Genomic DNA, 144,179 nt, shown 5'->3' on the forward strand with positions numbered 1-144,179 from the left:
TAATAATAATACAAAAGAGCAATTTTAAAAAGTATGTTTAATATGGAAATGTCGGCCTCTGAAAAGTATGTCCATCTAAATGACTCAATACTTGGTTGGGGCTGTTTGACTTGAACTACTGGAAATTGACTTTTCCATCATATTCTAATTTATTGAGCTGCACCTGTATACTTGTATAGTTGTGTGGTAGTTTGGTTTGAGGAAAAATATGTGGACATGCATGATGTGTGCATCCCTCATTATTTAACCTCACTTCCTCATAACCTTCATGAATGTTCTATTGTGCTGAGAAGGAAAAAGAGCACATTGAGGGATGTCATTGTGTGCCTCTATTCAGTATTGTTGCTTTACATAGCAGTCACTACTTCCTTATCTGTGTTACTTATGTCTAACAAAGGTGCAGCTGTTTTTTTAAAAACCTGCTGGAAGACAAGTTAAGTCTCAGATCACCTACATGACATCGTCTACATGTTGCAGCACTTTGGATTCCAGCTGTCCCCTCTTATTGTATCTCACCAGTGTACGGTGTTAGATTATACTGTGTCCACACACTGAAGATTGTACTGTCAGTCTGTGGGCTTCCCCCCCTGCAGAGATCATGGGTGGGACAGAGATAAGGATATCTTTTCTGGGAAAGTGATGCATTACTGTTAGGCTGGTGGAAGGCGACAGCTGATAATATTCGAGTGAAAAAGGCCAGATCGAAGAGAGGGAGTGTGTGTGTTCATATTTCATAAATCATACAGGAGCTGTTCGTTTGACACAGGCTCAATCAGGCTTCTCAAATCTGTCCACTGGTGTCTTTATTTAGTATTTACATGTTCAAATGAATCAATCAGTCAAACAATCAGACTTTATTTGTATAGCACTTTTCAACACTAAGTGCTTGACATAAAAAAGGGAAATAATAATAATAATAATAATAATAATAATAATAATAATAATAATAACCTGCCCTGGAGGCAGGTTAGAAATTAATTAGATAAAATAAATAAATATAAACTAAGGTAAGATAAAATTAAAAAAACAACAACAAAAGTAAGTCAGTAATAATAATAATAATAATAATAATAATAATAATAATAATAATAATAATAATGATAATAATAACCTGTCCTGGACGCAGGTTAGGAATTAATAAAAAAAATAAAAATAAATAAAGTAAGGTCAAATAAAATTAAAAAAAAACAACAACAAAAGTTAGTCAGTAATAATAATGATAATACTAACAACAACAACAACAACAACAACAACAACAACAACAATAAAAAGTAATAAAGCTAGATAAAAAAGATGAAAATAATAAATAAATAGTTAAAAAGTAAAGCATGATAAAATATATATCTAAAATAGACTAATAAATAATAGCAAATAAATAAAAGAGAAGATGTTGTAACACTGGGATGCATGAGCAGAAAAGTATTTAAAAATGGTTCAAGTAAAAGCCAAATTAAAAAGTTAAGTCTTAAGTTTGATCTTCAAAATGATCTTTTACCTTCAACCTAATACAAAACTTATACTCTCCCGTGGCTTTTATATGTGAGCAAAAGCTCTGCTGCACCTTGTATTATTAACTATTCATCTCAAGTTAGAAAACTGCTTCGTCAGTGTACCTTGACACCAAACGTGCTGGACAGAGCTGGTTTTGTTCGTGCATGGTTTGGGTTTCAGGAGAAATCTTGGTAATGGTTGGTCCACGTCCCCCTTGCAGGTGTGCGTTGTGTTTGCGTAGGACTGTCTGTGGCTGCAGCTGCAAAATCATGGTTTCCTGTAGGAAAAAGAAACACTCTGAAGGCTACACACACCAAATCTGATTCCCTAGTAACTCAATTCCCAGTGCTAACCATAAACCAGATGGGTGAACCTTCATTTTATGAGTCTGTCTGAATTAAAATAAATGCAAGTTATTTGCCTGTGAGTATCTGTTCTGCTTTGACTGTCACATATGGTGCTTGAAATAACACAAAGCAGAAATAGAAAAGGTATAAACTGTTTTTTAATACCTTCTTCCTCTCTGTGGTGTGATTTGGGACACCAAGATTAAACTTCCTCTGCCATCAACCACCTGCAGTTTTAGATTGAACACAGCATCTTGTGATTTGAAAGTAAAAATGAATCCTTCAAACCTTCATTAGAGAAGGCGAAGAATAAAAACAAATCTCTTTCACCTGGCTTTTGGGGATCATGTCATTGACAGTAAACTGTAAGTGAATGTGTACACAGTATAAGATATCATTAACAGGCTTGTTTTGTCACATCCCACAAGAAAGGACTTTATCCATAAAGGATTCCAGCAGTGGTTGCTGTGAGACCACCCTCATTTTAATGTTCTCAAACAAAGGATCACCGCCACTGTGTTTACATCCTGCAAAGACTGATCCTATCATTGACTTTGCTTCATAACAAACATGTCAATGTTATTTTAATGGGATTAAACAGCATTATGGGAAACGGAAGAGGTTTCCCTCTCATACAGGTGAACTAGCTCCTGTTAAAATATAGTATTACAGCTCATTAATATAAAAAAAGTATATATACAGTACTGTGCAAAAGTCTTAGGCTGGTGGAGTAAAATAAGAATGCTTTCAAAAATAGAAATGTTAATAGTTTATTTTTATTAATTAACAAAATGCAAAGTGAGTGAACAGAATAACAATCTAAATCAAATCAATATTTGCTGTGACCACCCTTTCCCTTCACACCAGCATCAATTATTCTCGGCATTCTTTCACACCTGCCTAAGACTTCTGCACAGCACTGTATATATGAAGTTAAGATCAGAGATAAATACAACAACATACAAGTGGGGGATGGTTGGTAGAGCGGGTTACCCACCGGTCGGAGGGTTGGTGGTTCGATCCCTGACCATGGCAGCCTACATGTTGAAGTATCCTTGAGCAAGATACTGAACCCCAAATTGCTCCCGATGCTGCGTTCATCGGTGTGAGAATGAATTCCCAATGGTGGCAGGTGGCACCTTTTAGGGTAGCCTCTGCCACCAGTATGAATGTGTGTGTGAAAGGGTGAATCAGCGCAGTCTGTAGAGTAAAGTGCTTTGAGTGGTCGCAAAGCGACTAGAAAATCGACATATAAGTGCAGGTCCATTTACCATTTACCATTACAAGTAGGAGTGAAATTGCAAAAAAACATCAACAATAAAACAGCAATCCCAGACATAGTTATAAAGTAAAGGGACAAGTCAAAGTTTAACAATGAATAATTAACATGGTAATGGACTGGATGGTAAATGGACCTGCACTTATAATACGCTTTTCTATTCGATTTGCGACCAATCAAATCGCTTTACACGACAGACTGCGCTCATTCACCCGTTCACACACACATTCATACTGGTGGCAGGGGCTACCCTTAACGGTGCCACCATCAGGAACACAGCATCGGGAGCATTTTGGGGTTCAGTATCTTGCTCAAGGATACATCGACATGTTGGCTGCCACGATCAGGGATCGAACCACCAACCCTCCGTTCAGTGGACAACCTGCTCTACCAACCGAGCCACATTGCATTACATTGTATGAGGGTACCTAATAAACTGGATGCTGTATTATTCTCTGAACCACAATGCCAACCTGCTATGGAACAACTCCATTCTGTTTTTTTTGCAGATATTAACTTTGGAGGAAGTCATGAACTCATCTGCAGTTCCTCAGTGATGTTAATAGTTGACAGTAAAATTGAATGTGTCTGTCCTACAACATGGAAAACTCCTAATTAGTTGGTTACCTGTTAACATATAAAAACCAATATTTTTGTCTGTGTTTCTGCTTCAGACTGCAACCAACAGTTAAATGATTATGTCAAACTTAACTCAGGAAGTGTGGGAAGGAAGGAAGGAAGGTGTTGCATGAGGTGTTTCTTCATCATTTCAGCACAGTGGTTTGGTCTTGCAGCCTCCTGTCTCCTACTGTGTCTTAAAAAGAAGTCCAGATATTTCCAGTGAAAGCTCAGAACTACATTCACCTTGCATGATTATTATTATTTCTGAGAAAATATTTCCTGTACTGTTTTCAGTTGGAGTACTGTTACAGGCCCATAAGCTCTTAGATATTGTGTAAATCTGTCAGCTTGCTGTGCAGGTCACCTCTCACATATCTGTCTCAGAGTTAACTGTTCAGCCAAACAACACAGGCTGAGGCATTATTACCTGCTGCTTGACACCAGACACATCAGAGTGTCAAATAATGATTAAACTGAAAAAAGAGACAATTCAACCTGCCTACAGTCTCTGTGGGGACTTTACATTCTTGGCCTGCAGTCGTAGGGAACTACAACAACGACTTGCTGTGAAAAATGCCGTTGAACTTTCACAACTCTAAATCCTCGACTGTGAGACCGCTGAGGACAGAAATAAATTCCCTTCATGTCTACTGTTTTGTTTCGCAAGAGATATACAGTAACTCTGTTAGTGTAATCTCAGGCATGTTCTACAAACCAGTGGACTTTAAGGTGACTGGATATAGCTACCTGGAAAGTATAATATAATATAATATAATATAATATAATATAATATAATATAATATAATAATATAATATATTTTATTGATGTTCATACTAATACAGGTGCATCTGAATAAATTAGAATATCATAGAAAAGTTTATTTATGTCAGTAATGCAATTCCAAAAGTGGAAATAACACATTATATAGATCAATTACACACAGAATAAAACATTTCATTTCTTAATTTATTTGTTTATTTCTAATGATAATAACTATGGCTTACATTTAATGAAGACCTAAAATTCAGTGTCTCAAAAATATTGTAATATGACAAAAGACCAATTTTAAAAAGTATGTTTAATATGGAAATGTTGGCCTCTAAAAAGTATGTCCATCTATATGACTCAATACTTGGTTGGGGCTGTTTGACTTGAACTACTGGAAATTTACATTTCCCATCATATTCTAATTTATTGAGATGCACCTGTACATGCAACAACTTATTTAACTTATTTAACATGCTAAAAGATATTTTATCCAATGTGCAATATGTGTTAAAAAATGCAAAGTAGGCCTACTTCCAGGAAACAAACAAACACCAAAAATAATATATTAATAATAAATGCCAAATAGCAGAAATGTATGTATATAATGCGTATATAATGTATGTGTCTATATGTCTTATTTTTTTATATTCATTATTCTGTTTTCTATATCTATGTGTCTGTATCTTGAGCTGCTGTGACGACTAAATTTCCCCACTGTGGGATGAATAAAATCATATCTTATCTTATCTTATATATACAGTCATGGAAAAAATAATTAGATAATGATTTTGGTTATTATCAAGAAAACCATGGAAAATGGCTAGATATCAGCTCATAAATTAAACTCTTATGAGCTATTTTTGTTGTTATCATTATATTTGTCCAAACAAATGTACCTTTAGTTGTAGCAGGAATTGAAATGAGCAAGAAATTGAAGAAAAAAATGATCTAATATTTTTTTCCATGACTGTATCTTCATATTATATAATTTAATGTAACACAAAATAGTGATGGACACTGACCCGAAATGTGGGAAAATGACACTGTGGGAAAATTATTAAAACCTGAGCTAAGAGCTCGTAATGACTGGTTTGCACAAAATATACATTAGCAGCCTGGCACCAGGTGTAAACATGTAATTACTGCAGGTACCCAAAAGAGCAATTACAGGGACAATAACACGACCTCACTAAGGCTGTTTTGCTTCAAGAATCAATAATTACAAGTGATGGTAAACAAATGGGATTGCAAAACCAGCTATGAAAAAATAAAAAAACTGCCCATGTTTACAAAGATTTACTAATAATTTACCACCAGTGGCGTCTGCTTTTGCTTCTGCCCACCACAATGCCCAATCCCAGGAGCTGTTGATTTGTCAACCCTGTCTGTATGGACATAACAGTGAGTGATATAATAACCAAACTATTGATATTGGCTTAAATTAAAGCTGTTGAAATAGGAGTTGTGTGTTTTTCTGTTAAAGGCCAATCAAACCTCTGTCTTTACTAGGGTTGGCTTCAAAAACAAGGTGGAACAGAGCATTTCTTAGTGTTGCACTTAAGCTTAAATTCTACAAAACTACACTGTAACAGATTGCTGTAAGAAAACAGCCAAATTGTGAGAGTAACATTCTGTTTTCCATTAAAAAGGTATTAAACTGTAGAAAACAATGCATTATGGGCAATATTTGTAGGTAGCTTGCAGTTTCCCATAAAATATATGATTTTCTATGTCTCTTCTTGTCCACATTTTAATGGCTGTATTTTACTTAATTAACTCATTCAGTATATGGTATATTAAAATTACTGAGGTTACAGTGAAGACATCGCTTAATTCGTAGTAATTAGCTTTCAGACAGTAATATGCTCTATTTACAAAAAATGACTGCATTGTGTACTGCAACAATATTGCAACTAGCTTCAGCACTATACTGTGTTTTAGTCTACTGCAAAAATCAATGAAGTGCAGGATTTTACCCTTTCAACCCTGCTGCCAGTATTTTACTGTCAACTCAAGGTGACAGTAAGATACAGGATCGTACTGTAATTCAGTATTTGGTTTTATCACAGTAACATACTGTAAAGTGAATAACAGTAGAGGAACTGTAAAATTAACATTAGAATGCTGGCAACCCTGCTGCCAGTATTTTACTGTTAATTTACAAGACAATTGTTTACAGTGTACATGACTTTATGTATATTAAAGGAGCTGAAATAGTCCCAGACAACCTAACTGGAAAAAATCAGTGTGTCTGACTTAGTCAGCACATTGATGACCAAACTAAATAGGCCTGCACTCACTTTTCTTTTCCTAGAGCTGATATTTTCACAGCTGCAGTGCAGGCTGCAGCATAAAGAAAAAAACTATTTTGTGGACTGCAAGGTCTGAAAAGTTCTCAGCACACTGGTGTTATGTTTGTTCTCGTTTCAAGGTGAGCTGCAGATGGAAGTCGCCGATTTGTCTGTGACACGGGGGGGTTATTCAAGGTAATCCATGACCGTGGTAAACACTGGGTTCCTTTCCAAATTAAATAACGAACGCTTTGTATGCAACATGAACTGTAAACATCTCATTATGTTCCTTTTGATTTACTTAATTTATCTCTCATGGTATGGCTATTATATTCCTATAGGCATTTTTGACTTTTTATTCCTCAGTAAAGCTGTCAAATACTAATGAAGTCCCATTTCTTCATTTGAAATAGTGAAGTAGATGTATTTAATAGCACAAAAACACTTCTACTTCTAACAATAGAACCCTAAACTCTTTACTGGTGACACGTTTGTAGCCATGAGGTAGCTTTGATGACACTGTTTTATTTTGTATAGACAAATGACGTTTTCAAGTGATGTTACCAACTTCTCCTGAGTGTTGTATGTACATATTTTTTGCAATTTGCAGGCCTACTGCCAGTCAAACATTTTCCTCATTACTTTAAACACAACACAAAAAAAGCACAAAAAGTCAATATATTGAGTTCAGAAAAAAACCTGTCGTGTCTACTTTTATATATCGAACTATAAGTCAATTTGGTAATTGTCGTGACAGGCCTAAGTTTTAGGGATCATTCACTCATTTGAACGTTTCTCTGTGGGGAAACGTATAATAAAAAGTACTATATTCAACATTAATTAGTTGCTTATTAGCATGCAAATAAGTAACATATTGGCTCTTAATTAGTCATTATTAAGTACTTATTAATGGCTTATTCTGCATGGCCTTATTATACAACCAGTAAGCCATTTACTAAGAGTTTTCCCTCAGTAACCTCAGAATTATTGCTTATTAGTAATAAGTAAGGAAGTTGTTGTACATGAGTTACAATCTTAATATGCTTTACTTTGTATGGACTTTATAAGTCTCTACATAGCGGTGAACGAAACCATGGAAACGGCAAGTAGCCACCTTCTCCAGACTTTTGACGTGACTGGTGGCTCCTTTTGGATGATTGGATTAGGATTGGTAGATTGTAATGTCAAATGTAATGTCAAAGGAACCACCTGCACATTACTTCTTCATGATGTGACAATATAAATGAAGCAACATTTAGCCTTGCCATCAGCTTCTCTCTAAAGTTTTGGCTTGAAACTCTATGCCAGATTTTTGATGATATTCAGCCAAGTAAAACTGGAGATATTGTCAAATATGTTGAGTATAAAATATTGAAGATATTATCCTAATTTTACCTGTTATATGTTATACAGCCTGTGCAACCTGTATTCATATTTGCAATAATTAAAATCCTGTGTTTTCAAACATAATTTTCAAGATCCGATTTTATGTTTCCTTAGTTTCTTTTGGGTTCAAAATTTTGATCAAGTAAGTCAAAGTTAAAAATTAATTATCAGAACATATAGGTGAGGTTGTGCTAAAAAAATTATACCAACATGGCATGGTATAGATTTTTCAAAAGATTTTTTAACTGATAGCCGAAGATTTCAGAGGGTTTAGTTGTACATCCCTGGCATTGGCCATATAACCTGTCAAAAACACTTGGAGTCTTCACCTAACCCACCTAACCAGGACGGCCATGATCTCGCGATGAGTCATGCATAATTTGGCGCGAGAACAAGCCAATCGGGAAGTGACGTAGCTACGCCTTCGTAGTAAGTGCCGTCCAATGGGAGAGGCCGGTCACGTTATATCTGGAAGCAGCGTGGTGAAGGACAACCGGCTGAACGGCAGCAGATAGCGAGGGAGCAGCACCGCGTGTCAAACGGCTCAGAGGAGAAGTCAGTCAGAGGAGAAGTCAGTCGGTGTGTTGATAAGAAGGTGAGACATTTATACGTGACAAAAAGCTAGCTAAAATAGTTCAAACTGAGCCGGGGAGGTGTTAAAGCTAGTTGTAAAACGCTATAAGTCTCTCTCTGCGGAGGCACATAAGCCTCCGTTGTTTGTCTGTGATAACAAATGCTAAATATATTGCATGTTTAATTCACTCCTTTTTAAGTTAACGTATGTTATTATGACCCTTATGGAGTGAATGCTAACGTTTCCGTGTCCTAGCATGTTCAACAAAACCGCATGTTACAGCAGCGGAAGCGGTTTCGTCAGATCTCTATTTCATTATCCGGTAGATAAGAGTCGTTACTAACACTATTGGTTGTCACGTTGCCAATGCACCGAGGGCGCCATAACGAGGGGAGCTACTAGTCACGTTCAGCCTGCTGCTGGTGCTCAGGGCTGCTGTTTAACACAGCCAGCTCCCCTCACTGACCCTTCCTGCTCAGAGGTAACCGTGTCACTAGGTAGACATGACACCGTCCCTGACCTTGACTGACAGCAATAGACTTCAGCATAGATAAGCTATCTTAACAATAATATACCACTTCAAGTCTAGACTGCTTTTTAATAAGCCAATCTGCTTGTTCATATTTAGGTGAAGCTAAAAAGCTATTTGATGCTCAAATTGCCTCTCAGAGAGGATTATGTTAAAACATATGGTAGTAGGGCTGCAGCTATATTTGGCTCACTTTGGATGAGTTGTCCCCAAGTGTGCTTTTAGTCATTGCTAAAACATTCAGCACACTGTTCAGACTAGCAGCAGATGATCTTGACAAGTCTAACTGTTGCCCTTTTTTCCCAGGAAAGGGCAATTATTGTTTATTATTCCATTTGTAGTTGCATACATGTAAAAACCGGTATAACCTATAATTATATATAGCAGTAACAGGTTAGAACTGTTTACAGTTGTAATTGTCTTTGTGGCAATATTAGTCATTTGGTTATATCTTATAATTTCATGATAGACATGCATCCAGTGTGATGCCACCTGGTGGGGCTCTGTGTATATAGATAGGACCCACTGTTTAAAATAAAAAAAGAAGAAAAAACTAAAACCTGCATTTTGCTGTTACAAAACTGCTTTAAGCTGACAAGATGTCATTGTCTCATAAGCATAGCATGCAGCTGAATTCTGTGAATGTGTGAATACTTATACAGGCCTAATAAATGAGATTTGCTTGCCTCGCTGTTCTATTTCTCGCTCATTTTCCCATGAGCTACTTGGGGCTTTGCCCCAGTGTGACTCTCACATGATTTGCCACTGCACAATGACTCCTACGCACTCCTGACCCCTCTCCCCTTCTCATCCCCTGCTGCCCCATATCGTTGTTCTTTTTCTCGCTGTTTCCTTCAGTCTCCACACCTAATTTTTTCCTCCTGAAATGTTTCCTGTATCTCTATCTCTCTCTGCCCTCTCTTGGTCATTCTGCAGACTTGAATGGAAACACTTGTGTTGCAAGAAGCCTTCAGGATTAGATTAATTTGTGATTAAAGTGTTAAAACAAGTTTTTGCAACCACCAAGGGGCTTTGAGTTGCAATGATCATGATTACTGTGGATTTTCATCAGAAGCGTCTGACATTACATTTCTTAGGGTCTTTGAGTATGTCTTATCTAACTTTGTGGATATCTATATTGGCTTGTGTTAAGCCTTAAAATGGTCATTTTTTTGAAGTATGGATAAACTAGATGGGCTAATTTGTTATACAATGAGTTCACTAAGGTTTAATTGAAGCTTTCCCTGTCAGCTGGAGGTTGTTCTATTGATGCATATCATGTTGGGTACACAGTACAATATTTATTTTATTAATATAATTAGTTTTTTAACATGGATCTGCATTTGCATTATGTTTAAAATACAGTGCAGTTGAGATTGGATTGTCTCTTAACTTTATTTTCCCACATGGGTGCATATTCTGTTAAGTTTGCTATAAAGCATTGCTATTTCCTGATGTTTTGTGCATGTTTCTAGCAAAGGCTCAACCACTAGTTAGACGGGGTTCTTGCTTTAATTGTATGGTATTTGGATATGTGGCTCCAGGAACATCTCCAAGCTCTTACTGTAACAGGAAGAAGACAATATGTCTCTGCTTGTAATGATGATGTGATGTCTTTTGATCACAAATACATCTCATAAAATGACTTCTTACTGTTTCATGAAATATAATCATAGATTGACCTTGCATGAGTTGAAGTGCGCCCACTATCCAGAAGCTGTATAAAGAGCCTGGCAATGTACAGGCGGCCAAGGCCTTTAGACAAATGAGTTAGGTCTTCAACACTATAATGATAGTTATTATGTTAAAGTTACAGCAAATGCATTTATGGTTACACTAACTAGTAGTAGCATGTAATGTTAAGGTAGAAGTTGTTTGTGTGCAGTGATATTTTGTAAATGATGTCAGCATTATGAAAATGACTGTCCACTGAAAGAGGAAGTCAGTTTGATGCGTAAGTAAATGAGTCAGTCACTGTATGAAGGGCGTTTTAACCTCTTTGAACAACTACCCCCATTCAGTGACCCTTAACTTAGTTCACAATAGCTCTGTTGACATGTTGGAACAAGGCCACAGCATCTATAACCTACTGTGTATGAAGCAATGGCTGCTTTTCTTCAGAAGGATTTGTTAATTTCTTAAGAACTCTGAGGAAACAGCTTTTGCAACAAGTTTGTTGCTGGAGTCCGGACGTTAAATTCTGCTTTGAAACACTGACATTAATATTAAATCTCTCTGCCGTCCATGCAATCCTTTAGAAATAATGTTTTAGTGCAACTTCTTAATTGGAAAACAATCCGGAGGGCTGAGCGATATGGAGAAAGTACAAATTTTTGACCAAATACCTCAATCAACATGTTGCAATGATTAGGTTGACCATTGAAAATGTATTCAGATCTTTGATAAAAAGCCACCAGTGATGTGGAAACAAGGAACAAGTGGGTAAAGGCAAATAATAAAATGACTAGAACAATCCGGAAAGTTACTGTAATGCAGCCTTCAAACCAGGAGAACACTGCCCCATTACATTATAATATCCAAAATCTAAAAGGATCTAGTCTCATGCCCCAATGTTGATATAATAAAAATATATTGCAAGCCTCAATTTAAGTCTTGTGCATTAAAAAAAAGTTTAACTTAAGATTTTTCTTTAATTCAGCCTGCATTATTTTGTCATAACAGGTTTAAATGAGAAATTGTTTCACATCTTTGATTTTTTTTCTTTGATTTTACTTTCTTTTTTTGGCCTTGACTACAAGTGCTCAGTGCGCAGATGAACTCTGTCCATTGTCATCTCTTGTTAAAGGTTATGCGACCGTGCTGTTCTGCCCTCATTCAGCCGGACTAACAGGTTTTGCCTGCAAGTGTCGTTGCCCGAAGGGCGTGACTCAAGTTTGCTCTTGCGCTTTACTATCTCTTCTGCGCACACTTGGCTAAAAATTACTCAATGGAGATACAGGTCGTATGTCTTAGTTGTGGCTCTGAGGCTGCTACAAGCAACTTGGCCCCTTCAAGGACATGAAGCACATGCTAATGGTTTTTTAGTGTAGATGTCTTCGTGGAACCTATTCATTCTTGATTTGTGTTCTGATTTCATATTGCCAATATCCATAGGTCTCTCAAGTGAAAGTGTAGCTAATCTGATTAAAGTATTAAGCCCCGGTATGTTTGGTATGTAAGATTATAGACATAGCTCTGCCTACCTTACAGAGCAATTAGCTTTACAAAGCAGCTAAGCCGGATCTGATACCGTGTTATAACTCCACATTTGTCTGATGTCTTCAGGTTGTGTTGCAAAGCAGGTTATGAATGAAAACAATTTGAGGCTACTCCTTCATTATAGGCTTGACCTTTAGGTCTAATGTACTCTGATGTATCCCCCCTCAAGGTTGTAGAAGTCAAGGGACTGCTGAGGTTGTCTGAGGCCAGGCAATAGTCTAAAGTTAGCTGTACTTCACAATGCCCAGCATAGTCAAAGTGTTTTCCAAGCAAAGTTATTGTATGGCTGTGTTCCAATATGGCTGCAGCCTCATTTGTTTTTTTTAAATACAGTTTGAGTACAAGGTTAGGCTGTTTTTATCTATGCCGTCTTGAAAGAATGCTGTCAAGAGTTTAGCAAGGCAATGCTTTGGTGCTGCAAATTAGTGCACGCTTGCCGGATCGTTTGTGTCCCTTTTGGCATTTACCCACACAAGCTCTCCTCACGCAATGTCCAGTTTTGGCCGCCGAAGGGATCATTAAGAGGTTCTGTCCCTGCTGTTTGGCTGCACAGCAAACATCCTGATCACTCCAGGCAAGCTCTGTTCCCTTTTTAATTTTTAATTTTCAGTTTTAGCTTTACTTTAGTTTTATTACAGAACACACTGCACAAGTTGTGAACCATATTTGACCGAGTTTGGAAAATGTGGTTTGTGCTTGAGCCCACTGTCAACAAAGCAGTGTTTTCAGTGTTTTATCTGGTCCAAAGTTCACTAAATGTGGTAAAGGTTTAACTTCAAGGCTTTATAATTCTCCATTGTCTACCACAGGGTTTGATAATAGAGTTGTTCACACAGGTTAGGAGAAGGTTATGAGCGCTCTGTCCAATCATCTTGTATGCATACTATTACTGGGCTTAGGGTTGGGTAAGAGTTGCTTATGGCTTACGTTAGTTTATTGGTAAAGGGTTGAACTGTGTAAATACTGCCAGTTCTTCATGGAAGAACCTTTTTTTTGCATTCATTTGGTGGGTAAAAAAAGGCTGCAGGCAATACTTTGGAAATATAAAGTGTCCAGCAGTCACTGCTACACCCCTCCAATGGATATTTGAGATTAAGATCTTGTGCAAAACCTTGAAGACAAGGCAAAAAGACACAATTATCTACCCTGGTGACATGTCATTTGTTTTCTATGATTCCCTGTTAACTGTTAAGAGAGCCTCTCTCCAACCCCATTTGTGTTTTCTACATTGTTGCCTGGTGTGCATTGTTGTAGAAACATAGTGTAACTTTGTTTTCCACTGCTTTTTATTGTTAACCTCTCTTTGTACGAGTCATACTTCAACAAACACCTTCCCACCATTGTACATTTATGGAGAACAAGGAAGTAATGCCACTTCTTCTAAACGTTATTCATTTGGTTATTTCCCAGAAGGCATAAATGTCACTGCGTGCGGCACAGTGTTAAAGGCAGGGCCCTGTTCATTGCTATGAAAGTTGCTCAGTGGTGCATGAAGCCAAAGCACGAAGTCTAACTTCCGTGAATGAGATTACACAAATAAAGCTCTTCCTCATCTATGGGGCCAATGGAGCAAGTGCACCAAAGACATCCAATGGTCACTTCGGTTTACTTTGTCCTTCATTCCATCTCTGACAGGGAAACGAGTAATTTTGCAGGGATTGTGCAGTCAAAAATAAATTCATCCACTGATTTACAGTTGTTTCTTTTGCAATGTAAGTCTATGGGAAAAAAATCATTTTAGGCCCCATGGCACCACATGTACTAGATAAATTGTATTTTGAATTGCCTAGATTTTTCCTGAGTGCTTGGTGTAGAAGAGCTCTGCTTTTGAAGCTGAATATGGAGAGCCAGATGCATCAATACATTCTCATGCTATTGTACTTTTCATATGGTGGTTATAATCATTAAAACCACCATTTATTCTTTAAGTACAGGCTTGGGCCGTATGATATTCCAGAGTATTTAGAGATCCCGATGTTGTGATTATCAATACCGTCAGTCTTTACTGGGGAAAACACTTTGTAGCTAGCAGCATGTTTACATCATACTTGAATTGAGGATTTGTTTTGTCCAAACCAGAGTTGTTGGTTGTTAGAAATATAATAAAACTCACTAAACCACTTCGGGTTAGTCTTTCCACTGTTCTGTCGACTTTAAAGTGTTTTAGATGAGTTAACAATGTTAAAAAAAAAAAAGATAATCTCACTTTGGCGAAGGAGAAACTTGAATTCACAAGGTGTATGGTTGAAATCTTCTGTTTTTAATAAACAATAGGTGTAAAAAATCAATACTTCCATTTAAGAGCTTGTACAACATACAAAACTGATAACCGCCGAGGCCAGTACGTGCTACTACACACATTCTATGTCGTTGTGCTTGTTAACCTTATCACAAAAGTGTGTGCTTAAATTTGCGATAAGCCAATCTTGTGTAGTTTTTTTATTTTTACAAGTTTAAATAATAATGACATTACATTTGGTTACCTTAGGTAATGACTGTGAGAATCACCGGGCTAGGTAGTCTGTTGGATTCATAAAATTGTCACCGTTGCTGCTCAATAGTAATCCTCAGCTGACCTTGGAAAACGGCTGTAGAAGAACATGACTGTGCAGTGTCAAATATCAGTGAATCAATCAGAATTTTTACTGAGTGCTCAGAAATTCTATACTGTAATACCATTTTATACAGTCTGTGTAATACAGACATCTTATTATGCACATATCAAAAGAGTCTAAGTCACATGTAGAAAAGCATTCAATATGAAAGCAAAGCGGTTCTATTTATTTATTATCAAACATAAGAGATGATGGTCTGACCTTCTGTAGCTGAATCACCTTACATCACCAGCCTCTCTCCTGGGAGCCATCACATGTATAGCTCTTATTCCACTGATGGTGCTTTATAATATTTAAGAAAATATACAGAAGGCTTGCGTTTCAGGTCTGGTTTCTCTGTCAAATTGAAAACTTGCTTGGTTTGGCACCCCCTTTTGAATTGAAGCTAGTTATTCTGTTATTGTATTCTTCTGGCGATGGAGTTCACATGGAGGCATGGAGACTGTGTTGACCTGTGCTGGTGGACACTGGTCTTTTGTGTCTAGGAACAGTGCTGCCTTTCAAGTTAGCAGCGAAGGAAACTCCATGGATGTTTGGACTAGAGGTGGGACGTGTTCTTTGGACACCCCCATTTTTTCCCAGAATGTAACTGTAACACACTTTATGGAAATAAAAGCTTAAACTAATATCCCACCTACAATCGATCATTTGTGTACAGCAAAATCTCCCTTGTAGACTTAAAAAGTGGCTGTCAAAAGGTGTTTCATTTATAGCTACAAAGTCTACAGAGGAGTCCTGTAGAATCCTCAGAATAGTGTCAACTATCGACAACTATCTGTTTTCAGGCCTGATGCTTCATTAACACTTGTTTGTTTCCCTTTTAGATTGAAGCAGCAATGGACCAGGCAAGGTCGACGATATCCAAAATTGTGAGTATTACAACCTAAATCCTAAAATAACAAGCTTTACTCAGAGGAATTATCCTCTCCTTATTACCACCTCTGAAATGGGTATTATTATAATTGTACATGTTGCATAATTGAATGTTTTAAAAAAATGATTTGATCACTGAAGGATACATTAAATGTGCTACTTTGTTAAAACAATAATGGAGAAAAGATTGCTTAAAAGAGCTATCACAAATGTGAAATTAAACTAAGCTCTTTTCTGTTTTTTTCCCCCCACAATGTTTATTATTTTTCTTACATAGCAGACCAAGTAATATACATGATAAAGACATACACATCCACACCCAGATTCACTTTGCATCATTATCAAATAAAATACATTAAAAAAAAAAAAAAACGAAAAAAGAAATGAATACAAATACAGTGATTATATAGTGTTCCCCAGGTCCATTTATAATCCACAATCAGGTAGACACTAGATCTCTACACTTCAAATAATTTTAAAAAAGGGCCACACTTCTTTTACATTTGCAAGTATGGCTTAATAGAAAGTGATACCAAACCTATTTAAGTTCTGTGTCATCTAGTCAGCTAGTCTGAATTGGACAAAAACACTTTGTAGGAAACCCTATTCGTCATAGATTCTAGCTGAGGCTCCAACTATAAAAACATGTTGTTTGCTAAATAACAAGCCATATTTTTTCATATCTGCATCCTGTCGTTGCAGTTTAACGGGGAGCCGCACTCCTACACCCGTTTCAACTTGACCCAGAACATGGAGGGCGATAACAGCCACGTAGAGATGAAGCTGTCCTCCGACATGGATGAGGAGGTCGGCGGAAACGGCGTGGGAGACCACCTGAATCACAACTCTAACCGCAAACCCTACGTGGCTCAAAAGCTCGGACGCACACCGAAGAACCTCATCTTCATGGCCGCCGCCACCCTCCTCATCTTTATCATCGGTAAGAGCAGGTTGTTGAATAAAGGTCCTGCATTTATATTAAGTTTGCATTACTCTAAAATTACTTGGGGTTCCTCTAGGATCTATCATGGGACCACTACATTTAATCTATATTGGTGTCCTTCTGCGCCCATGCTGAAGATGCACGTTTTCTTGCTTTTAAACTCTATTTTAGATATAATTTTACTTCAGTTGAACCAGGATAAATATGAATTTGTTATATGTTCTATGTCCGAGTCTAAAGCCAGCTTTTATATCTAGAAGTCGGGCTGTATTGTATTTAGGTATACATACTCATAAGCGTTTACATGCACAGTTTAATTGAGCTATGCTTAAAAAACGATATTGGCGTCTAATAGGACTTCTGTCCTTGTCCCAGTTTACATGCAGCTGAGAAAAATTAATAATTGATGAGCACATGCGTTGTCTTGTCATACATGCTGGCGAAAATCCTGTTCCAATCGCATTATCTGGGTGTCTTAATCGGAGTTGGAGAACTCCGACGACAATTGGATTAACATGTTTGCATGGACTTTAGTTGTCCAGTTATACTCAGATTAAGGCAATTTTTCGTTTTTTCCCCCAAGTGTCATGTAAACGACTGACTGTTCAGTACTGTCATTGTGAGTTGGTGTAGGCTGTAACTTGATGCCTTCAGTCTGTCCTTTGATGTGTGCTCTCCTCCGTCGGTGCAATTGTTCCTCTCTGTCCCCAGTTGTTCCTTAATTGAGGCCACCTCTTGTTACAGGCTACTTGATTGGCTACCTGGTTCACCGGAAGAAGGACCTGGCACCCACCTGTGCACCCTCTGTGGCCCGTTTTGAGGAACCTATTGCTCGTGAGACTGGTGCTGCCCCCCTCATGGACTGGGACGATGTCAAAAAGCTCTTCTCTGAAAAACTCGCTGCCACCAACTTTGAAAGTGTTTTCAGGTGAATATATAACCACCCGACTGCGTAGAGACAAAATGTCTTTACTTTTTTTCTTTTCTTTAATACACATTTGAAACTGACTCATTGTTTCCTGCTATCCTAGTGAGTTTTCCAGATCGGACCATCAGGCAGGTTCTCCCGGTGATGAGGTTCTCGCAAACAAGCTGATGGACAAGTTTAAACGTTACGGCATGAATCCCTGGACAGATCAGCACTATGTTAAGGTTCAGAACGCCCCAGCTTCTGGCTTCAACAAATTTGTTTTCAAGAACGGAACTGAGGAGCGTCCAAAGGGATTCCTGTCCTACAGTGCCACTGGAACAGTAAAGGTAATCTATAAGCTAAATGAAGTAGAGAACATTTTGTAGAGAAAAATGCTGTAAATGTGTGTGTATATATATATATTTTTTTTTTTGTTCGTTCCAGGGGGCTGTCGTGTATGGATATTATGGGCGAGACAATGACTTCAGCTTGTTGCGGGACAAGAACGTCAACCTGACTGGCAAGGTTATGGTGGTCAGAGCTGGGAGGATCAGCTATGCTGAGAAGGTGGGTGGTTTTTAGTTATAAATTCAATATTACCATGTTTTTCTCTTAACCTGTTTGACACAACAGGCCCTGTATCAAGACTCGTGGTGCATTTACAAAAAGTTGCAATTAAGATGGTCCATTTATGTAAGATCTGAATCTTCCGCTCTCATAATCTGTAAACAGTAGGATGTCCAGACTATGTTTTGTTACAAACTATTTTAACAATAACATCTTATTTATATACATTTTGTAAATATAAGGGCATTCAAAAGATCTGGGATAAACTTTTGCCAGCCTACCATCACATGCGTGGTACTGTTAAACAAGAAATTTCAAGACAAAAGTCTATGTTCTTGTCAAAATATTTTACTAAGGATATTGAAATTTTCTCCAAAAATGGCAGATTTTAGTCACCTGCATATCTGCAGGAAATTTGACACGTATGATTGGGGACACCTTGTTTGTTAAGCTACTGACAACACCTGTGGTGGGAACTCTGGCTCTTTGTCGCCATCTGATGGCTGTATTAAAATACTGACTGATATTGAATTCCACTTAATATGAAAAAAAATACAGATTTACCATACCCGTAACCATTATTCTCTCAAAAAAAAAAGAAGACCCTTTCAGTCAGATATGAATATTGATTAGTGTTTATTGCAGGTTACTGATTCTAGAAAAAGGTTGGGATGATGTTTGAAGTGTTTTAGCAGTTTTTAATTGAACATATGTCATTTAAGGATTTGCAAATTATTGTCTTTATTTGTTTTTGACAACTTCCAAACTTCTTTGAAACTGGGGTTTTACTATTTTGTGTTTTTGGGAGATTTATTTTTAACATGGCTCTATAAAGTGTTTTTAACTAAAATGGTCATTTGGTCAACATGACCAAGACATGGAGACTTTCTAAAGTCTCTATACTTTATAAATTGTATAATTTGTTATATATTTTTTTAAATCAAATGTCCAGTTACACTTGTAGCAAATTTCGATTTCATACTAAGCAAGGATAAAAACATGTTTCCCTTTTATTGCATCTCCATTTATTCTAAAATGGTAATAAATAATAATTGATTTACTCAACAACTGATTCATATTAGCTTAGCTTCTTGTCCATCGAAGGATGCCAGTAATGTACTATTCCTGAATCATTTTATGTACTTTTAGGAGTTCTTCCCCTTCCCCTTAGCCCCTTCCCCTAGGAAGGGGCTAAGGGTTAACTCCAAAGTACATGGGCTTTGTACAATTCTTTTTGTAGTAACAGACAATTTAAATTAATTTCCCCCCTTTTTTTCCCCTTACAGGTAGACAATGCGGCCAAAATGGGTGCGTCTGCTGTTTTGATTTACCCAGACAGCGTGGATTACCCTGGTATCAGAGATACCACTGAGCTCTATGGACATGTGAGTGTGGAGAGTTTAGGAGCATAATGTTGGAAGATGAATGATATAAATACATTGAACAACCGTAAAAGCACTTTTGTAGCAATGCGTCGCCAAAAAGCAGGGAAGAGGATGTTAACATGGAACTATACTAGTAGGTGTAGTGTAGGTTTTCAAATAAAGAAAAAAAATGCTCTACCGATGTTTTAAGGAAATTAATTTGCCATGTCTAAGGATCAAGGGCACACAATACATATATTGAATACTGAATGTAAAGAACATAACTGTCCATAAGAAGAAGCACTTTTCCAGCTGTGAATTTAATTTGGGTTCTCTGCCCAAAAAAAAACAAACCCCCACGCTCTGAAGTTTTGTGAGTCCATCAGTTGTTTCCATACTATTCCATTGAAAGACGTATCCTATTGAATTATTGCCCAACCTAAGGTGAACTGTCCCTTTAAAACTCATACTTAACCATACTCTTATGTTGAAAAAGGAAAAAAATTGAAAATGTAAAATTAAATAAAAAAAAATAAAAAAAATCAGTGTCATGTAAAACATTGTATTTTATATTTAGGTCTTTTCAATGTACATTAAAAAACGTTTTAACATGCATTTTTTTTAATGAAGAAAAATTAAATTATCTTCATTGAACCATGATCTGTGAGGTAAAGAACGCCATTGCTCTTAATATTGATTGAAATGGTTAGTAATGTAGTTATTAATGAAATATAAACGATGTTTATTGGGTTTTTTTATTTTCTGACACTTTTGGATCATTTAAACATGCCCCAGGTTATTGCTGTTCTGGAAAAAATTAACATAACAGGAGGATTAAACTCAGTAGTAACTATACCTATTTAGTTGATTTTGTAAATTTTAGTTTTGACTTTTTCAAATGGTTTTCTTCATATCAAACCTAAAAAGAAAAAAAAAAATTCACGTTTGCACCCCACACTGCTGACACATTATTAGGGAACATTCAACACATTAAAAATATCACTGTCAAATACCATTAAATATCTTTCCATCTCATTGTCCATCTCCCACAGGTCCACCTGGGTTCAGGGGACCCCTACACCCCAGGCTTCCCCTCCTTCAACCACACCCAGTTCCCACCTGCTCAGTCCTCAGGCTTGCCAAAAATCTTGGCTCAGACCATCACGGCAAAAATGGCCGATAATATTTTGAGGTAAGACTTGCGTATGCTGCAGACCACCAGAAACGATGCACTGAAATATTAAATCTCCCTCTTGTAACATGGCGTTAATATTTGTATGTGTCCTACAGTCGGCTGGAGGGTCAGAACGTGCCGGAAGCATGGAAAAGCTTCACCAACAACAGACTCGGATCAGACAATGATGTAATCACTTTGGAGGTCAACAATGTTCTCACTGAGAAGAGGATACATAATGTCTTTGGAGTCATCAAAGGCTATGTGGATCCAGGTACAATAAGATGTTATTTTACAACTGGGAGATGCTGTGATTAGGAATTAGGTGGACTGAATGTGTAATGACAGACTTTTAATTTTTCTTAAATTGTAGATCGATATGTGGTTATCGGCGCCCAGAGGGACGCGTGGGGTCCAGGTTTTGCTGCATCGACCGTCGGCACCAGCATCCTCGTTGAACTGGCACGTTCCATCTCAGATATGGTGGAATATGGTACGTCTCAGTGGAGGCTGATGTCTAGTTATTAACATGAAATGGTGACAGATTTTGAGTAATGCTGATGAATGGATTTATGCACATATCAGATCCTTCATATCATCCAGCAGCTGAATAAATGCTTAGTCACACTCTGAGTTTTTTTAGTGAGGACCCTGCATTTTTTATGAATGTGAATGTATTTTGTCCTTTACAGGGGGATTCAAGCCACGGAGAAGCATTGTGTTTGCTAGCTGGAGTGCTGGAGAATATGGGAGTGTTGGTGCCACCGAGTGGCTGGAGGTGAGAAATGCACAATTTTTTGCACCATTTAATAAACCATAAATGCACCATTTTTGTGGCTGTACATAGAATTCATAGCATCTAGACTGCATATGGTTCTTTCACCAATGTTGTGAATTGAATTGAAGACAATTTATATTTAGTTACAATATATATGTTGCATTTTCTTTTCCTGTTTTTAGATATTGTATTTTTGCTGTTCAGAAACAAGGATTTGTAAAACTTTTTTTCAGTGTGTTGGTATTCTTCAATTTCACAATTGTATTTAAGAAAAAAAAATCTATTTCCAGGGTTATGTTTCCTCTCTGAGCATGAAAGCCTTCTCCTTCATCAACCTGGACGGAGTTGTAACAGGTATATACTTTTAGTTTTTTCATGCTATTACATATTAAACATAGGGATGTTCCCACCTCTGATCCTTGATATCGGGGCTGATAAAGGTATTTTTTTAGCTGTTCGATATCTGTATTGAACTCAATCAGAGTTGTATAATATAGAGTGACTGAATATAAACCTTATTTTCCAGGTAATAAAGGATTTAAAGTGTCAGCCAGCCCCTTGATGTACCGCCTGATTGAGAGCGCTCTGAAGGAGGTAAATCAACATCTGGAGGACATTCAGTGAATCAGACTACCAACACATTAAATACACATGTGCAGTGATGTCACTAGTTGAGATATAATGCCGTACATTTACAATTGTCTTCTCTTTAGGTGGACTTCCTAAACAAGGAGACTCTGTTTGCGAAGTATGCGCAGAGTAACTGGGAAACAAATATGTAAGTATGACCTGGCTTTCGGTCCAGTCAATGTTTATACATCACCATGACATCCAAACTAATATCACAGCCATAGCTGGAATGTGTAGGGTAGCTGTCGTTCTCATGTTCACTACCTAATCTTCTTTTTCCAAATATTTACCTGTGATGGAAGGAAGCACACCTAAAGCTTCATGTTGGATTTGTTCATTTTTCAGGTTGGTGCCTCTGAAGTTGGACGATGCTGCATTTCCTTTCAATACCTTTTCTGGCATTCCCTCAGTCTCGTTTGGGTTAACATCCGGTAAACCTGTAAGTCATCATCTTGTATTAATAATGAATCTGTTTGAACCAATAGCTGGGATGTGTTTTTCCTAACTGGAAATTTCCTAATTTCCTAATTCTCAATATCTTGCCCCCCCCCCCGCCCCCCCTCAGGACTACCAGTACTCTGGGACAATGCTGGACGACCGAGCGAAACTGAACATCGCCACCGGCAACCAGGTCCCACAGCTGGCTGCAGTAGCCGCCCGCTTCGCAGCTCACATTGCGTTGCGCCTGGTCCATGACCATCTTCTGCGGATGGACGTGATGAAGTACGCCAAGATTTTAAGTAGTCACGTGGGTCAGATCAACATCAAGGTCATCACTGTTAAGAGCGTGAGTGTCCCCTTGTTTGAGGTTCAAGTTTAACCCGAGGCCGAAATCAAACAGTCTGCACCATCACATCTGTCTGCATAGAGGTAAATTATGATGTGCGTTTCTGCTTCCAGAAGCACCCCCAGCTCTTGCCCAAGGACCTGACGATGCAGTGGCTGATCTCGGCCTCGAAGTCGTACGGCCGCGCAGCTCGCGGCCTGGTAGCAGAGATCTCCAACAGTGACCTGGACGACATCGAGGTGTGCCGTACCATCAACGACCGCATAATGGTGGTAAGACCTAAATGAGAGCATAGCATAGAGTGTATATAAATAATGGACGTAGTCACCGTGACGTCACCCGTTGGTTTGTGGACTGCCTGTTGGAAGCATCGAGTTCAGCGTTATACTCGTCGCCATCTTGTTTCCGATACGGGGAGCAGACCATATTTGGACTGTGGAGGAGGAGAGGGATCTGATCACTGACTACAGCCTCTCTACACCTCAACCTGACTGAGAGAAGAAGATGCTAATTCATGTTCGCATTAACTGGATCATTAACTGGGATGTTAGTTTTGGCTAGCAAAAACAAAATGTTTACTTACCTCAGAAAACTGAACAGCAACTCCTTGGAGTGTCTGTTAGTCCAACCAAACGCTGAACAAGACATTTTTACTGAACAAAACGTTCAAATAAACTGTCATTAAGTGAAAATACAGTGAAAGGGTCAAAGTTATGAGACCAAACCGGTAAACGTCCTCTTTTCTATCTATATAACGTTATATATAACTTTATTGACACGTTGCCGTGGATACGCATTGTTCTGCTTCTCTCCTGATGACGGCTCACCTTGTTGGTGACCTGTCAATCAAAGGTAGCCACGCCCATAATCATACGATTCTTTATCTTCTATTTTCTATATTTCTAATTTAGTGCCCCCTACTGGAATTTTCAGTAGAATGCAGCTTAAGGCACTTCCTGGTTGGCCTCCCTGCTCAGACCCGGAGGTTGCCGCCTGGAGCATATGCAGCAATGATATTGTTTTTGCTGCATATTTGCAGGGGGCTCTGTTGCAATTCTTGCTTTAAACCTACTAGAAATACTCAGGGTTCGTACGGATGCTTGAAATCCTTAAATGCTTGAATTTTAATGTTGTATTTTCAAGGTTTAAAAAGTGCTTGGATTTTGGATAAATTGCTTGAAAATGCTTGAAATTCTTACTGTATTTCTCGTGCAATCTGACTATAGATAATCACACGTTCAATGAAAAAAATAAATAAATTGAATATTAAACTTAGCAAACAGTACTTTTGGTTGTTAAAAATGTAATACCATCGCTGTTTGAGTGAAATTTCCCCTTTTAGCATGTAAGTACTCATCTAAAACATGCAACTTACAACCGTTGTAAGGTACTGGAAAAGCTTGAAAACGGACCTTGAAAGTTTTTTTTTTTTTTATGAATATAATTAGATCTATGCCTAGATGTTGTGGGGCTTTCCTGTTTTCTAGACTTAGACAGACTTTATTATTATTCTGTTACACATAAAAATATGCACATCTGAACGGTGTGTTGTGATGCAGCAACACAGTCGTCAGAAAGTAACACGCATCTTTTCATATTACTCTTCTTTTGTATGATAGAAGTGGCGACTTACACACCCTGGGGACTGGGGAAAATGTATTTTTAATTTCACCAGGACTTTTAAAGAAGCTCTATCCAAACATCCTTCAAGCAAAATTATAAATAATCCGGTGACTTCTAAGAAAGCAAATCAACCCTCCTTTCCGTAACTCCAAACTTTCCCTGCCCTTGTTTCTGTAGGTGGAGAGGAACTTCCTGTCACCCTACGAGTCTCCCAGACTGAATCCCTTCCGCCACATCCTGCTGGGCTCCGGACCTCACACCATCAAAGCTCTGACCGACCACCTCGACGGCCTCCACTCAAACGACGCCGAGGCAGACGCCAACCTGTTCCGCAACCAGTTCGCCCTGGCCACCTGGACCATTCAGGGCTGTGCCAACTCACTAGCAGGCGACATCTGGTCTTTGGATAATGAAATCTAAAAAGTAATTTCCCCTCCTCCTTCGTTTGTTAACAATTTGGCCCTCTTATCACGACTGACCGTGTGAAAACCAAGTCCATAGATTTACAGCATTTTAAATTAGCTTAAACTGCTAATATAACAGTCATTTTCAACATTTGAGTGATGAGCTCATCTCCCTTCTTTCTGAAATTTTCCATAAAGCCATAACATAAATCAAACCATGTACTTAAGCCTTTACGCCTTAACAAAAAAAAAAAAAATTCAGAGGGTCATTTTATTTATTTTTCTCCACTATGGAAAGAGAAATTCTTTATTAATTTCAACACGTGGCATTTAAATTCTGAATTCTTTGGTGCTTGAAACAACTACCTTCATATGGCCATGTTATGTGGCGGAACTACTTAAAATTGTTATGAATGAGTTGAATATCGTGAACTTGAGTCTTTTTCAGCACAGTATACATCAGGTCACAATCACAGAACTACCTGTGCTTGACAGCCAGCTCAAAGTGACAGAAACACAAGAGCCAGTATGATATTATTATAAGCTAATGACTTTCCATCTGTTTACCATAATTTTTACAAATCGTAACTGCTGGTATTTCCACTGCTGCTGGAGCCATGTTTTCAAACCTGAGCTGGTTTGTTTCGGTAGCTAAACTTTTTATACTGTGCTGAAATCTGCTCCTCAACTCATCGTCAGAGATTCAGAAGTTGCTAAAAAAAACGAACAAAGGATGAATTGATATTATAACACAGCAGTTGTGTTGCACAGAAACAGTTTGGACAATCAGCTGCTGTTACTTGTCATCATTTTAGCACTTGTGCGGCATTGATCTTTTAAGACAAGTGCTAATTTACATGCAACAATTTATGAATTACCTGAATCATCTGCCTCCTGTAGGCCATTCAAAAAACAGGGGAGAATATCTCCAACCATGTGGCACTGAAACAGAAACCGTACGTCTATTTATTGTGTTATTTATTTATCAGTGGCAGGGTTCACTATAAATAGTTTTTTTATTGCCTTTTATAAAAAACAAAAAATAGTGTATAATTATCGGGAGCAGTGCCTTCCATAATTATGACAGTTATACTGTCGAAAATGACAAAAGCAGCATCTGCTTAACAGAAGTGTACACGTCGACCGACGGCCAGCACTGACAGAAACAATGACAGAAAAACGCACTACTCTGAGCTCGTTTCCGTTTAACTGACACTGGATTGGTCTCTCAGGCCAGCTCACACACCACACCTTGGAACTCGCCAGTGCTGGTCCCTTGGTACGTGTACACCTCTCGTCCAGAACATTATCGGGAGCAGTGTCTTCCATAATGTGAACAAAGAAGAAGGTAGTTTTTGCCTACCAGTGTGTGTCCGTATCGGAGGCAGTGCCCTCCATATTTCACTGTAGGAGTGGATGTTTTTATTATCGGGAACAGTGTTTCCCATAATGTGTAAATATACAATACATTGCTACTCAATGCTCATGTCGTCTGCATCTTTAGATCTCTTCTATGATGTTTCCACGCTAATGCAAGGAAAGGTTTTAACATCAGCTCTTCAGGAATTATCTACCCATCTATCTCAACTTTTAAATTGTTCTGGGTTTCTTTAGTGAGCCGTTTGTCTCAACTTTATGGAAGCACATTTCTGCCAAAAGCGTTTGGGGTGGGAAAAAAAAGAAGTCTGCAAGTCATTATGATGATGAACTCTTTTAAATTATGACTTCTCTCAAAATAATGACTTCCTCGTCTTTTAAAATTTCGCCAAATTCCAACGTTGTCTCAAAATACTCACTTAACTTGACTGCATTTTTTGAGATGCCAAGACAAGTTTCCACTAACATAAAAAGCCATCAAATGTTTCCATCTTATTTTTTTGTATTTTTACTGGCAGAAATGAGCTTCTATACATTTTTAATCAAACGCTGATAATGTGTTGTCTTTTCTTTGGGCTTCATGAAATGGAATTGATACGAAAGATCTTTTGCTGAAAAGAAACGTGTTTGGGACCACTGGTTACAGCAGTGTGGTTCAAGTGAAAAATATTAACACTGCAAAATGGGTTTTGTTTTTGATGATTCAGTCTCAGTGTGATGGTACATTCTATCTTTTATTTTTGATGCATTCATGTATTGTTGTTCAGAGATTTTCCTTGTGCCTTTTTGTTTCATGACTGCATTGTAGAGCTGGGTTTCTATACAGTACTTAAAGATGTTTTGGAGAATGTATTTGGCTTGTTTTGTTTAGTTTTGACATTTCTGTATTTCTTTTTTCCCTGTTGTCTGCTAGAATCAAACGTTACTGGTTTAAAGCGCTGTTATGCTACAAAACCTTTAGAAGTTTACCAGAAGAATTAAGATTGTGAAAAATGTTAGTACAAAATCAATGTAAATGGGATTTAAAAATTACACTGAATGTTACAGTAGTTAATGTGGTCCTCCTTTAGCTAATCTGCTAAGTCTGGTCACTTTTTGCTTGTTTGTTTATTTCTATGGAAACCGCCATTTATCAGCAGAAAAACCTGAATTACACTGATTAAACTGATCTGCCCGGCTATATGAGACATCTTCTGGAAGTTACGTATTTTGCTGAATACTAATTGGTCAGCAAACTCTGTCTTTGGTGGTCTTACAATTCTGACAACGTGGATAAAGAATGTGTCTGGAAATTGTTAAAATAACAATGCTTTTTTTTTTTCTCAAACTGTATACGATTTTGCTTAGCTTCACTTTTTTGTTGCTGCAATAAACGATCACATCACAACTTTTGAGTCATGGTATGATTTATAGGTTAGTATTTAAAAAAAAATAAAGTGTGATTAAATGTGTGCATATATATAATATTCCACTGTTGTATAAAGCTAGAAAGGGTTGTCCCTGTATTTCCCTGCAGTGTTTTTATGTTTTCCCATTTAAAGCATACATGCATAAAGAATACAGATATACCATCTCAGATCCAATTAACTCCCATCACCCAATTGCCATACATGTATGCATTCATAAAATAAAAATCCAAAAATATAATATATGATCAATTACAACTGTTGAAGCTGAAAATCCTTTCACCAAATTGGGCATTATGAAGGACTTATAATAGCAGTCCAATGTGACTAACCACATTAATCCTGGTTTTTAAGTATATTTTTTATTGCCACATGGCAAACAAAGTAGCAGTAGATTCTCAGAAAACCAACAAGACCCAGCATTCGTGATATGCAGCTCTTAGGGCTGTGCATTTGGGCAATTAGTTGTAAGGCCATATATGTTAACCTCGGGTTTACCGGAGTAGGCAAAAGGAAGCCACTTTTTTATCTCTTCACTGCAAAACAATGGCCGCTGCTGATATTTTTCTGGGTAAGCCAAATATTAAGGTTATCAACACACCCAGTTCCGAAATGTATTTAATCCCTCAAGTCACAGTACAGTAAAAATACAGATGTAACGTTAGCCTATAGCACATGCTACATCAGTCTATGCCGATGATTTACCATATGGGCAACTGGGCAATTGCCCAGGGGCCCACGACCTCTGAAGGGCCCAGGGCAGTGTGGGCACAAGCAAAACTCTTGCTTATTTTAAACTGTCAGTTGCTCAAAAATTAATTTTGAGGTGATGGTGATTTCAGTTTAAAATGAGCTGAGGACCAAAATGCTACTTGATTCTTGATTTTTGTGTGTTTCTTGTCTTCCTCTGTGATGCCTCTATCAATTCAATACATTTGTGCTGCTGGGAATAGGTGTTGTTAAATAAATACTGGATGCTTTGAAAGTGTTTGCTTACTTATTTTTTTATAAAAAAATCTATAATACCTATATTTGATCATGTTTTTTTATGTTAAAACTTGACCTGAAGAGTAACTAAAGCTGTCAGTTAAATGTAGTAGAGTAAAAAGTACAATATTTGCCTAAAAATGTAGTGAAGTAGAAGTATAAAGTTACATGTGTGGACATACTCGAGTAAAGTACAAGTACCTGAAAATTGTACTTGAGTAAATGTACTTAGTTACATTCCACCACTGGACATCACCAACAGTTTGGAACTGGTCACGCTCCAATATTCAACTTACTTATTGTTAATTTTTAAATTAACAGTATTTACATTAATGTGGAGAAGGCTCTGGACTTTTCAGTGGGTAAGGAGTGATAATAATAATAATTATTCTTTTTTAATAATAATAATGATGATGATATTGTTATTATTATTATTATTGTTATTATTATTATTATTATTATTATTATTATTATTATTATATATAATTATTCCGTCTTGTTTTTCATCAGCGTTTCACGTCTTACGAGTGAACACATGAATACTGTGAAGAACAAGTTATAGACAGTTATAACCCTCAGTCCAGAAAATAGTTGTGACAACATTTGACCAGAAGATGGAGACAAAGTAAATCATATGTTTTCAACTTTTAAGTGTCTCCTTTTATCTGTCACTGAAGAGTTGTTATTCATGAAGGGAATGTTTACATTTATATAGTATATATTGTGTGTGTTTCGCATGTTTTTATGACATGTCCTATAGTGAAATGGAAAGCAAATTTACACATTGTGGAAAGTTGAAGTTTTCATTTAGGATGTGGCCATTATAGGGTTATAAACCTTTTCCTGTCACAACTGTAAAGGCTTTTGTGAGGGGAATTATCTACCATCGAATCCCATTTCTTGTTGTACTTCTGCTTGAATTTGAGCACCATTAATAACTTTATTAAATGTTTATATATATATTTTTTTAACTTTTTGAAATGTTTCTATTTTTAACCCAAGTTTTTAATGTTTGTAGATGAAAGCAATCATGATTTAAAATTGTATGTATAAATATATATCACAAACAAAATAAAGCACAAAACATGTTTGTAGAAAATGCCTTTTACAAAGAGGAGCAATATTGCAAAAATTGTAGCATGTTCCTTTAAGAGTGGGCTAACAGCCTGAATGTGGAGCAGAGATGGGATAAAAAATGAAGAGCTCCCACTCCGCTACTGATTCCTTCTGCAGTCAACATCAACATGAAGAGAGGTGAAAGAAAGGCAGACTAAAGGAAATGAGAAGAAACATACAAAATAAACATAGAAGGTAATATATAAATGTTACCAATAGGTGACCACTTCAACACACATGAGCAAGCTTTGTTATCTTAAGATAAAGAGAAAATCAAACCTTTAGCACAAGAAAACAAAAGGTTGTTTCCTCCTATTACTTTGGCTATCATGCTTATCAGAGCAAGGAATTATGCTGTGCAAGAAATTGGAAATTTTAATTATTCACTCTTGCTATAACATTTTAATACATCACACTTGGATATGTCCATTGGAAAAAAGTATTTAGATCCCTTACTTAAGTAAAAGTACTCATACCACACTGTGAAAATACTCCACTAGAAGTAAAAGTCCTGCATTCAAAACTTACTGAAGTAAAACTACAAAAGCATCAGCATCAAAATGTACTTAAAGTATCAAAAGTAAAAGTACTCGTTATGCAGAATGACCCCCCACTTATAACTAACTAACTAACTAACTAACTAACTAACTAACTAACTAACTAACTAACTAACTGAATGACTGACTAACTAACAAACTAACAAACCGACTGACTAATCACTAACTGACTCACTAACTAACTGACTGACTGACTGACTAATTAACAACTGACTGAATACCTAACTGACAGACTAACTGACTGACTACTTCCTAACTAACAAACTAACTGACTAACTGACTGACTTACTAATGAACAAACGAACTAACTGACTGACTGATTGACTAACTAACTGACTAACTTACTAACTAATTGACTAACTAACTAACCGACTGACTGACTGACAGACAAACTAACTGACGAACTAACTAACTAACTAATTGACTGACTAACTGACTGAGTAACGAACTAACTGAATGACTAACTAACTAACTAACTAACTAACTAACTAACCCACTGACTGACTTACTAATGGAACGAACAAACTGACTGACTGACTGACTGACTGACTGACTGACCGACCGACCGACCGACCGACCGACCGACTAACTAACTAACTAACTAACTAACTAACTGACTGACTGACTGACTGACTGACTGGCCAGTCTGTAGTTTTTCCTCGCTGCAGTGATCCATCTTCAGACACACAGACGATCTTTGTGTTGTCCAGAGCCAGCAGAGACCTGACTCCAGCAGCCACAGCGTTCAAACAGCGGCTGTGTTTTCGGACCAGGGCTCCTGTGACAGTGTCCCCCTCGGCACGGGCTGCTGCAAACTTTATTCAGGCTCTTCCCGCCATAGCCGAGGCTGTTTATAACGCGTTACAGATGTCAGGAGTTGTGAACTTGTAGCCGGTTCGTTGGAGCCAAAACTCACCGGAACAGGAGGTGACAGACAGCAAGTGACAGGAGGTGAGACTGACAGGTAGGAGCACAGCACACGGCGAGCACAACCACACTTATATCAAGAGCTCATAGCTTTATAATTAAAAGATAACAATACACGATACGGATTTGAGGTATATGACCACCTGTCAGAGTCGTCTGATGTCTATTAAGGCACCAAAATTAGGTGTATTAGTTTGGCTCGTGAGCCGTTAAACTTGACGGGATGTCACAAAGAAAACTGAAAGAGTTAAATAGTTCAAAAGAAGATAAAAAAATTAAAAGGCTTGACAATAACTTTAATGATGACAAATTGAAGAACCCAACAAAGGTTTTAGTGGTCCTCTATAAGGCAAAGTATTATCTCCAACTTTAACTACTGTAACTTTAATTAACCTGCGCAGGTGTTTGAGTTAGCATAGATCAGGGATGGGCAACTTCAATGCTGGAAGGGGCCACGACTTTTCATGTTCACTACCACAGGGCCACATATAGGACCGTGCACTTAAGCAGATATGATGAAACTGCAATTTTAAATATGTTTACAGTGCAGTAACTTCACATATTTCATGCTCAAATGCATGTATAACAGTATAAATAGGAATACAAAAGGTTTGAAGCAAATAAAAAATAACCACTGACCAGCAGACCAACATTAATTGCAAGTAATTTTGTGCATTTTTACACAACAGTTTTAAGATTTCATGCTCAAATGCATGTAGTTGTACTGAGGGCCACTTCAAGTGAGGGTGCGGGCCATATGCGGCCCCGGGCCTCCAGTTGCCCATCCCTGGCATAGATATTGTGGATTAAAAGTAGGTCTTTGGTGCACTTTTGCTCTTAAAAGCATCTTTAAATTAACATTTTTTTCTGATTTGCAGTTAGACCCTGCACAATGCTGACCTTGTATTGTCATTCTGTTTGTTTTACAATTATTTATCTCCCTGCACTCAGTGGGTCAGCCATTTACATGCTAATCACACACCTGAACCCAAATTGGGGAAAACTGGCTGTATTTATTTCCTTTTACAAGCCATAAGGGGAGGAGAATATCGTGATGATGGAGAAATGTCAAAATAAAATGGCAATGCTTTGTCACTTTGGCCTTTTGTTGATTAGATTAGATGATTAAATGTTACACATTATAAATAAATATAAAGTACACAATGTGCTCATCTAATAGCTGCAGAATGAGAGTTGTAACTGATGTAGGTGGAGATAAATTCACTGATTACCGATATGGCAGCCGTTATAATGAATTTTTGAGCTGGAATGCACCAATCTTGCACCGACATGACTCTGCAAAAGCACTTAGAAGGCTGCTTTCTTAAAGTAGGCTATAGTTAACATTATAATACATTTTACATGCAATTATTGTTGACTACATCTCCATCTTTAGAGAAGCAGTCCCACATTTTACTGCCCAGTCGTTGCCACTTTTCAGCTATCTGTAGGTGATAGAGGAAAAAAACATTTTAATTGTTCACCGCACTGCTGGATGAACTAGGTGATGATGACACCATTTGTAAATCACCTCAAGCATTGTTTTCTGGAAAAAAGCACCATATACGCCAATACGATACGATAAATACCAACATATCGAACATGCGATATATCGGTGGATAATATCGACCGACTGATATATCAATCTTGCTCTAACTTTTCTTGAAAACTGCCCTACAAAACTTATAGCAACCTGAGGTGGTCTTACATGTAGGTGTGAACAGCACACATGTCCATGTCCTCTGACTTGTTCAAACAGGAAGGCCCAAAGTAGCAAAATGCTTTAATCTATTGGTACACTGTAAAAAATGTTTGTAGAAATAACAGTAAAACACTGTCAAATACATCAGAAATAGGGCGTAAATAGACACTAGACACTTTTAATTACGGTAAATCAAAGAATAGCACAAAACTTTTACTTTTTTCTGTCATCGACTGGAAGAAATGCTGTAAAAATATAACATTTTCATGCAAAATGTATGGAGAAATACCATGATGTGGAAATGAATGACACATTAACCCTAAAAAGAACAGGACTATTCAGTCTAAATTACAGTTTTTGCTGATATTTACATTTAAATTTACAGTAGAAAATCCACTAACTGTAATTTTTACGGTGAAGTTCTGGCAACCACAGCTGCCGGTATTTTACTGTAAATTAAACAGATTATTTTTTACAGTGTAGACCTTTTTCATGAAAAACATTTTGACATGTAACAACATTTTTGAAATGATTGAAGAATGAATTCCAGTTACAGCAGCGTCCTGTCAGAACAGAGCACCATTTATGAAGATGAATTAAGTAGAATTCAAAAGTTAAATCATCACTCAGTCTACAATATTTGAGTTATATGTTAAAGAATTTACTCACTGCAAGTAAACATGCCTACTGCAACTAAAATTAGGCTTTGACAGTGAATATAAACCTTCCTATTTAGCCTACAACTAATGAATATATAAGCACATCTGAGTAGTGAAGGCATAATTACAACACTCAGATCGGGAATACATATGAATGCAAAGACTACAGTTATGTCTTATAATTGGTTCAGAATGATTCTCATCACGAGGAAAGTTTTAGGTTTGGGGATTTTTTTCAGTAAATGTAATTAGTTGAATACGATTAGCGAGCCTCTTTTGATCCCTGAGTGTATTTACATGATGAAACATTGTGAAGCTTCACTACATCAAACTTCAATCAATGTGTAAAAAAAATCATGTTGGTATCAGTTTTTTCAGCGTTACCTCATCTATATGTCCTGATAATTCATTTTTAACTTTGACTTACTTGATCAAAATTTTGAACCAAAAAGAAACTAAGGAAACATAAAATCTGATCTTGAAAATGATGTTTCAAAACACAGAATTTCAGATATTGCAAATATGTTTCACTTGGCTGAATATCATCCAAAAAAATCTGGTATGGAGTTTCAAGCCAGAACTTTAGAGGGAAGCTGATGGCAAGACTCAATGTTGCTTCATTTTTCTGTCGTCACATCATGAAGAAGTCATGTGCAGGTGCTTTCATGGACTCTAGAGGGTTAAATAATGTGTTGGACTTCAGAAAGACAAAATATGCACTTTAGCTCCATAGGGGCTTTTCTTGTTTCCACTTGCTTTCTCTCTACCTCTTCTTCTCCTCCTCTTCTTCTTCTTCTTCTATTTCTCTCCCTTTCGCTCCCTCACACACACCTGACACACCTGGTGTCAGATACGAGGCCTGAGGGCAGCAGAACAAAGCTTTCTACCTCCTACTCTGTAGATTAACACACACACACACACACACACACACACACACACACACACACACACACACACACACACACACACTCAGCACACCATCCTCAAAGAGAAGTTCTAACAAGCATGAGGGATTGTCAGCTGCTGTCAGAGAAAACACTATCGTTCTCTGCTACACACACACACACACACACATACACACACACACACACACACACACACACACACACACACACACACACACACACTGTCACGTTATACACACACTAGCAGCTTGCTGTAATCACTGTCATTATCTGTAGATCTATGAGTAATGCTCACAGTTTTATGATTAGCATTATGTAAGCCATTTGCACTTAACTGCTTTTTTATTGGTACAATTAACCTTAATAGCTGCACAGTATTTCACTATAAAATCAGATTGACCCAGTGTCGTACGACAGGCTAAAGTCCAGGTTACTCTCGCACAGTAGACTGATGATAAATCAGGTAGTCCGTGGGAATCGGTTTGATATCTTTTTAATGTTGCTTCTGAATTTAGCTTGGCACAGTCGGTCAATACACATTTCAATGTCTGTCTTTAAAAACCTTGTAATATGGTGATAATTATGGGCTTTCAGTTAGTCATAGTTAAGGCTGGGTTATATATCATTATAAAAGATATATCGATATATATTTTTAAATGGGATATGGAATTAGACCATTCTGCCATTGTGTTGAGGCTTTGAAGTGTTATATTTGTTTGTGAATTCAGTAGAACTGTACCGGATGTCATTTAAACATTTTTTTACATTTGAAGCTCCTTTTGAGGTTTTAGAATAAAGCCTTGAATGTCTTCAATGATTTCAACATCTGAAAAACAACAAAATCCAGGTTTATCATATATTAATATTGTATTTAATTAACATCTGCGGTTGCATGCTGTGATTTGTATCAATAGAAACGTTTTCCTGTCCCTGCCTTGACCCCCTCATATCAGCAAACGCTCTGATTTGATGATAACCACTTCCACTTTTCACATGCTGGAGCTTGTAAATGTGTCCGTAGGATCACTCTGTGTTTGAAGTGGATGTGATCCAGTTTTCAAACCTCTTGACTGAATATGAAACACTGTTTGGTCTGTGCGGTTATTGTGGGAGTGCTCACACAAACACACAGCGTGGCAGTGATGGATCGTAGGGAATGAGCTCTGTGGAATGAGCAGATTCTTGAGAAAACCAAATGTTGTTTCTTCTTGTAGTATTGCCTCCAAACTTCCTGTCCTGTATATTGTGTCATCTAGTCTCTATGCCACAAGTCTTATACTGTTAAATCATCCTTGAGCTTTCAACTTTAAAATACTTTTAAAAAATGTTTCTGGAATCCAGTGAAGTGATGTAAAGCAAGGTCCTAGATTTATGTGTTTCAAATAGAAAATATAGCAAAAATCTCATAGAAAATGTGTTTGTTTTCTCTTAGTTTTCTATTGTGTTGCTTAATTTTGTAATCTATTCTGTTCCATTGCTGTTCTAAAGTTTAAACCATCCCTGATCTTATTACTTGCAGGATGTCCCATTAGTGACTAAACTAGTAGAATGAGGCTGACAGTCATCTGACATAAATGCAGTTAAACACATTTACTGTCACGCTCTCCTCACTAAGACTGATCTAGTGACAAGCGGACAGGCCACTATTGTATTTAAGATTTTTCTAAAGGGTCTAACTAGACTTCATTGTTCATTCGGACTATTTGATGAGCTCTAAATTACAGATATTTGGAATTAAACAATATCATAAAATGTTTCTATTTTCAAAGTCAAATATGAGACACATGAAGTATTAGAACAGAGTAAACTTGGTTAGTGTGATCATCTTTTATAACAGAATTAGCTTTAGTGTATTTTGCTAATATTTAAGTATGCCGCAATAGATATAAAGGAGCTGATTACCATATAGCCACCACCCCTGAATGTACAGTCATGGAAAACACCCTTGTTTTCTTCAATTTATTATTCATTTAACCCATTGAGGCCTGAAACGCCTGTAAAACCTCTGGGCGATTTTAAAATCAGCCCCTAAAACCTGAAGTTTTTCTGTAAATTCAACAGAAGTGTCAACGCTTCTACTAAATAATATATTTTTCAGCCTCTGTAGCAGATAGAAATTAAATTCAAAAAGTATTTGAGAGCTTATACAAATACTACAAAACGACGTATCCGCTTTCCAGGCTTCAATGGGTTAATGCCTGGTACAACTAAAGGTACATTTTTATGGACAAATATAATGATAACAACAAGAATAGCTCATAAAAGTTTAATTTAAGAGCTGATATCTAGACATTTTCCATGGTTTTCTTGATAATGATTTTGGTTATTATCAAGAAAAATGTAACTCTTATGAGCTATTTTTGTTGTTATCATTGTATTTGTCCAAACAAATGTACCTTTAGTTGTACCAGGCATTAAAATGAACAAGAAATTGAAGAAAAACAATGGTTTAATAATTTTCCGTAATCAGTATAATTCCAAAAAGTGTCTTTGAAAATTAAAAGAAGCAGACTCTTCTGCAGGACATGTTGAAACACAGCCTTGTAAAGATGTTCACATTAAAACTATGTTTACTGCACTGAGACAGTATGATTACAGGTGAATGGATATTGTAAGATTGATTGAGAGGAAACTGCCTGTCAATACTGGCTTGATGCCCTGTGAGCAGTTAGAAAAACAGTGTCGGAAGCGACAACACCCCTACAGGATGTGACCAGTTGCAGGAGGGTTGCGACACCTTCCTGCACAAGTGAAACTCTTGATGACTCAAGCTGTCGTTTATACTGCCAGTCCAAGTCAGTAATTAAGAATGACAGCCAGAGATAAGATGCCAACGTGCCAGTGTACAGGAACTTTTATATGCAGAATGTGAATGAACTTGTGGATCTAAAAAAAATTAAGCCAATACGAATGTGCCTTAATCCTGCATTCCTTCTCATGGCCAGCAGGGGGCGACTCCACTGGCTGCAAAAAAAGTCCAATTGTGTAAAAGTCTATAAGAAAATTACCCTACTTCTTACTTGATTTATTACCTCAGTAAACTGTTTCCTAATTGGTTTATGATCTCAATTGCAAGTTTAAAGTCTTCTTCAATACAGCATGATATTCATTTTGTAAAAGATGGCCCCATTTAGAGTAAAATAGACGATAAAGTAAGGTATGCTTTAGGGTGTGGTTACCTTGTGACTAACAAGTTGCTAGCTCGGTGCACTGTGTACTTAGCCATGAACTTGTTTTTTTAGTGTTGTCTGTGTTTTCTTTTGTAACTTTGGACTTTTTTGGCCTTTCAGACACAACATGGTTTGAGGTCTACTAGCTGCTAGTTTAGCACACAACATCTACAGTGTGTTTTCACTTAATTAAATTTTCAGTTGTACTAAAGAACAATCTTAGTATTCAAGCCTGTTTTAAGCCTGTTTTCCTTTTTTCTAGCCAAAATTAGCATCCATATAATATCACAGAAAACATGAACTACAGATGCACTTTGCTAACCAGTCTAGGTAGCATTAGCCTTAGCTGCTGACTTCGCATCCTCCTCCCCAACTCCAGCTCCACCCTCTCATCCAGATACAGTCAGTTCTGGCTCATGTACAAAAAAAAACCATGTAGAAAACATGGTCTCAAAGAACCATGTACGAATATTAATATTAATCTTATTTATTTAAAGAGAAGAGATATGCCATATTTAGCTGCTTGCTTTTTTCCATATTACTTTTTCTTTTGCGCCAAAAACCATTAAAACCCATTTATGAACAGCATGTGTTGACACATCTTTCCTTCTTTCTTCATAAATATTGATAATAATAATAATATATATTATATATATATATATATATATATATATATATATATATATATATATATATATATATATATATATATAATATTGATAATCACAGGCATTTTGAGTCGTGCATACACTGTCCAGTGGCTGTAAATACTCACTAGACTAGAGGACCAAATCTGTATTAATCCACCCCAAAAAATAGTCCTCAAATGCATGTTTTACAGTTCGAGTAACATTTAACAAAATTAAAGTGTCCAGATGTTTAAAACACATAATTATATATAAAAAAAAAAAAAAGGATTCTGACCCAATAAAAAAAATATCTTGCCACAGAAAAAAAAATGTCTAATTTTGGTATTACAGTTAGTTGTGTTACAGTTAGTTGTGTTGACAGTTCGAAACAGTGTGAACCACTGTTAATGCCACTATTACTAACCTATAAGTGAATGCCCTGTTATTCATCAAGCTTAATGTTTTAGCAATGTTGAAACAAAAATATTATAAATGGGACACTGTAATGGTACCTGGATGATGTCACATTATGTTTAATTCTCCGTCTCTGTTCCCTATCTTACTCATATGCACTGTAGATGTGTGGGTGTGAGACACAGCAACAGAGTTTTCCTGTACTGTCTCCTCTGTTGGCGAGAGAAGATTGTGTTTCACTCCTCTCACCTCTTCATAGTGTCTCGTCTTCCTCGTTGCAGCTTTGCTTTGTTCTCAGGAGAGAATATACATGGCCTGACCTCCATTAGTTCATCTCTTATTACCATAATGACCTGATCATGGGATTATTATCATTCAGTGTCCATAGAAACGTTATCAAAACAAGAGTTCTGTTACTAAATTGATTTTTGAGTGAAAAATGTTATATGTTAAGTAGTTAAGCTTGTGTCACGAGTTCCTCATATTTTGTTGGTAGAAAAATGATTTACTGAGATTTCGTAAACAGTTTAAAATAGAGCACAGTCAAAGACAAAGACCATTGTCAGCGTTCAAGAGGTCCTGGTACACTAAAGGATGCAATTCAAAACACTTTTTTTTGGTGAGTGGTGCCATGTTGACTTCATCAGTGGGGGGAGGCAGCATGAATGAAAGGCTTTTCTGTTGACAGTGGAGTGCATGAATCAGCAGTGACTCTGCAATGGAAAAGACAGGAGAGCCGGATTTCTATTCAGCCTGATCACTCCTTTTTAATTAAAAGCTTATTTATGAAGACAAAGATTTAGGAGACAGGATGAAGAGCTTTATGTACTGATAATGTTTGGGTAATGCCGTCCTATGTACAGATAATCTTGTTAAATTTAGTGGTATAAACTGGGATCATCAGGCGAAGATCAAACAGTTGGACTGTGGGAACAAGTTTTGCTTCGTGTCGGACTGAATTTGCATCATGGAAGCTTGATGTACAAATGACCCCAAGGTCACCATATTAAGTCTAATACTATTGCCATACAAGTTGCTGTCTACTGATGAGGTGCCAACAACCGAGGCACTTGAACACCAATGTCCATTGGAGCTAACCAACATTAAATAAACAGGGCTTTTATTTCAAAACACAGTATAAAACCTAGGGTTGTCACGATACTAAAATGTTCAACTCGATACCGATACTCAGGAACATATTCGATACTCGATACCATTTTCGATACCACAAGGATAAAAACAAAGACCCCAAAATTTAACAGAAATATTTTTATTAACAAGAAAAATGCAACATGTAAAAATGAACAGAACCACAGGTTAAATATTTATAATAAAAAACAGTTGTGCAAAAAGAAACTGCAACTATGAAAACAAGCTTCAGATACTTGATACTTTGGAAAATGAGTATCGTATCCGGATACAATATTTTAGTATCGATACTTTTGACAACCCTAATAAAACCCATAGCTACCACAACCAATGTTCCATCTGACCAACCATTTTTGCAAGACCCCTGTATCTCTGAATGATCATACTGTAATTACTAATACTGGCTTTGGAACAATGTTGTCCTCTTGGCGTTTCGCGTCATTATACTGGCATTTTTTATTTTTGTAGCTTTGTGCACAAAGGTTGATGTTGTGAAACATCACAAAATAAGCAAGTAAAAAGGCAGAGAACAGGGTCTCTATTCACACACCTCTCGTAAACATCAGCCGCTTTTAGTCACAGCTCTTTATTTGTACTCATTTATTCAAGAGAGCTGCTTTTCTCCTACTTTTATAATGTTTAAAGTGGCCCTCTGTGCTTGACCGTGTTTGTGCAGTTTATTTTGGTCCTTTCTTACACTGTCGAGGGACTGGGTGGTGTTTGTGTGTCTTTATGTGCCAGGGTGGGGGCTGCAGCCATAAACTACCTTCTCCTCCCAGCCCTGCCCTCTGACTTAGAGTTGCGTAACAAAAATGTAAAAATCTGCCGGGGTCATGTGATGTCGCCCTCTGGCATGGTACAGATTGTTGTCAATAGAAAAAGATGCAGCTCGCTGTTTCAGCCTGAGCCACTAATGCATGAATAGTGCATGTGTCAATAAATGAATGACATCCCAGTGGCTGCTTGTCACTTAAAAGCTGCCAGACTGTTGAGTGTGTGTATTTGTTTATAGTTCACGCCTGTGAGCCCTATGTGATTGGTGTGTGTTGCTGTCCAGCGTGCTCGTGGTTCTCCGCGAACAGTTACATACGTAGTCTCTTTTTCTCTCACGGACAAAGGAGTCATTTGTGGAGCGCATGCAGGGAGGAAGAATAGCTTGGTGTTTCTCCTTGTTGTGAGCGTCTCTTCTGACACTGTAGGCTCCAGTCAGCTACTTCCCTAGGAGGTGGGTGGACTGTGTCCTCGTGTGTCCATGTGAATTGCATTGATTCATTCATACTGCCCTCTCCTGCACAGGGCCCCTCAGGCATTCCTACCACAGCCCCCAGACCTGGTTGGAACACTTTCAAGTCGATTCACATCAAGCATTGGAAGTTGTTTCCGGTTGTAGCCTACTGTAAGTTATTGATTCAGCAGACGACAAGTCAAATATAGTTTAACTCTGGTTTTGAGGATTAATATAAAAAGCTGTTTGAACTTGAGTTCTGCCCAGAGGTTATTATGCTGTAAATTAATCAAATATGGTTTCAGTTTTACACTGGTTTTGCTGTGAGAAAGTTACTCATCTCAGTGATTTCGTCAGTCCGTTCAGGTGTTGCCAGTGCTCTGTTTGGTCATGTGAGTGAAGTGTGAGTGGGCGGATGGTTGTTGCTTAAAGGTTGGCTTCTGTGTTTTTTAAGTTTCATTTTCTTGGAATAGAAAGGGGGAAAAAGTTACAATTTGAAAAATATAAGAACTGCATTAACTGTGGTGTCTTATTATTATATTTTTTTATGTTATGTGTTATATACCAATACTTAATGTGTATATTTAGTAAACAAATATAATGTTAACAACATAAATAGCTCATAGGAGTTTAATTTAAGAGGTGATATCTAGCCATTTTCCGTGGTTTTCTCGATAATTACCAAAATCATTATCAGGAAAACCATGGAAAATGTCTAGATATCAGCTCTTAAATTAAACTCTTATGATCTATTTTTTGTTTGTTATTAAACAAATGTACCTTTAGTTGTACCAGGCATTAAAATTAACAAGAAAATGAAGAAAACAATGGTCTAATTTTTTCCATGACTGTATGTAAATGGACAATGCTTATCCTCCCTCCACATTACCAGCACCCTGTGTGTCTGCAGGGGGCCCTCCAGGGCGACCCTGCCCTTCTCTGTTGAAACCCTGGAAACCTCTCCAGGGCCCTGACTCATTCTCTCATCACAGTATTATGTCTCTCTTTGGGTGCATGAAGAACCATGGGTGCTCACTTTCAGTCCCTCAGTTCAGGAGAGACAAAGAGTTTGTGAAGGTGTTTATCTGCCTCATGTTTAGGCCTGTCACTATAATTACTATATTGACTTATCGTTCGATATATAAAAATGGACAAGATTTTTTTCTGGACTCAATATATTGTCGTTTACATGCATGTGACTTCTGGTACTTTTTTGTGTTGTGTTTAAAGTAACGCTGCAAAATGCAGGCAGTACGAATTGCCAGAAGTCCAGCTGTTTATATGTTATTTTAAAAATAAAAATTATATAATACATAATGTTTATCTCAGTGCATTTTTTGTTAACAGAGCCAGTGAGTCTTTTATTTGTTTTGGTTGTAGTTTATTTATTCATCTTTTATTTATCTAGGACTTTTGAATATTTCTTTTCCAAATTTCAATTCCAATGTTTAATATTCTCGAGATTTAAAAATCCATTGCTGTGGAAAATGATGTACTTATTATGCTCTAATATTGTTATAAAACTGAAACAATATTGATACGATACTATTGTTCATCAGGAAATGCACAGGAAATACAGCAAATCAGACGTGATGAGGCAAGCTCTCTGTAACACAGGAAACGTCCCATCACACTATAGCATGATCATTTTTTGTTTATTTTGTTTTTTTTCAGGCAAGTCCTGAAACATACTCCTGGGCTGTCATTGACCAATGGATAAGGATGAAATTATGTGAGTGTGTGCTAGCCTCGCGGTGCCGTGGACCTGTAGCTGGGCTAAATCTCACCTCAATGGACTGGGGGCCTCGTCTGCACGTGGTTGAAGCTGAGAGGACTATCTACGGTGTGGACTAGAGGTTTCTATGACTCAAATATTGCAGGTAAGAAGACTGTGTGCACGTGCCAGACAGAAGCACTGTATCAGTGCTATTGTGTTTGGTGAATTCACTGCAGCTGGGTGTGACTGTGTGCTGTCCGTGGTTTTTGCTGTAGTGTACACTGTTTAAACACACACACACACACACACACACACACACACACACACACACACACACACACACACAGGCAAGTTTGGTTTGCTATTCTGTCTCAGTCTGTGAGCTATGCAGACATGAGATCATGCCAAACAGTGACTGTGCTTTCCTCAGAGCGGGGAGGCCCACAAACCAGCTCACTGTGTGTCTGAATGGGAACTATTCACCTTTGAAACGGAGCAAATACAGAGGATGATGTCATTCTGGGGCTCACTGTTGGTTTTTCATGTTTGTGAGGTGAAGAAAAAATTCCTTACATCTCGCAGGCTTGGGATCATCTCTGTGGAGACGGAAGGTGATGTGGTTGACCTATTCCTGTTTCACCACACTGCTGTTTGTGTATCCACAAGAAGTTCTGTCCTGTCTCAGATTTGTTTATTTTCTATTTGTGGGACCCAGTCGCTGAATAACAATTCTTAGCTGATGATGTAGAGTAGGAGGAAGTGAGAGTCACACTGGTGGTTTTGATAGAAACCCCTCTGTTCCTCAGGCACAAACAGACCCACGCACAGGATGCTGGCCAGCCAGTCACTCCCAAACAGGTGTCTGCAAGCCTAGTACAAAGAGGATAACAATCGAGTGTGTTTCAGAGCTAAAAATGATGAAAAAGTGTGAGGAACAGAGTGTGTGAGTGTGTACAGAATGTGTGCCTGTGAATGTAGGAACTGTGCCAACATGCCTTTGTGTGAGTGGGTGCACTCACTGACACTTTGTATATGCTTTTGTTTTGTTGAACACCACACGAATGAGCGAATGCTGCAACAAGGCGGTTGTTTACTTATCAGTGCAGACAATCAGCGTTTAGCTCTGTTAATAGCTCTATAATTGGCAGCTGTGTTAAAGATGCTTATCTCACAGTGCTGTGTTCAGGTCAGACCTCCTTCCTCAATACTCAACAAAAGTCACGTCAGACTGAAATGCTGCGTCTGGAGTTTTACAGATAAAAAAAAAAAACGTTTTTAAGAAATGTGAGGATTAGTGGTAAAAGTATATTTAATTACATTTTGTACTTAACTGTAATTTAGAGTTACATATGTTAAGTTTTTCCATTTTCTGCTTCATTATGCGTCTACTTTATTATTTATTTTAATATATATCATAATAGTATTATTACTTATTATTACTTACTTTCCACCACATTTATTTTAAAGCTATAGTTGCTTTATTTTTTCCATATAAAACATGCATTTATAAAACAATACATTGTTAAAATATAATGTTTTGAGTTCAGTTGTTGCTTATATTATATTATTGTTTTATGCTACATATTATATATTTCTAAGGGGTGTCAAGATTTCAATTCAAATGGAAAAGATTGATCAAAATTTGCTTTAAATTCAATGATTGAAAATCAGGGTTAGTGAACAATGACATTTGACCAAATGGCCTTAGCTTGGTACATTCTCAAATAAATATGGTGGTCATATCCAAATTATATAACATCTGTTAGTAGAGGTGTGAATCAGCAGAGGCCCCACGATACGATTTTATCCCAATACTTGAGTCACGATACAATATTTAACTGTTTAACTGCATTTTGTGTCCTCAAAATTAAATGTCAATTAAAATGTCAAATAAGAGAAAATTCTCAGTCTATTCATCTCACTTCAGTCTTTTTATTTCTCCACAATGAGAGTCAAACCCACAGACTGACCAACAAAGTATTCAGTCAAACTGAACTGAACTGATATCAAACATGTATGGACGACAACAACTGCAGCATTTTATCAAACTTTCCTCAACTTTAAGCTTCACTGCTCTCAATTTTTTTGAATGAAACATAAAAACCCTAACTTTGCAGCAGTATTTTGACAACTTCCCGACACGATATCCATGGTGCCTATTTAGATCTTTTAGTTTCATATACCAGTATCTACAGTATATTCCTAAAAGTGAGTCTGCTATGGCCTCTGCTTCGATTGACTGAATGTGAACAAAACATGGCTGAGAACTTCGCTGGACTTGAACCCAGAAGAGCAAATGTGCACCTGTCAATCAGAGAGGTCGAAAGAGAGAAGTGAAACTTTCATGATTTCCATAAATGAGTCCTGTATGGTTTACTAATCTACTATTCATACTTTCTACCCACGATTCAGTAGAAATCCAGACAACTGTCGAAACAGTGAAGAGAATTTTACTGCCTGAGGGTAAAATGTGCTTTGTCAACGATACTTAAAAGCGAAGTGCAATGAAGGAAAAATGTATTTTTGACTAAATGGGAGAAGTGGACGCGATGGGACACAGTTGGGAATACTTGAAATGTATCTTATTCATATTATTTTCTCTTAGATCTGTATACAGTGTAATTTAATAATCGAAGCATGTAGCCATGACTGTTGTACTTTCTTTTATTTTTTTGTTCTCTTTTCAGTTGTATCTGATTTTCTCAGCTGCTCCACCTATAGAATGTAATACATGGATCTACAGTACAGGCCAAAAGTTTGGACACACCTTCTCATTCATGCGTTTCCTTTATTTTCATGACTATTGACATTATAGATTCATCAAAACTATTAATGAACACATGTGGAATAATGTACTTAACAAAAAAGTGTGAAATAACTGAAAACATGTCTTATATTCTAGTAAGCAAAGGGTGGCTACTTTGAGGAATCTAAAATACAAGACATGTTTTCAGTTATTTCACACTTTTTTGTTAAGTACATAATTCCATATGTGTTCATTCATAGTTTTGATGCATTCAGTGAGAATCTACAATGTAAATAGTCATGAAAATAAAGAAAATGCATTGAATGAGAAGGTGTGTGTCCAAACGTTTGGCCTGTACTGTATATGTATACTTTGATGTTTACATGTGGAGTTGAAAAATTTCAATAAAAATTTAAGTTTAAGGGGCATCCCGTTGGCTCACACTGGTAGAGCGCTTACCATGTAGGCTGAGGCCTTGCTGCGGCGGAGCCGGGTTCGAATCCGGCCTGAGCTCCCTTTGCCGCATGTCTTCCCCTCTATCACCCCCTTTCTATCTCTCACTATCAATAAAGCAAAAAAAAATGCCCAAAAAATAATCTTAAATAAAAAAAATTTAAGTTTAAAAAAAAAAAAAAAAAAAAAGCGAAGTGGGGAATAAAATAAAGAATGAAATAACAAAAAGTGATAGTGGGGAGAAAGGTAGACTGAGGATGGAGGGATAGGGACTAAAAGGGAAAGGAGAGAGGAAGCTCCCAGAATAGCCGCAGCGAGCAGAGAGTGTGCTTTTTGTGGAGAGTGTCTCTGAATGCTTGGAGGGCCTCGGGGGCCCAGACTGACAGAGGAGAAGTCGGAGGAAAGGGAGCCTCTGGGAGTCGAAGTGTATGAGTGTGTGTGGGTGTGAGAGAGAGGACGGTGTTATTTTAACCCTGAACTTACATCCGGCTGTCACACCACACCCCCCGCTGCTGCTCCGTCTGCTGACTCCTCAATCAATCTACCTGCAGACCAGTTGTCACACGTCCTCACTGTCGCTTTCACTCCTTCTTTGGCTTCCCTCTCCTGTTTTTTTCCATTATCCTTTCTCTTTTTTCCTGTTCCTCCACACAGACACACAGGTATTACATTACCAGCCCCCCTGAGGACTGGCGTGCTGTCCGTCGCTTCCTGGTGTATTGTGTGTTAGCCGTGTTGTTAACGCATCAGATTTCCTGATGAAGTGACCCTGTAATGGATCGCCTTGCAACACTGGCAGCTCACAGCCACTGGCTTCTCCAAAAGGTTTACACTCAAGCTCTGCTCTTCCATCTTAAAGTTTAACTTCAGAGTACTGAACATTGTTTACATGTGATTAATGTCCGCACAATCGGTTGCAGACATACAGTAATGGAAAAAATTATTAGACCACCATTTTTATTCAAGTTCTTGTTCATTTTAATGCCTGGTACAACTAGAGGTACATTTGTTTGGACAAATATAATGATAACAACAAAAATAGCTGATAAGAGTTTAATTTAAGGGCTGATATCTAGACATTTCCATGGTTTTCTTGATAAAAACCAAAATCATTATCAAGAAAACCATGCAAAATGTCTAGATATCAGCTCTTAAATTAAACTCTTATTAGCTGTTTTTGTTGTTATCATTATATTTGTCCAAACAAATGTACCTTTAGTTGTGCCAGGCATTAGAATTAACAATAAAGTTCATTGTTAATCCAATGAATTAAATGTATGTTTTAAGATTTATTTTAGGGATTTGCTATAATAAATAAAGCGGTATGCATGCATGAATATAACTTCAGAGTACTGAGCATTGTTTACATGTGATTATTGTTGTCCGCACAATCGGTTGCAGACATACAGTAGTGGTCGACCGATACAGGTTTTTTAAGGCCGATACCGATACTGTTTATTTTGACGTCAGTCTTAACCGATCCCCATGTGCTGCCGATTTTTTTGATCTGAGCAGAGGCCCCACAATACGATTTTATCTCGATACTTGAGTCACGATTTGATATTATTTCAATTAGAAGCATTTTGCGATACAATAGAATGCGATTTAACTGTTTAACTGCATTTTGTGTCCACAAATTTAAATTCAATTAAGAACGAGTTTTGTCAAATAAGAGAAAATTCTACTCTTCAGTCTTTTTATTTCTCCACAATGAGAGTCAAACCCACAGACTGACCAACAAAGTATTCAGTCAAACTGAACTGAACTGATATCAAACATGTATGGACGACAACAACTGCAGCATTTTATCAAACTTTCCTCAACTATAAGCATCACTGCGTCACTTTCCAGCGTTATTTCGACAACATCCAGAAACGATATGACGAACATGGAGCCTACAGATTCCTTAGATCTTCTCGTTTCATATGATACCAGTATCTCCAGTATATTCCTAAAAGTGAGCCCACGACGGCCTCCGAAAAAAACAAAAACAACAAAAATTCTGATGGTCGTTGGAGCGCTAAATATCGATACTTGCCGGCCATGAATCAATATTATATTGCGATACCATGCTTTATCGATTTTTTTCCCCCACCTCTATTGGTTATCATGATCAGTAGTCATAATGGACAAAGATATAAGACTGAAGGATACCAGAATTTCCCTCTAGTGCATACATGGGTCACACTGTAAAAACAAGTTCAGGGGTTTAAACACCTTGCAGCACAGTGGCATTTCTTCTTAGCAGGCCGTGTTGTCTTGATATTAATAATGTTAAGAAACAAATCATGATGGAGACAGAACAGTCCCACTGATGGCACCTGTGGATCAATATTGTTTTAGCCCCGATATCCCCTGTGTGTGTGTTCAGTTCAGTTTGTTGTTTTCCTTCACCATAATATTGTGTTTCAATGTGCGTTTCTGCAGCAAAGAGTTGCATCAGTTTGTTGACGAACATGCATTATTGTTCCTTATCTCTTTAGTCTCTCTCTCTCTCTCTTTCTGTTTCTCTCTCTCTCTCATACACACACACACAGACACACACACACACACACTGGGCCACAGGGCCACAGGGTACATTGTGTATTGTTGTCACTCTTATCTGTTGTTACTCTGCACAATCACTGACTGCTTGTGGGCAGAGGGGACCGGAAGAGCAGCTTACATATTGACTAGGGGCACATACACACACACACACACACACACACACATACACACACACATACACATACACAACCGTAGATTGTGATGATGCAATTTTGCAGTCTCTCTTGCAGATCTGTGACAGAGCCCACATCACCACCCACACACACACGCACACACACACACACACACACACACGCATGCGCGCACACACACACACACACATACAGACTTTACTTCTGTTGAAAAGAAAAACATATTCAACATTTTTTTAATTTTCAGAATTGTGCACTAAAATATTGAAAGTCTCGCATTCTTTTAAGTTTGTGACTGGACATATTTTGTAACTAATTGTAATGGTAGGTGATACATTGGTGAAGATTTTTACTTTTTATTTTGTGTGACACACAGTTTCTCATGTATGTTGTTATGTTCTAGTCCATAAATACCACCTGTCAGGGTGTTTGTGATGCCATGGTGAGAAGGTGGATAGAAATCATTAAGCAGAATGATAAACCGCTGACTTCTGCATGCAGACATCAGTCATTGGGAGGGACGTCTGCTTTTTCCAAAAATAGAAGAGATTATGTACGAAGAAGCTGCAGAGGGAAATTATTAACATGTAACCTGGCATCAGTTTGAGCAGTCTGCAACCTTTTCTCATCCCCGCTGAATAACTTCTGAATAATTCATTGGATTTTTCAATAATTTCAGAATATTTAACTAAATATAGATTGCAAGTTATTGGTGATGTCGGCAGTGTGGTTTGAAATGTCCCTGTCCTCCACCTCCACCTCTTGATTTAGACTTTGTTATAAGCCATGTCATCTCTTTATTTCTATCTGCAGACACATTTAGGACCACACACTGAGAAATCTGTCCAATTCAGTATTTTAAACATGTTTTACTTTAATAATATTAAATTAAAGTTTGACTTAATGCCCACAGTGTCTTTAATGAAGAAGAAGGTTTTGAGTTGCATAGAACAGGGAAGAAGAATTAGATTTGGGCTTGAGTAGCTGCTTCATAAACATGCATATCAGCTGCTTCTTTTTCCTCTCACTGCCTCAGGCTGCCCCCTTGTGACCAGATGAAGAAATGATGACAGCAAATATTTCCAAATTCATCAGAAAACGCATCATTATTCACAGAGTTCAGGTTCAGTTGAGAACTGTGGCTTTGAATTTTGTTCATTCGGCCAAATGGAACTGCTTTTTTCCTCAATATTATTCTTGCTTTAGAAGGGGGTCAACTCTAGAATCCAATCAAGCTAATTAAAAAAAAATCTATATTTATCACTGAGTGACAATTAGTTACTGGGCTACATATTGATTGTTAGATTAGATATTGTTTACAGTCAACAGTCAAACACTTCATGTAATGATTGTAACTGAAGAGTTATCCTCATGTATTCTGCTGCTTGAATGTTAGCCAGCTCAGATTAGTGATTGCATTAGATAATATTTTGTAACGTGACATGTGTATTGCAAGTTGGGATGCTTTAGTGTGGCATTACACTATTTGTGTAATTTCTTTTTCTTTTTCCTGGATCATCCCATCTCTTTGTCCTGTGGACAGTATAGTATCGCGATAATATCGATATTTAGCGTTCTGACAGCCCGTCAGTATTTTTGTCATTTTTTTCGGAGGCGGCAGCGGGCACTTTTAGGAATATACTGGAGATACTGGTATCAACTAAACAAACTAGAATATCTAAGGAATCTGTAGGTACCATGTGCATCAGGATATCATATCGGGAAGGTGATGAAATAATGCTGCAAAGTTATACTTTAAAAAAAAATGTTTTTAATGTTTTTTTAATATTCAGAGCAGTGAAGCTTAAAGTTGAGGAAAGTTTGATAAAATGCTGCAGTTGTTGTCGTCCATACATGTTTGATATAAGTTCCGTTCAGTTTGACTGAATACTTTGTTGGTCAGTCTGTGGGTTTGACTCTCATTGTGAAGAAATAAAAAGACTGAAGTGAGATGAATACACTGAGAATTTTCTCTTATTTGACAAAACAATTCTTGATTGAATTTAATTTTGTGGACACGAAATACAGTAAAACAGCTAAATCACAATTTATCATATAATGACTCAAGTATCGGGATAAAATCGTATCGTGTGGCCTGTGCTGATTCCCACCTGTAATCATTATGATAAGAAATAATAATATCGGTATTGTTGTCCAGCACTGGATCACAGTACACAGTTTGAACTGAAGGAACCGTATGTGAGATGTGCTTTGATTCAGGGACAGCAGGGGTTGGCATGTGAGCTGAGGGTGTGAATGAGTCAGTATGTTCAGTGTCACTTCAATGTCACCACACACACACACACACACACACACACACACACACACACACACACACACACACACACACACACACACACACACACACACACACACACACAAAGCCCCTGGCATGATGCATGACCAGGCACCCAGATGGCAGTGAAACACAGAGAGCTTTGGCTCCTGATGATTTGCATACCTCATCACCTGTGACCTTGGCACCACCGCACACACAGATTAAGCGAGACAGTGGGACCCTCGTCCCGGCCTCCTGTCCCCCTAATCCTGTTCTCTGCTTCCCTGCATGGCTCAGTGTTGCCCCGCAGGCTTTAGATCACCCTCTTAAATCCCACCTGTTTAGCCTGGAGGGACCAGGGAAAGCCAACACCACACACACTCACGTGCCCCCTTCAACACTTCCTAGAAAGACAGCATGAGAGCTGAGGATTATATAGCATGGAGGTCTATCTATCTCTCACCCTCTGTCACATTCACACAAACACACACATGTATTCTCTCGCTTATCCCCCTCACACACACCTCTGTCCACGGCGGATTTGTTCAGCGTGCCTGTGAGCCTCTCATTCAGCAGAAGTGGAAATCTTTCTGGGAAAAGGGTGATGATAGAGGATTTGTTTTGGATAATATTTCTCCTGACAACTCTGTATGAAGTCTCGTGTGTTGTACAGTAGATGGAAGTCATTAGGGGGTTTGACTCTGTGCCCAACCATGATTGATCCTAACTGAGTGTGCTGAACATGGGGACGAGTGATCTTTCAACCGCATCCACAGCTTTACACGGTCTTTCTTTACTCTTGATAAAAAGCAGATGATCAAAGTCAGAATGTGATACTTTTTATTAATCCACTAGAACATGTGACTGTTCAAACGCGCTGATTGCCACTTTCTTGAAAACCAGGTATGGGAATAATTAATCTATGATCAATTAATGGTCGTTAAGAATTTGTTGAATTTTCAATTGATCTGTGTATTTTTTAATTTCAATTTTATCTCTGACTGCGTATCAGTATCACTGAACTGAAACATGGCAGAGCGTTCAGTTCTGTGGCTGTACGTCAATAAGCCAATGAGCTGAGAATTAAGTTGGATAAAGCTACAGTTTGCAAATTGAAAGTTGCAATAACAATTATAAAATTCACAGAAATACAAGAGGATTAATTTGAGCAAAACTAGCTTACTGTATCAAACCTTGTTAGCATGAATTATTGGTTTAATTTGATCTCTTCAAGGGCTAAAACATAAACATAAAACATTGAACTCCTTGATATTATCTTTACAGAATCACCTCACGTGAGTTAGTTTTACGATCGTCAGGAAGTCTCTTTTCGTCCTTTCAAAATAAAAGCGTCCGTTATCAAAACAGGCTTTTGCATAGTACTGTATGTACATCTTTTATTTTGCCCATGAATGCATGGGCAAATTAATCGATTAATTGCTGGAGTGGCAGGTTTCTTCCAAACGCCCATCCCTAATCCAAACTACTTCCTAATCGACCCTGCACTTCCTTGAGTCTGGCAGTCCAAAAGTTTCATGGCTGTTGCTTCAAATGTATGCTACAATGAAACATCTACGTTCTCTTTGGTCTCTTTAATCATGTTTGCTTGAATGTACTGTAGTGTTCGAAGGAGAGCGACCTGTATCCAGCATATGTTTAACAATTAATAGGGGTCCCTTCTTAATACACTTCAGTGTGTACATAACACACTGCTAATCAATATGTCCTATAGATTTCACACTTGACATTGGATTTGGGTCCTCAGTCAGCAATATAACTGCCAAGTGTGATGCAGATCAGATAAAGGGTTGTCGAGAAAATCTAATAAAGTAGAGCAATTTGTCTTTATGCTCACCAAGTCCCAAGGCCCTAAGAGTCAATTACAGCAGAGGGGCTGTCTGTTAGCGGTTGCTAACAGGTAGCTAACTGAGACTACGGTGGTTGTGTGAAGTGAAAAACATCTGGTATTAACATGCATTTATTTTGGTTCTGAGCCTAACCATAAGGAAACTTTCGTCTTTAAATGAACAAATACAATAATTTAGCATCTTTCAATTGAATCATATCATGAGGAGCTGGAAGTAGAAGTGGGCGATATATATCGTCCACGATGATATCATTAACGTTTTATAATATCTCAAAAAGAAATCATACGAAAGGGGCATAGACGGTGGAGGAGAGGTGCATGAAAGTGTTAACAATATTAAGAAATGATAATGTGCCACTTATTTGCTCATGCTTAAATGCTTGGAGTTTACCTCAAGAGCAAGAAGAATTTTAACAGTTTTTTTTGGTAAAGAAATCACATTTTAAAGGATATCCTCAGATTATCGTTATCAGATAATTAAAAAAAAATAAAAACATTTTGCCCATATCGCCCACCCCTAGCTGGAAGGTGTTGCATTTTAGCTTGATACATTAGTTATTCAGATTAAATAAGTGAAGTAACTTATCTTCTGAGGTGCAGCCCTATTTTATACACTCCTCTCAGACTTTTGGGAACATTTTTCAAAGATAATCTTAGTTTAAAAAAAATGTAATGCTCTTTTTCACTAAAACAATGCAGATTTTATGATAAACAGTATTTTCAGAAACATCACGTTTGTACTTGAAAATCCTACAAAGGGGTTTTTCAGCATATGGTGCGGATTTAGGAAGAGATAAAAGAGGTTTATTTGACTGAAAGCACGTGGATCAACAGTGAGGGTGCAGCCCACTGCTGTCGTGTTGAAGATAAATGAAGGATGAAGGAGCTACTTCACCATTTCTCCACAGTCCACACCCTGACCACAGCTACGTCAGCCCCCTCGCTGGCTGATGACGTTTCTTACTGTGTCAACATTTTCCCAGGAGCACTGACCTCAGCACAGTAGCAGAGTCACCGGTCAATCTTAACGTCTCTGTTCACCCTCAGTGAGGTGAAGTCATCGCCTAAGTCAACAAGATTTGATCTCAGACCACAATTTGTGGGTGGGTGTTGCCACCATGACCTATAAGAAGAAATATTTCATGCACATGGCTGATTGTCAGTGTTGGGGCCCCAAATTGGCTGTCAAAAGGATTAATTTGGAGTTCCACCAGAAACAGGTCTGTTACCCATTCTCAGTTCAGATAAAGCTCAAGAAATTGACTTTTGATGTGTAGAAGAATGACTGCTGTAGGTTATACATTATTCTTAAATATTACAGTTGTCAGTGGTGGAATATAGCTAAGTATATTTACTCAATTACTGTACTTAAGTACAATTTTGAGGTACTTGCACTTTTCTTGAGTGTTTTAATTTTATGTAACTTTATACTTCTCCACTACACTTGGAGGCAAATATTGTAGTTTTTACTCCACTACATTTAGCTGACGGCTTTAGTTACTTTTTGGGTCAAGATTTAACATGAAAAACATGATACATTTAAAGTGATTAGATATTTGTTCTTAAATGATAACTCATAACAGTATATAAGTAGTTAAAATGTGCCCTGTCTTTACAAAATCAAAAGGTCTGAGTGGGTCCATTCTGCATAACAAGTCATTTTACTTGTGATACTCTAAGTACATTTTGATACTCATACTTTTGTACTTTTACTTCAGTAAGTTTTGAATGCAGGACTTGGAGTTATGTCACAGTGTGGTATTAGTATTTTAAGGGGAAGTGGCAATTAGGGAAGTAAGGGATCTGAATACTTTTTTCACCACTGACAATAGTTGATTTTTCTTTACCAGTAAAAAGTATGTGTTGGCAAAATTACAATATTTTGTATAGAAAGTGAGGAGTGGGTTGTTGGAGAGTAGGACTTGGGCAGTGTGACGGATCTGCTCAGTCTCGTTTACTTGGATAATTTAAGTTACAGCCTCATGGTTTGAGGGAAACTCCACTTATTTGTTACATAAATCGCAGTTTACTAGTCATCTGGAGTCCTGGGAGCTTGTGAAAACAATTGTATAATGTCTTCTTTAGCTCTGTAGCAGCTCTGTCAAATAGGAAAAAATAACCCTGATGATGTCATATGCATTACATATGAATAGGTCTATGTATATGCAAGGATTTTGCAATATACTGTGATACAATTAGCAAGGTGATATATTGTGATTTTATTTTCATCTTATTTAAGTACAACTGTCATGAAGAACACACTACCATATGCATGAGATTACTTCTGCTAATCTTTTTTTTTTTTTTGCATTAATCAATTAATTACTTATCCATTGATTAATCAATTAAGTTAACATTTACTAAAAAAGTGTCTCTCACAGTTTCTGAGAAGTTGCAGAGGAGGGTTTTTTTCCCCACGTCTGACCAAAGATTAGTGACTGACATAAAAGCAGTAAATCTTCATATTGTATAATGTCCTGATAAACTTTATTTATTTATTTTAACTTTATTATTAGATTTTCCCCCCCAGTGTAGTCCCATCCTTAACAGAACTGATATACTGAGACTACTAATAATCATCACTTTCTTTTTATCAATGTATTTATTATTTGGTCAAATATTAAATCATATAGTCAATTAAATAAAAATATATAAATAAATAAATCTAATGTGACCACAGTTAATTATGATTTCTTTAAAATATAGCCATAATAAATATTTAGAGGTTTTTAGACTATTTGGTTAATTAGTTAATTTGAAAGAATCTTCCCACAGATTGAATTATGTTAATAAGTCCTTAAGTTATCCAATTATTATATATTGTTATATATATTAATATTGTTAAAGGCGGTCCAAAGAAAATTCTCTACTTTCTATGGAGGTGGGACACTCACATGTGACTCACTCTGACACACACACACACACACACACACACACACACACACACACACACACACACCATAACGTCTTCTTCTGCACTGTCCAGTTCTTCCCCTGATTATATTTCCACCCTGTGAGCCCCACATCAGTAGTAGACATCAGGGATTTCATCCAGCTCCTGTTCAAAAGCTTACTGCTGCCCCCAGAGTCTGCTGCCGACCCACCAACAGTCGTAAAGAGACAGGAGGGACCCACGAGTCACAGTCCTTTTAGTCTTTAAGGACTCTAAATGGTCTCTTAAAGGCGGCTTTTAAACGGCCTGCGATGTTTGGGCTGGGAACACGGTACCATTACACCCACAGCATGTCTGCTCTGCTTCTCCTCACTCTCCATCACGGGACAGAGAAGGCGTTCGCATGTTTTAACAGGCTCGGCTTTACCTTCCCCCTGACACACCATGGCTGACAGATGAAGATTCTGGGGTCAAAGGTTGGAGCCTCAGCACTTGGTCATTAAAGGGCTTTTCCAGGTTTTTGGTAGGAGAGTTTGTGAAATGTGGCGGTTAGTGGAAGCAGCAAGGTCAGAGGTGAAGGTGTGGAGCTAACAGGTGAATAAAGAGTTCTATGTCATCTGCACTTTACTTCTTAGACACTTTTTATTTTATATTGTTATATTTATATTATATATTGTTATTGTTAGCCTATTTTGTTCATTGTTTCTTTCTTATATTATCCTTTATTGTGATTGTTTTTGTAACTTTGGAGCAATCTGGAACCAGAATTTCCTTCAGGATAAATAAAGTCTTATCTTATCTTAACTAAACTAAACTAAACTAAACTAAACTTAACTTAACTTAACTTAACTTAACTTAACTTAACTTAACTTAACTTAACTTAACTTAACTTAACTTAACTTAACTTAACATATTGTCTTATCTTATCTTATCTTATCTTATCTTATCTTATCTTATCTTATCTTATCTTATCTTATCTTATCTTATCATATCTTATCTTATCGTGCCCATTAATAAATATAAAACTGGGAGGTAATTATACTTTTTTCAGCCCAAAATGAGATTATTATGACATCAAATGATGTTTTATGTAGGTCTTTTTTTGGTTGCATATATATATACAGTTTATTTAAGAACTAGAAGAAGAAGAAAAGGTAAATTTTAGGCTCCGTAATTTTAGAATTTTTACACAGTTTTAGAACGAAAAATCATACCTTTTTAATACTGAACTTGTTTGGGGATGATGCATATATATTTAAAAGCATGTTTTGGTTAAAAGTATGTCCATTTAATTGAGGTGTAGCCATGCACTGCATTCAGTAGCACTCTTCATATCACATATATGATGGATGGATTTCTCACTATCCTATTGAAAAGGAATTCAGTCAAATGACTGGAATTTTGCAATATTTTACACTTTGACTTGAAGGGCGACTCTGAGGAAAATTAGACAGGATTAATAAATGAATCAGAATTTCTTGGAAAATAATTGTGGAAGATATTTTGACTGAAGTAAAACTGGGGCAGCCACTTCGGTTGTATTGGGTTTATTCTAAGATAAGATAAGATCCAATCCAATCCAACTTTATTTATAAAGCGCTTTAAACCAACTACAGAGGGAGGATAAATAAAAACAACTCAATAAAATTAAAACAAAATACATAACAAATTGAAAATGAAGTTCAATAAGATACACATAAAATCAGCATCTAGAAAAGGTGGGTTTTGAGAAGAATTTTAAAAGATAAGGTAAGATAATATAAGACTTCATCTCGCGGTGAGGAAATTCAGTTGTGACAGCAGCAAAGATACAGAAGTTATAAAGATATAAAAGATATAAAAATAAAGAAAATAGGACATTATATTCATACACAAATAAACATACATTATATACACAAGATACAAACATGGCTGCTATTTAGCGTAAGGGTTAATATTACGTAGAGTTTTTCCAGAATGTAATTTGGTATTGCACAGATATTGCACATTAGTGGAATATAAATATATATATATATATATATAGGGATAGAAGACAAATACTGAAAGTCATCCTATCTGAGCACAAACATAGTGCATACAACTCTGTATACAAAATATTTAATACAGTTACGTAAGATATACAAAATATCGAAGCTCAGTGAGTCAGAAACATGTTGACATACCTTTTGTAGTATTCCCTAATGCTGTAATATTGAGCATTTCTTTTTCTTTAATTCAGAAAAGGGAACCCATCTCATGTTTTCTCCTTTTGTCTTTTCTTACTTTTTACTAAAATTTAGGGAGCAAATATGAATGACCACATGATTTGTTTTTATACGATCCATCCTTGTCCTCTGGTCGTACCAAACCACCATACAGCCTGTAATGGAGCGTGTTAACTTCATCAGGAGGAGGCGGTGGGCAGCAGTAACCCCACATGACACCACAGCTCAGAACTGCTCCATTTATCATGGCCTCAATTGGCCGGGATGTCCCCTCTCTGCCTGTCTTGCAGTCTCTCCCCTACTGCTCCTTTTCTCCACTATCTCTCTCTGTGGAACTGTGCTCCTCTCTCTCTTATCCATTTAATGCTGTAGGCTCAGATTGTGTTTGTTTGTGCAGAGTTACACAATGTCCAGATTTTTACTAATCTATCTTCTATAGTTTAATAAACTCCCCTCTGGAAGGGTTATCGGGAAAGGTACGGCGGATACAACTCCAGTCACTTTTATGATTTTTATTTTCTCAGAATACACAATAAGCATCCACACACTGGGTAGATGTTACACTACGATAGCCTACCGCTCGTTAGCTTATTAGTGCCGTTAATTAGAAAAGTAAACAGTGATGTTGATTAGGTTGTAAACCTGTAATGCAAACATAAACACAAAACCCAGAATTAATGAATGAAATTATACACTCATTCATATGATATTTAAACATCAACCATGCTAGTCTGCAGCTACTCATCGGCAAGGCGTACCAGTCCTGACTAGTATGTAAATGAAACCAAAACCAAAAAGTGAGACACCTGCTGGAAAGTTCTACACACAAAGACTATATTAAGTGTCCAAAACCACCTCTCTGGAATGAAAATGTTATCTCATATTGTACAGGTGTTGCTTTGTATTATGTCCATCCCTGCACATGTCCAGCATGAGTTGGGGGAGTTTGAAAAGGATGTGTGCCTGCAGTGTTTTATTTATTTTATTTAATTGCACCATAAGAAAGGACAATTACCAACAGGAATGAAACAAGAATAGTAAGTGCGTGAGAGGTTAAAAAACCCTATATGGGCTTATAAGAAGCACCTCCTCAAGAAATATACAAAAAATCAAAAGTAAATCAACAACAACAATGAGAGAAAGCAACAACAAATAACAACAAAAAAGAAAGCAATACAAGTGCCATTTATAGCACACACACACACAAAAAAGTCAGAACTAAAAACATCGGTGTGTATAAAGGTAGATAATTGTATTTGAGTGTATGAGCATGTATAAGAGATAATGATCCAATGACAACTATACTGGAAAAGAAACTATTTGGAGTCTTGATTTAACAGGTATGTGTATTAATACAAATGCGTTGGCAGTATGTGGGCTTAAAGCGCCCAGTGGCAGAGGGGCTGTCTGTTAACCTGCTGGATTGTGATGAGTCTTTGTTTGTTGATATTGTCTGACTGTTCATTCAGTTACTACTACAATGGACTTGACGACATGCATGGAAAGATAAGGATAAATTGACAGAATGGAAGTGTCAGAAGCCAGTTTTGCATCCAAACGTATCACAAATTACTTAATTTTGAGTAATTCTGTAAATCGTCATACTGTATAGTGTAAAGCGTTTACTGCATGCAAGAAATACCACAGCTGTTAGGTCCTGGAAAAGCCTTGAAAAGTGCTTTAGAATTTAAGGAACCCTGATATATGTCAACGTTTATTTACTAAATCGGTTGTTTTGCTTTACCAATACACCAATTGATTACCTCAGCTAAGTCTCCCCTCTAATAGAGATGTATATGAAAATGCCCCCTTATATATGGGGAGAGAAAAGGAGGGGTCAGCCCATAACTGGTTCATGTATGGCTCCTATATGGAAGGAGGGATTTCATCACCATTGCTTACAAATCCTTCAGAATGTCTAGGTATGTTGCAACCTGATAGACCCCGGTTCCATTCCCGGCTAGCTGGATTGTTTGCTGCACGTATTTCCTTGTTATCTTTTCCCACATCTCCTGTCTTTCTCCACTATCATTATCAAATAAATTCCCAACATAATGTATAGATATGTATTTATTTTCAGTGTTAAAACTGCAGACATTAAGGCCTCTATGTTGCCGTACATTGTGTCTGAATGCATGCACAGTGAAATATTTGTTCGCTGATGTGTGTGTGTTTATTAGCCTTTGTGTGGAGGTGCGTGCATGTTTGTGTATTTACCGTGCAACATTGCGTGCAGCTCACATGTGTGACAGCCGGCCTCCAGAGAAGCAGATTCAACAACAGAGCAGAGGAGAGCAGAGGAGAGGAGAGGAGAGGCGGAGGAATGAGAGCAAAAAGTGAATGTTGCTCAGCGGGCTGCGAATAACCGGCCCGAGGACATCAACAGGGCTGCAATGGAGTCAGAGAGAGGGAGAAGAAAGAGGTGAATGAAAGGAGAGGCATACACGAGATGAGAGAAGGGAAATGGGGAAGACAGGGAGTGTTTAGGATGGAAAGATGGAAGATAAAGAGCGACATGGACTGAGGGGTGGAAAGGAAGACGTATGAGTCAACGAGCACTGCTGTCATTTAGATGTGTTAAAGATTTGGCATCAGTGCTGGGACTGCAGCATTGTTAGTCACACTACAAGTTGGGAAAGACCAGGAGGTAGTTTCTCATACACACACACACACACACACACACACACACACACACACACATTGTTCTTTTATACTATTTTCCCCTGCATCCAGATGTCCACTCAGCAAGGATCCAGATGGCCTGGATACCCTCCCTATAGTGGAGAGGTGCTTTTGACACACACACACACACACACACACACACACACACACACACACACACACACACACAAAGCAGCATGGCCGTGTTTTTCTCCCTCTCAGAGGGAGGATTAACTCTGCTCATTAGGGCTCCCCCGCCCCTCGCCATCGTCTCTCCTCCCCCTCCCTCCCCCGTCGGCCCGCCTCGCCGTCATTGGCTGCTTCTCTCAGGACCACCGCTGACTGGATCGCCGTGACTACAGGACACAGGAGAGCAGGGAGGAGGTGGGATGGGTTGATGTTGCCACGGTAATAGAGGAGGCGACCACTCACCAAATCATCGAGCCGGGGATGAAATGGAGAAAAAAAAAAAAAAAGAAAATCAAGTGAAGGGGTGCGGAAAGCGGGTTAGAGGGTGAGGGACTGAAAGGAGGAGAGGAGAGGAAAAACAATAACAACAACAGCGAGGGATTAGGCATCGACGGAGCAATCAGGAAGTCCATTTAGGACAAAGCGGCGTTAAAAAATCCTCCCGGACTTTAGCCGTGGTCGTCAGAGCTGAGCTGCCAGTCCGATTGGACAGCTGCTCAAGATCTGTGGGGGCAAAAAACACACACACACACACACACACACACACAAAGGATGAAATAAGAATGAAAAAATGGAAAACGGCTCCTGTACCTCTTCGCTGCTGTGATATTTCACTGCTGGTGATGAGTGAGAGGAGGTAAGCTGGCCAGTGAGGTGCCTGGGGCACAGAAATAGAAACAGAGAGAGAGAGAGAGAGAGAGAGAGATAGAGGGAGAGAGACATTGGTGGATATGAAGAGCATGCATCAGCACTAAGGCAACAAGAGCAGTTTGGAGAGAGAGACAGCAGAGATGAGCATGGAGAGCGAGGTGGAGCGTGAGACAGATTGAGGGTAGAGGTTATTGCCGTGGCGTATGATGGGACGACAGAAATAGAGCCTGCTGGATTTGTCACCTCCAATGCCACACCTTGGCTGCATCATCCCAACGCTCCACCCTGGCTGCAGCAGCTCCTGCACATGGGATTTCCTCGTCTCGGTGGACAATAACAAGCAGTAAGTTAATTTGGACAGATCATTTTAACACCTCGGATGCTCTCTGAAGATTCAAGCCAGTGGCATGTGAAGAGGACAGACTGTGCTGTCTTATAAAGAAGCAAATTCTGTTTTTCATCAGAAGAAGAAGAATCCCTGCCTGCCCACAACAATGCAAAAATAGGAGCTATGTTGATTCTGCAGCTTGCCAGAGGAATGCATTACTAAAAAAGCTATTTCCATAAAGATAAGCACCTGTGTTTTTACAGACTGAACACAGCCCTGCTATCACTGTGTGATCATGAGGAACTCATTGTCCGGCCATTTGCAAGGAAAGCTGACTCAACCTAAATGAGGGAGACAATGAAGGTGGGAGTATTGGAGGTACACAGCAGCAGCAGTTAGTCCTATGGTGATATATCTGAAACGATGCAGTGCTGCACAGTGAATGACATGCAGAATCCTGTACTTGTCTTCCTAATGACAGCACAGACCTCGAGGCGGGCTGACTGACCGACTGACTGATTAAGTGCGTGGGTTTCTCACTGACTGGAGCTGTGGCTATTTGAGGACTGTGAGGACACGTAGCCCCGGGCAGGTACCGGCCGGGTGTCGGAGCCCCACAATGGGGGAGACGGCAGATTACCAGAGGCTGCAGGAGACGTCAGAGTCTGACTACCAACGGCTGCCCAGCGATGACGAAGAGGTAGACCTCTACACTTTCCTTTGATTATAGTCGTGTTACTGTCACGCAGCTTTAAACGAACACGGATGACAGATAAACAGGGAGCAGTTTCAGCAGGTGTTATGGAAAATTAAAGGGTGTGAGATGATGAAAGGCTTTGTTGCATTGTTTTATAATGGAGGTGTATTTCTCACTGCACAGAAAATAAATTAGATTGTGATTCTTTTAGAAAAAGTGCAAGTGTTTATCTTTTTGTGGCAGTAAGTTAAGTGTGTTAGGGCGTCAAATCACGTCTTTTTCACATTGGATTTTTCTTGAACTTTAAATATAATTCAACTGAAAGACAAGTAAACAATTCATGTAAAAAAAAATCCATAAATAAATAAAATATAATGTATGATTTGGGGCTGTCAGTTAAGAAAAATGTTCAAATTTATCACACAATTTGCTGTTATTAATCGTCTTCTTCTTTGTCTTCAGACAGAAGATTGTAATTATGGATATTTTTACAGGTATTTAAAAAAATAGAACTATAGAACCCATTTTCATATTTTAAAGTCAGAGGTCAAGGGACCATGCCACAGATTTAAATACACTATCTAGATAAAAAAAAGTAAAAAAAAAAAGTTGTATAAAAATAATTAAGGAACTACTAGTTATGATGTTATAACAGTTATAATGCATGTTCACAAACTGAAAAATGCTAAACATTTAAAGTGTTTAAAGAAATAATCAATGTATATGAATTATACCAAATTAAAAAAACATATATATATATGTATGTTGAGTTGCCACAACCTGCTAAACACTCCAAAACATTGATTTTGGTTCACTCAATCGTTGGAAACCAAAATCGTAATTGAAAATAAAATTACATTCATCGCTTGATCGTGTGTGCAGATGTGAATTTGGATGCGTTTGCAGCATTTGTGGGTGTGTGTGTGTTTGTGTCATTACCCCAAAAAATAATTTTGGTTGACATTCACAGGCAGCTGTTTTCTTGTGACATCAGGGATTTTCATGACATATCAGCAGGGGTGGAAAAAATATTCAGATCTCTTACTTAAGTAAAAGTACTAATGCCACACTGTGAAATGATTCCACTACAAGTAAGTAGTCCTGCATTCAAAATGTACTTAAGTGAAAGTACAAAAGTATCAGCATCAAAATGTACTTAAAGTATCAGAAGTAAAAGTACTCGTTATGCTCAGATTGTTATATATATTCCAAATATTATATTAGATTATTATTATTGATGCATTTATGTATACAGCGTTTTGATTTTCTCAAGGTAGGGCTCATATTGACTACTTAATACACTGTTATGAGGTTTATTTTAAAAATTGTCTAATCACCTAAATTTATTGTGTTTTTTTATGTTAAACCTCGAGTGAAAAGTAACTAAAGCTGTCAGCTAAATGTAGTTGAGTAAAAAGTACAATATTTGCCTCAAAATGTGGTGAAGTAGAAGTATAAAGTGACATAAAATGGAAATACTCAAGTAAAGTACAGTATTTGAGTAAAAGTACTTAGTTACTTTCCACCACTGCATTTCACTGTGTTTTGTCAGATCATTTTTCATATAAATGGTGGTGTTGGGTTTAGCGCCTGACCAAGTCAGGGAGATGCAGTATTATTTTCAGTAACTTCTCCAGTAAAATATCTGATGATAAGTCTCTTTAACCCTCTGGAGTCACCAAAAGCACCAAATCATGACTTCTTCATGACATCCAGACTAGAAAACAAAGCAGCGTGGAGCCCTACTGTAAATTTACCTCTAAAGTTCTGGCTGTAAACTCCATGAGGCCAGTTTCAGTTTGATGATGATATCCCAAGTAAAACTGGAGACAAGCTCAAATATATTTTGTATAAAATTATAGAACTCTTGTTTGTTATATTTGCAACCTTTTTTCACATTTGCAACATTTACATTTTTTTATTGAGCATGATAGTGTTTGGAAAGTTAAAAAAAAAGATTCAAAATCACATTTTATGTTGGACTAAAGGACTAAAAAAGACCAAAAGACCAAAAAAAGACACAAAAAGGCACAAAATGACTAAAAAAAGACACAAAATGACTAAAAAAAGACACAAAATGATTAAAAAAGACACAAAATGAGAAGACAGAATGACCAAAAAAAAACCCCACAGAAGACACAAAATGACAATAAAAGACACAAAATGACAAAAAAGACACAAAAAGACACAAAATTACTAAAAAAACACACACAAAATTACAAAAAAAAACACACTAAATGACCAAAAAAGACACTAAATGACCAAAAAGACACAAAATGAGAGGACAGAATGACAAAAAAAACCCCACAGAAGACACAAAATAACTAATAAAGACACAACAACAGACACAAAATGACCAAAAAAGACACAAAAAGACATGAAAAGGATTAAAAAATGAACAAAATAGCCCAAGACTCCATAGAGTTAAGAGACGTTTTGACATGACACAGTAGGGAAATCTCAAGTGCAAATAATAAAATAATTGAATCCCCTTTAGCTGTTTCAGCACCTATTAGTGATGCCTGTCTGCTGTATCATAGATGTCATCTGTATCATCCGTCACACTGAACCAACTCTTTTACACTCGTATGTCACCAACACTCTCCTCAACCACCACGTACTCACACTCACCACACACAGCACTTCTCACCCACACACAAGGCCGGCCCCTGTGTGTGCCGACTTATTGAATGCAGAACCATGAGGTCATTGATGAGGTGCTGCTGAATGAGTTTGGTGACAGGCAAACTATGACATTTTATAGCCTCCCACTTCTTCCGCAAAACCCCCACGTCCTTTCACAAACCCTGTGATGTACGAACAGGCCTCGCTGCTCTATTAGTCCGGATGGAGCCAACAATGCTATAGCCACTGTCAAAGATAAAGTGGTGGATGACGTACAGAAAGGTTCCTGGATGCATTCACAAAGTACACATCACTACAGTGAATCAGCCCACTGCTGATATATACAGTGCAAGTTCTTTGTCCTGGTACTCGTATCAACCAAGGTTATAATAGTTTTGGTTTTTTCATTAGGTTTAGTTTTAATTCAGTTAGTTTTAATTAGTTTTTAGGGTGTGTTTGCTAGTTTTAATTAGTTTTTATTTTTGGGAAAATGCTTAGTTTTAGTTTTAGTTTTTTTTTATTGGGGTATTTGTTAGGTGCAAATTCAATAAGGTCACAATAAATGTAGCCTTTATTGCCTTTGCCTTAACGAAGGACATTTTCACTTTAATTTTAGTTAGTTTAAGTTAGTTTTGTAACTACAAAATACAGTTTCAATTAGTTATCTTTTTTTTTTTTTTAACTCTCGTTTTTATTTTTATTTTCATGGAAAATGTATAGATATCATCTCTTAAATTATACTCTTATGAGCTATTTTTGTTATTATCATTATATTTGTCCAAACAAATGTACCTTTACTTGTACCAGGCATTAAAATGAACAGTAGCTTGAAGAAAACAAGGGTGGTCTAAATTTTTTTTCCATGGCTGTATAAAATATCATTGCAAGTATTTAGTTGACACGCTGTTGACTGTCTGTAGGAAGTCAATTCTCATTGACCAACTTTTTTCACCCCCCTTTCCCCTCTTAGTAATCATTTAAAAAAAAAAAAACAACTTGTTTTTATTTTTATTTCAGTTAATGAAAATATTTTTTAAATTCTAGTTTAATAACCTTGGTATCAACCAGTCTCACTCTCCTCCAGTACTTACTGGGATTGATTCAAGCCCTCCATGACCCTGCATGGGATAAGCAGGTTTAAAAAGTGGACGGCCGGATGAATGTGTAGGGATCTGTACAACAGTTGAAATATCATGAATGTGGACTGTGTGAGACGTTTAGGGTCTGTGTGCTAGTTCAGCAGAGTTAAGCTGCTGGACGCCGCAGCTGTCCGGGTTTCTGTGGGCTGAATCAGATCACTCTCTTCCTACAGCTGCAGCTTTGTGCTGAATACAGCGGTTTTCTAGTTCAAACACAACCCTATACCACTCTGCATGCAGCCATCTCCATCAGAAACTCAGAGAGAGAGAGAGCGAGAGAGAGAGAGAGAGAGAGAGAGAGAGAGAGAGATGTAAGAACACATGAACTAAGAAAGAAAGAAGGAAAAAAGACAATAGAGAGGTTAGAGACTGGTAGACTCAGAGCAATCCTTTCATGCTTAATACAGATCTAGTTCTGCTATGCTTTGGACCATGAGGGGATTAGTGAGCTTCAGACTGCACGACATCATGGAGTCAATGAATATTCAAAATTCAGATATGTTGATTGTCAAGGGAAAAAAAGTTGCACATTACCTGAAGACAAAATGCAACAAAAACAGTTTTCTGCTGATACTACTAGTGTAATATCGCCATCTTTCATGATGTGTTTATTGTTTAAGTTGACATTGCAATGATGATAAATTATATAGTTATCATATTTATATGATACGTTTATATATTAAGAATTCTGCTATAGTTTTGGGACTGTTCTGAGATCAGTAACTACTGGGGGATGGTCAGAGATTGCATGGAAAGAGTTATATAAATTAAGATGCACCCTCAACAGCTTGGCTTATCGAATATATATATATATATATATATATATATATATATATATATATATATATATATATATATATATATATATATATTGGTTTGGCAGATTGGTTTAATGTGATGCATGTAGGGATGGGTACCGAATTCGGTACTTTTATAGGTACCGACCGAATTCCGTCGGTACTACCGAGTACCGATTCATGTAAAATCAAACGGTACCATGTTTCGGTACCTACGGCGTTAACTTTAAACTGATCATTGATTTCAACCTGTTTTCATTTAACGTCTTTGATTAACAAGCGTGCTGACGATCGCACTATTTTTTTAAATGTATTTACCTCCTCGTCTGGTCCTGTCTGCTCACCGCGGCCGCTAACTGCTGCCCTCTTCCACCGCGGAACAGAGACCAACAGCCGGCTCTAGGTCTTCTAGCCGCCAGCTACTATCTCTCCAATGTCTCTACCCGGGCTTGGCCTTCGTCTGCCTCCAGATTAGACCTTCCTTACTCCGTTTGCTCTCTCCAATCATCCGTAGACTTTTCATTAGCAGCTAGAAGCTAGCTGCTGCATCTCTGGTCCTCCGCTAATATTCCGCTCTTCAACTCAGGAATATTACCTGCCACTTTATTCCAAACTGCCTCGCTGAAATTAAATCCCACGGACTCCTGCGTCATCCTCGATATGTGCACAGAGCAGCCCGACTCAACTTTGTTTATTCCAACCATGCTATGCCCACAATACTGTCTGACCGGTGCTGCGCCGCACAGCTACGACGTCATCACAACAAATCACACGTGCACTTGCAACTTTTTTTTCTTCTCCTCCATGCTTTGCCACCTGAGAGCGCTCCTCTGCATTCTTTGATAACACTGCAACCTTCATGTTACAAAATGTACGTTCACTCAACAATAAAGCACTGCTCATCCTGGATTTTATATTGTTTTGATATATTTTTTAAAGTTTATATTTTGAGAAATAAATATGTTACGCAAAAGTACCGAAAATTGGTACCGTTGAGTACCGGTACCGATTCCCAGGTACCGGGTATCGGTACCGTATCGATTCAAATGTGAAAGGTACCCATCCCTAGATGCATGAGATCTTTGTAAAGGAAAAATTGACGCTCACCTTGAGACTCAATAGTGATATATTTGAAAAATGCTGGAAAGGATGGGTTGAGTTTATTAACCCATATAGAACCGACTTTAGGTAAAAAGTATGAGGTCCTATTATATCTCCCCTGGTTCTTTGCTACACATAGACTATGTTTAAATTATTGTATATAATTTATCTTGTACATTGTATTTTTTTTAATGTTTTAAAATGTATCTATTTATTTGTTTTTTTGGTGGTATAACCAACAAAAACTATGAAATGTGTAGGACTGTACAAGCTGAATTAAAAAAAAAAGAAGAAAAAAAAAGAATTCCGCTCTATGCAGTCATGGAAAAAATATTAGACCACCCTTGTTTTCTTGAATTTCTTGATAATAACCAAAATCCTCATCAAGTAAACCATGGAAAATGTCTAGATATCCGCTCTTAAATTAAACTCTTATGAGCTATTTTTGTTGTTATCATTATATTTGCCCAAACAAATGTACCTTTAGTTGTACCAGGCATTAAAATGAACAGTAGCTTGAAGAAAACAAGGGTGGTCTAAAAGTATTTAGTTCACACGCTGTTGCTGTCTGTAGGAGGTCAATCATCATTGACCGACTTTTTTCACTAACACCCTCCTTTCCCCTCTTAACCAGCTTTAGGGGATCCAAGAGGGGATTGCTGAGGACGGGTGTGGGGGCGACGTTAGGAAGTATTAGTGGGGGTTGTTTTGGTGGACTGGCATTATGCATATTAGGCCAAGCTACCAAAAGGGGACACATATGTTCCGTGTTGGCCTGGAAGCAGTCTGTTTGTATCCAAAACTTTTTTCATTCCCACAGTCTGTTCTTTTCAACGTCGACGCCCACAACCGCACGACGCCTCTCCTCTCCTGACTCTGTGAATGATGAGGTGCTGTGGACGGTAAAGGGATTTAAGGAGAACGTAAAAAACAAACCAGAGGGTTCCTATCTGTGAGATCAGGAATGACGCATCTCTGTCTGTCTGTGCATGCAGGTCTCCGTCAGAGGCATCATATGTGTGTGTGTGCGTGTGCAGATATTTTACTTGCACAGTTGTAAGAGGGATTAATGATGTTTGTCCTACTACTCCTTCACTCCGCTCTGTCGGTTTTTGGCACCCTTCGCCAAACCGCAGATTGATGTTTTGCCACCAAAAGGTTGCGACTTATTTTAGAAATGTGCTGGCAGCGAGTCCACCCGTATCCACTAAGCTTTCTTAATTCCCAACACTGTACGTCAGTGTGAATCCAGCCGTGAGTGCATGCCTCTGCATGCCTGTGTCTGTGTACAGTGAGCATCATATTACAGAATCAAGCTTAATGTGTGTGTGTGCTGCAGTACTCGGACATAATGCAGACCTCACACGGCGCTTTGTTCTTCATAATCTCATTAGACACTAATTTGATGGCAGTTCGTGATAATACAATCTACACGGTCAGACGTTTAACTTGGGCTTAGCATCCTTTCATACTCCAGTTGAACAGACATTGAGTCATACTACTACTGTGTGTGTGTTTGTGTGTGTAACACGCAAGAAAGAGATGGAAAGAAAGAGAGAGGGAGATGGAGGCCAGATAGGAGCAGCTGGAGAGGCTTTCAGTGGCTGCTGCATTGTAAGCGAGGGACCAAGCAAGTCAGGCGCAATCACAGAGCTTTATTTACCCACTTTATAGTGACCATGAGAAAACAAACCACTTATTTTACATATTTAACAATTAAAAGGGCGAATAACGCAGCTCTTTTTAGCTTCATGTGAACTGAAATCCAAATCTTGAAGTTAGAGGCATTTACAGTACATTTACAAGTACATTTGACAATTACTATTAAAAAACTCATACAAATGTCAAATAGGATAAAAGGATACATCCCAAAGGTACACTCCATAATGTTCTGCAAAAACACGTTTCCAGCCATTATTCACCACCATAACCGAGGCACAGAAGGGGAGATTGTGTCCATATTTATGAAATATGGACACAATCTCCTGTTCAGTAACAGGTGACACTAATCTTGGGACAGACATCTGCTGCCTTTGTGACTTTTAATCACCAGTCAGGCTACGGGCCTTTTCTGTTTGTACTCCTGTAAAATGATTTAGGGTTTTAGATGTGTCATTATGTATACAGTAGATAAGTGGATACAACCTGTTGTACCATGATAGTTTGTAAGCAATGCTACAGCTGCCTTCTTAACATGCTTTTTAGGTTTGAATTGACAAAGTGTGCATACTAGAAAGGTCCCATATTGTCAAAATAAAGATTTCCCTGTTTTTTTCTTGTATTTTAAACACTGTGAAAGTATCAAAGAAATGCATGCACGCTGAATTTAGAAATCGTGCCTACTTAAAGAGGCCTCAGGACTCACACATGTCACATTTATACTATATAGAGGCTGAGAGTGTTGCTACAGGGCAGTTATCAAATCAAATCAAATCAAACTTTATTTATATAGCGCTTTTCATATATATAAATGCAACACAAAGTGCTTTACAAAAAATAAGAATAAAAACAGGAAATAAAAATGACAATACCCACCCCTCCATCCCCACATACACATCTGTATGACACATACACATACATGCACACACACAGCACATAGACACACACTCAGACTCACACACAGCACATAGACACACACTCAGACTCACACACAGCGCATATTGATTGAAAGTGTAGAGACATGTTACAGTTATTTCCTGGCTGCAGTGACAGTGTAGAAACGCATAGTATGCAGGTTGTGTCCGTATTTCACATTTGGTTGGATGCTGAATAGGTGACACTGATCTTGGGTGCTCACCTTGAGGGTTGAAGATGTGTGTGAACATTCATTTTTGAAGCATTATCTACTGTTGTGTAATTAATCAGAATCTTATCAAAATTGCAATTTGGACAAGTGCAATGTTGAAATCACAGGAGGTGTAGTATTTGTCACGGGCAAAATATGTGTCTCAGCACCATTTTTAGTTAAATATCTGCAGAGCTGCAGAGACCTGTCCTGTCCTACAGTCATCAACCATCTTCTACAGACTACATTAAGAAAAATATTTTTTGAAATATTATATTTGAACATATTTTTTTAACAATGATGCAATCAGACATAATAATCGCAGTTTGAAATATATTGTTTTAATTGTGAAGAAAGGTACCTCAATGGTTCAATGAGGATAATTCACTCGTTTTTCATTAAAAAAAATGCATATTAAAACTTATTTTATGTACACAGGAAATACCTACATATAAAATACAATGGTTTTACATGAAATAGATTTTTACATTTATTTTTTTTTCTTTTTATGAAAACATACTTTAAACAATTTTTTAAAAAGATTTTTAAACTTTGAAATGGGTCAGTTTAACCCACAGTGAATGAATACAGTGTAATCAGCATAGTGAGCTCATTTTCAGATCTCCCATCCACCACAGTGAATACATAGGATTGGTGCTACCTAGTGGCGTCACAGTGGAGCTGCAGGTCAACTTACTGACCATTAATCGTATTGGTCTAATCTCCTTAGCTAGAGGGCAGCTGACGGCACTGTGACACATTCCTTCCATTGATTTAAATCGACCCAGCACCAGTGTAACCTCGATATCTGCTGCTCTACATTCTCTCTTCAACACACACCTGAGAGTGTAGCTGAGAATCATTCCTTCTCTATTGGATGTGCTTTTATGAAAGTAGATATTTTTTCATTTGTGTTGAGATTTTAAATTTAGCAGTGCAGCAGTTCAAGAGTCAGTTTGGGGCTTCTTCTTTTTTTTTAAGGAATGTGTGCTATTTTACATCATCCATTTCATAGTCATGAGAGTTATGTAACTGTTCCTATACTCAAGCGAACATTATTTTCCTGTTTGTCGTGCCAGTAAAGCTTGCTTGACTGTGACTGAAGCACATCAGCCAACTTATAGTTAAAAAGAGTTCTCAGCAGAGAACATGTGTACTTAAGGGAATTTGTATGCCGTTAATGGCATGACTCGCTTAAGGGAGATGTTTCAGGTTGTGTGTGTGTGTGTGTGTGTGTGTGTTCCTGTACTTCCTACATAGTGAGGACCGAAACACGTTTTTAACCAACAGAGTGAGGACATTTTTGCAAAGTGAGGACATTTCGGCTGGTCCTCACTTCTTTAAAGGCTTTTTTGAGATTTCAGACTTTATTTTAGGGTTAAGGTTACAATTCAGTTAATGTTGGGTTGGGCAAGGTAATTATAAATAACTGAAACAAAATAATGAAAACTAGAATCAAAAAAACATTTTCGTTAACTGAAATAAAAATAAAAAGGAGAGTTTAAAAAAAAAAAAGATAATTAACTGAAACTTTCATTTTCGTCTTTGTCAACTCTTTTCATACATAATGAAGATGGATAAGGCAAAGGAAATAAAGGAAAATTTACTGTGACCTCTTTTAATCTCCCACCCAACAAATACCCCATTACTAAAAACTAAAACTAATAAAAACTAAACTAAAAGTAAAGGATTTCAAAAAATAAATACTAAACTAAAACTAGCAAATTCACTCTAAAAACTAACTTAAACTAACTGAATTTGAAAACAAAAATTCACAACCTAATTAAAACTAAAAACTAAAACTAATGAAAAAACCAAAACTATTATAACCTTGCAAGGGTATTCACTGTTCCAATGATGGCCTCACAAAGATAGAAGTACAAGAATGTGTGTGTGTGTGTGTGTGCCAGTTTGTGTGTGGTTGCAAAAGGGAAGAGTACAGGAAAGGGTCTTTGCTTTTCTCTCTCCTCCTGTCATGACACATCCTGCATGTTTGATGTTTTAGAGCCAGATTCATGACATCACCTCTGCGTCTGAGTGACTGTGAGATTAAGACACCTGATGGCTGAACGAGTCCAGGAGGAATCCACACATCCACTCTTGAAATAATGGACTGTGGAGCCAGCTAACCCCCTTTTAGCTATTCCTCATAAAACCGCCACACCTTTTCAATAAGAGATGTAAAAAATATAAATGGGTATACATTGTGATTGCAGTTCAGTTACTCACTCATATAACAGCAGGGAGAGTGTTGTAGCCATCTAATGTAGTCATCCGTCATCTGTAAAACAGGTGGACACGAAGCAAGCACGTGGCAAAACTTTCTTCCCTATCCATTTCAAAGATGGAAATAAATTCAAAGGATTACCTTTTTTCCCATCTGTTTTTCATCCATAAACACAGGAGAGAGCAGCATTTAGATCAGACTTTTTTTCCTCATTTGCCTCTCAGGGCTTCTGTAGATTTATTTGGAACATTTTCCTTGTTCACATATGGAGTGTCGCACACGTGCATAATTTAATGAAAACATATTGTCCATATGCCATGTCCTAGCCCATGTACAGTATAGGTGGGGGAAAAAATCAATACAGCATAGTACCTCATATTTTGCATGGCAAAATTATATTGATTCATAGACGCCAAGTATCGATATTTAGCATTCAGACGGTCAGTATTTTCGCCGTTTTTGTCTTTTTCTGGAGGCTTTAGGGCTCACTTTTATGAATATACTGGAGATATTTATATAAAGAAGATCTATATGCACCATGTGTCAGGATATTGTGTTGGGAAGTTGTTGAAATAACGCTGCAAAGTTCTGCTTTTTTTATGTTTCATTAAAAAAAAAAATCAGAGCAGTGAAGCTTAAAGTTGAGGAAAGTTTGATAAAATGCTGCAGTTGTGGTCGTCCATACATTTGATATCAGTTCAGTTCAGTTTGACTGAATACTTTGTTGGTCAGTCTGTGGGTTTGACTCTCATTGTGGAGAAATAAAAAGACTGAAGTGAGATGAATACACTGAGAATTTTCTCTTATTTGACTAAACAATTCTTGATTGAATTTGATTTTGTGGACACAAAATACAGTGAAACAGTTAAATCACAATAATATCGAATTGTGACTCAAGTATCGGGATAAAATCATATCGTGGGGCCTCTGCTGATTCCCACCTTTAGATAGAATGTATGCAATGTTTTTTAGATGACGCAGTATATTTTGCCGGATACTATGAGAGATACTCAAAAATCAAAGTGCACACCGAAACTTTTGAATGACCAATCGTGGGTGGGCTCACAGTAAATCAGATAACAAGATACAAAATCCAGCAAGCCTCGTTATGAATGGAGACAAAGACACAAACCAGCACACACAGAAACAAAACCATAGCACACAGCACCACATGCTCCTCAGATATATGTCTGCCGTCCTGTCTTTAATTAAAGCCAGACATTTTTATGACAACATCCTTATTTTGTTGTTGTTTTCTCTTTCCTTCCCCTGTGTGACTCCACCGTCTGCTCACCTCCCTTCCTTCCTCTAGTAAACACAAAAACTTCCTAATTAAAAGCAGAGAAGAGTGGCAGTGAATGAGACAGGCAGGCAGGGAAAATATCCAAAGTCAAAAGCAAAAGGCCAAGTGCCAAGAGGCCAAAAGCTGAATAGGTTGATTAACTAGCAAAGAGAAAACAAAGAGGCAGAGAGAACAAAAAACTGCGATATCAGAAAAGCCAAAGCTTCATATGTCTGGCAGGAGACGGAGTGAGAGAAAGAGAGAGCTGCTACTGAGGGTCTGAAAAGCAGCTGGTAAGGGTTTGTTTATAGTCAGCAGAGGGGGAGAGAGATAACATTTTTGGAGGATTAGAGGCAGGAAATAAAAGGCAGCACCAAATAAAGAAGAAAATGCAACGGGTAGGCCAGACCCTGGAGAGGGAGGAAGGGAGGGTGAGTGAAAGAGAGGGGATTAATGAAGGGTGAGGTTAGGACTTTTATGCTGCAGTGGTAAAAGACAGAATAGAAGTCAGTGAGACGGAGAAGGAGTGGGGGGAGCTGAGTGAAGTGAGGTGGCCTGGGCAGGTCCTGTTAAGATAATTGGTTTTTATTTTGAGCTGTAACTTAACGTATTAGTCACCCACTGACAGACATCTGCTGCCTTTGTGACTTTTAATCACCAGTCAGGCTACGGGCCTTTTCTGTGTGTACTCCTGAAAAATGATTTAGGGTTTTAGATGTGTCATTATGTATACAGTAGATAAGTGGATATAACCTGCTGTACCATGATAGTTTGTAAGCAATGCTACAGCTGCCTTCTTAACATGCTTTTTAGGTTTAAATTGACATATCGTGTATGTACCAAAAAAGCTCCCATATTGTCAAAAGTGAGATTCCCCTGTCTAAATCTAGGTGCTGTATCAATACTGTAAAAGTATCAAAGAAATGCATACGAGAGGTGTGACTCAGCAGAGGCCCCACGATATGATTTTATCCCGATACTTGAGTCACGATACGATATTATTCATTCATACATTATTCATACATTCAGAGCAGTGAAGCTTACTGGGGATTTCCACCGGGCGCGTTACAGCAGCAGCACGTCTCCACCGCGGTTTTGCTGCGTCTTCTGCCCGGCGTCAGTTCACACCGGGCGCATTACAGCAGCGTCACGTCAGTTTAGCGAGCCGGTCGTACACACGCGAGATAACGAGATCACACGATAATCCTGCTAATCCTGGTGGAAATGCTCTCATTGATTAGAGTGTTACCTATTTGCAACGGCGTACGCAACGCTGACGTGACGCTGCAGTAACGCGCCCGGTGGAAATCAGGCTTTAAAGTCGAGGAAAGTTTGATAAAATGCTGCAGTTGTTGTCGTCCATACATGTTTGATATCAGTTCAGTTCAGTTTGACTGAATACTTTGTTGGTCAGTCTGTGGGTTTGACTCTCATTGTGGAGAAATAAAAAGACTGAAGTGAGATGAATAGACTGAGAATTTTCTCTGATTGGACAAACCGATTCTTGACTGAATTTAATTTTGTGGACACAAAATGCAGTTAAACAGTTAAATCGCAACATATCGTATCACAATACTCACCATATTGCAAAATGCTTAAAATGGCAATAATATTGTATCGTGACTCAAGTATCGGGATAAAATCGCATCGTGGGGCCTCTGATGATTCACACCTCTAATTAATAGTTTTCCAAGCTCACTCAAAAACCAGCGACTCCAGTGACAAACTAACAACCCCAAACGTGAACTTTCTCCGCTGTGTTAAATTTTAAGATTAGCAGGCAGGGATATGAGAAGAGATCCAGCAGTGGAGAAGGAGGAGACGTGGTCAGCGCCGGTTGTGTGTGCGTGTGTGCGTGTGTATGTGTGTATGTGTGTATTTGGGGGGTTGCATCACAGGAAACAAGCTCTCCATCCTGCAGTTGAATGTGACCCCTTGGCCCTGGATCAAATGCTCCTCCGGGCTGAATACCATGAAGCCTCTGTCCTCTCTGCACCACGCACTGCTCAGCGCTGCACGGACCATCTGACTGACTGCAGGAGAGAGAGGAGGGGTGGGAGAGAGGGAGTAGAGCAGGGAGGAGGTAGGAGAAGGGGTACATGGGGGAGAGAGTGGGAAAAGAAGGGTAACAGTGTAAAGATCAAGGCTGAGGGAAAAGACGATATAAACACTCTACTGTGTTGCATATTACTGCTGTCTGAAACCAACCAGACACACATGTTGTTGCACCCTAAAATGTGAAACCAGAGACAGTCACTCAGTCTGCAGCCTGCCCGACTGGCAAGCTATTGAATCGGGGAGAAGTCGCTCCTATTTTTAGCCCCACGCTCGATGGAGAGATGGAAAAGCAAACAGACAGTAGCTGCACGCGCAAAGACAGGGAGAGAAAGAGAGAGAGGCAGTCTGTTTGTGTGTGTGTGAGAGAGAGAGAGTGAAAGGAAGGGAGGAAGGAAAGGAGGAGTGACTTATTTCTGAAGTTCTGCAAGTTTGGATCACTGGCTCTCTGCTGTGTGAGGAGGACACATGGCTGCACTAGGCACAGGGCAGAGCTGAGAGGCTTTCTCTGCTACACACAGCAGCGCTCAATGACTTTGCAGACTTTTTTTCTCTCCACATATTAGAAGACAGTGTAATTTCTGTTTTTGCACGCTGAAGTGCTACATGAATGCCTCTTTGCCTTCTCGAGGGAGCTGAAGCCAGAGAAAAGGGGCTTACAGGACGATTGGCCCGCCATGGAATGTTGTAGATTTGCACCCAGGATCACAGGAAGGTTTTCTTCCCCCTCTCGGGTTCGGAGCAGCGGGTCTGGACCCGGGGAGCGCGTGCGCTTCTTAGAATTCCCTCAGAGACTGGGAAAGTCAAACTGGGAGGACTCTGGTAATGGTTTAAGAGACAAGCAGCCACCTCTGGCCATTTAAACGTTCATGCACTTTTTTTTTTTTTGCACCTACACTCATCCAGACGAAGGAATTCAGGATGCGACGCTTTGACAAGCTGAAAAAGTCATTCCCCTTCCTGGCACACTTTCATGTGTATCGAGTAAGTCTGGTGTCTGTCTGATGTCTGCCTGGTCCACTGAGGGATTTTATTATTTGGAAATATAGAAGTATAATATGGCTTAAGACAGTGTGATCGTGTGATTTAGAAAGATCTTTCAATATAGTGCTTGTATCATGAATATAGTGGTCTGTTAGTGTGTGTGTGTGTGTGTGTGTGTGTGGACTCTCCAGCTGGACTGAGGCTGTCCTCTGGGAGGGTTGTTGTTATTGCAGCAGGATGTTAGAGCAGACCAGATCTGATACAGGACATGGCTTTGGCCAGGAGATTGGTGTGTGTGTGTGTGAGAGAGAGAGCGTGTGAGCGTGTAAGTGTGTGTGCGTGCATTTCTTCACCACCATGAGGAATGAGTTCAGGCCAGAGGCATTTCTCAGCAGGGACATCATGTTGTTTCACTGCATCTGAATTCCGACATCCCTCTCTCCCTCTCGGCGTCATGCTTGTTGTTTCTGTCTCTTTCTTTTTACTTTGATTTTAAGTGTTACAACATGATGAAATGAAAAGATAAATGTGGTCTATTTAGAGCACTAATACTGTAGTTCTGTCCCTGGTGGGATTTCTCTGAGTCTAGTCATAGTGAAGTTTGAACGTAGCACTCCTCCTGCTGACCTCATACCTCCACAATGTAATGTTCCCATTATATGAGAAGTCAAGATAAGCACTTTCCCCCATTTGTATTTAATAGTGTCAGTTCGTGACTGTATAGTCTTTGTCAGATTTGTCGGGCTGGTTCTTAGTACCTCCATGACTAAAGCTATTTAAGGTTCCAGTACCAGGCAGTATTGTAAGTTCTCCGGTCAAACAAGCAACATATTCTCATAAGTGGGTTCATAGCTTTGACTTTTACAGTGTGGTTCGTATGATTTCCTACGAAATATGGTTAAACAGCTGATGTTCACTGTTTTAGACAGTTAAAAACTATGGTAAGTGTTTAAACGTTGGTTTATGATAGAGAACTACCTAAGGTTAGGCACCAAAACCACTTGTTTAAAGTTAGGAAAAAAGTTAACAAGGTTCGGCTTAAAATTACCAACTACTAATCACTGTCATTGACCTGGAGCATGAGTAAGGAAATTTCCAACGGGACATGAACGTATAGAAGTGCTGGCAGCATTTTACGCATAAGATGCTTCCATTCACATGATGGGTTTTGAATGAAAAGTAAAAATAAGGTTTCAAATGAAGAGCTCTATTGGTATCGGTATAGCTCTAAGAGATCTGGGATTGGTATCGTCATTTCTCAGTGTCCTGCCCTACAGATTGGACACAACCCATCTTAAGTGAACGTATGATAACTACTGTCTGAGAAGCACCTGTCTCCAAAAAGTGTAAAATGTAATAACCTGTTTAACGAGTTTTGTAAATTGGTTAGCAAGTTGACAGAGAAATAGGATATGAGGGCTTAAGCACCTTGATGTTGACCCCTCATGCCTCCGATATGACACTGTCATGGAAAGAGGCCCGAGAGGAAGCTGACTTGCGTCTTTGGCGCCGTCCAGTGAAATAACACTTACATGTTGGCTGCCGGGGAAGATCACACTTCGGACTGCATTATGGAGGTTAAAGGGTGGAATAGTTCATGGTGGGACTCAGTGCAGTCATGTCATGTCAGAATAATGGGAAAAAAACGACTGTCTGACTATAAAAATACATGTGAATACGCCGTCAAGACAGAATAACAACCCGACATTTGGTGAGCATTTTGGAAAGTTGATCTCCTATTATGCAAAAATGTGGTGGACAAAAGTAAATGTTGGAGTTTTAAGTACAGTAAATAAGAAGGTTAAAGTAGGCCTGGGCGATTATATGGTCGCAATAAATTTCAGGTCGATTACGGTGATCAGCTGTGAGCAAAATTACTCGATCAAACATGTTGGAAATGTGCGAGACAACAACCAATGAGTATATATCAGCCATATCAGAGTATGAGGTGTGGTGCATTCAATAGCTTCATAATGGCTATGGTGCGTTCAGGACCGCAGGACATTTGAAAACTTACAGAGAAACAAGTTATTACTGAATGGAACTCAGTTCAACAAACAAATATAAAGAAATATGAAAAAGTATATCGTGATCATTTTTTTTGCCATATCGCCCAGCCTTAGGTTAAAGTTATTTAATATCATTAAATAATCCCAGATAACAAGTAAGGTACAGTAAAGTAATATTCTATTGGCTTTTTTTAAATGAACATGTTATTTCAACGCTCTACGCAATAAAATACAAAACACCTTTGTAGCGTCCATGTTGTTTCTACATTAAGACTTAAAGCTCATGAACACACCAAAAAGTTGAAAGTTTGACTTTCCCAACCTGGAAATGGAACAATCCAAGGAGCACGTATATGCACCATATGTCCCTTATAGGAACATTATGTGCTTTAGGCAAATGTTTCTTTCATGGATGCAAAAGAAAAAAAAGTTGTTTTTGTTTGAATGTTTTTAGGAAACTGTAGATGAAATAAACATGTCACATGGAAGGAGAGCATTTGGCACAGCTCAGCACAGTAGTGAAGCAGCCAAACACACCACTGTATCATTTTTCTCTGGGTAGGGGTCAGGCATGATGCAGCAAAATGCAAAATATGGAGACGGACTCAAATGACTGCAGCTGTAGTTAATCTGAAAGCCACAAGCACTGTAAGCATTCAGTGCAGCCTGCATCCCTATAGTGGATCTTACAGGTTATTATATTATTCTGGGCTGGGTTAACAGACTTATTGTCCCTACACTGCAAATTATTTGTTTCTTTCAAAGATAAAAAAACCCCTTAGATTTAGAGGTGTCAGAAAATGTATCTTGTTTTAAGAGTTAATTTATTATTTTAAGAATCGGTGGACATATCGTTAATATCATACACATAAATGGGTGTAACTATTTTAGGGTGGGGCTTTGTTTAGGTGGTCAAGATATGTTATGCAGTCTGTCTGGTTCTCCAAACTGGGAACACACACATCACACTGTAAAATTATTTGGTTCTTACCAAGATAAAAATGAAACTTCAGTAGTGTTAGATAATTTATCTTGTTTTAAGATTTATTTTTTTATTTTAAGTGTTCGACATGCTTTTTTCTAGATTTAACTATTTTAATTCAAGAAATCTTGCAAAGTGAAATTATCTGCCCATGCAGCAAGATAATTTCCCTCATATTTAGTGTTTTTATCTTGTTTTTAGATACTCCTTTTTTGCAGTGTACGATTTCTCTTCAGGCAAACATCAACAACAAGACTTTTTTTTTTTTTTTTAGACTTGTCGACCGAACCTCCTGCTGACTCGGACATTGCTAAAAAGATATCGGTTGACCCACTTTTATGTGCATCGCAGTGAATTTGTATCAGGATACGGACATCTGGCATAACCATTGGGGATTGAGCCCTCCCAGCAGATCAGACTCAGTCAGACCTCACATCGAAAAGTCATGGAAAATACAGGGACCACTCACTTTCCATTGAAAAAGCACGCTAGATACATATTTTCAGTGTTAGGAGGGGATGGTCACATGACGTTTTTTATTACATTAGGTGTGTGAGAAAGAAAGACGCTCTTTAATTCCTCAGGTCACAGTCATTAAGCAATAGGAAGTGGCCTCTAACCGAGCCCATTAAGACGTTTTAAATGACAAAAAGGAAGCTGCGACCTCTGACCCTTTCCTCCAGACCCTGTAACCTTGGCTCAGTCGCCACAGGAAGTTCCTCATTCACAGAGTCTAATTACTACTGAGTGGAGTGACCCCTGTGCCCCAGAGCATCCACCCTGAAGGTCTCCCTGTCACTGTCTGCAGATTAGGAATGTTTGTCATTTTTTCTGATGATTAGGTCGGTTCACTTCCCCACTGGGAGTAACACTGTGGGCCAGTTTGAGCAGGTGTAAAGGAGGAGTAGATCTGCTTTTGTAGTGTAATTATTGCTTTTACTCTCTATATAACTCCATTATCTTGACTCAGAGCCCTATGAAAAAGTCCATGTTGTGCTAGTTTCGGCTTGTCACATTAAGTAGACAGTGACTGATGACATTTTAAGCTCCGTTGTTGTGTTTTGACATTGATGATTGATGGTCTGGCTGTGTGTCTTACGGAGGGACGTGGCATAATGTATATACTGTGGTCAGATTGTGTAGGAGTCTCCCATCTGTCATCGCTGACACTTATGGACGCCAGATGTGTATCTAATGTATCTCTGTCAGAATACTACATTCTGTCTCCAGAGTAGCTGTTATATAATCTACAGCTCTGATTCCAAAGAAGTTGGGACGGCCTGAAACATTAATAAAACGGTGCATCATTTGACATATATGTGATCGGGAACTCTACAAAGACTGTAGCAGCACTCCGTTTGGTCTTCCTTCTTAACTTCGCCACTTCTATAGTCAGTCGACAAAAACACTCTTTTTCCACGCGAGCGACGAGACATGACAAGTTCTTTGTCTTTTAAAATGTTTACTTAAAAACAACAAAGTAAATTACAAGTCTGACGCACGGTCAAAAGACTGTGTTGCTTCCACCATGTTCTGACTAAAAACGAAACTTAAGATACTCAGTCAGTTACCATAGTTACCACTATATAGTGACATCACAATGTAAAATTTAAAGCATTGAAACATTACTTATTGTATATTTTAAACTAACATACTCTAAGCATTGCATGAATTACAATGAAATTATCATCATTCATTTTTAAACAGTTTTTAACTTAAATTATTATTGCTGAACTGGCCCTTATTGGCCCTTACAAGGACAATAGATTTAATGATCAACCTTATTATTTATTGCATTGTATTTTTGATTTTTGTCTGAAAATTTCAGTTAAATTAATTGCTGACTTGTAGAGGTGGGGAAAGTAATCAATACAGCATAGTATCGTGATATTTTGCTTGGCGATATTATATCGATTCATGGCCGACAAGTATCGATATGTAGCACCAACGGGCCATCAGTACTTCTGTCGTTTTTGTATATTTCCAGAGGCTGTAGTAGGCTCACTTTTAGGAATATACTGGAGATACTGGTATCATGTGAAAGTAGAAGTCATCAAGATATCGTGTCGGGAAGTTGTCAAAATAAAGCTGCAAAGTTAGGCTTTTTTATGTTTCATTCAAAAAAATTGAGAGCAGTGAAGCTTAAAGTTGAGGAAAGTTTGATAAAATGCTGCAGTTGTTGTCGTCCATACATCTGACTGAATACTTTGTTGGTCAGTCTGTGGGTTTAACTCTCATTGTGGAGAAATAAAAAGACTGAAGTGAGATGAATAGACTGAGAATTTCCTTTTATTTGACAAAACAATTGAATTTAACAGTTAAATCGCAATATATTGTATCACAATACTCAACATATCACAAAATGCTTGAAATTGCAATAATATCGTATCGTGACTCAAGTATTGGGATAATATCGTATCGTGGGGCCTCTGATGATTCACACCTCTACTGGCTAGGTTGTATATTAACATCACAATGACAGGATCTGTGTAATCAATGTTCCTCTAACAGCAGCTAATGCTTGGCTCCTTGTTTATGTGATGTACATTTGGCTAACCCAGACTGCAGTGTGTGTGTGTATGAGTGTGCCCAAAGGTGTGTGTATTTTGAGTGTATTTGCATGTTAATGAGTAATCATTAGGTATGTGTACTCTGATGTAAATGTCGAAGCATCTAAGAAGGTATTTCAGTGTGCTGTAAACCGTTACAGGGGCCACACAATAGATCTGAACTTTTTCCGCTTTCCGCTTCTTTTTTTTACAGAAAAGAATGGTCCGATTGTTGCATAGTGACTTTCTATCCAACTCTAGCTTTGAAACTTTGAGCCAAGCATTGAGAAAACCTTTGAATGAATATTGAACTCAGTTTCCTGTATTTCTTTGTGTGTGTTTTTGCAGAAACTGGGCAGCAGCATGCAGTGTGAGGAAGGCACAGAATGGCTGCTGGAGCTGCTGATGGAGGTGCAGTTGCAGCAGTACTTCCTGCGGATCCGAGACGACCTCAACGTCACGCGGCTGTCACACTTCGACTATGTCAAGAATGAGGACCTGGAGAAAATCGGCATGGGTCGACCTGGTGAGAAACTGTGTGTCTGTGCGTGCATGTGTGTAGGTTTTGTTGTACCAGGGTTAGGGTCTGTTTTTGAACATTTCCAAATTCTAGTTAAGTTCTTGGTTCAGACAACATCACATTAGACTGAACACAATACATGTGAGCAAACACAGTGGCAGCTGTTTGCTTCGGTTTCTGACACAGCTGAAAAAAACTCCCTGGTTAACTTGAAAAATTGTAATATTCAATCATCTGTATTTTCCTCGTGGGCCATTATGAGGTTGACAGTCACGTTGAAATATCCTAACAGGTGGATTTTCAGCACTATTGCAGATATTTATATTATTTTACATTTTGCAATAATACTTAACAACAACTTGTTTTACTGCTAAACCAATGACTCTCCTATCGGCCTCAGTTGTGTTTAGTGCTAATAAGCAAACTCTAGCATGCTATCATGCTTCTAACATTCATCTCATTATAATTGCTATTATCAGCATGTTGGCATCTCCCCAGTGAGCAAGTTGGCATGTTGACCAAAGACTGTACATGTTAAGTTTGAAGCATTGCTGTATCTAAGTACCATTAAGGAGCTGTAGACTCTTGGTCATGTTTTTACTTACCATCTCATTCAATAACAAAAACACTGTGATAAAGTGATTAGATTGAAAGCCAAGTTTAAAGAATATTGTCCAATCCAGTTTTCTCTCAATATAAGGGGATATTGTCTATCTATATATAGCATAAATTGCTTTTGTCTGTAGTTATGGCAATGTGTCATTTGGCTTACCCTCAGTAGAGCAAATCCTCCATCACTAACACCCCTAATATCATTTTAATGCCACAACTGGTAATTAGGCACAATAGGAAGGGACACATAAGTGCCAGGTCTTTTGTGTGTGTGTGTGTGTGTGTGTGTGTGTGTGTGTGTGTGAAGGGAAAGGCAGCAGAATTGTTCTAAATCCAGTTACTAAGGGCCCTCCAGGGCCTAAGACTAATTACACCCACTTCTCCCGCTTATATATTCATCACATCGTTTTCATCCACTCATCTCACTGTTCTCTAATCTCTCGACCTTTTCTTCTTTCTTGTATCTCTAATCTCTTTCTTACATTTGTTATGTCTGTGTCCTCTTCTTTTGTCTCCCCTCTTCCATCCACTCTGTGCTTTCCTTTTCCCACCTTTTTATTTCACAGCTGTTTGTTTTTTGAGTTTTCTTCCAATTCTGGGAGACTATTTGGAATTTGATATATAATACACTTTCCGTAACTCAGATCTTAGCTGAGTCTGATGCACTGTTGTGCGATAACAACTGACATTTCTCTTGTTTCTTTTAATCTTTTGATAAAGGACAGAGACGACTGTGGGAGGCTGTGAAAAGGAGGAAAGCCATGTGCAAGCGCAAGTCCTGGATGAGCAAGGTGACAGACACACACACACATAGGACCCATTTATTATGGTACATGGTATGCATGACGTTATGTCACCATGGTGGCGTCCGTCTGTCTGTCACAGTGTGGACACACTCGTACACATGAACAATACATGGTAGAAACTTCACACTTTACTACAGTTTACTACAGATGCTACGATCACAACATTTAGTGCTGATCAGTGCCGGTCCTGTTCTGGTCACATAGGCTTTTGTTATGATGGACAAAAAACTTTATTCTGTTGCTGCTGCAGACCGTTCTGGTTGTGTGTAAAGATTTGTGGTGATTACGCAGCGATTTCATAATTAACTCCTTTTTAAAAGAAAAAACACACTTGGAATGTATACACATCTGCAGGGAGCATTCATTCAGAAAAAAAACAGCTTGACCCTTCACATGAGGATGAACACACACACACACACACACACACACACACACACACGAGTCAGGTCACAAGAGTTGGTGACACACAGTTTACAGATTCAGAGCGTGCTGCATTCACACAAACGATGTCTCATGAAGCATAAAGTTTCCCTCTTAAAGAGACAGAAACACATTTAACTTTTACTTACTTATTCAATGTCTTTAAATACAAGATTAAAGAATATTTATAGAAAGCAACCATGTACACAAGCTTATACTATTTATGATACACCTAGGCTTGGAGGTATGAAGTGTGTGAAGGAATACTGAGCCGACGTTGCCAGGTTTTGTGTGTGTGTGTGTGTGTGTGTGTGTGTGTGCTGTTCTCAGTGGATGTCGCGGTGCCCAGAGGACGGTGCTTGCCTTCTATAATTACACCTGTCTGTTTCCGCCTCTGGCACCATCCTCAGCTAGAGTAATCTGCTTCCTCAGCCCCCTTGTGTGTGTGTGTGTGTGTGTGTGTGTGTGTGTGTGTGTGTGTGTGTGTGCTGTGCTGCCATGCTCAGAATCTTCTGAATGTCGAGCCCTCCTATTTGAAACCCACTTACCGCACTCTGACCACAGAGATGTGGTGTTTTTAAAAAAGATCTGCAGCATTATGTCATGTCTGGTCCAGTGTGAATGTGAAACCGCACACCGCTCGCTACTGTTTATATCCGTCCCGACAAATATGTTTGGCACTGAGGATTCATTGACACCTCTTTTTCACTGATGATACCGTTTCTGAGTACTGACCTCAGTTTATCAGCCTCTAATGAGTTCAAATTGGACACAATCATTTATTACTTGATTGACATGTCTGTGATACAGCACCCTTGTTTTCCCTAATTTCTTGTTCATTTTAATGCCCGGTACAACTAAAGGTACATTTGTTTGGACAAAACTAATGATAACAACAAAAATAGCTCATAAGAGTTTAATTTAAGAGCTGATATCTAGACATTTTCCATGGTTTTCTTGATAATGGTTTTGGTTATTATCAAGAAAACCATGGAAAACTACTACTACTACTAATTCTAGTACTACTACTACTACTACTACTACTTGGAGTGAATTCAACCACATCAATTAATGATAATCTAGCTAACAATATGAACTGTTTATCCATATTTTTAAGCTTTTCAAGCTAAGTATTTCAACCGTTAATCAATTGACATTACTTTAGGCTAACTAATTTCACTAAATAACTTTCATCTATTTATCCAAAACATTTAGCTAAATATTTTGACCATTTATTTAAAAATTACTATTTGAACTGTTAAGTCAGTACTTTCAGTGAACTACGACTCTTACTACTTCAACAGTTTGGGTTTCTTTTACTACTTCAACCAATTTATCTTTAGCTAATCATTTGAACCATTTACTCATTACTTTCAGCTGTTTTTATTATTGACTTTGTACAATACTGTTCTATAATTTTGTCATTTAAGCTACTTTGTAGTCATCAGTCATCAGTGTAAACTACTGTTTGTAGTTATGTGCTTACTTGCCGACTAGTTTTTACAAACTGTTACATAGGTGCAACATGTGGTGTTCAGCTGTTAGAGACTTAATGTTAATATTAGTACTAAATGTTCTTTAACACCTGCAGAAGGTACTCTCTGTGGTAAAACTCAGGCCCACCCCTGGTTGGGAAATCAAGTTATTTGATATGCTGCTTGATAACGTTTCCCCCGGTATCTGACAGCTGTAATCATTTCTGAGCATTCCAGTTTTGGTAAACAGTCCTATTTAGGGCCTCTAAACAAAGGTTTCCCTTAATGGCTCTGCACAGCACATACATTGTACGGGTTCAGATTTAGGGGAATGGAAAGCTCACAGAAACACACACACAGATACATTCAGGTCACCTAATCTAATAGTGCTTCTCAATGAGTACTTCCTAACTGCTAAGTCATTCCTGCTGTGTTGTCAGCGCTTAAGCCAAGAGGCAGGAAATGTCTCGTTCCCCCATAATAAGTATCTGTGAGCGTGTTTGTGAAAGTGTGTGTTTTTGGTTTGGTTGCTTATTCACAACATTGGTTTTGGTTGAAAACATTCCACCATATGTGTTGTGCATACATTATATAATATATATGCAGATATTACTTTGGCCTTAGTGTGTGCACATAAGAGCTTGTGCCTGTAGTTTCAAGTTTTTTAAGCATATGTATGTTGAGGGGAGAGACCTCAGGTCCCAGATAAGAGCCTCCAGGTCACTGTTTGGTGCTGGTGATTCCACTCATCTGACCGCTGGAAGTTGAACATAACTTTATCCAGCTTTCAAACTAGTCTCTCCTCACAGAAAAACACCATAAATATAGGATGTCCAACATTTGAAGAAAACTAACTACTTTTTTGTCAAAAGTGGGCAAATTTTAAAAGGCCTAAAAATGTTTAAAACGGCCCAATTATTGTCTGTTTAAACATATTAGAGCACAATATGGTGAGAAATCACAGAAAAACACCATGTTATAGGATGTCAAAAATTTGGAGAAAACAAAAAAAGTCATACTATACAGTATGTTGTTTTTTGTCAAAAATGGTCAAATTTTAAAAACGCCTAAAACTGTTAAAAATGGCCCAATTATAATCTGTTGTTACATATTAGAACATAATATGGCCAGAAATGACAGAAAACACCATGTTATAGGATGTCAAAAATTTGGAGAAAACAGAAAAAGTCATACTATATGTTGTTTTTGGTAAAAAAAAAAAAAAAAAGGTCAAATTTTAAAATGCCTAAAAATGTTAAAAATGGCCCAATTATAGTCTGTTTAAACATATTAGAGCACAATATGGTGAGAAATCACAGAAAAACACCATGTTATAGGATGTCAAAAAAGTCATACTATAGTATGTTGTTTTTTGTCAAAAATGGTCAAATTTTAAAATGCCTAAAAATGTTTAAAACGGCCCAATCATAGTCTGTTCAAACATATTAGAGCACAATATGGTGAGAAATCACAGAAAAACACCATATTATAGGATGTCCAAAATTTGGAGAAAATAGTAGGCCTATGTTGTTTTTTGTAAAAAAATGGTCAAATTTTAAAACGCCTAAAACTGTTAAAAATGGCCCAATTATAGTCTGTTGATACATATTAGAACATAATATGGCCAGAAATGATAGAAAACACCATGTTATGGGATGTCAAAAATTTGGAGAAAACAAAAAAAGTCATACTATATGTTGTTTTTGGTAAAAAAAAAAAAAAAAGGTCAAATTTTAAAATGCCTAAAAATGTTAAAAATGGCCCAATTATAGTCTGTTTAAACATATTAGAGCACAATATGGTGAGAAATCACAGAAAAACACCATGTTATAGGATGTCAAAAAAGTCATACTATAGTATGTTGTTTTTTGTCAAAAATGGTCAAATTTTAAAATGCATAAACATTTTTAAAAATGGCCCAATTATAGTCTATGTATTTAACATATGTGTTTTGCATACATTATATCAATTATATATGCACATAAGAGCTTGTGCCTGGCCAAGTTTTTTTAACATATGTATGTTGAGGGGAGAGACCTCGAGGTCACTGTTTGGTGCTGGTGAGTCCACTCATCTGACCGCTGGATGTTGGTGATAACTTTATTCAGCTTTCAATCATGTCTCTTCTCACACCCTACATGCCACACATAAAACACATGGCCATACTTGCATATACAATAAGACATGAGGAAGGGGCATCCCGGTGGCTCACACTGGTAGAGACCCGGGTTCGAATGAGCCTGAGGTCCCTTTGCTGCATGTTGTCCCCTCTATCTCCCCCTTTCTATCTGTCACTTTCAATAAAGCATGAAAAATGCAAAAAAAAAAAAGATTAAAAAAATAAATCAATAAGAAATGAGGAAGGCGTTAAGATGGCGAGGTTCACTGCTTATGCTGAATGATGAATTATGATTCGTCTTTGAAGTTTCAGCACCTAAAGGAGATTTAGTAGCTCTGTAGGTATGCAGAGGGGCCCGCACTTCCATAAAAGTTGAAGCCAACCATAAGGGCTACAGATAGACTACAGGCAGCGCTCACTCACAGACGTATTTATATACTGGTGTACCCGCCGCCATCAGGAATTCATTCACACACCGATGAACGCAGCATCGGGGGAACTTTGGGGTTCAGCATCTTGCCCAAGGATAAAGGCCTCTTTTAAAAGAATCAGAATCAGAAAACTTTATTGTCTGTCATGACAGAAAATCGTCTTAGATGTGGCTTACATACAACAACATACAGTGCAAAAAGCAATCTTGGACAATAAACATACAACATGTTTTCCTAAAAACCAGAATAAAATATCTTATGAAGTGAATTTACGCAGGATAAAAATGACAATATACTGTAGGTTGTTTTTTTTGTCAAAAATTGTCAAACTTTAAAATGCCTAAAAATGGCCTAATTATAGTCTATTGATACATATAAGACCATAATTGATCTTGAAATGACAACAAAAACACCATATTATAGGATGTCCAAAATTTGGAGAAAACTAAAAATGTCGTTTTTTGTCACTCATGGTCAAATTTAAAATGTCTGAAATGACTGTATTAAACACTGTGACAATGACTACATCTACATGCCATTATTTTGAAGGGACAATATTCCAAATAAGCTGCTATTGATATTAGCGTTCGGACACATGTTCATCTCGTCAAATATGTGTTCAGTTTTACATTCTTGCTACGCTCATCGAACAGCCGCCTTCATTCGTTCTCCTCTTGTGTTCTTCCGTAGGTGTTCAGTGGTAAGCGTCCAGACGGAGGAGACTTCCCCCAGCAGAGCCAGCCGGCCTCCTCTTTCCGGAAGATGTCTCCCACACCTCCACTGGGCCTGGGGGAGGGAGTCCTGGCCACACAGCCCGGCGGTGCTCCTCTTGACGGGCAGCAGCAGGCTCTGACCTGCCTCATCCCAGAGAAGGACCTGACACTGTTTGAGAAACTGGGGGACGGCTCGTTTGGTGTCGTGAAGAGAGGAGAGTGGCTGACACCTGCAGGGAAGGTGGTGAGGAAACCTTCAACTATATATATATAAAACAGTGAGAAGTAATTTTTTTCACATGGATTTTTAGTATACCATTGGATAATGACTGAATACATAAGCTTAAGCAACAAAAATATTGTTTATTTTTGTTCAAGTCCAACAGACCAGTGCAATTTTTGCCATTAAGTGTAGCAATAGCATATTTATAAATATAGTACATTTCATAAATGCAGGTAGCCTATAGGTAGGTAGACCTTCTGTAAACTATAATACTTAGGTTTTTTAAATAAAACAATCCACGCTAGCTACCACACTAGCCGCTAGCTGCTATATGTTTTGCGTTGAGGTGATACTTGAGGCTGGATGTGCTGCGCTGATATGTGAATTCCTGTTGCATAGCAACACAACCATGCTCTTATCGACGCTTCCATCCGCTGGTTTTTAGTAACTTATTTAGTTTTCTTAATTTCAGTCAGACAACTCACGTTTTGCAGTGTATGTTTACTGCAACAGCACAAGATATTAGATTCAGCGTCTAGGCTCCGACCTCATCACTCCTCAGGCAGTTACAGGTGCATCTCAATGTAGGGGTGGGCGATATGGCCCTAAAAAAATATCACAATATTTCGGGGTATCTTTGCGATAACGATATTCTTGACAATATTAAAAAATACCAAAAAATATATAGAAAATTAGATTTTTTAGTCCGTATAAATAATAAAATATGTACAACAAAATAAAAATCAATCATAAATCTAAAATGTAGTGTAAATAGCAAATCTCAACAGTTGCCAAATACAAACAATTTACTCTTGACTCAAAAAAATGCATTAATCTCGTCCACTTTGAGAGATAAATGTGAACACCACATAACATTTTTCATAGTTAACAGGGCTTTCCACTAGGACATGGAGCAGCCAGACTATAGTTGGTCTTTAGTAATATGCACATTTTTTGAGACACTGAATTTTTGGTCTTCATTTAATGTAAGCCATAATCATTATAATTAGAAGAAATTAAATAAATTAAGACATGAAATGTTTCATTCTGTGTGTAATGGATCTATATAATGTGTTATTTCCACTTTTTGAATTGAATTACTGACATAAATAAACGTTTCTATGATATTCTAATTCATTGAGATGCACCTGTACATGAGGTATTGAGGAGTGATGTAGTAAAATCCCCCGTCGGAGCCTACAGGTGGATGCTGGGGTGGTGGAAGGGGAGAGCTTGACGATTATTCTCATTTTAAATAGGCCGCCAGATTGGATAGAAGGTGTGTTTTGGTGGAGGATATATGAGGAGTGTGGCATGTCATGTGTATGGCAGCACAGCTGGCAGACGTCGCTCCATAAGTTTAAAAAATATCTCCTTTATGTTGAGGATATTTGATAAAGTAAGAACTGGGGCATGGTCACGCCTGGACAGTACTTTTTCATTATGCATGTTTACATTTTGTGCTGATGTAGGGATAATTCAAAGCAGGTGCATGAATCTGTGTACTCATACTGTCTTCATGATGATTTTTATTAGAAATACTTCAACTAAAAAAAGGAGCAGTGAAAGTGTGGGGAACAATGCTGACTAGTGAGAACACATTCTAAACACAATCTTGCCCATGTTTCCAGCTGAATGTAGCTGTGAAGTGTCTGAAGACGGATGTGCTCAGCCAGCCCGACGCTCTGGAGGACTTCATCTGTGAGGTCAACGCCATGCACTCCCTGGACCACCAGAACCTCATTCGCCTCTACGGTGTGGTGCTCACACACCCAATGAAGATGGTAGTGGACACAGAAACGCACGCACACAGGGAGGAATATTCACACACAGATAAACAAAAAAACACATCAGTCAGCCTCTCATTAACACACACACACACACACACACACATTCTTGTACTTCTATCTTAGTGAGGACCCTCATTGGAACAGTGAATTCCCTGCCAAGGTTGTAATAGTTTTGGATTTTTCATTAGTTTTAATTTTGTTGTGAATTTTTGTTTTCAAATTCAGTGAGTTTTAATGAGTTTTTAGAGTGAATTTTCTAGATTTAGTTTAGTTTTTATTAGTTTTAGTTTTTTGTAATGGGGTATTTGTTGGATGGGAGATTAAAAGAGGTCACAGTAAATGTTGCTTTAATTTCCTTTGTCTTATCATCTTTATTATTATGTGTGAAAAAAGTTGACAAAGATGAAAACGAAGGACATTTTCACTATAATTTTAGCTAGTTTTAGTTAGTTTGTAACCACACAATACAGTTTCAGTTAATTATCATTTTTTGTAACCTTTACCCTAAAACAAAGTCTTAAATCTAAAAAAAAAACTTTAAAGAAGTAATTTTGCAAAAATAGCCTCACTCTGTTGGTGAAAAACATGTTCCGGTCCTCACTATGTAGGACACACACACACACACACGCCCCGCTCAGCCACTCTCAGCCTGCTTCATGACCTCACAGTCTGTTTAAATCAGGTCAGGCGTCTTATGGTCTTTGTCATGACCGGAGGAGTGATGGAGGAAAGAAGGAGACAGGAAGGGAGGAAAACTGACTAAAATAAGGGCTGACATTTCAGCCTTGTTGTTTTCATCACGCTGTTACCTTCTAGTTATTTCCTCTGGCACATTTTTGATTCATAATGCCAAATAGTTTTTGGACCATTTTATGATTACCAATTGCCAGTCTCTTTCTCTGTCACATTACACATTACTCTGTTTCCTTTTCTACCACGCTCCTTTCATCTTCTAATCAATCTCTTTCTTGTTTACATAATCCATTCCTTGTTGCTTTTTACTCCCATGTTCTTATTTTCACCCACTCTCTCTCTCTCTCTGTGCTCTGAAGGTGACTGAGCTGGCTCCTCTCGGTTCTCTGCTGGAGCGTCTGCGTTGTGTTCGTCCACAGGGTCCGGTGTTGATCCACACTCTGTGCCAGTATGCGGTGCAGGTGGCTTGTGGCATGGCCTATCTGGAGCAGAGAAGGTTCATCCACAGGGACCTGGCAGCCAGGTAGGGGACAGACCACTATTTAAAAAACTTAATAAGTAGGGCCGGGACTCAATTAAAAAAATGAATCTAATTAATTAGAGGCTTTGTAATTAATTAATCGAAATTAATCGCATTTTAATCGCATATAAATATTTGACCTGAGAACAGTGAGAAGTAATTTTTTCCACATGGATTTTTAGTATACCATTGAATAATGACTGAATACATAAGCTTAAGCAACAAAAATATTGTTTATTTTTGTTCAAGTCCAACAGACCAGTGCAATTTTTGCCATTAAGTGTAGCAATAGCATATTTAGAAATATAGTACATTTCATAAATCCAGGTAGCCTATAGGTAGGTAGACCTTCTGTAAACTAGAATACTTTGGTTTTTTAAGTAAAACAATCCATGCTAGCTACCACACTAGCCGCTAGCTGCTATATGTTTAGCATTGAGGTGATACTTGAGGCTCGATGTGCTGCGGTGATATGTGAATTCCTTGTTGCATAGCAACACAACCATGCTCTTATCAACGCTTCCATCCGTTGGTTTTTAGTAACTAAATGTCCCATCATCCACGGGGCCAACCAAAGGTCTCATCAGCTTCTTCCTTCATGTTCACTGTGGTTTGTTGTTGTCTGAACTCATGAACGCTAGTTGGTGCTCCAGTATAATCGGCCCACCTGAAACTCATCCAGTGAGAAACGTTCCGCGGTGCAAAAATAAGTGCGATTAAAATGCGTCAATTTTTTTAACACATTAATTTTTGTGTAATTAATTAATCTTAATTAACGCGTTAAAGTCCCGGCCCTATTAATAAGTTTCAGCAGCTATAAAAAGGTCAAAAACCCTCTTTTATAACTTGTTTTTAACATAGGGTGTTTTCCTTACATCCTCATGAAACCTGTTTTCTTTTAGGGAGTTTTACTGGTATGTTGAATTATTTATATTGCTTCTCCTTCTCCTCCACCCAGAAATTTACAGGCCATTACAGGGAGACTTGGCTCACAAGTAAAAATGAGTCACTGGTTGGCTGGTTGTACTGGGTGGTCTAAGTTCTTGGTCTTGCCCAAATCAGTCACTTTCACCTAACTGTTGACACTGTAGATGCTTGAGAAAACTCTTAATAGCTGGTAAAACTGAGTCATTTTCACAGTTAAAGCTGTTGATGAAATGGTGACGACTACAAACGGCTGCTTCAGTATGCCAAACACAAAGAGGATTTTTCAAGCTGTGGTTTTAAATGCAGGAACATTTGAAGTTGGGTCATAACCTACCAGACAGTTAAATGTATTTGTAATACATCTCAGGTTTGTGTGATGCCTTTAATTGAAACCTGCAGTAGGTCCTGAGACACTATTCACACTGTTCACCACATGCTAAGTGTACTGTAACTGTCAGACACATGGACTATATTTAATGTAATTGGAGCACGTTCTGAACATTGCTCATGACGGAGTATTAAATCTATCTGTTTTGTTCATCTTCTAGAAGGGTTGTGACCATTCACCAAAACCATAATGGGATTTAAATTTCATGTTTTAGGTCAAGTTTAGTTTGATGATTCTTTCTCCTCTCAACAAAATGTCTTAATTTTAAAAAAGCAAAACAAAAAACATAATATTTGTGAGTGTATTAATGGCGACAGTAGTATGCCACTGAAGCAACACTTTGATTCAGAGTAAAAATCAAAATGCAATATTTCAAATTGTAGTTATACGATTATAAGATAACAGCTGCACACCAATTTCTAAAACTAAAAAAGTTGCTATTGTAAAAAAAAAGGTCAAATATTTAAATGCCTAAAAATGTTTAAAATGGCCCAATTATAGTCTGTTGATACATATAAGAGCATTATTTATCTTGAAATGACAGAAAAAATACCATATTATAGGATGTCCAAAATTTGGAGAAAACAAAAAGTCATACTATAGTATGTTGTTTTTTGTCAAAAATTGTCAAATTTTTAAATGCCATACAATCACCTAAATATAGTCCGTTGATACATATTAGAGCATTATTTATCTTGAAATGACAGAAAAACACCATATTATAAGATGTCCAAAATTCTGAGAAAACTTAAGTCATATTTTATGTCAAAAGTTGTCAAATTTTTAAAAGGCGAAAAATGTTTAAAAATGGCCTAATTATAGTCTGTTGATACATATTAGATCATATTTTTTCCTGAAATACCAGCAAAACACAATATTATAGGATGTCCAAAATTTGGAGAAAACAAAAATTCATACTATAGTATGCCTGTTTTAAAAGAATCAGAATCAGAGTTGGAAAACTTTATTGTCTGTCATGACAGAAAATTGTCTTAGACGTGGCTCACACAACATACAGTGCAAAAAGCGAACTCGGACATTAAACATACATGTTTTCCTAAATAAAATGCCTAATGAAGTTTATTCACGCAGGATAAAAATGACAATATACTGTATGTCGTTTTTTTGTCAAAAATGGTCAAAGTCATACTATAGTATGTAGCAAAGTGTCTCTGTGTGTTTGTGGATCATTACCTTTTATTTATTTATCCCCCTAGCCATTAGACTGCTTAATACCAAATAACCCTGCTTGTAAAGTGCAATTAATCATCTGTGCAATATTTCAGACTCTGCTGCTAACTTTTGGGGTGCAATAATTCATGTACATATTTGGACACTTTTATTTTTATGAGTTGTATAGTATATATAGATATATATATCTGTGTTCTGTGTACTGCGGTAGCCAAGCAACGATATTTAGTTGCCAGATTCACTGTTTTTGTGCAATGACAATAATGTTAGTCTAAGTCTTAAGATGGTTATGGCAATGGGAATGAAGGAGTTTTTATAAGTGTTTTTTTTTGGCTAGTCTGTGTGCTGCATTGTTGAAAAGGATACACAGTAGGTCAGACAGTACTGAATAATAAACGTGTATGTTACGTTTAAAACGTTTTTAAAAAAGTTAAATATTTGTCCCTTTCTCTTCAGGAACATCCTGTTGGCCTCGGCTCACAGAATAAAGATCGGTGACTTTGGTCTGATGAGGGCGCTGCCCAACAACCACGAGCACTACGTCATGCAGGAGCATCGAAAAGTCCCGTTTGCATGGTGGGTGCACTAAATAGAAAAACCAAAGCTGGACTTGGATGCATGTCAGGGAGTGGTGAGGGTGGGAATCTGGATTTCTCTGTGGAAACTTTCTGCAATAAAATAAATCAATCAGTCACAGCTTTATTCCTGCCACGCTGATCATTCTTATAAGACAATACTTGCTGGAGTTTTTTGGGGACACTGCCAAATCCTGTGTCGGCCAAGCAGCTGGCATGCAGACTTTCTTTATTTCTACAGTTTCAGTTTCCAAAACACAGTGCAGCTTTTTTTAAAAATGCTTTCATTGTAGCCAAGTTGAAAAACTAAATACATTGTCAGCTCAAAGTGAGAATCATCTTTGGACATGTCCAGTTTGTGTTAAAGTTTGTTGTCTGTCATGCTGCAGGTGCGCCCCAGAGAGTCTGAAGACCAGAACGTTCTCCCATGCTACAGACACGTGGATGTTTGGAGTCACTCTCTGGGAGATGTTCACACATGGACAGGAGCCTTGGCTGGGCCTAAATGGAAGCCAGGTAAACAGACATAATGACAAATATTGACAAATACAGTAAGTATATAAAAACATCTTGCAGCTAAAGACAGAAAACTAGTCACATATGTTCACATTTGTGCTGATATACTCTTCATTGTCATCTTTCTCTTCATTGTCATCTTTCCTTTCTCATAAAACCCCTCACCCTAGATCCTGCACAAGATTGATAAAGAAGGTGAACGCCTCCCTAAGCCTGAAGACTGTCCGCAGGATATCTACCACGTGGTGCTGCAGTGTTGGGCTCAGAAACCAGACGACAGACCCACCTTTGTCGCCCTGCGTGAGTTCCTGCTGGAGGTAGGAGAGCTGTCATTTTACACTGCCAATCCAGCATGTTAAATAAGGAGTTTAAGCCACTAAACTAAGGACACTTGATGTTATCTGGACACCTCCAGGACAGAGAGGACACTGTTTCCTCAGCGATCATCATAAATGGACTTTTGGCTCCCCCTAGTGGAGTCACTGCACCAAAGAAACTGAAACATTGCAGCTGGTTGTCATGGTCCTTCCAGCTGAGGGCATATGTTCCATTCATAAATGTTTACTGTGGTAAAAATGGCCTAAAAATGTTGATACATATCAGAGCACAATATGGCGAGAAATCACAGAAAAACACCATATCACGGGAAGTCCAAAATTAGCAGAAAACTAAAAATGTCATACTATATAGCTATATATATGTTTTTGTCAAAAATGCAAATTCAAAATGCCTAAAAATGTTAAAAATGGCCCAATTATAGTCTGTTGATACATATTATCACATATTTTTTCCTGAAATGACAGAAAACACCATATTATAGGATGGTCAAATTGACTTTGGTGTCTCATGAGTGTTTTCTGTATATGTGTGTGTGTGTTTTTCAGACCATGCCAACAGACATGTGTGCTCTGCAGGACTTTGATGAGCCTGACAAACTTCAGATCCAGGTCAATGATGTCATCACCATCATAGAGGGGAGGTGGGTGGTTAATAAGTGTCTTATACTTTAAACAAGAAACATTTCTCCAAATCTGTCATGTCAACCTAATAAAACATATCTGGCAACATTATTACTGATAAATACTGTTTAACTCTCTGGCTATTGTACAGTAGAACCCAGTTATAATGCCATAAATCATAAAAAAAACTGACTTGGAATAACATGATCTTGATGTAATATAATTGTTATTAGCTTAGCTTTGGGTTTTTTTCTCCTGACAGAAGTATTCATAACAATATTCATTAACCCTTTGATGCATAACATGCATTCATTTCTCATGTTATTTCATGCTGGCTGTGTGTTTCTTTGTTCTATCTTTTTTAATCAATTTATTTTAGGATTGAATAGTCCAAGTATTATTTTAAATATCTTTTTTTTTATTACAACAGATCATTATATCCATTTTTCCTTTCAAAATAGTTTTTGTATTATTACATCAAGTTTACACACATGGGTCAAAAATGACCCATTCATCCAAATTTTATTTAAAATTAAATTATACTAATACTATAATAATAATACTTTGTACTGTACTTATACTGAATACTTGGACTAATAAATGATAAAATACATTTATTTCAATGATGTATAATAAAACACTTAGCCATACATGAAATTACATTGAAAATCGATATGGGTCATTTTTGACACATTAGAAGCATAGTTATACAAAAAGGGTTTTTATTCAAAAATAAAGAAATGAAAATAAAAAAATAGGATGTATGATGATCAAAAACAAGTTGATTGAGGAAAACCTGGAATACTGAATGATGAAACTAATTTATTGCAAAGATATAAAATATAAAAACTTAGTCTTGTTGTGCATCAAAAGGTTAAAGGAATATCAGTTTTTTCCAATTTCTGGTTTTGATAAACAGTGTGATTTTTAAAGCAAACATGCCTCAGAGGGTCAGAGGGTTAAAGGAAGAAAAGAAAATGCATCCCTAGAAGTCTTTTCCAGTTGTTGAGCTCATCAATGCCTCTAAATGCAGCACATAAATAAATATTAAATTGTCCAGTAAAATAACTTGCTGTGGTAATGCTCAGCAGACTCAGTATTTCCACGTCTTTCAGGGCAGAGAACTACTGGTGGCGAGGTCAAAACAAGCGGACCCTCAAGGTCGGACCGTTCCCCAGAAATGTGGTGACGTCAGTAGCAGGTTTGTCAGCTCACGACATCAGCCGGCCGCTCAAGAACAGCTTCATCCACACGGGACACGGAGACAGCAACCCTCACCGCTGCTGGGGCTTCCCCGACAGGATCGATGAGTAAGGACCAGCTTCTGATTATTATGTTTATTTAGTACCAGAAAGTACTCAAATAGATTTTAACAGTCTCTTCGTCACTTAATATTTTCTATAATTATTAGAGTCATCAGAGGCCCCACGATATGATTCTATCCCGATACTTGAGTCACGATACGATATTATTGCGATTTTAAGCATTTTGCGATATGGTGAGTATTGCGATACAATATATTGCGATTTAACTATTTAACTACATTTTTGGTCCACAAATTATAATCAATCAATAATTGTTTTGTCAAATCAGAGAAAATTCTCAGTCTATTCATCTCACTTCAGTCTTTTTATTTCTCCACAATGAGAGTCAAACCCACAGACTGACCAACAAAGTATTCAGTCAAACTGAACTGAACTGATATCAAACATGTATGGACGACAACAACTGCAGCATTTTATCAAACTTTCCTCAACTTTAAGCTTCACTGCTCTGAATTTCTTTTTAAATAAAACATAAAAAAAGCCTAACTTTGCAGCGTCATTTCGACAACTTCCCGACACAGAACACCAAATATCGATACTTGGCGGCCATGAATCGATATGGCATTGCCACGCACCACTTATTGCGATACTATGCTGTATTGATTTTTTCCACCTCTGATAATTATGTCCCATGTTGGAAGTTGGTGGTAAAAGTCTGTCTGATAAGTTGTAATAATAAACTCTCACCAATAGATGGCAGTAGTACAAATGACAAATGATTGTTTCATTATTGATATTCAGTCATTAAGTCTGTCCCTCTTTTCCCTCCAGCTTGTACCTGGGTAATCCCATGGATCCTCCTGATGTCCTTGCTGTTGATGTCATTGCTGCTCGGGCCACACAGCTACCAGGACGAGCTAGAAGTGAGTAAAAGAGTTCTAAATAAAGACATGGACTACACCGTAATGATGATGAATGAGTGACAAATACAAAGGATAAACCATCTAAGACTGTTCAATATCCACTGTGTCTGGGTTCAAACTCTTCGGTTGGAATCCCTGATCCAGACTCGTATAGCATTTAGCTCATGAGCTACAGGTCAAAGGTGGAACAGACACTGATGCTGCACTCTGCAGGCCTAACTGTAAAAGCCCATTATTCATATTAACATTCTGCTTGATCACATGTGATCATTAGTGTAACTGATGTAAACACACTTAGACAACATTCAGAGCTAATAATAACTAATGTAATTAATTGCTGCCTTGTGCTAATACCCATATTAACATGCCTGTCAATCAATACAATGGCAAGGCTTGCTTTGGAAAAAAAAATAGGAAATCCTGAAAGACAAGTAAGAAAAGAAATCTGCTGAATTAAAATGTTTTCTCTCCTGCATTTATGAATTAAGAACAGGTGAAAAAGGTTTTCAAGGTACCTTTTTTTCAATCATAAATAAGGTGAAAAAACAGTTTTGGCAAGATATTTTTTTCATCTAAATGAAAGAAGTGTTTCTTTTAAGTGGAACTTCTGTTTTATTATTATTATTATTATTATTATTATTTATATTTCTTGGTATTGTAGTTCATCTCTAACCCATATTCTAAATAAGACTACAAACATTCATGTTTAGTCTAAATTTGTTCATGCACTCTAACTATACTATAACCACAGTTCTACTGCTGGGGATTATCCTGGCATTTTTTAACCTGTACAATCTTGATCGAAAAAAAGTTGAGACACTGTAAAATGTAAATAAAAACAATGCATCAAATACAGAATGCGTCTATATTTACAAATAAAGCAACTGTTTACCAGTTTGAACATTGTCAGGGTTGTAGTTGGGTCATAAACTTAAAAAAATGATTTGATCACCAGAATTTCTTCCATAACAAACAGCTTTTCATTTTTCTCAACACTTGCTGGCAATCTGACATCTGCTTTCTGTTTTCCCCCCTAATCTTTTTATCTTTGCTGCTGTCTTTTTTTCCTCTGTTTCTCCTTTGCCGTGGCGGTGTTTGCTTGTATTCATGCAGAGGAGCCTCCTCCCCGTCCTCCTCAGCCAGCAGTGTTAATCAAGAGTAAGTCTGGTTTCTCTCAGCAGCTCCTCACCCAATGCTCCTGCCCTCTCTGTTCCCTCCTAGCTCCACTCCTCAAAGGTACATCCCATATTATTTTTGTCTGTCCTTTGCCTGTAGTTGCAGTGATTCTGTCATCTACTTCATTTTCCTTTTATTAATATGGTTGTTCTCCATCTTTCCACCCTCGTTTCCCCTCTAACAGGTGTGCAGTGTCCTTGCTGTGCACAATAGGACTAACTTCCAACCTGGAAACTGTTTTTGAAGTGGAGTGTGTTTTCTATTTTGTGGTGTGAGATTATAAAGAGCCTTGGTATCATCACTCTCTAAATGTTTTTTCAGTAAAGTAACAAACTTTTTTGTGTTTGCGCCTCCAGAGCCGTGCTATGATCCAGTAAACGATGATGAGGATCTGTCTTCAGCAGGACTAAAGAGATTATCACTTCGGAAAACGGGTTCTGTCAAAGGCTTAAAACTCAAACCTGCTGCGTGGGTCTCTGCTTCCAAACAGGGGGGCGGCCGGACGCCAGGCTCAGGCCACAACCCCAACAGTGAAGTTTCCCTCATTGACTTTGGGGAGGAGTTCCCCCCGCCCACACCATCCCCCTCCCCTGTGGTTGAAATTCAGATTCCTTCACTGGCAAAGCTAGCGCTGGAAGCAGAGAACATCCTGGACCGCACGCCGCCTCAGAGTCCGTCGAGATCGTTGCCCCGCCCCCTTCACCCCACACCAGTAGTGGACTGGGACGCCCGACCATTACCCCCACCCCCAGCCTACGATGATGTCGCTCAAGATGAAGACGATATGGAGGTACGGTAGGAAATGACACGCACGTTTCATATTTTTCTCTTTGGTCCACGGTGGAATGTTCTGACGTTGTGAATCTTTGTTCCAAAGGTGAGCTCCATCAACAGCTTGGAGCAGCAGCACGAAGAGGAGCAGGGCGACCTCCATAACCCAGATGAGGCTCTCTTCTCTCAGAAGGTGGAGGGTGAGACTCTTGTCTCCAGGGCTTCAGACAGATCAGGCCTGGAGGACAACCTCTTCCTCCCCAGCAAGCAGGGCCAGGCTCTGTCCTCGTCCTTCTCCCAGTCTGCTGAGATCTTCCAAGAACTCCAACAAGAGTGTATGAGGAGGCTCAACGTACCGACTGGAAGTGCTGCACGGTCCGGCTCACCGTCCCAGAGCTCAGCTTCATGCCCTCAGACTCCACAAACCCAGGACCAGCAGAGTGTCTTCTCCTCCAATGAGGACAGACCCCAGATCCCCCCACGTGTCCCCATCCCGCCTCGTCCCATAAAGAGGGGCGACTACACGTCTGCTCGCTGGTCAAGGGATCTCTCCCTGTCACCGACACCAGCAGACACCATAGAGGATGTTTCAGGCCCAGGCCGGGAGCGACCGCCCCAGATCCCTCCCAGGGACCCTTTGTCTCAGCCGGGCTCCAGGACTCCCAGCCCCATGGGCCTGGTGGTGGGCTCCCCCCAGCAGAGAGCCTACTCTGTCAGCCCCACCACCATGCAGGCTCCCCTTACCTCCTGCCCCTCCACACACACCTACGGCTCCTACCTCTCCACCTCTCCAGGTAAACTCATGCCTACCACGCACAGCTTCGCCTCAGATCCTAAATATGCTGCACCCAAAGTGATCCAGGCCCAGGCGCAGGGGAAGGACGCCACAAGCAAGGGCCCCTGTATCCTCCCCATCGTCCGCGACGGACGCAAAGTCAGTAACACACACTATTACCTTTTACCAGAGAGGCCGCCGTACCTCGACCGATACGACCGCTTCTTCAGGGAGGCGGAGAGCCTCCCTGCCAGCGGCGTGGAGGAAAGGCACGTACGGCAAGCTAACACGGCCACAGTCCGCCCCATGGTGGTCAGCAGCCAGACTCTCCAGGGACACGCCCAGGGACAGGGGTTTGTCCAGCCGGGCGAGCTGAAGGCTAATTTCTCCTCCAACAACAACAGCAGTCTGGGCGGGCCGCGGTCAGGGATGAAGACATCAGTTAGTCTCCCTCGCGTCTGTTCAGACGGGCTGACGGCGGCGCTGGTCACTGCTCCCTGCACACGGACAGATGGAGGAGGGAACTCAGCTGACAGGGTCAAAATGGTAAGATCAGAGATATTTGGATTGCCTTTTGCAACCTCTTCTTTGAATTACGCTGTTTCATTTTTTTCAACTTATACCTTGAACTGAAAGGTTTATTTATTGCTTCAGTAATTAAAGTCGAAGTTTGCTCACTTTCTCTCTCATGATGGATGGTTTAGTAATATTTGTAATATACAGCTGATCGTATGTCCTCCTCCTTAATGCAGCTTTGATTACTTTTTTTGTAAATTAGATAAAAGTAAAGTTTTTGAACTATATCGGTTTAAGAATCGATCAGTTGTGAGTTTACCATTATCAGTATGAGAGTATGGCTCCATTTTCTTTGAGATAAAGGTACAACCTTGACTCTAAAAAAGCTTTGAAGTTGTCTAAAAAGTAAAGAATGAGAACATTTTTTAATCTGTTGTGACATATTCAATTAAAAACTGTACAAAGACAGTATATTTCATGTTTAAACTGATACACTTTACATATAAACATTATGGTGAACAGTATACTACATTTGCTCCTGCTATGAACACAAGGGGGCAACAGAGGGTCATTTTTATTGGCTGTCCACTCAGGACACAGCTGTGTTTGCAGATGTTTTCCTCTCTGTTAACATCAAGCAAATGAATGAGCAGTTTCTTCAATTTCTGGCACAAACAGTAGCAGCTTTAACCTGCTCAAATCTGTCATAATTGAAAAGATTACCTACCTATTCAGCTTTAAACAATTTCAGAACCAATTTATGACTGATGTGCAGCAGCACAATAATGTTTTCACACTGGAGCTAAACTAATGAAAGCCAATGAATCAGACTAATTAAACAGGAAGTTCTATTCAGTACAAAAACCACATAGCACACAAACACTTTCTTCAGTCTCAGTCTCAATGAAAAAACACAATGTTATAGCTTCTCATAACTTATTTAAAATATGCCAATTCTCTTTGGAGACAAAGGCCATATTAATTATTGCAGTGAATTGAATTTAAAAGACGAGGACGCAGAGTTTCATTAGTTTCTTTTTGCTGGCCAATTGATTCTGACACCGATTGAACGTGATTGAACTGGAGTCAGAATCACAGCGAAACACCAGAGGCTCCACATCGATCAGGCACTTGGCATTTTGTAGTGGATACGGAGATCTGAGGCCGCACACGAGCTGCAGTGGGAATGTTGGGTCATATTAAACTGTACAGCAGAACAGTTCAATGCAAGTGGATACAAACTGCGGTCGAATAGTATTTTTTTGTTGAAGAAGTTTCCTAACTGAGTGAAACGACCCAGAAGTATCTAAGTGGCAGCCACGACAAGAGCTGGTTGACTTCTCTAAATGCTAAAGGAAAGGTGCTTCAGTGCCTCCTTTCCTAAATTCTTTCCTTGACCTAATGACATTTCCTGTAGATTTCAAGGAAAAGTGGTAAGGAGAGATAGAGGACTGCAGCAATGCACTACACATTTACTGTAGTAGTCCAAAGGCCTGTTTAGATGGAGACGATCTGGATGGAAAACACAAAAGTGGCGTTGTGTTCTCACTTTTTATTCTGCGTTTAGACGAGCATTTTTAGGGGGACATCTGCATGCATACGGTGACGCAAAGGTCTGTGAAATTTGATGTAGTATGCAGCAGGTAGCTAGGTGAACTGCTTAACTGCTGAAATGACTCCTGGATAGTTGTCAGAGCTGCAGGGCAACTTGAATGTCTGACTGATGGAAATAGTCCGACATGTTTGTTGTTGTTTACCTGGACTGCACATGGATGTTACATCAACGTGATGAGAGCCAGCGTGAGCTGATCAGAGCACAGTTCTGCGTTTTCAACGCTTTAGACAGAAACGCAACAGTGGAGCGTTTTTAAGACTTCCACTCTGGAGGGTGGTTTCATTTTTTTTGCGTTTTTAAGCCCCAAAAAACACTGATGCTGTCTACATGAAAGGCACATCTGATAAAATATTTTGTTGTTTTCATTTATCCTTTATTTATTTTCTCGAGGAATCATTGAGGGCAACCCCTCATTTACAATGATGTTGAGAGTACAGAGAAAACACAAAACAGCACAGACAAAACACATGCAAAAACATTAAAAACAGTTACAGTGAAAGGCAGAGTTATTGGTTATCATAGGTTTAAACTGGCCCATAGTTATAATTGTGTTGAGTTTGAGAGCGTTGTCATGTAAACAAAAGTGGTAGAAGTAGAAGGAAGTAATTTGGTGATATTGTTTTAGGTATCAATCAATATTTATAACAAATAAATGACTGTGCTGCTAGACAGTCTCGTCACATGCAGGAACAGAGTGGGTGTTATCTTGTTGGAATAAGATGAATTTGCATAATATAATTAGTAGAACATGTTTCAGTTTGTGAAAAGTTGGGGGGCTGTTCAAAAAGCCTCTTCAAATGCAGCGATGCTTAAATATCTGCACCTGGATTCTTATCTAAACTTTTTTTTTTTTTTACTTTTACCTGAAAAAGTTGATTAGTGCCAAAAAAAATGTAAAACACAAAACAAAAGAGAGTTAATCGTCAGATCATGGAGGGTCAGGTGATTTCATCTTAAAGAAAGGACCCAGTCATGAGTGCAGGTGCTGCTGAAGTAAACACTGAAGGTGGTGCTGATGAATCAGAGCCAGGAGAATATGTATGAGTGGTGTTGTTGCAGAGACTGACACTGTTGATGTGATGTGCTTCAGGTGCAGGAGGCAGTTCACGGTGTCACCATAGAGGAGTGCCAAGCCGCCCTGCAGAACCACAACTGGAATGTCCAGAAAGCTGTTCATTATCTAAAGGTGAGAACATTTTATTAGCACGCTGTGAAAGCGCTTAATACATCACAGGCAATAACTGAAAACCATATGCTTCCTACAGCTGTTGTTTATGCTGTCTTTCTATAGTAAGCAATCATAATAAGGTAGTCAAAGGTGATGAGACAAGTCAAAAATACATCAATGAGTAATACACTCACCTGAAAGATTAAGTATAAAAATAAATCTAAAGCTTCAGATTTTCTTTAACTTTCAATCAGTTTGTAACAACGAGAAAACATGATTAATAAATTAACTGATTTAAAACTTAATTAATGTGCAATATTCTCTGTGCAGTAGTCCATATCCAACTGCTGACTCTGTCTACATTGAATATAATGTTCCTATTTTTTATGTTTTTGTTTAAATTGTTTATACTTTTTATATTTCTACTTGATTAAATTTTAAATTATTAATATTTTTTCTATATATTTTGACATGTTTATTTGCAAATACCTCTCTTATATTTCTTCTTTATACTACTGTCTACTATTTATTGTTATTTTGCGAGCCACTTTGCTGCTGTAATTGGAAATTTCCCCTTTGTGGGACTAATAAAAGTAAATCTTAATCTTAAATAAATGAAAACTTTATTTACTTTGCTCTTAATCTTTTACCGACTAATCTTCTGTATCTTTTTTTGGTCTTTGCACACATGTTATCATAATCATTCATAATCAGTAACTACTTGTCATCTCCTCCTATGTTCATCAGATCTATATAACACATGATGCGAACCTGAAAAAGATATTCACCAGCTCTGCATTCACCTGCAAGACATAGACTAGGGTCGAGAGTTAGGGTTACCTGGTTAATATTTATACTTTTACTTGATAATAGGAGGGGAGATTTTTAACTGGGGAACAAAGATACACTCCCTAAGAGTGGCTATAGGTAGCTATACTGAAAACACTGGTTTCTGGACACTGAATCAAATGCACGTAATGTTATTTTAAGTTTAAACTCTTATTACCTTTACTGTTACTTTAGCTAGGGAGCTAATGCCAACAAAGCTACCGAGTTTGTTTGATGTCTATCTTCTCATGAGTGACTAGAATAGAAATGTTTCACACCTGTTATCCTTCACATTTTGTAGTTGTGAGTTATTAAGTGGCTTATAATGTAAAAAAAAAAAATCAAACAACTATTACATTAAGAAATATCAGTCTAAAAACAGAAGCTGTCACAGAAGAAAGGCAAACTGAATTGTTGAAAAGTTATACAATATAATAAGGGCCACAAACATTTCATAATTATAGTCCATCAGAAAATAAAGACAGTGTGAAGAGGACGGTATGTTCCAGCACTGCAGTGAATTTTGTTTTTTGCACAGGATGTAACTGCCAACAGGTTGTCATTCAAAGTTGCTGAATGTTATTTTTACTTTATTGGTCCATATCAGGATATGATAAGAGCAACTTTGTTGAACCTTAAGGGAAATTCAGGTCATTGCTGCAGCAATGAGCCAGCTATAAATACAAAATAACCCCATATAGAGTCCCTGATGTGTGCACAGCGGTATTCAGCACTCTCTTCATGTTTGTGGCCACTGTGGCAGGATGGACGATGTGTTTGGATGGCAGTGGGCACAAGGGAACAATTGAGTGCTCCTTAATAGTGGCAGCGAAGTTTAGAAGTTACAGAAATGTGTTTGGACGAGACACTGAAGATGTAATAAAACTGAAATAATTTTGCAGTGCACTTACTGGGGCTGTAAAAAAATATTTATCCTGCAGTTCTTTCCTTTGAGCTGAGTGTGACCCTGCTTTGCTGTCTTATGTCTCTCTGCAGGTGGAGCAGTTGTTCTGTTTGGGTCTGAGGAGCAGGTCGGAGTGTCTAAAGCTGCTGGAGATGTGTGACTGGAACCTGGAGGTGGCCAGCACTCAGATGTTAGATAACTATGGATCCTCAACAAGACAGAGGTACTGTATTCTCTAGCTTTAGGCCTTGACTTCTCACATACAACTGAAAACTTTGCATAAGCTCTCGTATTACTGGCCAGCGATGACCATCCACCCAACTTATTTAACACCTCAGCACTGTGACCTCAAATTGCACAAGAGTATTTAATCTTGTATCTGTGGCTTTGTGTCTGTCCTTGTGACAGTATTCCTCATTGAGCATGTTTCAATTGTCATTCATGAGCTTGCTCCCCACGATGGCTTGAGGTCACATCTGTTTTTGGAAACCATATCATTAAAATGTGCTTTCTAGCTGGGCTTCACTGCTGGAGATTTTCCCTCCACCAAATATGAATTATTGCAAAGTTAACAGCAGGCCTGTACAGTAGGGAGACAGGCAGCAGTATGATGCAATGATGGTGTGTTCGTTAATGAGGCAGAGAATCCTATTTGGCTGCTAGACTGAAAAAGTTTTCCAATTTGTTGATCTTGTCTATAAAATGTTTTTAAAGGGCTAGTTTGGTTTTGTTTAGGTAGGGTTGTATAGATTACAGTATTTTTTCCATAAGTCACAGTATTACCTATAACCCCAATTCCAAAAAGGTAAAAAAAAAAATAGAATGCAATAATTGGGAAACCCTTTTTGACCTACGGCCCTATTTTAATGTTAAAGTTGACTGCAGTCTGCATGCCTCCAGTTTGGGGAATCGGGTAGAAGTTACAGCACAGGAGCGATGCAATGTACTACTGATGTGTTTAGCTTTTCACCAGTTTTTATTTCTCCTCCCTGAGCTTTCATTCCTTTCCAGCTGATGCTGAGCCAGAGCGACGTAATATTAGCAAATATTATTGTATATTAGCAAAACTTTGAAATCTGGCTGTTGTTGCTATACTGAGTGACTAGCTAAAGTCAATAATGGTTATCTAAGACGTTAAGGTGATGTTCAAAACAAACGGTAAATACTATTAACTGATTGTTACACAGCTAAATGTGAAAGGTGAAGAAACTAACATTACCTAATGTGCTAGCATGCCAGCCAGTCATGCTGTATGATATTTGTAACATAATAGTCACTTTCACCATGGCTCATTTTAGAAATGCCACCGCAAGAAAACATTTTTTTTTTTCTTCTTTTTCTTAATTTTTATGTTCTGTTATTATGGTTTCCCATAAGCCTCACTTTATGGGAATTATGGGCTATTTATGGGCTTGCTAGTGCGCTAGCTACATTAACGTAACATAACTTTGGCAGCCAGGAACAGACATCTTTGATCAACTGTCAGATTGATAATTGAGACAAAGAACATGATTTCTTGTTGTGGCAGTTTTTAAAAGATTCATGGTGAAAAATTAGTGATCAAGGAGGTTGTAAGCAGACAGCGTTAGCTAACGAAGCTAGTTAGCATGATAGCTAGTTAGCATGGTAGCTAGTTAAAAAGTTGTTTAATTCCATTATACGGGTAAAAAGCACTGTACCATGACTGTAGCATGGTAAACATGTGAGAAATACACAGATGCTGTTAATGCTAAAGTTACAATAGAGTTGCCAGGAAGTTAACAGACATGCAGTTTCTAAAACGGATACGTCACACTACATTGTGCCAGTAGAGAATATACTGGCTATGGAGGAGTACCTCTAACCATCTTTTAATGCTGTTTTCTCACAGCCAAAGCCTCAAAAGTGGGAGTCTCTCTTATACGACAATGTACATATTGAAGTGAATTCAGGAGGATGTAGGATTTCATCTCGTAGTTTCCTCAATCTAATCTGAACCTTCTTTATATTTGCAGACGGTGACAGAAATCTCAAGCTGCTGAGCTCTGATTGGAACTTTATCCTCGGCAGAACATCATCAGAGGAGGTGAATCTGCTCCTGACCCTTCACATTCATGCTTCAGACACGCCTCCAATCACAAGACTGTTATCGGACTATAGAAAAATCAAGCACATTTTCACCAATCTAGCACAAAATACCAAGCTTTATGAACTTGGACAAAGGAGTTTAGCACAAGGGTAAATAAAAGAGAAGACAACTTTGGGTCATCAGTGGACTTTGGTCTGAGAGTTATGTGATTACTATTGGTGCAGAGCTGCAGTCTCGGTGCTGAGAGTCAAAGGTGAAAGCAGCCCGTTGTCGACCTGAATCTAGAAATTTAGTGGAAATAGAAGATCAGGGAAGCAGTTTGTCCAAGATTTACTTCTTTTAAAGACCCACAAAACAGTCTAATATATATCAAAAAGGGTATAAAGCAAGATACCCTTTATAAAGAGACATGTATGTGTTTGTTAACAAATATTGATGTATTATTTTAATATATTTTAAAAACAATGCTCAGAGACAAGAGAAGACTGTTATGTCCACAATAGGGCAAACCATTTTTTGAATTATTTAAAAGTGTCTCTCCTTGAGTTAAACACTGATCTATGACTGGTGCCACATGTGGCTTGGGGACAAAAGGGCCACACAGTGAGTGGAAACTTCCTCCAGCTCCGATATCCTTATTCCTTCTCTCTAAGCACTTTGCCCAAACATAACTCCTGCACATCAGCTGAAAACTCCAGCCAGCTGGGTATTTTCTGCAGACTACGTTGGCAGCTAATAACAGCAGCGTAGTGAAATGTACCCCAAGGCACAGATCCTGTCCCATAATCATCTCTTAAAACCACAACTGTGATATTTTGGTCAGCAGCTTTGGGGGCAATAATTTAAAACTGGGAGGACGTGTCAGCTCTGGGTGAACTCACCGCTGGACGTGAAAATACATTTTCTGACTGGCTATTGTCACAGCAATGCCCCTGGCGATAAACATAAAGAAACTTTTGGGCCTTTCTGTCCTCTGTTTTATTTCTATAGAAGCCCTGAAGACAAGAGAGACATAATTAGGGTGATCTATTCTCTGCCCATTTTCTCCCTTGTGTTTATGACTAAAGACCAAGGGAGAAAAGGGTTTTGCTCAAATGATCTTTCTGAGTTCCTCCATTTTTTTTATCTGTCAAACAGGTGAAAAGACATTTTGGCTGGTGAACTTTTGAAGTGTTTGTTTTTATACTCAATGTGACCCAAGACCTTCAGAAATGAAAGCTTACTGGGAAGTCCTGTACAGAGCATGGGATAGAGGTGCACTACAGCCTCCTGTGGCTGAAGCAACAACAAACGTTTTGAAAAAATGATCCTAACAACAACAAAAAAGTAGTGAAAACAGAAAATGTAGATCAGAAAATGGATCATCACTTGCCTCCCGAGGCTTCTGTATGTTCTGGATGCACTAAGCATGTGAGGAATCTACTAAAATTAAGGGAAATAAAAGGCCTTCCACATGCTTTGACTCCTAACAGTCACTTTTCTGCAACCTAAGGCTGTGTTTAGTTAACACGATGATTTGGTGCTATAGAAAAAAGGCCAACTTGCCAACTGGTGCCCAACTATTTCAATCACAGTGAAAATGTCCACATGAAGACTGCTTTGCTCCAAACAGCTCCTCCGTATGTCCATGTAGACCCCAGTATGTGACAGGTCTGAGCACAGTCTGTTTGGTCAGAAACTTCAAATGCCCTCTGAAGATGCTAATATAGAACCACAACAAGCCTGGGCAAAATCAAGCCTTTGAAGAAAAAAAAAAAGCGTGTTTCAAATATATTTCTTATGGACTGATTTTGGATTTTAAAAAAAACCTCCAGTAAAACTTTCCCCCTGCTGTCGTACCTGTGAGCTCCCAGTGTGTCCATCAGTGCCATCCAGTTGTGTACCAACAACTTTCATCTCTGTCATGATGTGTCCTAGTAATTGAAAGCACAGGAAATACAGTTAATTAATAAGTGTTTGTTGACAAAGTTGTCCTGAACACTGATCCTGAGTCAGTTTGGCCAAGTTCCCCCTCTGATGTGTTGTGGTGAAGCAGATTGTTAACCAGTGCGTGAGGGCAACATGATGCGAGGGCTGCCTCCTCAGTCTGTCCATGTGTTGTTTGTCTTTATACCAAGCTGCTGTAGTTGTACTGAAGGACTGAAGTGAACCTCGTGGTGTTATGATCAACCCAAAGCAACATGCTCCTGTTGTTGTGTTGAGACTGATGTTAGAAAACTCTGTTCAGTTCTGTTTAGTCTTTGTTTTGTCAGATCAGTCGTTGTTTTTTGCTGTTTTTTCCTTCAATCCAACTTGCCATTTCTTCCTCATTTGTATGTATTTGCTTCCCAGAATGTGTTTTATTTTAAATGCCTACTGTACAGTTGGTTTTCATTGTTTCTCTCCTCCTGGGTTGATGGAAATGTTCAACAGAAGTTCATGCTGCCGAATTTACAAATGTATTTTTTATTAAAGAATTAATTATTTTTTACCTCTTTCCTTCTGTTTATTAATGTTTTTTTTCTGTCGCGTTAGTTATCTTTTTAAGTATCAGGTGCTGCATAAAGAGATCATCATGCTGCGTTTCACACAATGCTCAGATGCACAAGAGCTAATTATTAAGATGGGATTCATGGACACTGAAGTTTTTTATTCCCTTTAGTATTAATGAACAAAACTACAGCAAACCTCTAGAACACACATCTGTGATTTTATGATGCTAATCCGTGTTTTGGAAGCTATACTTGTCTAAACTATTGGAACAATTAATTGATTCATCAGTCAACAGCCATTAAAAAAATAGATTTCTAAATATGGTTAAAAGATCACCACAGTCACTGCAATTGTTTCTATGGAGAATATCAATACCTAAAACAAATTCCATACCAATCCACCCAAAAGTTACTATTTTTAAACAGTCTATGATTCAAAATTAGCAGCTGGAATGACCTACACTATCAGCTTCAGCTAGTGCAAGCTACCTAACTTGGTTATCAAAGGGCTTGAAAAACAAGCTGCAGAAGGGTCGTTCAAAGACAAAAAACACAATTTGGTAGTGACCTGTCAATCATAAGGTAGCCCCGCTGTAAATGAGACCATATTTTACAACATGAACATCACCGTGTATAAGAAGACTTGAAACCAGGGATTGAGACTATAAATTTAAACTGTTTACTGAGGAAATAAATCAAAAATAAAAGTAGAGTCATTTTCCTACAAACAGACTTCTTTTTACAACTAGTGAAGTCGCCCCCTGCTGGCCATTGGACAAAAATCACCAGATTTCAGGCCATTGGCTTCACTTTTTTCAGGCCTGGAGGTTGCTGCTTGCTCTGAACTCCAGTAGGATACGTTGTATAAATATCTGGACCAAACTTTGTGATAATAATAGTAGATGTCATGATATACCAATTTGACAACTTGAAGCACTGGTGGACCTATACAAAAAGTCAACAGAATACCAAAGGCAGTGGCAGCAATTTATCCGGTATTTGTAGAAATATTTTACTCTTTGATTTATTCATTTCAGCCACTCAAGGTTTTTCTATGTTGACGTTAGTCGTTGTTACTTGAATATGTTGTTCAGACACTACATGCAATTCAGGAGGTCATCTGGGAACTAGTGGTGGGCACTACTTTTTACCTTTTTAAAAAAAATACATTTTTATTGATGAAATGATAATTAACTTAAGCAAAAATAATAATCAAAAGAAAAAAAAATGCAGGCACTCTGGTGGATTGACAAAAGTTAATAACCCTTTATTTTACACGGGTTACATCTAAAAACACCTACTAAAATAATAATCATTTGGGCAAACAAAATTAAAATTAAAAGAAACCTTAAATGCGTCCATATAACCAGCTGTAGGTGATTATGTTATACAATAACTAACTTAATGTAAATAGTTGTCCTCTCCTTCCAGCAGCCTTTATGGCCGTGTGTGTGTGTGTGTGTGTGTGTGTGTGTGTGTGTGATGTGACAGATCGATCTGAATCAATTGGCTGTTTGTGTTTGTGATCATCGACGTCCTGACAATGTGATGCCTTGATCCCCGGGAGAAAACGGAGCTCAGACCTTGCATGTGTCGACCGTATTGATCCTCTCGGCCACATATCAATCGACCGGCATATTGTTTATTCATATCAACAGAACACCGAGTGCGTTACGCTTCGTAGCTCATTGTTTCATTGTCCAATTGTTTCCGACGTGTTGGGACCTAAATGAGCACATCACAGACTCATTTGTTTATCGATGATATGACTGGAATCTTAATGATGAAAAATGTCTTTGGGTCAATAAAACATAAAACTTAATGACACAGTAAAACTGGAACAACAGAGAGTGGCTTTGTTAAACAGGAACAGCCGAATCTTCAGTCACACAAACACACTATCTTTGATTTTTTTCTCCCTCTTCCACCCTTCACTAGCGGTCTTTTCTCTCCACAAACATCGAGCTGTACAGTCGGACCCGAGGAACCTCTGCTTACTAATGAGAGACCCAGTAGGCCCTCAATTCATCTTAGTGGTGTTTATGTGTTTGTGTGTGTGAGTGTGTGTGTGTGTGTGTGTGTGTGTGTGTGTGTGTGTGTACAGTATCATTACTCAGTCCCTGGGCAAATTATTAATGTCTGTTGTTCCAGTTGTTTTGGGCATTAGAGCAGAGGGCTCACAGGAATCCCCAGAGAAATTATTGCTGTTTTCACCAAACAGAAGAGGGTAAATAAAGAGGGAGGAGAGATAAAGCTAAAGCAGGAGGAGAGCTGCCAAGGAAGTGCACAGGGGCATATAAGAGTATACCTTGTGCCGTCTGGAAAAGAAATCCTCCGGCATATATATTTATATATGCGTGTATGTGTCTACAGTTTGCTTTATAGAATATGATTTCTCTCTCTTTTTCTGTTTTTCTTCCTTTTTTTTAAGGAAAGTATATTTTTTCCCTCCAAGGCTGTCTTTTCACTGCTCACCATCTCCTTTGTTGTTCTGAGTTAAAACTTTAGCTTGGAGCTAAGCATATAGCGCCGCATGAACCGATGCGATGGAGGCACGAACTGAAGCAATGAGATGGAGGGATTACAGGGCAACGGTGAAGAGAAGAAGACACTGAAGAAGAGAAAGAAGGATAAAATCAGTGGGAAGGGATTGGTGACTGCACTGGGAGGAAGGTGGTGCTGTCTCTATCTAAGAAAAACATGTTAAATGTGTTTATTTATAAAGGGGGGCAGACCCGGTTCATTTAGTTCACCCACAGTTGGCAAATAACCCCCAAACAGAAGAGTGAGACTCTAAGAAAAAGTTCCATCTGTTACTTCAGCACCATGGATTTATCAATACACAGTTACCAATCTAACTTGCACAAACCTCAGTCAAATAAAGGATCAATGAGTCTGGCAAACTAGACACACTGATATATTCAACTTAAGTTGTTTATGGCCAACTGGATATTCCTAAATATGATATGGAATATGTGCAGTGGTGGAAAAAGTATTCGGATTGCTTACTTAAGTAAAAGTACTAATACCACACTGTGAAATTACTCCACTACATGTAAAAGTCCTGCATTCAAAACTTACTGAAGTAAAAGTACAAAAGTATCAGCATCAAAATGTATTTAAAGTATCAAAAGTAAAAGTACTCGTTATGCAGAACGGACCCACTCATCGTTATGTATTATCTAATATATTATTAGCTTATTTGTATTGATGCATTTATGCAGCTAGTGCTTTATTTTTTAAAGATGGGGCTGATTTTAAAGACTTAATATATGTTATATTAAGTTTATATGTTGTGAGGTTTAACTTTAAAAAAACGTCTAATGACTTTAAAGTTTTTATGTTAAATCCTGACCTGAAAAGTAACTGTCAGCTTAATGTAGTGGAGTAAAAAGTAGAATATTTGCCTAAAAATGTAGTGGAGTAGAAGTATAAAGTCACATAAAATAGAAATACTCAGGTAATGTAAAAGTACCTCAAAATTGCACTTAAGTACAGTACTTGAGTAAATGTACTTAGTTACTTTCCACCACTGCATATGTGGTAGTCTTATATGTAAAATAGCTCAGTATCATCCTCAACTTCACCTTAGTAATACAAATGACCTTACAACTTACATACAACTGGCAGCTTTGGATACATAGGCAGCTTCCTGACAACAATAGCAGCAAAACTATGTATGAATGCAATCATCATCCCACACTTACCATACTGTAGGACAAGCTAAGGAACAACCCTTAGGCTTATTCTCTCTGTGTACAAGCAGAAAAGCCAATACTGTAAGATTAAATACATCGACACCTGCCTGATGTAAGAAATCTTATTAAGGACTTTTATTAAGCAGAGAAATTCAAATAACAGATCCACAATAATCACAGCTATTAGAGGAGGCTACTGAAAGCTGAGATGTGAAATTATGATGCGTCTGAAGCAGCATTCATTGTTTTGATTGTGTGGTAGCAGCAGTAAAAAGCTCTTCACATAATATTGACACATTATTACCTATTAAGTTGTCTTGTGCTTTAGCAGCTAAATGTTCAATAACTGTGTCTGCTGCTTGATGCTTGTAGTCAGGCAGCTTATCTAAATAATGGGTACACAACGGACAAAAGTCAAGTCAAGTCAAGTCAATTTTATTTATATAGCCCAAAATCACAAATCACAGATTTGCCTCAAAGGGCTTTACAGACTGTTCATGGTACGACACCCGCTGTCCTTAGACCCTCACATCGACCAGGGAAAAACTCCTCAAAAAACCCTTTTAGCAGGGGAAAAAGAAGAAGAAACCTCAGGGAGAGACAGAGGAGGGATCCATCTCCCTGGATGGACAGACGTGAAGCACCACATTTTTTCCACATGCTCTCTATCACTATAGGTTTCAATTGTTGGTAGGAGCCACTTCACCAAGATTGCGGATGGGAGATGGCAGCCTTATAAAGTCTATGAGAACCTATATATCTTCCAAGCCACTTGGAAGGTCAATCTTGGCGTCAAAATCAACATTTTCTGGGTCAAGGAATCATTTAAAGCTATTGAGAATATCACAAGATGATTATTTGATTATACTGGTAGGGAACTCGGAATTTATGTTCACGGGAGAGTGCGGATTAGCTGCCATGTACACTGCTCAAAAAAATCAAGGGGACGCTTTCATCTCATGTCAGATCTTGTATATACATATATACATTCCCAACAGAAAATGTATATTTTGTCCCCAAAATTGACCTTCTAAGTGGCTTGGTAGATATATTGGTTCTCATAGACTTTATATGGCTGCCATCTCCGATCCGCAATCTTGATTTTTGGCTGCTACCAAAAATTGAAACCTATGGTGATAGAGAGCATGTGGAAGAAATGTGGTGCTTTTGTCCGGCATGTCCCCTTTCTTCTTAAATCTGGTCCTAAGCCACCTGACTATTACCAGCAGCAGTGTTTAATACTTGTAGGTAGGGTTGTCACGATACTAAAATTTTCAACTCGATACTGATACTCAAGAAAATATTTGATACTCGATACCATTTTCGATACCACAAGGATAAAAACAAAGACCCCAAAATTTAACAGAAATATTTTTATTAACAAGAAAAATGCAACATGTAAAAATTAACAGAACAGAATATTTTCTCTTAGGTTATTAAGTTTACTGATATACTGTATGATTTATGTGGTAATTATGTTTGATGTTTGCTTGTGTCTAGTTTTAGTTTTAATGTTATTTAATGTGTTAAAGTTCTTATTTATTATTGTTGTTTATTTATTTAGGTTGGTTTTGTGATTTTGTTGTTGTTCTTTTTCTTTCTTTTTTACTGTGTTTGTCCATTGGTGACTTATGTTGTGTCTTGTTTAAATTAATAATAAATTAAAAAAATTAACAGAACCACAGGTTAAATATTTATTAAAAAAAAAACAGTTGTGCAAAAAGAAACTGCAACTATGATGACAAGCTTCAGATACTCGATACTTTTGAAAATGAGTATCGTATCCGGATACAACATTTTAATATCGATACTTTTTTGAGTATTGATACTTTTGACAACCCTACTTGTAGGTCATTATAGAGTTATCTAACCTTTAGGAACTAATGAACTCCCACTTGATCTTTAAACTCCAGCTTCTGTGGACACCACATGTCCACAGCACAAACAAATTCTGAAATTAATCTCCAATAGGACCTTAAAACATTACATGATGTCATCATATATGGCGGGTGGCTGTGGAGCATGTCCTATCATTTGACATAATGAGACATGAACGTGTGAGCTTCAGCTGTGAAATGTTTAGAGAGCAGGGCTGTTATTGAGCTCATGAATGATTGTTTGACTGTAATATTGGCACATTATGTGCATGTTCCCTCCGCCGATCTCCACTCAGGGATGTAATTGGATTTCTGGAAGTGCTGATACACGTGCATACACAGACATATTGAACAGAACAGGTGCACGTGTGAGATATGCGACAGTGGTGGCACAGACGAAGAAAGACTGGAGTGTGTTGTTAATATGGTGCTGCTGCAGGTTAAAATCATTTACAGAATTTTCTGCTGCAAAACTAAACTAAACAGGATGGCTTCATGTACTTGAAAAGTTATACTGCAATAATATAATTATGTGGCGACGTTCAAATGGGTCCCAGCTTTTTCATATTGTTGCCTTATTGTCAATCATATTTCTACTGCAAAAATGCCTCCTACTGCATAATATTCAATTACATTCCCTACGGCTCTCTTTTTGACATACAAATAGCCAGAGGAGCACATTCACTTTAGAAAAAAGATTTTAATGATAGTGATGGCATGGTGTCAATTTTGAGACGCCAAAAAATCAATTTGTGGCTGCTCAAGACCTGATTTAAAAATAAAGAAAAACCATTTCTCCATTTGCAACTCTTAGGCTGTAATTAAGACATGTAAAAGAGACAAAAACAGTCGTAATAGCACTGACAATTTTGTCAGGACAAGAAGAAAAGCTGCAAGCCACTTAAAGTATGCCATTTCCGAGAAATTGAAGGAAATGGAGATGGGAGAAGCAGTGGTAGAGAGTTAAAAAGAGGGAAGTTAGGAACCAATATGGTGCAAAGAAGAGTAATGAAAAGTAAAGTGAGATGGGATGTTTTTGGCCGGTTGAAGATCAGACGTGCCGTCATGTATCGGAACATTTGCAGAGGTTTTATTGTGCATTCTGATGCCTGAAGCACTAGTCAAAGCATGAGATGACCACAGCCCGTACAGTGAATTGGGATCAGACATAATCTGATCGGATCTTCCTTATGATATTTAGTGTGAGGCAACTTGACCGAGTGGCCGATGCAACAGTAAAACTTAATTGTTCATTTAAATATAATACTCAGACTTCTTTACAGATTTTGTGGAGGAACGAAGTGGAGGTGTGAATGACCCGAGGCCAGACGATACGATTTTATCCCAGGCTTGAGTCACGATACGATATTATTGCGATTTTAAGCATTTTGTGATATGGTGAGTATTGTGATACAATATATTGCGATTGTTGAACTGTTTACCTGCATTTTGTGTCCACAAAATTCAATTCAATCAAGAATTGTTTTGTCAAATCAGACAAAAATTCTCAGTCTGTTCATATCACTTCAGTCTTTTTATTTCTCCACAATGAAAAACCAACAGACTGACCAACAAAGTAGTCAAACTGAACTGAACTGATATCAAACATGTATGGATGACAACAACTGCAGCATTTTATCAAACTTTCCTCAACTTTAAGCTTCACTGCTCTCAATTTTTTGAATGAAACATAAAAAAGCCGAACTTTTTGACATGATATCCCGACGAATGGTGCCTATAGATTTCCTAGATCTTCTCGTTTCATATGATACCGGTATATTCCTAAAAGTGAGCCCGCTACAGCCTCCAGAAAAAAAACACGGTGAAAATACGTCCGGCCCACCTGGGCGCTAAATATCGATACTTGCCGGCCATGAATCAATATAATATTGCCACTCAAAATATCGCGATACTATGCTGATATGTACTATGATTTTTTTCCCCCCACCTCTAGAAGCAAGGCCAAACAGAAGAACTGTCTGGGTTAATCAGAAGTTCAGACTTAGAGAGAGAGTTGAAGGTGAGATGAGATAGTAGGGCCAAAGATAGAGTCAGGTATCATCAGCATAGTGGTTTTTTTTAGAAGGGGACAAAGTACTGAAACTTGTGGTACCCCAGGGACAGTAAGTGATGCTTGGACTCCTTCCTTGCCCTGCCACTAATAAGCTATGAGCTACGCACCCAAGATGCTCAATTAGCAAAGGGCAATTTGGTGGTTCACCTTGTAAAAGTCGGCCGGCATGTCCACAGGATAGGAACTAGTGATGAAGATGAGAAGTAGATGAATAGATTAATAATTGAGCATGAACCTAATCTTTCTTGTCACCTATTTAATATTTTTCCTCTTTAATATTCGTGGATAGTAAACACACGGCCACACACGATCATACTGTAGCCTGTTGGGCGATTCAGTGTCATTTTTTGCAGATCAACCTGCAGGAGTTTCTGACAGCTCGAGTAATAGTGAACAAAGAAATCCCAGATGAATGAAAAATGTCAAATGTGTGTTTCTGCATTAACACACTGAGGACAGAATAATCTGTCAAGCAGCCAGGAAGAGAGATTGAATACTAAATCTATGAAAAAACATCCTTAATGGGCTGTAATAAATTGATTACTGAGTTCTCGCTGACCTTGGAGTTTCTGTCACTGACAGCAGTGCAGTGACAGACTACAGGGACACATAAGGCACATGTCTGTTACCCCTTTCCCCACCTTGCTTTTATCTGTCAAACCAGCATTGATTCCACTAGTTTTTAACAGCACCATTGTAGTCAAGGATGTGTCGTCAACAGAGGTTATTGTACGATGCACGACTGAAGGAGCAAGATGGTGGATCACATTGATTGGCTGCAAGCTTTTATTCTGTTGTTGTTACGGACATTTGTTTCTATAGACTCCATCCTCTCTTTCCAACATGTCACATATGACACACCAAGAGATGTCACAGTTTGCACTTCAGGTCCAAACAAATGTAATATTTTTTGGTTCCACCTGGGATCCAATTTATTTTTGGTTGAAATGCTCAAAATGGTTAAAAAATGAGGTGCACAGAACCAAATGGACCTAACTCACTGTTGTCGGAAGCAAACCCACCCTTCATTTTAGTAGTTAAAACTGGCACACTGGTATACACATATACCGGCTATTCTCAACCTTGGGGTCCCGACCCCAATTGGGGTCGCAAGATGATTTCTGGGGGTTGCCAAATCATTTTAGAAGTCAGCTCTGTCTCCACTGTGTTAAAGTGTTCATGTGTGGTTTTTGTGTCTTTTTTGGTAATTTTGTATCTTTTCTGGCCATTTTGTGTCTCTTTTGGTCATTTTGTGTCTTTTTTGATCGTTTTGTGGTCAATTTGTGTCTTTTTTTGGTCATTTTGTGTCTTTTTTGGTCATTTCGTGTCTTTTCTGGTCATTATGTGTCTTTTTTGGTCTATTTGTGGTATTTTTTGGTCATTTTGTTTCCCTTTTTGGTCATTTTGTGTCTTTTTTTTGTCATTTTGTGTCTTTTTTGGTCATTTTGTGTCTTTTCTGGTCATTTTGTGTCTTTTTTGGTCTATTTGTGTTTTTTTTTGTCATTTTGTGTCTTTTTTGGTAATTTTGTGTCTTTTTTTAATCATTTTGTGGTCAATTTGTGTCTTTTTTGGTCATTTTGTTTTCTTATTTTAGTCATTTTGTGGTCAATTTGGTTCATTTTTGGGTAATTTTGTGTCTTTTCTGACAAATCCCAAAGTAGCAAGTTATTACTTTCCAAGGAGTCTCTGGCTTGAAGCTGACTGTTAAACACTCAGGAGGTCAGAATGGACCTTTAAACTTATAGCAAAGGACTTAGATTAAAAGTAACAACACAATATAAAAAGATATATAAATGCACAGACAGAGAGATGTTTTAGTTGTTGTCTGCTTCATTATTTGTCCAAAATTCGTCGTATCAACTGAGTTTGTATGATCTGAACTGTGAGATTCTGTTCAGTGAGCGGGGGTCAACGCGGACAACATGCATGTTAAATTGGGGGTCGCGACTCCCAAAAGGTTGAGAACTACTGACATATACTGTGTGTGTGTTTAGAAAATATTGCCTCCTCTGCACTTAACTCTGACAGCCTTTTTGAATCCACTGAGAAAGAGATGACATAAACTTAAGAGATACGACCACACAGAGGCAATTTTTGGGCATGTGACTGGAAAATAATGTAAAAAGTTACTGCTCCTTTTGGGAGATAAAGGAAAAAAGAAATCTTAAATCTTATATAAGCACAACAAGCCGCATAGCATATAGGGAGCTGGAGTAAGTTGAGACTGCGGTACAAACACAAACTCCCAGAAGTTAAAGGTGTGAGGAAGAGAGTAGGAGACAAAGCTAAAGGTGGAGGGAGGGGGAGTCCTCTCATCTCTGCCTCTGTTCCTCTCCCTCAGGGTTGCTGCACTTACAGTACAGATACTGTATACTGCTTCTGCACACTGTGAGTATACCCAGCTTTACACCCCAATAGCGAGCTAAATGACTTTCGTTCTGCCTAAAAAGTTTGAAAAGATGCATAAGAAAACATTTGCATTTATATAAATAAACAGTTGTTTTCTCCTGTTTCTCCTGGCATGTTTCTTTAAACACCGACCACCGATATTATAAGATATTATCAACAAAGCATTGATCCACAGCATTGGATCAAGTGGTCAGAAACATTAGCTATTAGGAATGGGTGTCTGGAAGAAACCTGCCAACTTGAGCATCTATAGCGTGAACGATCAATTAATCAATTAATCTAGATTTTTATATATACTCCAGTATGTATAAAACATGCATACGTGGGCAAAATAAAATATATATTTATCTAAAGCCTGTTTTGATAACGGATGCTTTTATTTTGAAAGGGTGAAAAGAGACTTCCTGTCAATCGTAATACTAAATCAAGTGACATTATACTGAAAAGATAACGTCAGGGAGTTCTATGTTTTTGTTTTCACAGTAATCTTTGAGTTTAAATAAGTTTTGGATCAAATGAAACCTAATAATTCATGCTAGGAAGGTTTGATACAGTAAGCTAGTTTTGCTCAAATGAATACTCTTGTATTTCTGTGTGTTTAACAATTGTTATTGCAACTTTCAGTTTGCAAACTGTAGTTTTATCCAACTTAATTCTCAGCTCATTGGCTGATTGATGTACAGCTGCAGAACTGAACGCTCGGCCATGTTTCAGTTCAGTGATACTGATACACAGTCAGAGATAAAATCAAAATTTAAAAATACACAGATCGATTAAAAATTCCACGTGATCGACCAAATTCTTAACGAGCATTAATCGATCATTGATGAATTATTCCCACCCCTATTGGCTACCATCAAGTGGCATCCTCTGAGTCTGAAAAGTAAAGCCAAAAAGAAAGTGTCTTAAACCTGCACTCCTTCTGATGGCCAGCAGGAGGCGACTCCACTGGTTGCAAAAGGAATTCTGATGTCTGAGAAAATGTCTCACTTGATTTATTACTCAGTAGACATTGTTCAAATGAGTTTTTGGTCAACCAGGTATTTTTGGCATATTATGTAATACATACTGTGTATTTTGACATTAATATTTTTCTGGAAAACTTATAGTGGGGTAGTATGGGTATAGCCACTTCTTATTCCAAAAAACAAAGAAGGTGATGGCAAAAGGCAAACTAGTCCACAAACCAATGGAATATGCCACAGAGGCTACATCCACTTTTATGCATGACATATATGGCTGCCACAGGGATCATTCAAGTGTTTTAGTTGTAATTGTAGACAGTGAAATTTGCCACAAACAGGACCTTTAAACATATATGGGTCTGAGGACACTAAATAATGAGACAGTCAAGCGGTGATACTCTGTATGAACTTCCACTCTGTTGACCATCTAACCACGTCTTGTACATTTCTGTAAAAGTTTGACACCTCTACAAACGATGCATCTGCTGCTCTATTAATAAAATATAATCTGAAAGAATAATGTTCAGACACCTGCGTTATAAATCAAACTGAATCATTGATGTCAAAGCATTTAAACATCATTTGTATTCCAGTGTTTTCTGGTTGCATTCAGTGCTGTCTGCCAGCAGAGGCAGGTGAGCAAACTGATTTGTTTGGAGACTGAATCTGTATGTGTGTGTGTAGAGAAAGTAACTGCTGTGAAAGAGTCCCTCATCCCTTGTTCCTTGTGCCTCTTTCATCTTTAAACCTTCACAGAATCCCTTCTTTCCCTTCTCATCTCCCATTACTCTTCTCACATGTCATCTTTAAACACTACCACACACACACACACACACACACACACCAGCATGCTGACAGTCAGTCTTCCTTATTCCTCTCTTGTAGTAGTGATATTGGATTGTTGTGGTACAACATCGTCACTTACACAGTCACACACAGAAACACATGCATGCACGCAAGCGTACACACCTCTTATACAGTCTATGTGTATGTACACACACACACACACACACACACACACACACACACATAGAGGAACAGTGATTATTACTCTAAAGAAATTGAACATATAAAGGAAAACTTTTTGAGCGTTTTGGTAAATATGCCTAGCGATTAATGATTTGTTTTCTTCTGACGAGTTACACAAGAAGATTCATTTGTTTTAGTTTAACAAACCAATTCAAAAGATGAACGCAAATTATCAACATAACGTGAAGAAGAAAACAGTTTTGATATTAATTATAATAATTATAGCAGAGATATCTACTGAAATTAGCATGCTAACCAGTTAGCCCCAGTCCATCGTAAGACCGCTTATATCTTTACTGAAACTATTATCAATGCAAACTGTATTGAAAAACATTCCAAATGGTTTTAATATATGGTTTGGATGTGATTGTTTACCTGTTACTATAGTTGTCTTGTAAACTACAGGCTGATGCCACACAGAGATGATAAGATAGACCACTTCAAGTGTTTCTGTGTGGTCAAATTTTGTGTGTTTTGTCTTGTCCTGCTTTTAGTTTGCAGTTGGCCTTTTTTCCCACAAATAATCATTCAATTTAGATTGTATGAACCCAGTAGTAGAAAAATATTGATCGGTTCACCATATTGTAACCACTTGACATTACTGTTATGTGATGCAGCAAGATGTGCAGTTGGAAAGATCTCTATTCATTTTTTGAGGACATTTATTTTTGAAGCTGTTTTGAAGCATTTGTTTTATAAATTGGGGAAATACGGACAACAATTATTTTCGAGTAAGTGACCAGGAAATACATTTTAAACCATATTAAACCTTCAAAGAATAGTTTTTTCCCCTAACTGTAAATTAAATGTCACTGTGATGTGGAATTTTAAATTACATTGGATGCTAACTAAGTTCCTTTATTATACTTAATATAATAAATAACCAATAAGTGATTATATTAGAATAGATCTTCCACAGTGGAACAGTCGTTGTAGATTCTGAAACGTAACTTTTCCTGGCACATTGAACTGCATTACTTTGTTTTCTACTTGGTCACTGACTGTATGTTTGCTGTAAATAATATCTACATACATTTATTATTAGGTTAGGATTTTTTTTATTTAAAGAAACCACTTCTCCTTAGCTTGCAAACCAAACTGGTCTCCTCTCCCAGACAATTTTATTTCTCAATTTCAGCTGGCATCTACATCTCCTCCTCCGGCTAGAAGTGATGAAATGGGATGCTTATCAGAGGGACACATTGCAGGCGTGGACACCAGACATCCCAACCCTTCATTCTGGCTGATTTGTGCTGGAACCGGTTACCTTTCCAACCCGTGAGGATAAAATATTCAATCTTTTTGCGTATTTTGCTACATTAAGGGTACATCTTGCCTGAAGCAGTTGTGATCAGGCAGTTATTCAGAGAGTGCCGTCAGAATTTCAATCAAGTCAAACCCAATGTGGACTCCAGAGAACAGAAAAAAAAAACTTGCTGCAGACTAGGAATGCTTCACATTCCTGCACAGACTCTCTGGGCATCCTGTCCTCCCAGGTAAACCCATCTTAATGTGCCTCTAGCTCGAATGCAATGCTCTTCCATCACATCATCCTCAACATGAACAAGAAAGAAGAGATCCGAGACAGAAAGTCCTTCAGCAGCACAGCAACAGGAATGCTGAAGGCCTCAGACCCAACCTGCATCTCCACTCTCTCCTGTCCACGAGCTTCAATAAAGACACAGGAAGAGCTCGACAGCTGATACAAACCTGCTCCTCTCAATCTCTACAATCTCCAGACGTGGCAAAATTGTTAGTGAATGTACCTGTCAAAATGGGCCATCACACTGTCCTGGAGTACCAAAACACTCCTGATTAGTATGTCTGACTCCTGCTTGTTGACTACATTGGTGACACCTCTCATTATGTGTCAGTGGATAACATATTGTGCTCTCTGACACACAGGAGGCAGTTTGTTTACTAGAGCCTATTCTGGCCCAAAAAGTTTTGGGATTTTTAACATTTCCTTCAGAAAGCAACAACAACTTATTATCACAAAACAATGACAAAACAGGAACACACCACGGCTGGTCCCTTCACAGGTCAAGGAAGTGAGCTTTCTGGATCCCCGGACAGGTTGCTGACACACAGACAGACACATTCACACCAGTGTGGTTTCACCAGTTGACCTAACCTGCACCTTTGGACTGTGGGAGAACTGTTGAACGTGGAGAAAATCCACGCTTACACATGGGGGGACCTGCAGATTCCACATAGAAGGCAGATTTGAACCTGGAACCGTGTTTCTGTGAGACGACAGACACTAACCACTGCACCACCAAGTCACACCAAGTGTGTAAATAAATACTGAGTAGGACAGAATTGCCATGGTGGGCCTCGGCGCTGATGGATGATCTTGTCCTGAACAGATCTCTCTAAGGGTGAGCTTTCACACCTGAGCTGTTTGGTTGACCTGAAAAAAACTCTGATGCATTTTGTTAGATAGTTTGTTCAGTTTTTGCTGGTGTGAAAGCTCAAATTAACTCTGGTGCGGACCAAAGAACTAAACTCTGGTCGGCTAAAAAAACGGGGGTCTTGGGTTGCTTCCAAGTGCACCAGAGAGAAGGAAGCGAACCAAAACAAAGTGCATTCTGGGTCTCGTGGTCTAATTATGAAGTAAAGCCTTTATGGAAATATATGGCCAATCAATGCCGCTTAAAAGTGAAAAAAATCTGCCAACGATACATTAAAGTCTGCGACTTGCTTTGAAAAGTGTCAGCTCTTTCCCTCAAATATTCTGTCCAATAGACAAAGGTTAGCGTTGACATTGAGACATTTGTAGGGGGAGTTTATCTAAGTATGCAACATGGTCATTTTATGAAAGGGGGCGTGGATAAACAAAAGGGGCAAGGAGAGGTGCACTGTCAAGATGTTCGAGGCCATCTTGAACCGTTGCAGGACGGAGAGATACAAAAGATCCTTCGCTCCTACAGCCATCAGACGGTCTAATTCCAACAGAGCTAACAAACTAACTGAATTTCTCCTCTGGGATGAATAAGGTAATTTTGATATGATTTGATTTGATGTGTGAAAGCAAAACAAACTAGAAAAATGCAACAATATTGCAATCTCACCACTGAATCATCAGACTTTATACCAGACGAAAACTTCTCACTTGATTTATTACCTCAGAAGTTTTTTTAGGACAACACTATGGCCTCAATCGCTAGTAAAAAATCTTCTTCAAGACAATTTAATGTTAATAGCAAATAATGGCCCCATTTAGAAGAAACTAGAAGATAAAGAATCATATGATTTGGGGCGTGGCTACCTTTGATTGACAGGTCACTAACAAGGTGAGCCGTCATCAGGAGAGAAGCAGAACAATGCGTATCCACGGCAACGTGTCAATAAAGTTATATAAAACGTTATATAGATATTTTCACAGTTTTCACACTGTATGTTCACTTAATGACAGTTTATTTGAGTTTAGTTTAGTTTTGTTCAGTAAAAATGTCTTGTTCAGTGTTTGGTTGGACTAACAGACACTCCTAAGGGTCGCTGTTCATTTTTCTGAGGTCAGTAACGTACATTTTGTTTTTGTTTTTTGCCAAAACTAACATCCCAGTTAATGCTCCAGTTAATGCTAACATGAATTAGCAGCGACTTCTCTCAGTCAGGTTGAGGTGTAGAGAGGCTGTAGTCAGTGATCAGATCCCTCTCGCTCCCCCACAGTCCAAATATGGTCTGCTTCCTGTATCGGAAACAAGATGGCGACACAAGATGGGGAAGAGTGTAACGATGAACTTGATGCTTCCAACGGGCCACAAACCAACGGGTGACGTCACGGTGACTACGTCCATTATTTATATACAGTCTCTGCTTTATACGTGAAAGGGACCTAACATTACCTGTAACCTCCCTAAACACTACAGTAGTTAGAGCACTAGAGCTGACAAACCAAAGTTTAATCCATTATTTACTATTAACTCTTGAGATACCCAGTGTTGTCACTACCATCCCATGCACACCACTTCAACATGTGGAGCTGACAGTCCATTGATTGCCTTGATTGGACAATTGCTGTTCAGGGGAAAGGGTTTAGATCAGGGATGGGCAACTTAAATGCTGGAGGGGGCCACAATTTTTCATCGACACTACCACAGGGCCACATATAGGACCGTGCACTTAACCAGATATGATGAAACTGCAATTTTAAATATGTTTACAGTGTAGTAACTTAACATATTTCATGCTCAGATGCATGTATAATAGAATAAATAGGAATACAAAAGGTTTGAAGCAAATAAAAAATAACCACTTACTGTGATTTCTTTTTTATCAGCCAAAGAACAGCAGACCAACATTAATTGTAACCAACAAGTAATTTTGTGCGTTTTTACACTGCACTTTTAAGATTTCATGCTCAAATGCATGTAGTTGTACTGAGGGCCACTTCAAGTGAGGGTGCGGGCCGTATGCGGCCCCCAGGCCTCCAGTTGCCCATCCCTGGTTTAGAGAATGCTCAGCACTGGAAAATAATTTATAGGTGTGCACATGCCTCTTGATGATTGCCTAAAAACATCCTATCATCACTCTTGATGATAAAGTGGTGCAGTTGTGAAGCTATTTGTTAAATGTCAGCTTTATTGTCACAGAGAGAGTCTCTTTACAGCAATAAAAGAGGTTTTAAACTATCTGAAGACCTCTTTGGTCAGTCCGGTTCACAGTCTTCCTCCCACTCCAAAAATAACTTTATGTGCTTACTTTTGATTTCAGCACTGACACACCACAAATTAAAACTGCACCAAAGAGGTGTGTGTGTGTGTGTGTGTGTGTGTGCGTGTGTTTATATTAGTTCCTCCCAATTATAAGCTGCAAAACAGATAGCTGTATTTTATAATGCAGTTATGGCCAAGTAGGTGATAACTATGTAAATGTGACATTCCTTTTTGATTTGCACAGCGGAGCTGTTTGTGTGAGTTTATGTGTGCTCTGAAAACATTATTAGGATGCACTGTGTTGCTGATCTTTGCTCTCATCTCTGAGTAAAAGCCGAGCTGCTGAATTGTAAAATAGTTGCTGATTCGAAAGAAGTTTGTGTTTTTATGTGTATATTACTGAAGGATATGGAGGAGAAGGTGGTGTATGTGGATTCTTGATATTCTGATGAAAATGATTCTTTTTCCTCTCTCACACTTTATCACTTAGCATCTTGGCAAGCTTCAAATTAATTCTGTAAGTTGTATTTAGTAGCTAAATACACTTAAAAATATATTTTTAGTAAGTTTTACAGTAATTAGACTTTTAATAAATTCTGTTCATTGTTTAAGAAGTGAAACAGAACTTCATGAAACTTTCATTAAAACATTAAATAAAGATTTTAATACTTTATGGAAATGCAGCAATACTTATTATGTTCTCTGTTCTAACATCTTTGTATAATTCTGTCTTTCTGAATGTTAATTTAGTTGGAGGTGACCTCCCATCTGCTCTGCATCACGCTGTATGTGTTCTGCTTCTTCATTATTGTGCTTTGGAAAACACATTTTTCATACACGAGGAAACACATGTGCATTTGCACAAACATGCACGCACACACGTACACACACACACATGAACACCTACATCCCACTGATCCATACTGCTGATACTGTAACTGGTAAAGGATGAATGCTGCTAAAACAGAAAGAGCCTTTTGGATTTCTTTAAACTTTATCTCTCTTACCAAATAATGGCCAATATTGTCCTTATTTAAACTGCTCCGTCCTCTTGCTTCATGCCATATGGAAATGAATAATAACTCCAAATTACACTTCTAGCCATTGTATCGCAGTGAATAAAAATTTCAAAATGAGAACAAAGCTAATAAAAAAAAAGCTCGTCTCACTGCTTTGGCTGATCTTCACTGGCCTTTTTCTGCTCTGCCATCTGTCCATTTATTTCTGTCATGAACAAAGGAACACCGAACAAAGCAGAACTGTGCAGCCTTGCAGACCCAGGCTGACCTGGGCCTAGTTTCTGATGTTTAAGCACTGAGATTATCAAAGTTGCTCCAAAAGCACCAGATAAAGCAGATTTTAGCTCTCAGGAGCAACTACAGAGGAGGGCAAGTGAACAGAAAGTAGTGTGCACATGGCCTGGGTCCTTTAAGGCCATAAAGGACTGGCAGGAAGGCTGGAGAAAGACAAAGATTATAATCAGAGCAGCAATAATAGATCCAGACATTAAGCATGCTGCTGAAAATTATGATAATCAACCCATGTAATTTTCCATTGAACCTGGTGACCTCAAGATGCATCATAATTATGAGGTGACAATGAGAACAGTGTTAAAGTTATTTCAGGAAATATGTCAATGAATAATGACAAGAGTTGGTTTGTTAATCTGCAGCCCTGCATGGTTCCAAAAAAAGCTGGAACGCTGCAAAACCTAAATACAAAAAAAAATCCATTAAATTCAGAATGTGTGCAAACCAAATTGCACTGTGTATTTTTTGATAGACCTCACTATTTATACTGTATATACAAGTTTTTATATATATTTATATAGATATATTTATTGTGACAGTCCACATGAAGTATTTATTAACAGGTTCTGCTCACCAGTTCTGTGTTATGTGTACTGCGGAAGCCAAGCAACGATATTTCGTTGCCAGATTCACTGTTGTGTTTTTTGTGCAATGACAATAAAGAAAGTCTAAGTCTAAGTCTAAGTATATTCTGTTTATTATACTGTGCCATATTGCCATGCTCCGCCCCATTGTGTGATAGGCCTACACCTGGTCAGAAATACAATTCACTCTGGATTTCCACCCTGACTCATCTCATCTGTAAGTCTATTTAGCCTACCTATCTTTCAGAGGTTTAAAGTGCGCTACAAGGTTCGATTTTCCAATAATATTCAAATAGTTTCCAGCGAATATCAATGTTCAATGTGTATGTGCTGGATGGTGTGGTACCTTATGAAAAGTGTTTTATGGAGTTGCAGATGTTGTAGTGTGGCAAGTAATGTGCAAATTCTGTTATGTTATATTATACATTCTTCCTACGGGCACTGCACTAGTATTTACAAAGAACAAGGTTTCCTAGTATGAGCAATATATATCTTGTCTTTGTACTGTATTCTACTGAATGCAGGTCAAAAAGGAATTACGGCATGAATACATTCTGGTTTTATTACCTTTTTTTAACAGTATCACAACTTTTCTGGAATCCAGGTTACAAATCTTGCTCTACTGGTGGACGGTTCCACTTATCTTACATACACTAATGGGTGTATGCAGCTCACTGTAAACCATGTGAACTGGTAGAGCAGGATGATAGTTCCCATCACAGCCAAAGGTGTGTGCTACAAATATTGGGGTATTACAGTGCTAAGGCTGTTCACATTTACTGTTTGTAGTTATACCTATGAAAAGTAATGTACTGTAATTTGTATAAAGCCAAGACAATTGTGAGCCAGGAGGTTAGGCTCTTTATACTCCATAGTGATTGGGGGAAGTGAGGCAACAAAGTACAAAGGCTGGTAAAGTCCGTATGGGGCAGCCGGGAGTTAACAATGTTATTTTCAGTCCACTTGTAAATTAACTTGCATAAATATGTCACATTCTGAGCCACATTCTATGTCACCTATGTGACTGTGTTGAAGTAGTTATTTTAACCCAGGACCCTTGCTTTTCCCCCTAAACCTAGACATGTAGTCTGTTTCACAACTTTAACCATGTTTCTAAAACCATGCGACCATCTCACAACATTAAAAAGAACTGTCATATTTAGGTAGATATCATACGAATTCTAATTTTCTGAGACACTGAGTTTTAGGTTTTCATACAAGAAAAACAGGCTTGAAATATTTTGCTCTATGTGTAATGACTCTATATAATGTATGAGTTTCTCTTTCTGAAATGATTGAGAAAAAACATTCAACTTTTTCATGATATTCTAATTTCTTGTGATGTACCTGCTGATCACAGTAATCGACCTGAAATTTATCGCGATCATATAATCGCCCAAGCCTAATGGGAGGCTCCTCGTCCACTCTTCATGTGCTTTCTGGATTTGGAGGCCTTTGGTTCTTGTATAACGGAGTGAGAGTTGTGTCTTCAGACTTGGCTTTACACAAGAGATTCAGCATGTACAGTCTTGGCCTTAATCTCGAGGCGTTAGCTTTGGTGTCGTGAGAGTCTAGACTGACAGGTGCAGGTGATAAGGTGCAGCCGGCCTCTGCAGAACGTGACCTCCAGTGTGCACTGGGACCATTTGCAGCCAAGTATGAAGTTGGGGATGAGAGTCAGCACCTCCAAGTCTCAGGCCTTTGGCTCTCTGCCTGGAAATGGTGCATTGCTCTCTCCAGGTTGGAGTGAGTCACGCAAGTATGGTGCAGTCTTGTTGAAGACAAAAAGAGACAGACAGAATTGTGCAGTGACTGCTGAAATGCAGATACTGAGGAGTCTGAATACAAATCAATCAAATGTTTAACCCTCTGGAGTCCACGAAAGCGCCTTCTTCATGACGTCACAACGGAAAAACGAAGCAGCATGAGCCCTGCTGTCAGCTTTTCTCTAAAGTTTTGGCTTTTCCAGAAATTTCTATGTCCAATTTAGTGCATCAACCCTTTTTTAGCAAAGGTAAGAAAAAACACCTCAAAGTGTCTTAACACTTAACTTTTTTTTACTTTTGGATTTTACTCTTTTTGCAGAGAAATTTAGCTTTGTGCATTTAGCATTTGTAATGCCATTTTTGTGTTTTACTTTTTTTTTAATAATTTCTTTGTGTTTTTTGTTATTTCTTTGTGTTTTTTATGTGTTTTTTGTAATTTTTTGTGTTTTGTGTGTTTTTTTGTGGTCAAAATGTTGATCCAGTAGGTAAAAATGAAAAAAATAATCAGGTCATATAGGTGAGGTTGTCTTGATGAAACAATGATACCAACATGGCATGGTAAAGCCGACAAAATAGGCCCAAACTCCAAAGGGTTAAGGAATGTGAATGCTTATACTTCTAAGTATTATACCATTTGATCTATCTTCTGAACCTCACTTAGGCAATGAGCTTTGGGAAACGGCCAAAGAACGAGTGTGTTCAGAGGCAACTGAAGAGGAAATGTGAGAAGCTCAGACATCTACTAGGAGCTCAGAGTAGAACTGCTGCTCCTTTGCTTTGAAAGCAGCCAGCTGAGGTGGTTCAGGCATCTGCTTTGGATGCGTCCTAGAGGCCTCCCTGCGGAGCTGTTCTGGGCCCATCCAACTGGGAGGAGACCACAGGGCAGACCCAGAATATACTGGCGAGATAACATATCCCAGCTGGCCTGGGAGCGCCTAGGGATAGCTGCAGTGTATAGTGGCAGAAATGCACTGTAAAAAAAAAAATTCCGTTGCTTTTACACAAAAAAAAATGGCAGCTGTGATTACCAGAATAATTCTGCCAAAAATACAGTACAAATGTAAACAACTTTATAGAACAACTTGTAAATTTTACTGGTTTTCAGTGTACAACAAATAATAATTGAATGTTAATGTACTGGTATTCAATGCACAATACGCAAAATATGCATGTAAATTTTGCATAAATAATTAGTATAAAAGCAGCATCATCCTGTTAAATTAGCAGTAAAGGACGGTATAATCTACAACTTTAAATTTTTTTTTTTTTTTTAAATAATTACTACAGTTTTAGGATGTAAAATTTACAAGTTGTTCTGTAAAGATGTTGACATATGTACTGTATTTTTTACGGAAACTAAATTTTATTACGGAAATATTCTATTCCACAGCTGCCAGTTTTTTTTCCTGTAAAAAAAAAAAAACCGGACGTTTTTACAGTGTGGATGTATGTTTCCCACTTGTAAACAGGCTGTAACAGTCATTAATGCTACAGCGGTGTATTTTCTCCTGTCTGCTCTGGACCACATCATCTGCCCGGCTGTGTTGATTCTGATATTATCCATAGCCTGTTATTGATAATTCACTTACTCCCCCTGTTAGCTGGAGAGCCTCTTGATAAGACAGGCAGTCAGGATCAATAAGATAACATCCCCAGCTGCTCTAATGACAGAAAAATACAACAATCATTGGCTAATTGTTATTTTGTATTAACATAGAAATGGAGATGGCTTAAAAAGTCAAGTGATTAAACTGAATTTGATGGTGCAGGAGACACATTTCCTATTTTTTTTAAGATGACGGAACAAATGATGACACTGGCTGACACCAGGGTCAGCCAGGGTTATTTTAGTGAACAATTAAAAGCTGCAAACTGTTTTATTCACATATTGGGGAATGAAGCAGATGTTCGTTAAGTATATTGTATCAGACAAGCAGATTGTATGGCAGATTTTTTAGTAACATCTAATGAAATCCCATGAACCAATCAACCAACTCCCTATGAAACTCAGTTAAACAGAACAGATAGAATTTGACACACTGTAAAACTCATATCTGCAATTACTAGTCTCCACACCATGCTTTCTCATCTGAACAGAAAAACATAATTTAACTTTCTCAAACAATTACACTCCGGGGAACTTCTACAACGCAGAGTGAAGAACAGACCTCGGGGACTGATGCAGCAGTTTAATGTTTGTTTATCTACGCCATGCTTTATCACAGTTTACATCACATTGTTGCAGTGGTATTTCACTTTGGTTGCCTGCAGCACAGAGACAGTCTGCAAAAAATATTGGCCGCCTGCGGAGATGCCATCGCTTTTAATTTGAAATCGCTCTGTAAAAAGTCACTGTGCATTTCTCACACGTACATAAACCACCAAGGTGAGGACTTAAAGTTCAATTATTCCCTGTATTTATGGCTGTTACTTTGCACATTCTCTGTTACTGATAACCCACACACACAGACACACACACACACACACACACACACACACACACACACACACAGTAGAAGCAATGGTGAATAAAGGTCTTACTGAAGCATCTAAACTGCTCTTTGGCTCCATTTGGAGTGTTACAAACATGAATCCAGTTCATTGGAACGTAAATATACATCATAAAAATAAAACAAATACTTGGATAAGTTTCTAATCTTCTGTATTGTTTTCTACACAGGCAATTCATCATTCTTTGGTATGACCAACACAAAATAGGCTACAGTCTGATGCATGAATTGATATACTTTATCATCTATTTAACTCTCAATGGGATGATAACTTATGAAATGAACATCATGTTGTATTGAAGAAGACTTAAAAACTATCGATTGAGACCATAAACTCATTAGGAAAATGCTTACTGAGCTTAAAAAAAAATCAAGTGAGAAGTAGGGTAATTTTCTTATCGACTCCTTTTTGCAGTCAGTAGAGTCGCCCCCTGCTGGCCATTGAAAATAATGCAGGTTTAAGGCACCTTGCATTGACTTGGGCTTGGTGATGTGATCAAATGACATGAACTGATGCTTGAATTTATATGAAAACCAGCTCTTCATTCAGTAAAAACCTTCAGTCAAAGTAGGAAATTGTGACTTCAAATCTAATAAACAACAACAAAACACTACAGAACAAAAAGCCTGGTGTAAACGTTAATACATGGAAAATACATACCAGGGTTCGTACACTTTAGCAGTGGTCAAATTCATTGCTTGTTGTTCTTGTTGATTGTGCTGTATGTGTTTTCAGCATAAAAAGCCAATAAAAATATTTGAATAAAACTTGGATATTGCGCTGATCATGTCGCTATGTCCCAACTTGGAATGAATAAAAGTTTAAAGTGACTCTTGGTGATCACTGCCTGGATGATGGGGGTAATCAGGGACATGACACACTTGCAGGAACAAACTGGAGCTATCAGATATCACCTGCTGTGTGGCCAGCGTGCTGCCTTGCCCATGGGGCTCTGGTATTGATCAGCCTCTGTTTTACCACACTACTCAAACCTCAATTGTCTCTCTCTTCCTCTATCTGTCACTCTCCTTTTCTCTCTCTCTCTCAATGCCCCATTAGTGCTGTGAACAGCCGTCAGGGAGGCCCGGGGCTGCTGGGTAAAACACTGAACAGAGCTGACAGGAGAGAGGGAGGAGAAGGAATGTAGCAGAGAGAGGACTCAGGTAAACTGGACAGAGTTCATCTAACCATGAGGACGGTGAAAACGGTGAAGCAACACAACAGCACAGACACACTGTACTCGGCTGGATGCACAGTATCTATAGGTAGAGAGTTGAAGTTCTCTGGGAAATTTTAGATCTGAATGTACTTTTTCTGCAACTTTTCCTGCTAAGACACCTGCACTTTTTCTTTCTTTCTCTTTCTTTTCTCAGACAACTCACTCAGACTTCTTTAAACGGATATAGTAGGTAGCCAAGTTTTGTCAATGTGGTTCAGCTTTCTGTAAGACAAATTTAAGCTTTCCTTTTTCTTCTCTCTTAATGTTTTATCTGCTTTTTCTTCACCTTCGTCTGAATTTCACTTTTTTTTTTTAGAAAAAAAAAAAACCTTGGTATTGACTCACATTCTGAACATCATCATCATCATCATCATCATCATCACAAGCATAATATAATTTATAAACAAGAGTTCTAATATTATTTCTAATAATTACTATACATAAAACTGTATTCCATTAGCGAGCATGTTTTGTGATAAACAATGTCAACAGAATGGTGTTTTTTTCAGAATCTGAATCAGAATAGTTTTTATAATCATTGCACAGAAGTATAGCGAAATGTAAAAAGAGCAGCTCTTGTTTTAGTGCAAACAGATAATAATTTATACATAATAAAAATATAAAACCCGATAAAAAAAAAGCACAAGAAGAAGAAAAAGTGGGGTGAGGGGTGGGGGGCAGAATGGGAGATATTCCACATAAATAAATATATAAATATATTGCACTGTTGCTCCACAGTATTGAAATGTTTTTTGTTTTTATTTCTTGGAGGCATTCAGAGCAATGACAGCTCTCAGGTAGAAACTGTTCCTGAGTCGGTTTGTTTTAGTCTTTATTGCCCTGAAACGCCATCCTGAGGGTTGGAAGAGGAGGTGACCTGGGTGGGAGGAGTCGCTGCAGATGCTGCGAGCTCTCCTGAGGCAGCGACTGTTGTAGAGGACCTCCAGAGAGCCGATCAGGCTCTGAGGGTTGATGACCCTCTGGAGCGCCTTCCTCTCTCTCTGCAGCAGTGCAGCTGGAGGAGAAGCACAGCGAGATGCCGCAGCTCAGCCCTGACTCCACCGAACAGTAGAAGGACACCAGCAGTTTAGATCAGTGATTCCCAACCGGGGGGGGGGGGGGGGGGGGGGGGGGGGGCGACCCCCCAGGGGGGCCCAAAGATCCACGGGGGGTTGCGAAGCCCTCTAGATTTAAAGGGGTGTAATAAATCTAATGGGTTAAATATATACATCTATACCTATACGTTAGAAAAAAGCCAATCTACAAGCTCACAACACATGGCAAGGCTCCCTGCAAGTTTGAATGTCAAATGCTTTTTTCAAAAGTAAGTTATTAAACTTTAAAGACTGTATAAATCAATGTTTAAGTTTTCAAAATCTGGCTAAAATATCAGGTTGAAAAAGTCTTGATTAAATGAAAAAAGGTTTCTTTGGTTTCTTTGTGATAATGTAAATCTATAACAGGTCTAGTTTTTTTTCACACTGCAATAAAGGGGTGTCTAAATAACAGATAAAAACACTAAATCTGAGGGAAATGATCTTGCTGCATGGACAGATAATTTCACTTGACAAGTTTTCTTATATTAAAATCTCTAGATGTAATATTCTTAAGTCTTTATCCAAGTTTGAATGTCTGCTTTTTTCAAAAGTAAGTCATTTAGCATATACGTGTAAATTTAACCTCTTAAAATCGAAAGTCCACACAAACTTGGTGTCCCGTGAAAGTAGAAACTACGCTGATACAAAGATACGTGTCACATCACTGTGCAGCAAAAACTTGCAAGCTGTATTGACACTCAAAAAAATCGACTATCTACTTTCTACTATTTTTCATCAATATAAGCAAAAGTTGATGATAAACAGATCTGCAAACTGATGAAGTGACTAAATATTTAACATAAGATACTTTTCATGTCTGCCTATATTCAGACTCATCAGTGCCGTCACTCTATTCTGACACACCCTGGAGTAAACATCTGCAGCAAGGTGATAAGGCATCGAATAAGAAGACTGACAGCAAGTAAACATGGTGGGACCAGGGCAGCTTTTAAAAGGAGCACATTATGCTAATTTTCTAGGTTTATACCTGCATTATAGGTTTCTACTAGAACATATTTACATGCTTTAATGGTCAAAAACAAATATTTTCCTCACACTGTCTCTCTGAATATCCCTGTATTGACACTGTAAGTACCTGTCTCTTCAAGCCCAACTCCTGAAAAAGCTGCTCTGATTGGCTTGCAAGAAAAATATGATAGATATAGCTCTTAAGCCCTGGGTGGAGACATTCAGATCGGGGGGTGGAATATTCTAATGAGCTATTAGCATAATTGTTGAATCACATGATCCAGAAAACAAACTCACTGGATTGTATTTTTTTTCACAGTCTGTCATTGATAAGCACTACACATGCCTAAAACGTATGTGCTGAAGCACTGACAATTTATATTTTTGCATATATGTCCCCTATATTTATTTATTTATTAAATGGCTTTGCAAATGTTTTATGACACACACACACACACACACACACACACACACACACACACACAATGTGACGTTCACATGAGACTATGGTAAGCCGCCACAGTCTAGGTCAGGGATGGGCAACTGGAGGCCCGGGGGCCACATACGGTCCACACCCTCACTTGAAGTGGCCCTCAGTACAACTACATGCATTTGAGAATGAAATCTTAAAAGTGCAGTGTAAAAATGCACAAAATTACTGTTGGTCTGCCGTTATTGCACTGAAAAAAAAAAAAGAAATCACAGTAAGTGGTGATTTTTTATTTGCTTCAACTCTTTTGTATTCCTATTTATACTGTCATACATGAATTTGAGCATGAAATATGTTAAGTTACTGCACTGTAAACATATTTAGAATTGCAGTTTCATCAAATCTGGTTAAGTGCACTGCCCTATATGTGGCCCTGTGGTAGTGTCGATGAAAAATTGTGGCCCCCTCCAGCATTTAAGCTGCCCATCCCTGATCTAGGTAGTTAATGGAAACCATTATGCCACTATGTCAAGAAATAGGAATGTTGCCAATATATATGATATGCATTTTTTTTCTCATAAAAAAACGATACCAGTATAATCGTGAATGATACGATATGGCACACCCCTATGGCAACTGAATTTTTTAATTAAATTTAACAAACTTATCATTAACAATAAGTAACAAACAATACATACGTAGCCTAAACATGAAACCAACTTTGTTTATTAAGCTTTTAGTCCTACATGTACAGTGGATAAAATATACAATCAGTAGGCTACTTTTATTACTAATGCTACGTTTGATAAAGCAATAAACTGTGCAATATAACATAGTGGTATGAAAACATTTCATACTGATAAGAAGCATGATTTTCCTCAGTGGGTCCTGGTGCATCGAGCGCTGCAGTGTGATGCTATTGCAAAGGTCAGCTGCATCAGCATGGCTTACTGCTGGTCAATGATGCAAAATTTGCATTTAAAAGAGGCAAAAAACTAGCAAAGCCATTGGTCATGTAAATTCATTGAAATAAAGTTACTGAGACCCAAAATGTCTCTATTCTACAATGACCCTTTTTGGGAGAGTGGGAGGAGAGACAAGGACACCTCAGCATTGATGCAAGAACGTTTATGAATATCACCTCAGTTTGTATCCATGTGCATGTATTTGCATGCTAATAAGCATGCTTATGTTCATTTTTGATGTGTTGTCTAATCACCAGATCCAACTTTTTCACCTTTGAATGCTAATCTTTTTGACTGATATCGCTTCAAATACAAATGTCATTTTTTCCCGATCGCTGACTTTCAAGTTTGAAAAAAAAAAAAGAAAAGAAAGAAAAAGTCTGGAATATAAAATAATTAAATAAGCGTGACTGAAATTTTAGTCTGACAGGTTTCTTCTCACTCTTTGGCCTTTCGCGTCCTCCCTACATGAAAGACTTCCATTTCACCCATGAAAGATCAACAATTTGAAAGAGATAGCTTGTTCATTTTCCATTACGTAGTTCAGCATTCAGTGCAGACAGCTCACCTTTCCCATCAAAGGGGGAGGATGCATACAGCCACCTTTGACAAAAATCTGGTCAGTAATGAGTTTGCACATAAGGACAGAGTGTCAGAGACTCAACTCTGGGCTCTAACGACAGGCGCTGCCCTGTTTGACCGGGAAGGAAAAAATGTTGTCCTCAGCACAACCAAAAAAATTTTGTCCGGTCACTCAGTTTGTGAGGACGGCCGGCTCCAGGCAGATTTAAACAAGTGCCACACTCCTTCCATTTCTTAATGATGGTTTAACTGAAGTCTGTGGGATGTCCAGTGAGCTGGACATTTTTTGTAGCCATTTGTCTTTATGTTGCAGTTGTAGAAAGAATATAAATAGTAATAGACTGTATATAAATAATGGACATAGTCACCGAGACGTCACCCGTTGGTTTGTGGCCCATTGGAAGCATCAAGTTCAGCGTAACACTCGTCGCCATCTTGTTTCAGATATGTGAAGCAGACCATATCTCGACTGTGGAGGAGTGAGAGGGATCTGATCACTGACTACATGCCTACAAAAAATACAAAAATAAATAAATAATAAAATAATAGGATATACTAAAATACACTAATGGAAAAATAAGGGGTGGTGCATGTTCATGTTCATGTATCTGTCTGTGTGTGTGTGTGTGTGTTTGTGTGTGTGTGTGTTAGTGTTGGGGTGGGGACCATTTAGTTCATCTCCTTAATTTGATTAAGTATTTCCACTGTTTTTATCAGCCTTTCTTTACAGTATAACTTATTCAAAATATGTATTTGTTCCCTATTTCTAAAAATTAGTCTTTCCATCTCCAAACTTTGTTCTGCTGTAAATACCCATGCTCTTAATTTTGGTGTATTTGATTGTTTCCATGCTTTAGTCACCTGCTTCATGGCAGTTACTCTCAGTAAATAAACAAAATAAATGTTCTTTGCTCTTATCTTTCCTTTCAGATAAATACCTAACCAACGTTGTGTCTGCAAAGGCTAAAACACAATTTAAGCATTATATCCAGTCTTTTATTTAGCTGCTACCTTACTTTCACAATGGTGTCATGGTGCGTATAAACATCTATAAACTGCTATCAGTCAACCGGGTTATGTTCCGTTTTCTACGTGAACCAAATGGGACAAACCAAAAGAAAAATAGGATAATAAATCTTCTCCAAACATACATTAGACCTGCATAACCATAGGTGCTGTTGCCTTTGGAACTTCCATTGTGACTGGCATTTCCCAGGTGTATTTGCATGAATATTTCAGTGCTTCTCAACCAGGTGTACCCGAGTGTAATTCCAAGACCTGTAGTCCCCCCCGTCACAAAAAAAGACAGATGCACTGGAGCAGGAGACACCGCGTTTAGAGATCCATCACTTGTTTCAGCTTGGGAGCATGACCGCTGGGTTTATAATCTGTCACCCAACTCTTCATGTAGCAACAGTCACATGCATACACTTGCATGGATTGAACATGCTCACATATGGCAACAGCTACTACACACATCTTTCAAAGTCTCCCCTGGCAACTAGAGGAGTATCCTCTGGGGCACAAGTAGCCCTGGTTGGGTTGTGCATCACTGAGTTATAGCATGCATGTGCTTTTTAAGTACACGTGAGAAGAATGGAGGGTGGAACCTGCCCCCTAAAAAATAATTAAATAAAAAATAACAAATAAATGAACTGATATGCCTATAAATGTGCCAAAAATACTATTAAAAGTACGAATATTTTGATGGCCTGTAAAAAAACAATCACAAAAAGCTGGTATGACACTGTGTCCTCAAACATCGCTCTGTGGATGGACAGAGTTAAAGAGATCCATGTAATGGAAAGGACGATTTTCAACTTTAGATCCAGAGGAGTTAAGTGGTCTTCCCCAGAAAATGGGAGAAGTGGCCTGCCTACATTAAAGGATTAGAGGACGCTACAAATTAAGCAAGACAATCAATGCCACTATGGGACACATCATATTACCTACAACAGAGGAGCCACTCCCACCCACCCCTTTTAAAAAAAAAAGTTTTTGTGTATGTATGTGTAAGACGTAAGAGTGTTTCAGACTATATCACAAATGAGATATAGTCTGGAGACCACCTGTTCATTTTTCCGTCGTCCAGAGCCGTTTATTGGGCCCTACGAATGTCTATCATAAGCGTCTGTGTGTAGCTCTTTGCCAATCGTATCAATTATACCAGATGACGTATGTAGAGCAACAGAAATTCGACGAGGAAGCTGGCGAGACGACCACAACGACCAGGGTCAACTAAATTGGTAGATTGGGCTTTTGCCAAATCCTGTTGGAAGCAAGGCTAAAACATAATTTTTAGTGGTGATAAAAGAGTGTAAAGCCAAACGTTGTTCTTCTTTTAAAATAAACTATCTAGAACACTGTCTACAGAGAGCTTCGCGTCTGCTGCAGCCATGTTGGATCTGTAAGAAAACTACAAAACTACAAGCTTCCGTCTGTCGAAGAGTACGCGTCATCGTCTTGCCATCCCTCCCCGTTCTGTGATTGGATACCAAAAGCAGGGCTAAGAATCGGCCATGGACACCATGCTGCCATGCAGGAGCGTGCAAGGCAGAATGGGTATACCCAGGCCAGGTAAGTGTATATATGTGTGTGTGTGTGTGTGTGTATATATGCATATATGTATAAACATTTTTATCTATATATACATGTATATATTTATTATCATCTTACTTTTATTGTATTTTATTTATTTATTTATATTTTTCCCATTATTTACTAATTTACTTCGTTGTTTATTTTGACCATTTTTGTAGATTGTTGGTTACTTGTCTCACTTTAATCCAGACTTTCTTTATTGGTTTTTTCTTTCTTTACAAACAGTCAGGATCACAGTTCTTACAAAAGACAATGGTCCCAAAACAAGCTTAAGATCCAGTTATTATGGACATATCAGCCCAGATGTAACCACCCACCCACCCACCCTGAACTACACACTTTCAATCCATTCATACTCACGACATACATGTGCAAGGCACAGGTTACAAACAAGGGAACAGAAAGTGAAGAGACACAATACTAAGGAAAGATACAGATACATAGCCATTAAAAATAAATAAAAATAAATAAATAAAAACATACATACACATATGAATATTGAAAATAAAGTAATAAGGAATAAATAAGTAAAAAAAAAAAAAAAAAGAAAAGAAAAAGAAAAAAAAAAAAATTAAATCAGTAAATTAAATTAAAAATAAATTAAAGAAATAGTAAAAAAAATAATAATAATAAATAGGGGGGGGGGGGGGGGCTCAGGTTTCTGCTACAATATTCAGAGATTCAATGTATGTGGTAAAGGGCTGCCACATCTTATAGAAACTGCCTGATGACCCTTTTAAGGAAAGCCTAATTTTCTCTAGTGTAATGCACTGCAGAACG

General features: G+C 38.2%; 2 protein-coding genes across 4 annotated transcripts; both read left to right on the forward strand.

Annotated features, from left to right (window-relative positions):
* The first annotated feature begins 8,658 nt into the window (after positions 1–8,658).
* On the forward strand, positions 8,659–27,938 carry tfr1a (transferrin receptor 1a). 2 transcript variants are annotated; one of them, XM_059344007.1, is made up of 18 exons: positions 8,659–8,779; positions 15,946–15,990; positions 16,697–16,934; positions 17,682–17,865; positions 17,969–18,194; positions 18,292–18,414; positions 19,701–19,799; positions 20,831–20,970; positions 21,069–21,226; positions 21,326–21,445; positions 21,645–21,730; positions 22,021–22,084; positions 22,257–22,324; positions 22,444–22,508; positions 22,706–22,799; positions 22,926–23,147; positions 23,261–23,419; positions 24,948–27,938. In XM_059344007.1, exons 2-18 carry the CDS (start codon positions 15,958–15,960, stop codon positions 25,188–25,190), a joined length of 2,322 nt encoding a protein of 773 aa, XP_059199990.1. In that variant the 5' UTR covers positions 8,659–8,779; positions 15,946–15,957; the 3' UTR covers positions 25,191–27,938. The 2 variants fall into 2 exon arrangements, with proteins under 2 accessions (XP_059199990.1, XP_059199992.1); XM_059344009.1 differs by having other exon boundaries at positions 23,264–23,419.
* A 33,158-nt stretch (positions 27,939–61,096) lies between these two features.
* Positions 61,097–112,646, forward strand: tnk2b (tyrosine kinase, non-receptor, 2b). 2 transcript variants are annotated; one of them, XM_059344051.1, is made up of 18 exons: positions 61,097–62,762; positions 83,643–83,820; positions 85,147–85,217; positions 90,368–90,634; positions 92,245–92,397; positions 93,456–93,619; positions 96,579–96,698; positions 97,087–97,213; positions 97,384–97,530; positions 98,098–98,192; positions 99,288–99,482; positions 100,269–100,360; positions 101,474–101,518; positions 101,893–102,326; positions 102,414–103,628; positions 106,304–106,399; positions 108,206–108,336; positions 110,108–112,646. In XM_059344051.1, exons 1-18 carry the CDS (start codon positions 62,682–62,684, stop codon positions 110,112–110,114), a joined length of 3,618 nt encoding a protein of 1,205 aa, XP_059200034.1. In that variant the 5' UTR covers positions 61,097–62,681; the 3' UTR covers positions 110,115–112,646. The 2 variants fall into 2 exon arrangements, with proteins under 2 accessions (XP_059200034.1, XP_059200035.1); XM_059344052.1 differs by lacking the exon at positions 101,474–101,518.
* The last annotated feature ends 31,533 nt before the right edge of the window (positions 112,647–144,179 follow it).

The sequence above is a fragment of the Centropristis striata genome, chromosome 11, assembly GCF_030273125.1.
Source record: "Centropristis striata isolate RG_2023a ecotype Rhode Island chromosome 11, C.striata_1.0, whole genome shotgun sequence".
NCBI lineage: Eukaryota > Metazoa > Chordata > Actinopteri > Perciformes > Serranidae > Centropristis > Centropristis striata.

Bases quoted from the DNA above. Each gene is read 5' to 3' on its own strand.
- tnk2b (XM_059344051.1), top strand. From the start codon at position 62,682: ATGGGGGAGACGGCAGATTACCAGAGGCTGCAGGAGACGTCAGAGTCT. The intron at 90,635-92,244 runs GTGAGGAAACCT...CCATGTTTCCAG, and splicing joins TGACACCTGCAGGGAAGGTG to CTGAATGTAGCTGTGAAGTG. The intron at 97,214-97,383 runs GTAAACAGACAT...CCCTCACCCTAG, and splicing joins TGGGCCTAAATGGAAGCCAG to ATCCTGCACAAGATTGATAA.
- tfr1a (XM_059344007.1), top strand. From the start codon at position 15,958: ATGGACCAGGCAAGGTCGACGATATCCAAAATT. The intron at 17,866-17,968 runs GTGAATATATAA...CTGCTATCCTAG, and splicing joins AACTTTGAAAGTGTTTTCAG to TGAGTTTTCCAGATCGGACC. The intron at 22,325-22,443 runs GTAAATCAACAT...TCTTCTCTTTAG, and splicing joins TTGAGAGCGCTCTGAAGGAG to GTGGACTTCCTAAACAAGGA.